Source organism: Bos indicus, chromosome 10 (genome assembly GCF_029378745.1).
Source record: "Bos indicus isolate NIAB-ARS_2022 breed Sahiwal x Tharparkar chromosome 10, NIAB-ARS_B.indTharparkar_mat_pri_1.0, whole genome shotgun sequence".
NCBI lineage: Eukaryota > Metazoa > Chordata > Mammalia > Artiodactyla > Bovidae > Bos > Bos indicus.
The window spans coordinates 86569101-86681820 of record NC_091769.1 but is presented as its reverse complement, the minus strand read 5'-3'; the positions used below and the strand labels follow the sequence as shown (position 1 = coordinate 86681820).

Genomic DNA, 112720 nt, shown 5'->3' with positions numbered 1-112720 from the left:
TCCATCCTGGACTTTATAATGTTGGAGCTAAAATGAACACCAGGTCTCCTACCCTGGAGCCGCAGGGAAGCCTCTTCAGTTGAGCTGTGTCCTCCAAAGCTGTGCTGGGTGCCTCCTCAGAAAAGCAGGTGTGTGTTCAGAGGCCCTGGTACCTGCACTCAAGTCTTCACCCTTCTCTGGCCTTCCGTCTGCTTCTAGTGGCTTTCAGGCTTGTAGCCTCTCTGGGGGTCTGATGCCTTCTATAATATTTGTGACTCACCTGCTGCCCCAGCATCCAAAGGCCGACCCAGGTCTGCTTCTCCCCTGAATCCTTGTGTCAGTGAGTAGCTCTGCCAGCTCGCAGTCAGCCAAACCCAAGCCCTGAGAGGCACCATCACTGTGTCCACGGGGTGCAGACCTCCTCACCTTCTTACTTCAGATTCTCATGGCTTCTCACCTTGATTCTGTGACGCCATCTTCATCGTTCTTACATGTCTTGTTCACATTATTCAGTTCCACAGGGCATTTCCCTTCCGTCTCAGGCTGTGCCCTGCCTTGAACACTCCAGTAGCCACCCCTCACTTCCAGAAGGTTCTCACTTCCTGACTTGGTGCACAGGAGGTTGTGATGTCGCCCCGGCCACCGCTCCCACCACTGCTCACTCCCACCTTTCCCTCCACGTGCTGGATCCACCTGCACCTCCCAGGCAGCACTAGGAACACATCCTGCCTAGCGTGTGCCATGCTTCACTGCAGGACAAGCATCACATCCTCCAGGAAGCCTTCCTTAGCGCCCAAGTCTGAGTCAGAGTTCACCTGCTCACCTTTCTGGTAGCTCCTTTCTAATGGTAGCATGAACGCTTGTTTTCCTCTTTAAGTCCTCTATTTTCCATGGGTTCTTTGAGGTTATGAGTCATTCCTTTCATAGTCAATCCTTAACCTCTAAGCCTGCTAACTGGCCCCAGAAGGGACATGAAGGTGTAACTGAAGTGACTTCCGAGAGGCAGTTCCTGAGTGTGCCCCTCCAGGGACCTCAACATGAATGAAAGCGTGTCCAGCTGTTACCCAGCCCAAGCTTGCTCTGCTCGCCACACGACAGGGCAGTAAATGGGAGATGAGTTGCTGGGGGCAATGAATAATGACTTGAATCAGGAAGCTAGCAGACCAAGAATTTGACAGACTACTGTCTCAAGAAACCTATCTTCCCTCAGTCTGAAATGGTCTCCTTTTATACTTACAACTATCCACAACAGAGGAAGTGAGCGGCCACTGTGATGGCAACCGATGGCTGAGAGGGACCTCTGTCAGTCTCTGGCTAACATGCCTGTCCCACCCCTATTACAATTCCAATGTATCAATCTAGATACAATCTAGTGGGAATAAGGGGTGATAATCTTTCTAGCCACTTCCTGCTAAACAGAGATGATGAGGCCAGGTTGTGAAATGGAATTGATCAGCTTTGGGCTAGGAATATTTAAAAATTTTAGTAAATAACACATTTCTCTTCCTTTAAATACAACTATTTGAACCTGATGAAATTTCTTCTACAAGGAAATTTTAATCTCAACACTTGTCTTTTTTGAAGAGCAACCTTAAGGCTTCTAAGGGCTCACAAACCTCTTGCCCTCTAGGCCTCTCAGGAGTTGGGTCATTTTCTGATGACAGTGGGGCTGCTTTGACCTGAATGTGACATTTCCATGGCTTTACTCCAGCTAACTTGACAGATGACTGCATGGTAATTAAAACCAGGGGCTTCCCTGGTGGCTCAGAGCTAAAGAATCTGCGTGCCAAGCAGGAGACCTGGGTTCAATCCCTGGAGAAGGAAATGGCAACCCAACCCAGTATTCTTGCCTGGACAATTCCATGCACAGAGGAGCCTTGTGGGCTGCAGTCCACGGGGCTGCAAAGAGTGGGACATGACTGAGTGACTAAAAATTTCACTATTATGTGTACAGCTTCTATAATCAAATTGTCCACATATTGGAGGAAGAGTCCTTCATCCAATTTGAAGTTTCTAAGGTCCCTAGCCAACACTAACATTTCCCAAAAAGGTAAGGGGAATTTTTTTCCACTGTACCACATGCAGCATGTGGGATCTTAGTTCCCCAACCAGGGATAGAACCTGTGACCCCTGCAGTGCAGTAGAGGCATGGAGTCTTAACCACGGACCATCAGGGAAGCCTCCAAGGTAGAGCAATTCTTAAATCCTTGAGGCAGGACTGTCCAACTATACTGTTGGACTATCTGTTCTTGTGGGCTATCATTCAAAAACAAACAGCTGCTATGATTCTTCTGTGATAGGGGTGCAGAAAAAAAGCATCTTTCAAGTCCAGAAGTGACAACCAGCTTTAATTCTCCTAGAATAGTTGAAAGCAGAGTGGATAGTTGTAAGTAGCTACCACAGGTGCAAATCTTAGACTATTTCATTACTAGCCCTCAAGTCTTAGACAAAGCAATACTCCACTGAGTTTGACTTTTTGACTGGGAAGATAGGGGTGTTATATGGGGACAGACAAAGTGTAATCAGTCCTGTTTTCAAAAACCTTAGAGAATTGGCTGAATTCCCTTGTGGGTTTCTTGCTTAAGGGGGTATTAGGTGTCCCAGGATCCCTTTTGAATGGGGTTTGTATTAGCCTTGTGTTTTTGCCCTATCCTGGAGTGCCATCTGGAGAAGGCAATGGCACCCCACTCCAGTACTCTTACCTGGAAAACCCCATGGATGGAGGAGCCTGGTAGGCTGCAGTCCATGGGGTCGCTAAGTCAGACACGACTGAGCAAATTCACTTTCACTTTTGACTTCCATGCATTGGAGAAGGAAATGGCAACCCACTCCAGTGTTCTTGCCTGGAGAATCCCAGGGACCGGGGAGCCTGGTGGGCTGCCGTCTATGGGGTCGCACAGAGTTGGACACAACTGAAGCGACTTAGCAGCAGCAGCAGCAGGGGTGCCATCAGCCTGCACTCCCAGCCTTACCTTTCTGTAGGCCTGGGAGGAGAGGTGCTGGGAGACGAGAGTTCTGACTCCTTTTCTGAGATGTCCATGAATGCCATGTAGGCGTACAACATGCTCTGGTGGGACCCTTGAGAGGGTAACAGGCAAAAAGGCCAGGGGTCTCCAAACAGAGGAAATAGCCTGCAAGTGTCAGACATTTTTATCTCTCTTAAGTGGCAGGAAGAAACAAACTAGCGATATTTTTTCCTTCTCTACACAAATTTAAAAAGAGTTTTCTCTTAAAATACTGTGTTGCCATAATGACACCTGGTTTCACCTGAAGTTAAGTATTCTCAAACCTCAGTTCAGTTCAGTTCAGTTGCTCAGTCGTGTCTGATTCTTTGCAACCCCATGAATCGCAGCACCCCAGGCCTCCCTGTCCATCACCAACTCCTGAAGTTCACCCAGACTCACGTCCATTGAGTCAGTGATGCCATCCAGCCATCTCATCCTCTGTCATCCCGTTCTCCTCCTGCCCCAATCCTTCCCAGCATCAGAGTCTTTTCCAATGAGCCAACTCTTCGCATGAGGTGGCCAAAGTACTGGAGTTTCAGCTTTAGCATCATTCCTTCCAAAGAAATCCTACGGCTGATCTCCTTCAGAATGGACTGGTTGGATCTCCTTGCAGTCCAAGGGACTCTCAAGAGTCTTCTCCAACACCACAGTTCAAAAGCATCAGTTCTTCGGCGCTCAGCCTTCTTCACAGTCCAACTCTCACATCCATACATGACCACAGGAAAAACCATAGCCTTGACTAGACAAACCTTTGTTGGCAAAGTAATGTCTCTGCTTTTGAATATGCTATCTAGGTTGGTCATAACTTTCCTTCCAAGGAGTAAGTGTCTTTTAATTTCATGGCTGCAATCACCATCTGCAGTGATTTTGGAGCCCCAAAAAATAAAGTCTGACACTGTTTCCACTGTTTCCCCATCTCTTTCCCATGAAGTGATGGGACTGGATGCCATTCTCAAACCTAGAGATAACCAATGCCTTTTTCTTATGCAAATGTTTGTCTTAAGCTATGCTAATACGCTAAAGCATAGGCGGCTGCGACTGGTGCTAAAGTGCAGGCCGAGAGGACCTACCCCACGTCCGAGGTCAGGGGGGTCAGCCGAGAGGAGATACCCAGCATCCAAGGTCAGGGGCAGTGACGAGAGGAGTTACCACACGTCCGAGGTCAGGGGTGGCGGGTGGGAGGAGCTACCCCACACCCTTAAGCCTGAGGCCAGGGCCAGCAGCTGGGAGGAGCAACCCCTTGCCCGAGACCAGGGGCGGTGGCCGGGAGGACCAACCACACACCCTGGCTGCATGGGCACAGGACGGCCTAGAGGAGCTATCCCACGTTGAAGGTCAGGAAGGGCGGCGGTGAGGAGATACCCCTCATTCAAGGTAAGGAGCATTGGCTGCCCTTTGCTGGAGCAGCCGTGAAGAGATACCCCATGCCCAAGGTAAGAGAAACCCAAGTAAGATGGTAGGTGTTGCAAGAGGGCATCAGAGGGCACACACACTGAAACCATACTCACAGAAAACTAGTCAATCTAATCACATTAGGACCACATCCTTGTCTAACTCAGTGAAACTAAGCCATGCCCGTGGGGCGACCCAAGATGGGTGGGTCATGGTGGAGAGATCTGACAGAATGTGGTCCACTGGAGAAGGGAATGGCAAACCACTTCAGTATTCTTGCCTTGAGAACCCCTTGAACAGTATGAAAAGGCAAAATGATAGGATACTGAAAGAGAAACTCCCCAGGTCAGTAGGTGCTACTGGAGATCAGTGGAGAAATAACTCCAGAAAGAATGAAGGGATGGAGCCAAAGCAAAAAGAATACCCAGCTGTGGATGTGACTGGTGATAGAAGCAAGGTCCAATGCTGTAAAGAGCAATATTGCATAGGAACCTGGAATGTCAGGTCCATGAATCAAGGCAAATTGGAAGTGGTCAAACAAGAGATGGCAAGAGTGAATGTCGACATTCTAGGAATCAGCGAACTGAAATGGACTGGAATGGGTGAATTTAACTCAGATAACCATTATATCTACTACTGCGGGCAGGAATCCCTCAGAAGAAATGGAGTAGCCATCATGGTCAACAAAAGAGTTTGAAATGCAGTACTTGGATACAATCTCAAAAACGACAGAAGGATCTCTGTTCGTTTCCAAGGCAAACCATTCAAAATCACAGTAATCCAAGTCTATGCCCCAACTAGTAACACTGAAGAAGCTGGAGTTCAACGGTTCTATGAAGACCTCCAAGACCTTTTAGAACTAACACCCAAAAAAAAGATGTCCCTTACATTATAGGGGACTGGAATGCAAAAGTAGGAAGTCAAGAAACATCTGGAGTAACAGGCAAATTTGGCCTTGGAATACGGAATGAAGCAGGGCAAAGACTAATAGAGTTTTGCCGAGAAAATGCGCTGGTCAAAGCAAACACCCTCTTCTAACAACACAAGAGAAGACTCTACACATGGACATCACCAGATGGTCAACACCAAAATCAGATTGATTATATTCTTTGTAGCCAAAGATGGAGAAGTTCTATACAGTCAACAAAAACAAGACCGGGAGCTGACAGTGGCTCAGACCATGAACTCCTCATTGCCAAATTCAGACTGAAACTGAAGAAAGTAGGGAAAACCACTAGACTATTCAGGTATGACCTAAATCAAATCCCTTCTGATTATACAGTGGAAGTGAGAAATAGATTTAAGGGCCTAAATCTGATAGATAGACTGCCTGATGAGCTATGGAATGAGGTTCATGACATTGTACAGGAGACAGGGATCAAGACCTTCCCCGTGGAAAAGAAATGCAGAAAAGCAAAATGGCTGTCTGGGGAGGCCTTACAAATATCTGTGAAAAGAAGAGAAGCGAAAAGCAAAGGAGAAAAGGAAAGATATAGGCATCTGAATGCAGAGTTCCAAAGAATAGCAAGAAGAGATAAGAAAGCCTTCTTCAGTGATCAATGCAAAGAAATAGAGGAAAACAACAGAATGGGAAAGACTAGGGATCTCTTCAAGAAAATCAGAGATACCAAAGGAACATTTCATGCAAAGACGGGCTCAATAAAGGACAGAAATGGTATGGACCTAACAGAAGCAGAAGATATTAAGAAGAGATGGCAAGAATACACAGAAGAACTGTACAAAAAAGATCTTCATGACCCCGATAATCACACCCCGATGGTGTGATCACTGACCTAGAGCCAGACATCCTGGAATGTGAAGTCAAGTGGGCCTTAGAAAGCATCACTACGAACAAAGCTAGTGGAGGTGATGGAATTCCAGTTGAGCTATTCCAAATCCTGAAAGATGATGCTGTGAAAGTGCTGCACTCAATATGCCAGCAAATTTGGAAAACTCAGCAGTGGCCACAGGACTGGAAAAGGTCACTTTTCATTCCAATCCCAAAGAAAGGCAATGCCAAAGAATGCTCAAACTACCGCACAATTGCACTCATCTCACACGCTAGTAAAGTATGCTTAAAATTCTCCAAGCCAGGCTTCAGCAATATGTGAACCGTGAACTTCCTGACGTTCAAGCTGGTTTTAGAAAAGGCAGAGGAACCAAAGATCAAATTGTCAACATCCGCTGGATCATGGAAAAAGCAAGAGAGTTCCAGAAAAACATCTATTTCTGCTTTATTGACTATGCCAAAGCCTTTGACTGTGTGGATCACAATAACCTGTGAAAAATTCTGAAAGAGCTGGGAATACCAGACCACCTGATCTGCCTCTTGAGAAATTTGTATGCAGGTCAGGAAGCAACACTTAGAACTGGACATGGAACAACAGACTGGTTCCAAATAGGAAAAGGAGTACGTCAAGGCTGTATATTGTCACCCTGGTTATTTAAATTATATGCAGAGTACATCATGAGAAACGCTGGACTGGAAGAAACACAAGCTGGAATCAAGATTGCCGGGAGAAATATCAATAACCTCAGATATGCAGATGACACCACCCTTATGGCAGAAAGTGAAGAGGAACTAAAAAGCCTCTTGATGAAGGTGAAAGTGGAGAGTGAAAAAGTTGGCTTAAAGCTCAACATTCAGAAAATGAAGATCATGGCATCTGGCCCCATCACTTCATGGGAAAGAGATGGGGAAACAGTGGAAACAGTGTCAGACTTTATTTTTCTGGGCTCCAAAATCACTGCAGATGGTGATTGCAGCCATGAAATTAAAAGACACTTACTCCTTGGAAGGAAAGTTATGACCAACCTAGATAGCATATTCAAGAGCAGAGACATTACTTTGCCAACAAAGGTCCGTCTAGTCAAGGCTATGGTTTTTCCTGTGGTCATGTATGGATGTGAGAGTTGGACTGTGAAGAAGGCTGAGCGCCAAAGAACTGATGCTTTTGAACTGTGGTGTTGGAGAAGACTCTTGAGAGTCCCTTGGACTGCAAGGAGATCCAACCAGTCCATTCTGAAGGAGATCAGCCGTAGGATTTCTTTGGAAGGAATGATGCTAAAGCTGAAACTCCAGTACTTTGGCCACCTCATGCGAAGAGTTGACTCATTGGAAAAGACTCTGATGCTGGGAGGGATTGGGGGCAAGAGGAGAAGGGGACGACAGAGGATGAGATGGCTGGATGGCATCACTGACTCGATGGACGTGAGTTTGAGTGAACCCTGGGAGTTGGTGATGGACAGGGAGGCCTGCCATGCTGCGATTCATGGGGTCACAGAGTCATACACGACTGAGCGACTGATCTGATCTGATAGTCCTACTGCCCAGAGATAACCTAGTAACATTTTAGTCATTTCCCAGTGTTTTCTATGGATGTGCTTATGCCATCGAGTTTTTTATCTTTTTGGCCATACCACCCAGCATGCAAACTTCCCTGACCAGAGATAGAACCATGCCCCCTGCAGTGGAAGCACAGAATCTTAACCATTGAACTGCCCGGGCAGCCCTCTCTTGGGGCTTTCTACCCTGCTTGTTTCCGTAGGAGAGTCTGACAGCCTTTCCACACCACTGCCCCCCATCCCCACGTCTCCATTTCCTCCTGTTTACTACTTAGGTGGTCACATTTCCCTGTCTCGCAGGCAGATCCTTGTCCCCGTGGGCCAGGTTTGTTAACCAGCGGGCGGTGAGGGCTCAGTCCTGTGCGTGTGGACTGTGGGAAGCAGTGTGAGTCGGGCCAGGAGGCCAGTGGCTGCAGGTTCACGGTGCTGTCCTGGATGCGCCCTGCGTCCGCACCTCCCTCGCACCTGGGGCGCCGGGTGGGATGGGGGTCAGAGGCACACGGGGCTGTTCCCAGGGGAGTCAGGGCTGTCAGAGGGCATCCTGAAGGAGCCGTCATTTCCCCACCGAGGTGGTGGGTGTGAGTGGGACCTGCAGACAGTCCCAGGACTTCAGTCTCAGCTCCAGGGGACGACAGGGCAGGGAGCACATTGGGCCAGAGCTGCGCTTTCTGATCAGTGAGGTGGGTCATTGGCAGAAAGAGCCAGAACTTCTGGCTGGGGGCTCATGAGTCACCTTTAGGAAGACAATCTGCATCTTCTTCCAGTTGGTAGTTCTCCACCATAAGAGACATAAGCCTTGTTTGGTTGTGATTTCAAGGTGATGGCACTGGAGGAGGCAAGTGTGTGTGCATGAGTGTGTCAAAGAGAGGAGATGGACTGAACAGTTGAAATCGGCTGCTGGCTCCTGAACGAGGGTGTTTTGGGGTTCGGGCTGAGATTATCAGCCAAAAAGGTAGCAAGATAGACAATTGGCAGCTGGATCTACTGCTGTAGCCTCCGGAGGGGCTGGCCTTAGAATGTTCTGGGAAAGAAAGTTTTTCCTCCTGCTGACGTGGCCTGCATGTGCTCCGCCAGCCTCAATGGCCAGAGCTGTGTGGGGCTCAGCCTGTGCTCAAGACCTTGTTGGGAACAAGATGAGCCCCCGAGGGAAGAAGCAAAGTATTCCTAAAACAGCAGACAAATGCCCAAGTTGGCAGTTAGTACTTAGGGACCTCAGAGCATAATCTTCAGAGCATATTAATCCCACCCAGCTAATAAGTGTGACCCTGAAGAACTTCTAATTCTGAGCCATTGTCCCGCAAGAAATCTGATGACAAATAGACCCAAGTCTTTTCTTCTATGGGGATGCTATATTAATATATACATACTTTGAGACATAATACATCCTGTCATTGTAACAGTTCACTGTGCGTCTGTTCCACACACATAGTAACCTTGTTCCTCACCTGCGCGCTGCCCCTGACTTGGGGTAGTCAGCACTCCTGAGGAGGGGGCAGACCTGGCCCTTCCACAGCTACGTGGGGGTCCATCCAGGTGGGGCGAGGCTGTCAGAAGGGGAGGAGGGTGACCGAAGCTCAGTGGCACTCACAGTGAGATGGTCCCTGGAGGCTGTGGTGTCCCAGAAGGCTGACCTTTTGCTCCTCCTTTGCTCCTGTTGTGATGGTGTGTGTGTCTGGGGAGCACAGTGCGTGACCAGAGCCCCTGTCCTCGTCCTTGTTCAGTCGGGGATGCTGAGTGCCTGGGACTCGCGTCTTCCCCCCGGATTCCAGATGTACGGGCAGGCAGATACTCAGCAGGGTGGAGTGCCTAACTCCTCACCCCAAGGGCTGTCCCCTTGTCTGTCTTGTAGAAACCCCAGGAGGGGGAGGGGGAGGAGGACAGCAAGAGCAGCAAAGCCCCCACCACTGTCCAGGAGGAGCATTTCTGAGAGAGGGCAGAGGAGCGACTCGGGGGACTCAGACCGCCCCCCACCTCTCCAGCCAGCACAGCTCTGCCTGCCAGCCCCACGGCCTTCACCCGAGCAGCTTCTGGGGGAACTGGGAGGAACATCTGTGTCTTGGAGGACAGGACTCTGCCTCCTGGAAGCCACTCCAGAACTTGTCCTGTCTCCGTGGGGGAGATGCCCTTTCCACCACATAGGTTGGGGCCCCGCCCTTCCCCTGCAGGTTCTGGGAGCTGGTGGGGTGGGAGGGCGCAGAGAGAATCCTGGAGTCAGTCCTGGCTGCTGCCTCACCTTCCTGATCCAGCCTCTCTCTAGAGTGATGTTTTCCAGAGGAAGGGCGAGCCCAGCCCACTGTCTGTGTGCTTCCCTGCAAACTCACCTGGATCATTGCCCCCGAGAACTCCAAGGGTCTCCTGAGAGATGAAAGGGCAGAAGGAATGGGGGGCCTTGATGGGCCTTGGGTCTGCTGGGTTAGATGACCTCGTCCACCTCTGGTGGGGACAGTGTTTGCAACCTCTCCTCATCCTTCTTCCAGCAACAATCCTTTCTCAGACACCCTGTATTTAAAGGGACTCCTTTCAACTAGCCCAAGCTGACCTCTCCTGCCTTGCCTGCATCTGGCTCTACTCAAGGCCTGGGGAGAATCGCCTCAAAATAAGACGTTTCCGCCAGTTCTCCTGTGCCCTGAGCTCTGTAATCAAGACGCCTGTGCTGTTCTGTTGTGCCCACTGCCTTGGCCGCAGCACCTTGGAGTGGCCTGCGTGGCAGTGGTGCTTGGGCCAGGACCCAAGGTGAGCCTGCAGATACTCTGCACAGAAGAGAAGCCAAACTTCTGGCAGGAGGACTGAGTTAGGGGTGGGAGGGAAGTGGACAGTGACGGTTTTCTACATTGTGATGAGGCCCAAGTGTTTACTCTTCAGTCCCTTACAATGCATAAACAAAATGCTTACTGAAGCCATTTTTCAATTTTACAAACATAATCAGTTATTTTCTAGTTGTTAATATCAAATGTTTCAAGGCAGCAATAGATTCTCCTTATGGTCTGCCCTGTCATTTGTTGGAGCAGAGATGGCTTTGGGGGTGGGAATGGGAAGGAGGGGTGGGGGCTCCACAGCATGAGAGGTGGTCCCCTGCTGCATAGACGTTGCCATTGACTGGGTTATTTTTAAGATGAGGCTGCAGGGGTTACACCTGGCCTATTTGGGGACTGCAACTCGGTGCCTAACACGGGACTGGGACTGCTTTCCACACAGCGTCCACACGAGGACAGTGTGCCTGCTGCCAAGTGTGACAGCGTCACCCGAGTGTGTCTGCTGCCAAGAGCCCACTGTGGTTTCTGGCTGTAACTCCCAGGGTGGCTGGCATGTCTGTTCTCCAAGCACAGCAGTCGTGCAGCAGACTGTCTGGGCCGGAATCCAGTTTTGTTTTCTGCAGTTCTGGATTGTTCCCCTTCTGTCCCTCTTCCCTTCGTAATGCATTCACCTTATGTGCATTACAGGAATGGGCTGCAGTCATCACTTTCCTGGACATTTCTTCTCTAGCGAGCTGACTGCATCTGGGGCACTCTGGCTCCCTCTCTGTCAGCAATCCTTAGGCAGACAAACAACGTTAGGATTCCACTTGAAATCACCTGGGAAGGGAGCCAAGCCTGGGCTGTTTGAGAACCCTAATAGCCAGAGTAGCTGCCAAATACTCTGTATCATTTCTGTAGATCCTCTGGGATCTTGCCTTTATTTATTTGGAATCACATTTCCTTGAGGCATACCTAGAAGACCCATATCGTCTTGTGCTTTCATTCATTCCTTTCTAATCTGGGCTCCCTGCAGGCCTCCATCCGAACATTAACTCTCTGTAAGATCACTGCTTTTCTTACTGCCTCCTACAACAGCTGGTAAGGGAAAGATAGTTTGTACCACGGAGCTCTTTTTCTAGGTGGGGACACGAGGCCTGGAATTGCTACAACCGCTTTTGGTACCATGAACGAAGCCAGCCTGGGAATGAAGCCAACACAGGAGGGCAGAGTCAAAAGAACTCCAGAGAAATGCAACTGAGTCCTGATCAAACCATTCCTGAAGCCTATTATCCTCTTTCCAGTTTTGTCAGCCAATGTTATCTTTATGGCTTCAGCTAGTTTAAGGAAGATTTTGTTCCTTTCACCTAAAGAGCCTTAACTGGTTGGGAATGCCCTTCACAAGCCCCCTGCTCCCTTTCCAACTCCTCCCTTTCACTTAGGAACGTCACCATTCTGTAGTTTAGTGACCTTAGTCCTTGAACAGACTAAGTGCTGCTAGGTCTGCCCTAGACACTGCCTCACATATGAAGACATATGACCTCTGTGATTCAACTCAGATCCTACCTCCTCAGATAGGCTTTTCCCAGTGATCTGAGTTCTGTACCTCCCTCCTCGTCCGAATCACGGTACCTGGTTTTCTAGAGTCTTAGCACTGTCTGGGGTTTTCTTTCAGGTGTGGGCTTGTTGACAGTCTGTTTCTTGACCCCAGGGACATTGCCTGGGTCATTCATTTTCCCTTCCCAAGTGTCTGGCATGGAGTAAGTGTTCAATAAACACTCGCTGAAGTGGCGAATGGGTTCTCACATCTATACACAGTGTGTGAGGGTCCAGCCACTGTGGAGGTGCTCAGGGCTGTATTTGGACAGCAGCCGTCTGCTCCAGTGCCTTGTCCTTGGGCTCCACTGTTCTTTTCATGCTCATACAGCTGTTTCCTGTATGTTGTCTGATTATGCTTTCTCAAGAACCTGTTTCTTCTTTGCGAAGGAAACTAGAGAGGGTTCTGGCTGTTCAGTTGTGTGCTCAGAATTTGGAAGGTGGGGATAGAGGAGGATTTGACTTCATGAGAAATGAACAAGAGACTAAAGGCAGCCAGGTTTACCTGGGTCTTGTGCTGTCCTACTCATTATGGTGTATTTGATCTGCAGAAAGCTTGGATCTTCCTCTGCTGAGCCTCAGAGGAGGGCAGGGGCACTCTGGGCTTAGGGGAGGCCACAGTACCAGGACAGATCAGAGCAGAAGCCTTCTCTATTTATCACAAATCTCGTTACACAAATGTAGCTGACTGGAGAGTCTAAAAATAACCTAGACCTTTCCAACCCTGATCCACCTGTAGGTGCAAGGACAGGGGCCATGCTCACTGGCCGGGGAGCCTTTCTTAGAAGAACTGCTTGTACCACAGATGGTTCAGAGTCTTGGGTCCTGCTGCAGAGAGAAGCCCAACCTGGGTGGACAACCCCTCAAGGCAGCCCTTGGTGGTAATGCTCTGGGCAAGGCAGCAGCTTCATGTTTCACCGTTTGTGTATTCCCACCACACAAGTCAAGAGGACAGTTAAAAATAAAAGCAAAAAGCAGAAGGCTGGAAAAGTGGTCCTGGAAGGGGCTCTGTGTGGGAGAAGGGCACACAGTGGACTTTGGATATCCTTGCAGTTTCTTGATTTGGATGGAGGTACAGAGCACTCATTCTAAAATGATTCTTTACATACATTTAAATGGCACTAACTTTCTGTACGCATGTAATATCTTAAAAGTTTTTTAATTAAAGGAAAAAAAAAAAACCCAAATGTGAAAGGCTATAAGTGGATGATGGAGCAGAAATGAAACTGAAGAGCATAGAGAAGGAAGAGGCAAGCAAAGGCGGGAGATGACATCTTGGACATGGGGATGTTGGCCTCAGTTTCTCTTCTTCTGTCTGGATCCTGGTTCTGCTTCTAGGTGCCGGAGCCCCACTAGCATGCCCAGGATTGAGATACCTTAAATACAGACAGACAAGGTTAGTGGCTGACATAAGCTTCGTGCTTTCTTAGATTACTTGTATAAGGCTTGTCCTTAGGGCTGGGACGGCTCCTGTGGGAGTTCCAGGGTCATTCAATGCTTACTTGGCACCATGAGGGGTGCCATGACGCCAATTGTGGGAGTTGCGGTCCCAAATACAAACAACTCAAACAGTATGTGCCCCGTGGCGATGAAGAAGGTCCAGAGCATGATGTAGTAGAGCCTACAGGGGAACAGACAGAAATGGGACTGAAGGTACAGCTTATTCAGTGCAGAGGAAGTAGTCAGACTTGAAACACACAAATCAAAACCCAGGAAATGACAATGGCTAAAGAAAAAGGAGACTTGGCCCTGTGAAAGACCTGGCTACTTGATCACATAAATTTTATTCACGACTAGGGCAAAACTTGGAGAAGGAAATGGCACCCCACTCTAGTACTCTTGCCTGGAGACTCCCATGGACGGAGGAGCCTGGTGAGCTGCAGTCTATGGGGTTGCAAAGAGTCGGACATGACTGAGCAAATTCACTTTCACGCATTGGAGAAGGAAATGGCAACCCACTCCAGTGTTCTTGCCTGGAGAATCCCAGGGACGGGGGAGCCTGGTAGGCTCCCGTCTATGGGGTCGCAGAGTCAGACACGACTGAAGCGACTTAGCAGTAGCAGTAGCAGTAGCAGTAGGGCAAAACTGAAGCCTTCAACTGCTAAATCGAGAGGAGAATGAACCAGCCATCCAGAGTGGCTTTGCAAGTCTTAGCAAGGTGGTGAAGCCGGTGATAGCAAAGCAGAGTCTCCAGTATGGCAGTCCTATGTAGTGTAGACAATTTTGGATCAATCACACTTATGTATTCTATTTACTCAAATTGTCTTGACTCTAGTCCAAGCCCGCTTTGTACATAGCTGGCCAGGGGCTGGTCAGTGCTCATCTCATGGATGCCACCAAATGAAGGGCATGAATGAGGAATGGGTGGTAAGGGCATTTCTGGGGCTTTTAGGTGCTTTTGCAACATGGGCTGAATCTTAAGATATTTTGCATTTTAACCTAGCAAAATGGTCAGATGGAGAACACAGTGATAACCTCACAGGAAGAGAACTTGTTCCTCAGTTTTGACAAGGAGGTGGAGAAGACAGAAGTTATAGGATGATGGAGCACTTAGATTACTGGTATCTTTTTTAAAACTATTTAATAATTAATTTATTTAATTAATAAAATTTATTTAATCATAAATTTAAAAATTATGAAGTACTTCAAACATACAAAAAATCATACATAATAGAATTTATCCCTATGCAACCAATACCCTACTTATCAAAACTCAGTATCTTGACATTCTTGCTTCAGATACATTTTTCCTAAGAAAACATTCCAGAAAAAGTCAAATAAATAACCTAACTCTACACCTAAAGCAACTAGAAAAGGAAGAAATGAAGAATCCCAGGGTTAGTAGAAGGAAAGAAATCTTAAAAATTAGAGCAGAAATAAATGCAAAAGAAACAAAAGAGACCATAGCAAAAATCAACAAAACCAAAAGCTGGTTCTTTGAAAGGATAAATAAAATTGACAAATCATTAGCCAGACTCATCAAGAAACAAAGGGAGAAAAATCAAATCAATAAAATTAGAAATGAAAATGGAGAGATCACAACAGACAACACAGAAATACAAAGGATCATAAGAGACTACTATCAACAATTATATGCCAATAAAATGGACAACTTGGAAGAAATGGACAAATTCTTAGAAAAGTACAACTTCCCAAAACTGGACCAGGAAGAAATAGAAAATCTTAACAGACCCATCACAAGCACGGAAATTGAAACTGTAATCAAGAATCTTCCAGCAAACAAAAGCCCAGGTCCAGATGGCTTCACAGCTGAATTCTACCAAAAATTTAGAGAACAGCTAACACCTATCCTGCTCAAACTCTTCCAAAAAATTGCAGAGGAAGGTAAACTTCCAAACTCATTCTATGAGGCCACCATCACCCTAATACCAAAACCTGACAAAGATCCCACAAAAAAAGAAAACTACAGGCCAATATCACTGATGAACATAGATGCAAAAATCCTTAACAAAATTCTAGCAATCAGAATCCAATAACACATTAAAAAGATCATACACCATGACCAAGTGGGCTTTATCCCAGGGATGCAAGGATTCTTCAATATCCACAAATCAATCAATGTAAAAAGAAAAAAAAAAAAAAAAAAAAAGACTGCAAGGCCCAAGGCCCCTCAATTAACTCCTGAATATGTGACATTTTAGATTTAGTTGTTATCTCCTATATGATTAATAATTGCTTTACATATAACAAGAAGCCTTTTCTACTGTAGATAATGAGCACCAGCTTTCATTAACACAAAGGAGAGAGAATGGGAAAAGCAGATTTAATTTCCTTGAATGAGGGAGTAGAGTAGATGAGTTTGCATGTAAAATCGCCATAAAATAATGGGAAATGAGTTTTGAGAAGAGCAAGCTAATGATCACTACAGAGAACTTTATAAACTCCTGAATCCTATTTTTAATGAAAGGACATATCTTAATAGTTCAATGTAATTTTTAAGGAGCTATGGGGACATGGGAAGGTCCTGGGTTGGAAGAAGAGGACACATTTGAAGCTGAAAATCTGTTTCACCGTTTACAAGCTGTGTAAGGAGTCATTTAAAGGCTCTAAACGTCAGTTTCCTCTGTTATCAAATGGTGGTAAAAAATTATTTTTTTGTGTGTTTGTTCTGTGATTGAGTGAATTAATTTGCAGGGTTTCATATATGATCATAGCTAATATGGGCTTCCCTTGTAGCTCAGTTGCTAAAGAATCAGCATACAATGCAGGATACCCGGATTCAATTCCTGGGTTGGGAAGATCCCCTGGAGAAGGAAATGGCAATCCACTCCAGTACTATTGCCTGGGGAATCCCAGGATTGTGGCCTGCCAGCCTCCTCTGTCCATGGGGCCGCAAAGGTCGGACACAATTTAGTGACTAAACCACTACCACCACTACCAATACACACAGAGAGCTTACATTTAATCCTCATAACCACTCTGTTATAAACATGTTATTAATAGCATTCCAACACAAGAGAAGAGAACAACACAAGAGAAGACTCTACACATGGACAACACCACATGGTCAACACCAAAATCAGATTGATTATATTCTTTGCAGCCAAAGATGGAGAAGCTCTATACAGTCAGCAAAAACAAGACCAGGAGCTGACTGTGGCTCAGATCATGAACTCCTTATTGCCAAATTCAGATGTAAATTGAAGAAAGTAGGGAAAATCACTAGACCGTTCAGGTATGACCTAAATCAAATCCCTTATAATTATACAGTGGAAGTGAGAAATAGATTTAAGGGACTAGATTTGATAGATAGAGTGCCTGATGAACTATGGATGGAGATTCATGACATTGTACAGGAGAAAAAAAAAAAAAGAAAACATTCCAGAATTCAGTTAAAGCTTCCTCTGGATCCTTTTTCCACCCTGATCCCATTCTCCTGCCTCCCTTCTTCCCAGAAGGAACTAATATCTTAAAGTTGATTTTTATCATTCCTGTGCATATTTTTACACACTTAGAAAACATGTATGTAAGAGTTATTTTTTTTAATTGAAAGTAGTTTTTTTTTTTTTTTTTTTTTTTTTTTTAGAAAAATACACATTAAATGGGCAGAATGCAGACTGTCTCAGAAAGTGAACAGCTGGGAGTTGATTTCAAGTTTCTGGTTAGGGAGGGGATAGAGTCAGAGAGCATATCAGAAGCACATGGACCAAACTCCCAGGCTTTAAAAAGAAAGTTGGAACTAGAAGTCAGCATTTCCGGCTGTCCTGTGTTGGGTGAAGGGGTAATGAATGGGTAAGAGAGGTAAAGATAAGTCTCAGCTGTCTCGGCTCATCCCCAAAGCACAACAGACAAAAGATACACCTCTTCTACTTGTCAGTAATTCTTCATCATGGTAAAGGTCGTTAAAATGATTATGCAGTCCTTACTCCCTCCCAGTCACCCTGAGAAGACACACGAGTCTCATTTTATACATGAAGGGACTGAGATGCAGAGAAGGTCTATAATAAACCTGCTGCTTCAAAGCTAGTTACCAATAGAAATGAGACCAGAGCCTATTTTCCAGTTTTCATTCTTAGGCCTCAGAGTGTTTCCACTAAACCATGCTACTTCCAAAAATATATGTCAATCTAGAACAAGTAAACCATAGTTTCCGGTTCAAAAATAGGAAAAAATAAAGTTGAAGAGATCACAGTGCTAACAGCCCTCAAATCCCACTTGTCCTAGTCTTCCTCAGTTTAAATGAACTGAGTCTCTAATATGCAGATCTGCAGAATCAGCAACAAAAATCACTGCTTCCCAGGGCTACGAGGAAGACTTAATCAATGTCATGTGGAAGCATGTGGTATAATAAGAGGCTCAATAAACATCACCATCTTGCCCCAGTGCTGAGAGTCTGGCTAACACAAAAAAAGTTTAGTATGACGCTCTTTTGGTGGCCTCACTTGGGGACCTGAGCAAAGTTTCCATCTTGATTGGGGTGATGATTGCTGTTGGAAAGAAAGCTCGAGCCCCCTCCAGTGGCCAGTTCAGATTACAACACTATCTAGCCCAGAGGCTGTGATTGCTGACTATTGTTCCACACTAGAAGGCAATGGCACCCCCACTCCAGTACTTTTGCCTGGAAAATCCTGTGGACAGAGGAGCCTGGTAGGCTGCAGTCCATGGGGTCGCTAAGAGTCGGATACGACTGAACGACTTCACTTTCACTTTTCACTTTCATGCATTGAACAAGGAAATGGCAACCTACTCCAGTGTTCTTGCCTGAAGAATCCCAGGGACGGGGAAGCCTGGTGGGCTGCCGTCTATGGGGTCGCACAGAGTCAGACAAGACTGAAGTGACTTAGCAGCAGCAGTCTGTATGAGGGCTTCCCAGGTGGCAAAGAGGTAAAGAATCTGCCTGCCAATGCAGGAACTCAAGAGATGCAGGTTTGATCCATCCCTGGGTCAGGAAGATCCCCTGGAGTAGGAAATGGCAACCTGCTCCAGTGTTCTTGCCTGGAAAATACCATGGACAGAGAAGCCTGGTGGGCTACAGTCCTTGGGGTCGCAAAGAGTTGGACTTGAGTGTGCACGCACACATGCATGCAGTCTGTGTGAGCCCTCTGAAGAGGCAGAATACAGAGGTGTGCTCGGCTCTCTGTGACCCTCCCTTCACGACTCTGTGTAAACACACAACCATTTACTAGTGGGATCATGATGTCATAGATCGTGATTTTTTTTCATCCCTGCTTCTCAGGGAGGAATGTGAGAATAGGTGCCATGGCCTCTCTAAAAAGAGCAAGCACACTACCTCTTTAGTAGAAGAAAGGCTGACCTGTCAGTAAAGAAGTAGAGGGATGCGATGCAGCCACTGGATCACAACATAACCAGTTTGCTGTGTCCATTTCAAAGATTTTTAAGCTTAAAAACCTTCTGGCCTGTGATGTTTTCTAGCCCTGGAAGGAATGGTACCTGGTAATCTTTTATATTCACATCCTAGGTTACTATATCAAATCATAGGCCATATGATGGAATCATAGTCCATCATAATAGTGCTTCTTGACTCTGGGCATTTATTAGAATCAACTAAAGAAATTTTATCAAATTACCAAGACCTGGATATCAGAACAGTTAAATCATATACTATGGAGGTGGACCCAGGACACCCCTGGTATTTTCTAATCCTTGCCTTGTTGATTTTAATGATAAACAGGTCTCCGAGGGAGGACCACAATGGCTCTGCTTAGCACCCATTGCCAACACAGGGAGATGCTGTTCCCTCCCTTACATACGTTTTGTTGTGAATGTCAATGGCGCAGAGGCAGCGAACCACTGATGAGAGCAGCGTCCAGACTCCAAAGGTCCGAGCTTGGAGCCCATTCACTGTGCAGCAGAAACGAGCAGGAGTGTTGAGAAGGGAGGGTCAGGGCTCCCCTCCAAACTCCTCCAGCTTCACTGGAGGAGTCAGAAAGCTGAGCCTGAGATCCCCTTGGCTGGGCAAAGTACAGGCTCTGGTGCTGCACCTGGGAACTAGGATGGATGGAAAGAATCCCAGAAGGAAAACTGGTTCACCTCCTTTTCAAATGCCTGCAGTTGGATGGGTGAATTCCAAGAGTAGAAACCTAACAAACAGCCCACTTTGGCAGTTATTCCTAGGTTAGTGGTTTACCGGTCTGCCTGGAATCTGCTCTGGTGTTGGTGAAGCCCAGTGAGTCTGAATCAGCATAAGTGTGGGGAACACGGTGGCAAGTAGTCTGTCAATAAGAGATGCCTAGGAGGTCAGCGGACTTTCAGTGAGGCTGATACAGGAGAGAACGCAGAAATACTGAGCCCTGTCTAGACACCCACACCTGGTCTTTAAGAGACCCAGGTCCCTGGATCTCCTGAATTCAGATCTATATCATGGGAATGAAGCCCTAACAAGGCTGGTTTCCTGTGCGTGCAGGAAGGGAACAAAGCTCCGGTGTTAGCTAGGACCACTCTCCTTTTGCTAGCTTCATTCTGGCACTGCTGTGCTAAATACCTTGTCCAGAGTGTTTAAATCATAGTCCATCATAACAGTGCTTCTTGACCCTGGGCATTTATTAGACTCAACTGATGAAATTTTATAAAATTACCAAGACCTGGATACCAGATCAGTTAAATCATATACTATGGAGGTGGGCCCAGGACACCCCTGCTATTTTCGAAAGCCTTGCTTTGTTGATTTTAATGTACCAGTATTGATTTACAGTGAAAAGCAAGGATACTTCCTTTGCTGGTCTCCTGAGCTAGAGAAATTTTAAGGGACAAGACTCACAACCGAAATGTCTTTCAGGATTTTCCTTTAAGGATTTCCCAGACTTTGGAAAACCAGACAGCAACACTAAATTCACAACCCCAAATATCTTTACATGGGAGTCATTTTGAGAAAAAAATCCCATATCCCAAACTAAAATATAGAGGTTAGTTCTGGAGAGCTATATTCTTTTTTTTTTTTTTTTCTTTTTTCATTCTTTATAAAGCATTTTGATAGCGCTTCTGATGAAACGACAAGAAATTTCTCTTTTCTATTTCTATACATCTCTTTATGAGTGAGAACTAAAAATGGAATATCTCAGTAACCCTAGCCAGAGTGGGCATCAGGTACAATTCTTCTACTTGATGCTCCAGGGTCCTGCTATCACCAGCAAAGCACCAGGAGGTCATGAGGGACCTATTTCCAAGCTGTGTGTGCATGCAGGCCTGCACAGGCGCCACACACAGTTCTGCTCACCTACTGCCCTTCGACAAACCAGATAACCTCTGAGCCTTTCTGTCTCCATTTTAAATTCAAAGGGCTAGGACAGATGACCTCAAAAACCTGTGAATCTATACAGAGTTCCTGGACCATCGGAGGACAGCACTGGAGGGTGAAAAGTGGAATTGTTCCACCCACTTTTCCAGGTTCTCTAAGCTTTGTTCAAAGTGAGCCTTAGCCTTCTTACTTTCATTTTATACTCAGATGCTGCAAAAATGTCAGAACCTGAATCTAGGTTACCTATAAATGTGACATAGAATTGTCGCTACTATGAAACGGTGCTGCAGCTCAAGCCACCCCACATATCAAAGCAGGGAAGTGCAAGCTGAAATGTGCAGCCACTCTCCAGCAGAGAGGCTCAGGACGCTGGGGAAAGCCATGGCGGGCCTGCAGAAGTTCATGTGGGAAACCAACCTGGAGGGATTTTGGATATCTTTTCAGGGTCTGTGTCATGGTTTGAGAAGACCTTGGATGAGTAATTCTCCATATGCAATGTAGGGTATAAACCATACGGCCCATGACCTGATTTCTGAAAGAAGCAACAGGAAAACCTTCTTCATGGTTTCCTCATCAGGCATCAGAGTCACCTGCACAAAGCATGCAGGTCTTTGCTTTCTCACCCAGGTCTGGTTTGCCGGTGTAGATATTTTCATTGAGAAAGGTGTGGTCTCAGAAGCTCTGCAGCGAGTGACCCACAGCTATGATGGATATCATCATCAGCCAGCTGCGTAACACGTTGAGGAATCTGCTCATGGCTCCCCTCCAACCTGAGAGGGCTTTTTGCCCTGGAAACAAAAGCAAAGGGCAGGAGACAACAGATGGTTAATGTGCTTCAACCATAAGCTCTGCAGTTAACCTGTGTCCCATTCATGAGAGCTGTACTAATCTTACTTCGTCAGTCATTTCATAAACTCCTCTCCCAAGCACCAGAGGCTCGTCTATCCCCAGGCACCCTTCATAGGGTTGGCACTTTGCCTTTGAATACCTACCTTCACTCAAAGTGTGCTGACAAGAGTAATAAAAAAAGGGCTAAATAATGCAATGGCTGGAAATGACAGACCCTGTGGAAAAAGTGGGGAGAAAGGGAACAGAGGAGAGGGAGGTGTTCAAACATCACTACAAAGAAATAAAATGGACTCTAATGAAAGATTTATGGAAGTTGGTCTCAATATTTCATCATACCAACAGTGGTGAGTCAACAGCATACTGTGCAATAAGTAGCACCATGCTTATTTTCGGCGAAGGAATTTCTCCAAAATATTAGCCTAAATCAGAACTCTCTTCTCTTGGCTGAAATCAGAGCCTTGGGATCTTTATATCTAACCTGATGCTTCATATCATTCTTTTGTACTGCAAGTACCTCAAAGGTAATTATAAATCTACTAACAGATACCTTCCTGTCTACTGGTGATCGATCCTTCCAAGCACAGAGAAGTCTTGCATGTCTGAGTGGCATCTATGGTTTGAGGGAAATATTTACATGCCTTAAGTTTTCTCTACTTTGGTTCACAGGGATTCCATGTTCCATAAATTAGGAAAACAATATAAAAGTTAAATAAATTGTGGTGACTTGAGAAACAGTGAGAAAATTAGATGGAGAAGGAAACAGCTATGTTGGTGTTGGGTTGCGGAAGAAATTACAGTTATTGATTGTATACACCACGTGCTTTGCCAAAAACCTATCTATTATCTCACTGAATCCTTAAACAAGGTCGGGAGACACCATTAATATTTCCACTTTACAGATGAGGGCTGGCACAGAGGTGTTAAGTGACTTGCTTGAGGTTACACAGGCAAGAGATGAAAGAGTTGAGATACAGAGCATGGTCCATTGGTCTCTAAGATGGTCTCACTGAGCATATTTTGGTGCAGTTTCCATTTTTGAGAGAGTCAAGCAAACCATAGCCACCTGTCTTCAAGTGTATAGAAAATACCATCGGGGTATATACTTTTTATTTAAAAAACAGAACAAAATGTTAGATCAACCCTTGCTGAGCACCGATTCAAATTCTCTTGGTTTAAATAAAAACCATGTAATAGAAATCTAATCATGGAATTGATTCTTCCCATCTTTGGTATGTGACCCATGGTTTATCTAGCATCTGGTTAATTTCTTTGGCCTGAAGTGGTGATAAATTATCAATCTTCCTTTGTCACTTTGACAGTAGGCCTTGTGTTACAGTCCCACATTACTCAGCTGAAACAAATACTAACATCAGTAATGGCTCAAAACAGTGGGACACACCAAAAAACAAATAAAGTTCCAGAGGAAGAAGGGTCAGTGGATGAAAGGCTCAGTGCAAATGGGTCACAGGAGCGGACTCTGTCAAAGTCCAGAGAGAATGAAGCTCTAATGGAATCACAAGCAGTGCCAGCATGGGCCAAGACACACACACTCTCCTCGCCTCCCCTCCTTGTTTTCTCTCCCTCCCTCAGTAGGACACTTAAGCTCTCAAGGTCAGAAAAGCTGCATGGATGGCCTCTGTCTGACAGAACTTATGCCCTTGACAGAACTTATGCCCGTTTCACAGAAGCTCTCAGAAACCCCAGAAGATAGCTGGTGAAGGCAGAGCCTGAGCACTCTTCCAAACTGCCCTGCCAGTCCCTCAGCACAGCTTTCTCAACGCTTTTGAGGGCCTCTGAGAGAATCCAACCTGTATTCCCCAATTTTGCCCTGACCCAGGCCAGGAAAGGTGTGGTGTTTAGTGAGTGGTTCCTTTCCTGGTCTCACTATTCAGTAGCTGTGTGACCATGGGCAAGTAATTCACACTTTACAGCTTAGGTTTCCTTACCTGCAAAAAGGAGATTAAAATTACCTATTCCAAGGGTTATTATAAGAATTACTTTAGAAAGTAAAACTTCCTCGCATTGTGCCAGGCTCAGAGGGGCCATTCATTCGTTCATCGATTCACTCGTTCTGTACCTACCAAGCTTTCTTCGTTTTCCCAGCTCCCTCCTCTCTTCGTCTCTGAAATCTCTTTTTCTCCCTACAAGGTTGCCTCCCGGGTATCTTCCTTCTATCCCATCTCCATTTTTCCAGGCTGTGCGGATCCTTTCCATTAGAAGCCACACAGATACCCACCTCTCCCCCCAACTCCCCGCTCCACCCCCTCCCCCCCTCGCTGCTGCTGCTAAGTCGCTTCAGTCGTGTCCGACTCTGTGCGACCCCATAGACGGCAGCCCAACAGGCTCCACCGTCCCTGGGATTCTCCAAGCAAGAATACTGGAGTGGGTTGCCATTTCCTTTTCCAATGCATGAAAGTGAAGTCGCTCAGTCGTGTCCGACTCTTAGCGACCCCATGGACTGCAGCCTACCAGGCTCCTCCATCCATGGGATTTTCCAGGCAAGAGTACTGGAGTGGGGTGCCATTGCCTTCTCCGCTTCTCCCCTCTACATACACCCTACCTGTTGAGAGTACTCTCAGCACAGCGGCAGCAGCAGCAAAGAAAACTGCCCCAGCACAGCTGCAGACCTGAGTCTACCTGAGCCCTTGTTCCCGCCCCCACTCTCAGCCTGGCTCCCAGATTGGGAGCCTATCTGTCCTCGTTCTGATTGGCTGTTTTCGTTCTGCTGGAAGCCATGGGTCTTGGACCCCTTTACTGCTAATCAGCGGTTGCAGCTGTCCAAGCCTCAACCCCAGTACTCAGCCCTTGCAGTGAACACTCCTGTTGAGTGCAGCAGAACAACTCCGTGTTCAGAGTCAATGTATTTGGGACGGAGGGGAAAAGAGCGGATAAAAGAATTCAAGACTCCTGTGAAGACCTGCCGGTGAAGGAGGAGGGACGGAGGTGGAGAGCGCTATCCCCGCCTGCTCGCCCCGAGCGATGGGAAGATGAAACAGGTAAACGCCTGCACCCGCGCCCTCCTCCCCGGGAGAGGTGCGCCCCGAGTCCCGGCGGGCGCCGGCCGCTGCACCTAACTCTCCTTGTCTTGGAACAGCTGTTGGCTTGCGGGCGCGCTGGGCTGAATCGCAGCGGCTGCGGCTCCCCGCGTCCTTTCCGTAGGGAGCATCTGAGGACCTCCCTGGGATGGGGGTGAGCCATGGGTGGGACTGAGAGCCTGATCCTCTTAGGGTGAGGACAGTCCTCGGGCGAGTGTCCTCAATCTTCCGATCGCCGTGTCTCTTCCTGCCCAGCTCGCGGCCTAGCACAGGTTGGCATCCCTTCCTCGCTTGGAGGTTTAGTTTGCTTTTTATTAATTTAAGGGACTTCCCAACATTTGGGGGAAATTCTGGGAAATCCTGTTGGGGATACTCGGAAGAAAACCTTGAGATTGTTCCATACTGCCCATTTCGCTGAACATGTGTAGGGATCCTTGTCGGAATTGCCTTTCTTCGCCCCCTATTTACGTTACCACATATGTTAATGCATAGAAAAATAAGATTTGGAAAGATCAAATGCTCATCTTTGAGTAATAGGATTATGGTCATTCAAACATTTTCTTATCTATTATTTCTAGTCCATCCTCAAACACAGTGAAATGTACCTTTTCTTTATTAAAGTATTTTAATTAGCAATAGGCTAATTTTAATGTCAGTTTGATATTTGGATCATAGTTTGTGATTTTCAACAAGGGAGAATAATTTTTGAGAGCCTTTGGAGGGAAGGTTCCCCTCTCCCCAGCTATTTATAACCTTGACTCAGCAGAATAAGACCATGGCATCTGGTCCATCACTTCATGGCAAATAGATGGGGAAACAATGGAAACAGTGAGAGACTTTATTCTGGGGGGCTCCAAAATCACTTTCGGAGAAGGCAATGGCACCCCACTCCAGTACTCTTGCCTGGAATATCCCATGGATGGAGGAGCCTGGTGGGCTACAGTCCATGGGATCTCGAAGATTCGAACACAACTGAACGAGTTCACTTTGACTTTTCACTCTGATGCATTGGAGAAGGAAATGGCAACCCACTCCAGTGTTCCTGCCTGGAGAATCCCAGGGACAGAGGAGCCTGGTAGGCTGCCGTCTCTGGGGTCCCACAGAGTCGGACATGACTGAAATGACTTAGCAGCAGCAGCAGCCAAAATCACTGTAGATGGTGACTGCAGCCATGAAATTAAAAGATGCTTGTTCCTTGGATGAAAAGCTGTGACCAACCTAGACAGCATATTAAAAAGCAGAGACATTACTTTACAAACAAATGTCCGTCTAGTCAAAGCTATAGTTTTTCCAGTAGTCATGTATGGATGTGAGATTTGGACCATAAAGAAGGTTGAGTGTCAAAGAATTGATGCTTTAGAATTGTGGTGCTGCAGAAGACTCTTTTGAGAGTCCCTCAGATTACAAGAAATTCAAACCAGTCAATCGTAAGGGAAATCAACCCTGAATATTCATTGGAAGGACTGATGTTGACACTGAGGCTCCAATACTTTGGCCATCTGATAGAAAGAGCCGATTGATAGAAAAAGACCCTGAAGTTGGGAAAGATTGAACAGAAAAGAGAAGGGGGTGGCAGAGGGTAAGACAGCTGAATAGCATGACCAACTCAATGACTCAAAAACACCAATCTGAGCAAGCTTAGGAGACAATGAAGGACAGGGGAGGCTGGCATGTTATAGTCCATGGGGTAGCAAGGAATTGGACATGACTTAGTGACTAAACAACAAATATCAAGATCGAAAAACACTAGCAAAAATAAGCAAAATAAAAAGTTAACTCTTTAAAATCATCCTCAAAGCTGACAAAATTTTAGTTCAGTTTCAGTTCACTTGCTCAGTCGAACGACCCTATAGACTGCAGCACACCAGGCCTCCCTGTCCATCACCAACTCCCGGAGCTTACTCAAACTCATCTCCATTGAGTCGGTGACACCATCCATCCATCTCATCCTCTGTCATCACCTTCTCTCCCTGCCCTTAATGTTTCCCAGCATCAGGGTCTTTTCAAATGAGTCAGCTCTCCACATCAGGTGGCCAAAGTATTGGAGTTTCAGCTTCAACATCAGTCCCACCAATGAACACCCAGGACTGATCATCTTCAGGATGGATTGGTTGGATCTCCTTGCTGTCCAAGGGACTCTCAAGTCTTTTCCAACACCACAGTTCAAAAGCATCAATTCTTCATCGCTCAGCTTTCTTTATAGTCCAACTCTCACATACAGGACCCCTGGAAAAACCGTAGCCTTGACTAGACAGACTATTGTTGACAAAGTAATGTCTCTGCTTTTTAATATGCTGTCTAGGTTGGTCATAACTTTCCTTCCAAGGAGTGTCTTTTAATTTCATGACTGCAATCACCATCTGCAGTGATTTTGGAGCCCAGAAAAATAAAGTCTGACACTGTGTCCACTGTTTCCCCATCTATTTCCCATGAAGTGGTGGGACCGGATGCCATGATCTTCATTTTCTGAATGTTGAGCTTTAAGCCAACTTCTTCAGTCTCCACTTTTGCTTTCATCAAGAGGCTTTTTAAGTTTCTCTTCACTTTCTGCCATAAGGGTGGTGTCATCTGCATATCTGAGGTTATTGATATTTCTCCCAGCAATCTTGATTCCAGCTTGTGCTTCTTCCAGTCCAGCGTTTCTCATGATGTACTCTGCATAGAAGTTAAATAAGCAGGGTGACAATATACAGCCTTGACGTATTCCTTCTCCTATTTGGAACCAGTCTGTTGTTCCATGTCCAGTTCTAACTGTTGCTTCCTGACCTGCAAACAGGTTTCTCAAGAGGCAGGTCAGGTGGTCTGGTATTCCCATCTCTTTCAGAATTTTCCACAGTTTATTGTGATCCACACAGTCAAAGGCTTTGGCATAGTCAATAAAGAAGAAAAGGATGTTTTTCTGGAACTCTTTTGCTTTTTCCATGATCCAGCGGATGTTGGCAATTTGTTCCTCTGCCTTTTCTAAAATCAGCTTGAACATTTGGAAGTTCACAGTTCACCTATTGCTGAAGCCTGGCGTGGAGAATTTTAGCATTACTTTACTAGTGTGTGAGATGAGTGCAATTGCTCGGTAGTTTTGAAGACGGAAGGGCCTGAACTCCATCTTAGGCCTGTTCATGCTGATCATGCTTGGCCACCTTTCCAATGGACTCTGAACTCTCTGTTTAGTGCCTATGAAAACAACAACAGAAGGATAAGACCCCCTCCAGACAGGGGAACCTTGAAGATCGTATCTAGGTTACTCACCGCCTAAGAGAAAACATTCACTAATCACCCCTTCCTCCAGACAGGCCATATATTTTTCTATATCTATTGGAGTGTAACCTCGGGTTTATTGATTATTGGCTGTTTGACTGTTTGAGCACATGAGCACATAGACACGTGAATGATGGGGTTATTGGGATTGTATTTTCTTTGGTTGATGTAAGTCTCAAGGAATTTGGAGTGGTGGGTTCAGACACATACACATAGGGTATAAAAGATTTTCACAAATGCTGGTCAGGGTCCTTGGCTAAGAGGCGACTCTGCCTTGGGCCCGCTGGTGTAATAAACTGCACTGCACTATCTTCTGAGTGAGTTTGTTTCCCGGAATGCCTGGCTACAACATTTGGTGCATTGGCCAGGAACCTCCTCACTTTGAGGAGACAGGTCTCATTTGAGGCCACCCCGAGGCTTTTTGGCTTGAATCTCCTAGAGGGGGAAGGCACCTCGCTCCTCTGGAAGAATTCAGCCTTTCAACACCCAGTTTCTTTGCTTTGGCAGGTAGTGAATGGCAGCAAGGGAACTGAGCGCTCAGGTGAGGAGGAACCCACCTGGCAGGGTGGAAGAGGGGGCCTGATCACCCCCCTGGGAGGGACTAGAAGGAGCGGGGGCCCACAGGAGCCTGGAATAGGCAGGTGACAATTGCTTGATACACAGGTCGACGAGCATGTTAGGGCTTAGGAAAGAAATTTGTGAAGGTCATTTAGGAGGTGGTGTCCACGCCGTCTTGGGGAAAATTATTACCAAGCAATCGCCAGGGGATTTTTAGGAGAAGAAACTTGGTCCTTGTGTGCTCATATTCTACCCTCCCCCAGGAGGTGTCCTATCTGCTGTGAAATTCTTGACCCCCTTGGAATTGTCAGGCTAGAAGGAGGGGAATACATAAGTGAGTACAAATTGGCTTTTCTAGAAATGGCCTAGGACATGGGATATTTAACCCATCTGTGTTTTCATCTGCACCTGATCAAGCCCACCAAAGCAGAACGGACTTTAAGGGAGAAACAGTCTTGGACCACGTGGTGTTCTGGTTCAGCTGTGCTGACCGGCAGGTGAAGGCACGCCGATCCCCCTTCTCCCTCTGGGATCTGTCAGGTAAGACTCTTCTCACCCCAATTAGGAAGGAGGCAGAATGGCAATTTAAGTGTCATTGAGTGGAAATATCAGAAGTACATAGGCTACTGAGAACTTCATAGACAGAACGAAAAGGAAAAATAGAAGAAGGTCTGAGAAGGTAAGCAGGATGGGGGGAAGTGAATCTAAGGCAACCATATTGGAGTGCGTGATTAAAATTTTTAAGAAGGGATTAGGAGGAGACTCTGGGGTGAAGATGAAGCCTAACCACCTCTATATACTCTGTGAGGTCGAATGGCCCCCTGTGGGAGTAGGGTGGCCACCAGAGAACACCATGAACTTAAAAATAGTGGAAGCAGGCTATACAGTAGTCACAGGACGCCAGGACACCCGGATCAATGTCCACATATTGACTCATGGCTAGGGTTAGCTCAAGACCCTCCTACTTGGACAAGGTTCTGTATCCAGAAGGGAAAGGGGGAAATATTAATGGCACAAAAATTGACTGATGATAAAATAGGAAATTCTACAGGATTTGGACAGGGACGACCTGACCCCTCCCCCATACTGGATAATGACATGCCTGCCTCCCAGTGCTCCACCAGGACCAGAGGCCACCTTAATGCCCAATCCAGGGCCAGGTGAAGTCCTACAGCAGTCGCTGCTCCTCTGCCAGCTTTCCCTGAGATCGTAGAGCCACCACTTCAGCAGGCTCCGATCCCAGTGACAGAAGCCTCTGGCCAACACTTCCAGGATCTGGCTCCAGCCGAACCCCCCAAGCTATACCCGCCTCTCCCGGTGAGTACTGTCAAGAAGGGAAGGGAGACGTTGGAATTAAGCAGAGGCTGTGCTCTGCCAGAGAGTCGGAGGGGACGAAAGAGAACAGACAAGAGATTTGCAATGCTAGCTGCTGCTCTGGGAAAGTCCATCTCGGGCCCTCCTGAAAACCTCCTCTGCCCCAGTGACAGGACAGTCCTTCAACCGGTCCCCACGGAGGCCCCGGCCCGGTTACAACCAAACCAGTGTGCCTGGTGCCGAGCTTTGGGCCACTGGAAGAATGAATGCCCTAAGGCAAGGAAGGAAGAGGAAGCTCCTGCAGTTGTGGGGCTTACCGACTTGGAAAGTAAATAGGGCTGCTGGGGCTCAGAGATATCAGGTCCCCGAGAATCCATGGTAACCTTAAAAGTGGGGGACCAAAATAGTGACTTCATGGTGGATACTGGAGCAGAACCTGTAGTTCGGTAGTAACAAAACCTGTGGCACCACTGTCCAAAAAGACTACCGCTGTAACTGGGGTATCGGGAGAAGAGATGATTAAATCATTTTGCCAGCCCAGAAAATGTCAGATGGGGGCACCAAGTCCTGAGTGCCCAGTACCCCTGCTGGGAAGAGACTTGCTCTCCAAACTAGGAGCACAAGTGACTTTCTCCCCTGAGGAGAGGCCCACCTTCGGGATGGACACTATGACTTATTTGCTCTCTCTCTCTCAATACCACCCCAAGATGAGTGGAGGTTGCATGAGCCTCCGAAGGAAGAACGGGTGAGCTGGAAGAGCATGAGAGTGAGCTAACTCAATTATCCCCTGAGGTCTGGGCGGAAGACAACCACCCCTCCTCCCCCCAGGCTGGCTAAACATCAAGCCCCAGTGATAACAGAAGTCAAACCAGGCACCATCCCAGTTAGAAAGCTCCAGTACCCACTACCGACAGAGGCCTGGGCCGACATACCACCCCACATCAATAGGTTGAAACAAGCAGGCATTCTAGTAGAGTGCCAGTCGGCTTGGAATGTGCCGATCCTGCCAGTCAAAACGGAAGGAGGGCAGGACTATAGGCCTGTACAGGATCTCAGGCTAGTCGACCAGGCTACTGTGACTTTACACCCCACTGTTCCAAAGCCCTATACTTTACTTAGCCTCCTCCCGCTGAAGACTGAAGGTTATACTCGCCTAGATCTCAAGGACGCCTTCTCCTTCGTATGCCTCACCCCAGTGTCACAGCCCATCTTTGCCTTCGAATGGGAAGATCCAGTCAGGGGCACCAAGCAACAGCTCATCTGGACTCCCCCACAAGGGTTTAAGAACTCCCCAGCCATCTTTGGGGAAGCCGTGGCTTCTGACCCGAACTCATTCCATCAGGAAGAGTATGGATGTTGGCTCCTACAATATGGGGATGACTTGCTGCTGGCTGCCGAAACCAAGGAAAAATGCTGGAAAGGAACAAAATCATTGCTCCAGCTGCTGATGGAAGCAGGTTACCGGGTGTTGAAGAAGAAGGCACAGATCTGCAAGGAGGAGGTCAGGTATCCGGGGTTTGTTTTAAAGAAGAACACAAGGGTCCAGACCCTAGTTGGGTCCTATAAACTGATGGCACTAGCCTCATAAAACAAGGACAACGGCTGTCAGGTTAGCCAAAGCGGAAGGGGCCATCAAGACTGAAAAGGGATGGTGGGAATTGCCAAGTGGCAAATTATTGGTACCGGAGGAGCTGGCACACCATCTGGTAAGCCAAACACACCAAGCGACCCACCTAGGCCATGCTGCCTGCCCACAGGTTAATGCTGCCTCTCGGGTATCAGACAGAAACCTCCGGGTATTCAGCGGAAAGGCACGCTGCCCTTTGAACACCTGGGAGTGGACTTCACCGAAATGAAACCTCACCTACACTACCGTTACCTGCTGGTCACGGTATGTACGTTCTCGGGATGGGTAGAAGCTTTTCCTACCTGGACTGAAAGAGCATCAGAAGTAGCCCAGTGCCTGCTTTGGGAAATAGTTCCCAGATCTGGACTTTCTACCAGCATTGGTTCAGACAATGACCCAGCTTTTGTAGCTGATTTAGTACAACAAGTAAGCAAAACTTTAAATATCAAATGGAAACTGCACACTGCATATAGGCCCAGAGTTCTGAGATGGTGGAATGAACCAACCGGACATTAAAGAGACTCTCCAAGTGGATCATAGAGACTGACTGCTCCTGGGTGGACTTGCTTCTGACGGCTCTGCTCAGACTCAGGATGACCGCACAGTTCCAAGGCTATTCTCCATACAAAATTGTGAATGGGAGGCTCCCTCCCATAATAAAACAGGTGTCAAGAAATTTGCCTCAGTAAGGGGGAATACGATTTCACAGCAGATGGAACTGGGTATGGTAATAAATCAGGTAAATAAGTTTGTACAAGAAAGGGTGCTGTTCCCCCTTGGGGAACAGATTCATGAGTTTATACTTGGTGACCAAGTATGGGTCAAAGATTGGAAACATGATTTGCTAGCCCCTTGGTGAAAGGCCCTTATGTTATTCTAACTACCCCTACTGCAGTTAAAGTTGCAGGTATTGCCCCTTGGATCCATCATACGAGGGTGACGAGAACATACCACGCAGACCCAAAAAACGCTGAGTGAGCTGCACAGAGGGATCCTACTGACCCTCGAGAGACTAAGACCATCCTTAAGAAGAAGGAAAAAAGATCCTGGATGAGCCCCTTCAGGATGAGGCCGCACAATCAACTCCTGCTGCTTGGCCTCATCAACGTGATTTTGAATTTAACTTCCATTTCAACTCAGGACAATGTTTTCATCTCATGGGCACATTTCTATGCAGACTTCCAAAACACCTCCAGCTGCTGGATATGTGGGGCTATGCCTCTGTCAGTGATGGATGGACTTCCTTGGTAGGTATCACTGCTCTGCCAAGGAGATTTTAAACCACTCTGCTCTTTGCTGGGATGACAAAAAGAGACTTTCCTCTCTTGTCAATCATAACCTCTCCTTGCTGTCTTGGTGTAAGACCTACAGTCAGTAGACTCGGGTCATGGGGTTACATTTGATATAAATGCCCGTGTAACAAAAGCCTAACCTACTTGTAAATCTACCCCGGTAGCCCCAGTAAATCTACCTTATTTACGTGCTAGATGGACAAGATCCGTGTTTCAATGGTATGAGTATATTGCTGCCTTATTCGTATCCTCTATAGGGACAACAGATATCATGATTAAAGTAGAGACCTTACTAATTTCACAAAACAGGCCCTCCTAGATAGAACAAAAGCCATCCAAGCCTTAAATGAAGAGCAAATCCAAATGAGAAAAGCAGTAATTCATAATAGAATGGCTTTGGACATACTCACAGCTGCTCAAGGAGGGACCTGTGCTATAATTAAGGTTGAATGTTGCGTATACATTCCTGACTTATCTGGTAATGTATCGACTGCTTTAGATGACATGAAAAACCAGGTAAAAGCAATGTCAAATGAAAACATTCATTTCTGGACTTCGGTCCTATCTTGGGTGAAGGGTGATTGGTGGAAAACTATGTTTACCACTGTTATAGTTGCCTTGATACTTCTGCTTTGTGGACCCTGAATTTTACAATGTATTATAAACTTTGTAACCCGAAGGTTGTAGTCATTCTCCCAAATTGGCGGTTGGAGAGCCAGGGTGCAATATATCCCTATGAATGATGCTCATAATATGAGTTAAGAGCATCAAGAGGGGGGAATGAAGAAGGAATTCATAGGGCCTGAATTCCATCTTAGGCCTGTTCATGCTGATCATGCTTGGCCACCTTTCCAATGGACTCTGAACTCTCTGTTTAGTGCCTATGAAAACAACAACAGAAGGATAAGACCCCCTGCAGACAGGGGAACCTTGAAGATCATATCTAGGTTACTCACTGCCTAAGAGAAAACATTCACTAATCACCCCTTCCTCTAGACAGGCCATAAATTTTTCTATATCTATTGGAGTGTAACCTCGGGTTTATTGATTATTGGCTAACTGTTTGACTGTTTGAGCACATGAGCACATAGCACGTGAATGATGGGGTTATTGGGATTGTATTTTCCTTGGTTGATGTAAGTCTCAAGGAATTTGGAGTGGTGGGTTCAGACACGTACACATGGGGTATAAAAGATTTTCACAAATGCTGGTCGGGGTCCTTGGCTAAGAGGCGACTCTGCCTTGGGCCCGCCGGTGTAGTAAACTGCACTCCACTATCTGCATTGTCCTTCTGAGTGAGTTTGTTTCCCGCAACGCCTGGCTACAACAGTTTGAGCATTCTTTGGCATTGCCTTTCTTTGGGATTGGAATCAAAACTGACCTTTTCCAGTCCTGTGGCCACTGCTAATCAAAATGATTAGGAAACTGAAAATTGGGACTTTAAATTTTCATTTACACCAGAAACCAGGACATATTAAGAAATTACACTTTTACAGACATGAAAGAACAAAAACGTTAGATTAGTAACCAAAGTAGACTAGTTTTATGGTTTACTTTATTGAAAGCCTAAGAACATTTTGGCTTTTAAACAGTTGTTTCATGAGGAATAGATATTGTTCACTCTTGGGATCCAGCCTACATAACTCAAAGCCTCTAAGCCTCATTCATCCCAATGTCTGTGCTGGAAATGCCTTCCCCACTTTCTCTGTTCACCTAATCCCACTCTCTATAGTCCAGCTCATCTCACCACCTCCCTGGAGCCTTCCCCAGCTCCTGCAGCCCACAGAGTTGTATTTCTCTGAACTGTAGCACTCGTTGTATAATCATTTGTTGATGATCTTTTTAATGGATATAAATCCAGCTTTTACAATCAGAATTAAATACTTTGTAAGGACTAAAGAACCTATATACCAAGTGCAGGCTTCCACATCTATATGTATAAATTTATAATTTGGGATCCCCACCAAAATATAGAAAAAGAGCCCTTTTACATTTACTATTGCAAAGAATGTCATGCAAAACTAGGATTGCAAAGCATGAATACTTTAATACAGCCTGGGGATCTGAGCAGATCTAGCAGATGTCCATGGAGAGACATCTTGGGACCAAGTCAACATCCTAGGTGATTTAAGACCTTCGAACGTCCAAAACTTTAAAAATGTAAGCCTGTTCCTCCAAGTGTGAACAAGATTGACGTTAAGATAAAGTCTCAGCTGCTAAAGAGCCACAAGTCTCATCTCATATTCATCCAAGCTGCAGCCTGGCTCCTCAGGCAGAGTCTGGGGACAGGCAAGCCCTGGAGCCTATTAAAAGCCTAGGCTCACCCTGGACCTACTGAACTAGAGGCTGCATTTAAAAACATATCTAGGTGATTTGTTGGTTTGCACATTAAACAGTCATTGGGTGCCTGTGCTTCCTTGCTTTCTTTCTTTTTTAATCTTCACCCCCAAAATGAAGAATTCAAAGCTCTGGGACTATGGTTCTAAACTTGAGCTGCACATTAAAATCCCATTGGGGAACTCTTCACATTCCCAAAACCTGAACCACATTTCAGGTCAAGATCTCTGAGAGTAGCCCCATAATCTACATGTTTAAACTCCCCTGGTGATGTCAACTTGCAGCCAGGTTTGAGCATCCCTGTGGAGAGAACCAGCTCCTGGTTTTCTACAGAAAGCTAGCACAGTCTGCCCCCTAGAGGCCAACAACTACTCAAGGCAATAGGAATTAAACTTGAAGTTCAAATGTCATGCACTGGTTTACCATCACCTCCACCGGGGCTGTAGATGTGGAAGCATGGAGCCTGAGGAGGGAATCAGCTCAGTTCAGTCGCTCAGTCATGTCCGACTCATGAATTGCAGCACGCCAGGCCTCCCTGTCCATCACCAACTCCCAGAGTTCACCCAGACTCACGTCCATCGAGTCAGTGATGCCATCCAGCCATCTCATCCTCTGTCATCCCCTTCTCCTCCTGCCCCCAATCCTTCCAGCATCAGAGTCTTTTCCAGTGAGTCAACTCTTCGCATGAGGTGGCCAAGTACTGGAGTTTCAGCTTTAGCATCATTCCTTCCAAAGAAATCCCAGGGCTGATCTCCTTCAGAATGGACTGGTTGTATCTCCTTGCAGTCCAAGGGACTTTCAAGAGTCTTCTCCAACACCACAGTTCAAAAGCATCAATTCTTCGGCACTCAGCCTTCTTCACAGTCCAACTCTCACATCCATACATGACCACTGGAAAAACCATAGCCTTGACTAGATGGACTTTTGTTGGCAAAGTAATGTCTCTGCTTTTGGATATGCTATCTAGGTTGGTCATAACTTTCCTTCCAAGGAGTAAGCGTCTTTTAATTTCATGGCTGCAGTCACCATCTGCAGTGATTTTGGAGCCCAGAAAAGTAAAGTCTGACACTGTGTCCACTGTTTCCCCATCTATTTCCCATGAAGTGATGGGACCGGATGCCATGATCTTCATTTTCTGAATGTTGAGCTTTAAGCCAACTTCTTCACTCTCCACTTTCACGTTCATCAAGAGGCTTTTTAGTTCCTCTTCACTTTCTGCCATAAGGGTGGTGTCATCTGCATATCTGAGGTTATTGGTATTTCTCCCGGCAATCTTGATTCCAGCTTGTGCTTCTTCTAGCCCAGCGTTTCTCATGATGTACTCTGCATAGAAGTTAAATAAGCAGGGTGACAATATACAGCCTTGACGTACTCCTTTTCCTATTTGGAACCAGTCTGTCTCAAAAACGACAGAATGATCTCTGTTCGTTTCCAAGGCAAACCATTCAATATCACGGTAATCCAAGTCTATGCCCCAACCAGCAATGCTGAAGAAGCTGAAGTTCAATGGTTCTATGAAGACCTACAAGACCTTTTAGAACTAACACCCAAAAAAGATGTCCTTTTCATTATTGGGGACTGGAATGCTAAAGTAGGAAATCAAGAAACACCGGGAGTAACAGGCAAATTTGGCCTTGGAATACAGAATGAAGCAGGGCAAAGACTAATAGAGTTTTGCCAAGAAAATGCACTGGTCATAACAAACACCCTCTTCCAACAACACAAGAGAAGACTCTACACATGGACATCACCAGATGGTCAACACCGAAATCAGATTGATTATATTCTTTGCAGCCAAAGATGGAGATGCTCTATACAGTCAACAAAAACAAGACTGGGAGCTGACTGTGGCTCAGATCATGAACTCTTTATTGCCAAATTCAGACTGAAATTGAAGAAAGTAGGGAAAACCACTAGACCATTCAGGTATGACCTAAATCAAATCCCTTATGATTATACAGTGGAAGTGAGGAGGGAATGGGGAGGCTAAATGGCTAACACATCAGGTTGAGACCCTGTATGAGTCCCTCTTAGGAAGTATTGACACTTGGAATTTGTAAAAATGGTGCCCTTGGACATCTTGTATTTGTCATTTACATGTGTAATACTGCACACTTGCCCACACCCTGTCTGCTTCACCTCCTTCATTTCCCTAATATTTTAGCTCCAAGTTCTTGTGAACATCTCTGTACAGCCTGGAATCCTGAACGAGAGAAGTTTCACTGCACATGTCTATCTGGATACCTGTCCATAGAGTTGAGTTGAACTCCACATCACCACGAAATTTCAGAAAACTGGGACAAAGAGGAGATCCAATGAGTTTTCAGAGAGATAAGAACAGGTTCATAAAACACTTTGAAGAAAACAGGCACAGAATGTCAGCAGGCTGTCTTCAAGCTGGGAAGCTGGAGCTGAGTACAACAGCGCTGTCTGAAGGAGAACCCTTAACTGCCTAGAGTCCTGCACTCAAACTACCGAAGAAAAGTGCAAGTCACACGTCTTCACACTTCCAAACTTCACACTTCCAAACTGAAAATGAACTGTCTCCCTCTATGTCCAGAAGCTGCTAAAGGATATGCTCCACCAAAACAAGGGAGGCAAGCTAGAGACAGTGAGAGATGAGATTCAGGAAACTGGGTTATGAGGGCAGGGATGGGAATCACTGAGACTGTGGAAAAGCAAATTCCCAGGTGGACAGCTATGAGTCGGGCAGGAAAACAGCCTGTTCGGATGGACGCTGATCAAAGACTCCAGGAAAGATTCTATCAATAAGATGACACTGAGGGCGTTGTATTTGAAAATATAGAGTGGGGTAAACAGAACTTGGAGAGAATTAGGGGCTGGGCTTGTGATAAAAACCACAAATATAACCAAGTAAATGGGGAAGGGCGTCAATTTAAAACTTCAGTGGAATATAAAAAGCTATGGAGGAAAGGGGAACAAAGCCATGGTGACTTTAAGTCACTTCAGTTGTGAACAATGTGAACACAACCATAATACTGTGAAAACAAAGTTGATATAATCCAATATGGCATAACTATATTGGGAGGATGCGGGAATGGAAAGTGGGCACATGTATGAGGTAGAGATGAGGGTAGGGTGAGCAGAGCTAAATCCTTGTCTACCATATTGGAAAATCAACAGACAATGCCTAATGTGGACAAAATCAGGAAGTATCTATAGAGAAAGTCAAAGTTGCTCAGTCATGTCCCCATGACTTTGTGACCCCATGAACTGTCCATGGAATTCTCCAGGCCAGAATACTGGAGTGGGTAGCCTATCCCTTCTCCAGTGGATCTTCCAACCCAGGAATTGAACCAGGATCTGCTGCATTGCAGGCGGATTCTTTACCACCTGAGCCACAAGGGAGGCATGGAAGTATCTATATACCCATGTTATTTAGAGCTATGGAGATAAATACCAAAAAATCACCTACTAGTAACTGAAAGTAGTTACCTCAGAGGACCAGGAAAGCAGGGTAAGCAATGACATTTTTGATACATGACTATTTGATTTTTTAAACTATATAAAGCTTTGGTTTAAAAAAAAAAACTGTAAAATTTTAAAATGGAACAAGTTGAATAAAGATTGTGCTGCTTCTCTGAGGCCCACAGGTGATGTCCAGGGATGAGGTCAATTCCATCCTGGACTTTATAATGTTGGAGCTAAACTGAACACCAAACCTCCAACCCTGGTGCCGCGGGAAGCTTCTTCAGTTGAGCTGTGTCCTCCAAAGCCGTGCTGGGTGTCTCCTCAGAAAAGCAGGTATGTGGTCAGAGGCTCTGTTACCTCTGTCTTCACCCTTTCTGACCTTCCACCTGCTTCTAGTGACTTTCAGGCTTGTAGACTCTGTGGAGGTTTAAACTTTTCTATTTGTGGCTCATCTGCTGCCCCAGCATCCAAAGGCCAAGCCCAGTTCTGCTTCTCCCCTGAATCCTTGTGTCAGTGAGTAGCTCTGCCAGCTCGCAGTCAGCCAAACCCAAGCCCTGAGAGGCACCATCACTGTGTCCACTGGGTGCAGACCTCCTCACCACCTTCCCCATGGGCACCACTCTCGTTCAGATTCTCATGGCTCCTTACCTTGATCACGCAACGCCGCCTTCATTGTTCTTAGGCCTCTTATTCCCCGTCACACCCTCCACAGGGCTCTTCGCTTCTGTCCGGGCCTCTGTCCTGCCCCTACCTTCCAGAAGGTTCTCACTCCCTGGCTTAGCGCACAGGAGGTCGTGATGCTGCTCTGGCTGCCTCTCCCATCACCGCCCACTCCCAGCTTTCCCTCCACCTACTGGACCCACCTGCGGCTCCCAGCCAGCACTGTGAGCACATCATGCCTAGTGTCCTGTCTCACTGCAGGACAAGCATCACCTCCTCCAGGAAGCCTTCCTTAGAGCCCAAGTGTGATTCAGGGGCTCCCCTCACTTCCTGCCTGTCCACCTTTCTGGTAGCTTCTGTCTCACTGTAGCATGAGTGTTCATTTGCTTAAGTCCTCCATTCACCGTGGTTTCTTCAAGGTTATGAATCATTTCTTTCATATTAAACCCCCGACCTCTCAGCTTGCTGACTGGCCCCAGAAGGGACAGGAAAGTGTGATTGAAGAGAGGCAATTCCCAATGTATCCCCCTCCAGAGGTGTCAACATGAAAGCATATCCGGCTGTTAACCAGCCCAACGTTGCTCTGGATTAGGTTATCATGTTCCCATTAGGGCTTGCAATTGTCATTATCTTTTATTTTTTGTCTGGCTATTGGTTGTGAAAATTGATAAACATCTTTCACTATTGTGATTATGAAAGGGTAACAGGTAGGAAGGCTAGGGGTCCCCAAGAGGCAGGAGGAAATTAACTGCAAGTGGCAGATGTTTTTTTTCTTTTCTAATCCTGTGTTGTCATGACGACACTTGGTTCTGCCTGAACTTAACTTTTCTCAAACCTTAAGCTAACCAATGCGTTTTTCTTATGGAAATCTTTTTAAGCTATGTTAATGAAACTACGTATTTGACTTGGAATCTGCCTTTCTTCAAATCGGTTCTGCCTAAGACTAAGCTTTTTCTCAAAGCTTGAACTGATAATGGCTCAACAAACCAGTACATCTTACTCATGGAAATGTTTTCTTAAGCCATGCTAATGAAACTATGTATTTGCTTGGAAATCTGCCTTCTTTCAAGATTCATGTCAATTGTTTTACGGCTTGGGATGACTCACCTTGTGCCGGTGCTATCAAAAATGCACGTGGTCGGAGAGGGGCCTGGTGCAACTCTCTCAGTTTTGATGTGCTTCTTTTATCTGATTAGCAACTTGCTAACAGATATATAACATCTTGCTAAACTCTAGCAAGGGGGCACTCTTTCTGTCCCCTTCTGATGTGTATGTCACAAGCTTTCTTTATCCCTTTTATACTTGAAGAAAACTGTTAGGGGAAACACATTCACTGAAACCGCCCACCCTGGCCAGGCTCTCTAGTAACCATTTGCATGAGTTGTTTTAGGACAGGAGGTCCTGATAAGGAATATGGAACTAATAAGCCACCATCAACCGGAAGAATTTGGGAAAGGTCAAAAGGGGACACCGCGTGTCCGCCCACTTCCCAGAATCTCTCTCGTTGGCATCCATATTGGCTGAGCGGTGCGTGCACCACCAGGAAGGACTCTGAGTCAGAATGATTGGCCAAAGACCACCCGAAACTAATCTCATCCGGTAAAACCCGAGACTGCGGGCCACGCGGCAGAGCAGTGCTCCTGGGTTCCCTTACCCTACTGCTCTCCGCCCGGGTGCTCCTTTCCCAATAAAATCTCTTGCTTTGTCAGCATGTGTCTCCTCAGACTATTCTTTTCTGAGTGTTAGACAAGAGACCTCTCTCAGGGCCCTGGAGGGGGCACCCCCTTCCTACAACAAAACTTTTTGCTACACAAAATGTCCCTGGATCAAAATCCTCTCTGCTGGAGGTCATGAATCCCAGCATAGCACATGGCTTGCAGCTGCAACCTTTCAATTATAAAACTATTACTCACTTAATACCATTTTATCATGATTGGTTTTCAAAAAAATAACAGAATTCTATGTTATCGTTTAATAGAAAAACCTGTAATCACTTTTTAAATCCAGATGCATATCAGAATTATCTTGGAGCTTTTTGAAAAATACAAATGCCCAGGTATTGCTTTTTTTCCACCAGAGCTCCAGATATGTTTCTAATGAGCAACCCTGTTTAAAAATAACTGGACTCTATGATGATCTTTTCGGAGAAGGCAATGGCACCCCACTCCAGTACTCTTGCCTGGAAAATCCCACGGATGGAGGAGCCTGGTGGGATGCAGTCCATGGAGTCTCGAAGAGTCAGACACTACTGAGCAACTTTACTTTCACTTTTCACTTTCATGCATTGGAGAAGGAAATAGCAACCCACTCCAGTGTTCTTGCCGGGAGAATCCCAGGGATGGGGGAGCCTGATGGGCTGCCACCTATGGGGTCGCACAGAGTCGGACACGACTGAAGTGACTTGGCGGCAGCAGCAGGATGATGATCTTTTATTTAGTTTGTTTCACTTTTTCTATTTCATATTCAGTGCTCCCATTTCATTTGGTTTATGTTTTCTGGTTTCTCCATCTCTTCCTTTTTTTTCTCTTTTTGATGTTCTTTATCAAGTGTAGTAGAAAAGCTCTTCTATACATATATAATATGTATAATATATACATTTTAGAAACCTTATGAATTTTTGCCTAACTGAAAAAAATTATGACATTTTGATTCTACTTGTTTCTTAGCATGAATAGAATGATAGATTTCTAATTAAAAAATTAGACATGCAACAGCAACAAAGGTTTACTGTATAGCATACAGAATGATAGTCAATATCTTGTAATAACATATGATGGAAAATAATTTCAAAAATAACATATCTATTTGTATAACTGAATCACCAAAAAAAGAATTCTACTTTCTGAAATTCAATAATATTTATCTTTTGTCAGTTTTTCTAAATGCCCTGTGGACATCTAATAACTTATGAGATATAAAATTTTAAGTATATTTGTGTAGTATATAAGGTTAATATAAATTAATATAAACAGAACTATTATATTTAAATTATTAATGACATCCTTCAAGATGCTCCTATTCTTATTTTTTATGCTCCTGCTAAGTCGCTTCAGTCATGTCCAACTCTGTGCGACCCCACAGACGGCAGCCCACCAGGCTCCCCCACGCCTGGGATTCTCCAGGCAAGAATATTGGAGTGGGTTGCCATTTCCTTCTCCAATGCATGAAAGTGAAAAGTGAAAGTAAAGTTGCTCAGTAGTGTCTGACTCTTCGAGACTCCATGGACTGCAGCCTACCAGGCTCCTCCGTCCATGGGATTTTCCAGGCAAGAGTACTGCAGTGGGGTGCCACTGCACTTGATAAAATATTCTCAGAGAAATGTTTATATGTCTCACTATGATTATATATTTTTTCTTTTCTATTTCTTCTGATTTTTGCTTTTTGTTTGTTTATGATGTCTATCTTCTTAGTGAATTGTACCTTTTATCATTAAAAATTTATCTTTGTTTCATTAAAAAAAAACAAAACCCAACTTCCCTCAGTCTAAATTCGGCTCCTTTTAAACAGAGGAAGTAGGGGGCCATTCTGACTCTAACCAATGGCTGAGTGGGACCTCTAACAGTCACTCACTAACAGCCATGTGCTTGCCCCGACCCTATTGCAATTCCTATCTATCAATGTCCATTCCACAATCTTGTGGGAATAAGGGGTGATGATTGTTCTGGCTACTTCCTGCTGAATAGAGGCAATGAGGGGGTGATCATGAAATGGAATTGATCAGCTTTGGGTCAGGAATACTCCTTAATAATTTTAGTAAGTAAAACAGTTCTCTGTGACTATTTGAACCTGATGAAATTCCTTCTGCAAGGAAATTTTATTCTCCATACTTATCCTTTCTGAAGAGCAACCTTAAGTCTTCTAAGGGTTCACAAACACACTGCTCTCTAGGACTCAGGAGTTGGGTCATTTTCTGATGACGGTGAGGCTGCTTTGACCTGACTGTGATGTATCCGTGGCTTTACTCCAGTTACTCCAGCTAACCTGACAGATGAGTGTGTGATGAGTAATACCACAGGTGGTTCTGTCCACTTTGCAGTCAGCTGGTGCTCAGGCCCTTGTCCTCCACATGTTTTAAGAGGATGCAATGTCCAGGCTGGAAAGGATGTAAGGAAGATTTGCTAGAAGCAAATTCATGAACAGAGGTTTGTATTGTGCCTAGAGTTTGAACATAATTGGTAACTGCTATATCTTCCGGAGTATTTATACAGTGTCCCTCATGGGCAGACACATGGAGTGGCCTACCATACAATAAAAAGAGGCTAATTTTAAGCCTGCTTCTGGAAGCCACTCTGATCCATAGTGGGGCAACTGTCAAGCCCTAACCCCAAGTTAAATTAGACTCAACATATATTTGCAATGCTATTTAATGTAGAATTCATTTTCTCTGTTATTCCTATTGAATGTGCACTCCAGAATGAATATAGCTTTCCGTTAATTTGCAGTGGTTTGGACATCTATTGGGTTATGCTAGAGAAAACAGCAGGCCCATTATCACTTTGAAGGGTGCTAGACTATCCAGTGGAGAAGGCGATGGCACCCACTCCAGTACTCTTGCCTGGAAAATCCCATGGATGGGGGAGCCTGGTGGGCTGCAGTCCATGGGGTCTCGAAGAGTCGGACATGACTGAGCAACTTCACTTTCACTTTTCACTTTCACGCACTGGAGAAGGAAATGGCAACCCACTCCAGTGTTCTTGCCTGGAGAATTCCAGGGACAGCAGAGCCTGGTGGGCTGCCGTCTATGGGGTCGCACAGAGTCAGACACGACTAAAGCGATTTAGCAGCAGCAGCAGCAGACTATCCAAATTGGGGGAAATTTTCCTTAAACGTGGCTTTCACCACTTTGGAGGCTTTTTCAGTCCTGGTGCCTCCACCAGTCCTGAAAAAGACCACCAGTACTAGCAGGAATCTGAAATTTCCTGTGGCTCAAGGCACTGAAGTCAAGTCTATTTGTCAGTCCTCGGCACAGGCTCCTGTGTTGGGTCCCTGTCTGGGGAGATCTGACAGCAGTCTTTGGGTTGTTTTTAGTACAAATCAAGCAATTTTGAGAGATCACTGGATGGTCCTTTGTAGGTTGATGATGAAGCTCAGTCACTCAGTTTTGTCCACTTCTTTGTGATGCTATGGACGTTAACCCACCAGGTTCGTCTGTCCGTGGAATTTTTTTCTTAATATATGTATTTTATTGATGTATCATTGACTTGCAATGTTTCAGGCACACAGCAAGGTGATTCAATTACATATGTACATACACAGATAGTACAAATATTATTTTCAGATTATCTCCCATTATAGGTTATTACAAGATATTGACTGTAGTTCCCACTGCTATACAGCTAACCTTTGCTGCTTTTTGTGTATCTATTTTTAAAATTCAGCCTCCTCCTGGAAATCTTGCAAAGATAAGCTGTGCAGGAAAAGTGCCTGAGTTATCTCCCTGCCTCCTGGTCCTCTCTCCTGCTTCCCTACTGGGCCTCCCACCCTTTCCTGCAGCTGCCTCGGCCACGGCAAAGTCCAGAGTCCACGGAAACTGCTCTCGTTCATAGTGTGCAATCCCTTCCTCCCTTCTGCGAAGGTCACTGAGAAGTAGGGGGAGGCAGGGGTGGAGACGGTCTCAGGGGCGTGGTACCCACTCTTCCAGGTCTTCCTTCAACAGTGCATCCGGAGCCCTGACTACATGCCTGGCACTGGTCCAAGCACAGAGGAAGGAACAGTGAACACAGTGACAAGGTCCCCAAAGTGAAGTTTACAGTCCTGTGGGGAAGACAGTCGGTGGATAAACAACAATCACAACATCGTGTAAGGCAGCAAGACAGAGTGAGGTGGCAGGCAGGGGAGGCCTCTCTGGAGAGGGGATGTTTGAGCTGAAGTGAGGAAACAAGTCATACGGACATCTGCAGCCAGTGCACCCCAGACACAGGGACTGGCAGGTGCTATGGCCCTGCGCTGGGAACATGCTTGGCACATTCAAGGCACGGCAGGGAGGTCGTGTGGCTGGAGCAGAGAGACTGAACAGAACCATGGAGGACAGACGGTCAGATAGGAAGGTGGGGGCCACAGTGCATGGGGTCTTGTGGGCTCTGGTGAGGTCTGGGCTGTGGTTGAGGTAAGAAGCTAGGAGAGGGTCTGAAGTCGACTGATGTGGTTGACATGCACTGTGAAAGGATCACTCGGAATGGAAAGTTGCTGGAGCCACTGATCCGGCCTTGAGTTGCAGTCTCCACGTGGACAGACAGTAACGTCTGCAGCCTCGTCTTTAAAAACTAACCCACTGGCATGGTAACATCGATGTCTACAGAGGACCACCTTCCACAGTGTGGAGGACCGCCTCCTCTACCCCGAGCCCCCACCCCTCCAGCCTGTTCCCACCACCAAAGCCATCTCTGTCCCAACCAGTGACAAGGCAGACCACACGGAGGATATTTTATTACTTTAATACATCTGGTGTTACAAATAGAAAATACTAATTATGATTTCAAATAAAACGATGGTTTCAGTAAACATTTTGTTTATAAAATTAAGAGACTCAAGAGTAAACACTTTCTCCTTATGAAAAAGTAAGGCACCTTCATTTTCCACCTCCTTTCCACCCCTAACTCAGTCCTTGCACCAGAAGTGTGTACTTCTTCTTTTATGTACAGAGTGCTGTATACACACACACACACACACACACACACACACAACAGCTGCCCTCGGGCAGTGGCCCAAGCACCCAGCACCGCTCCCACGCAGGCAGCTCCAGTATGCTGAGCCCGGGGCAGTGGCCACAACAAAACAGCACAGAGGTTGTGATCACAGAGCGCAAAGCCCGTGAGAAACAACCAAAATGTCTTATTTTGAGGAGATTCTCCCCGAGCCCGTGAGCCAGACAGCAGGTGAGGCAGGAGAGGGCAGCTTGGGCTGGCTGAAAGGACATGTGTGTGTGTACGCTCACTCATGTCTGACTCTGTGACTCCATAGCCTACAGCCTGCCAGGCTCCTCTGTCCATGGGATTCCCCAGGCAAGAATACTGGAGTGAGATGCCATTTCCTGCCCCAGGAGATCTTCTCGACCCAGCGATAGGACCTGTGTCTCTTGAGTCTCCTGCATTGGCAGGCAGATTCTTTACCACTGGCGATACCTGAGAAGCCCCTGATCAAAAGGGAGTCCCTTTAAACTCAGAATATCTGAGAAAGAATTATTACTATTATAGAAGGGGGTGGCGAGAGGGGCTGGGGCTGCAAACACTGTCCCCACCAGAGGTGGACGCGCTTACCTAACCCAGCAGACCCGAGTCCCATTCACGGGCTGCCTGTCCTTCTGCCCCTTCCCCTCATCTCTCAGGAGACCTTTGGAGTTCTCAGGCGGGGAGGACCCAGCTGAGTTTGCAGTGAGGGTCACAGGCAGGAGAACACGAGCCCCTGAGTGGCGTCTGGAGGAAGGCACGGAGGTGGCAGTGACGCACACAAGGCCCTGGGCCGGGACGTCTTCTGCAGAAAAGAGCCTTTCTGTTCCCGAATCAGGCTACCAGACCCCCCAGATTCTTAGCACCACCACATCCTGAGGAGGTCAACTGTCTGAAATCGGCTTAGTCTTCTAGGTCACAGCAATGTTTTTATCAAGTTTATTGATGTTTGGTTTGATCAGCTCTGAGGAGAGAGGTTTGCAGACATTCGCAACATGAGCCAGAAGAACCTGGTCCCGGAGTCCTGAGGGGTTTGTCCTGAGGGTGTTTGCTCTCCCACAGAATGTCAGTGGTCAGTCTGGGGGCCCAAGAATGACCCTCATCCAGAGCAGCTGCTGCTCCTTAGAACTGGGCTCCTAAGGGTCTTCAGACACTAGAAAACGTTAATCTCCTGAATAAGCTTTCTTTTGGGATAATGTGCAGGCTTTGTCCCAAGGGATGGACTGGAGCAGGAAGGTGAGGCAGCAGCCAGGACTGACTCCAGGATTCTCTCTGCCTCCCCAGCTCCCAGAACCTGCAAGGGCAGGGCGGGGCCCCAACCTGTGTGGTAGAAAGGGCATCTCCCCCACGGAGACAGGGCAAGCTCTGGAGTGGGTTCCAGGAGGCAGAGGCACTATCCTACAAGACACAGATGTTCCTCCCAGTTCCCCCAGAAGCTGCTCGGTGAAGGCCGTGGGGCTGGCAAGTAGAGCTGTGCTGGCTGGAGAGGTGGGGACGGTCCGAGTCCCCCGAGTCGCTCCTCTGCCCTCTCTCAGAAATGCTCCTCCTGCACAGTGGTGGGGGCTTTGCTGCTCTTGCTGTCCTCCTCCTCCTCCCCGTCCTGGGGTTTCTACAAGACAGACAAGGAGACAGCCATTGAGGGAAGAGGCAGGGACTCCTCCCTGCTGGAGCATCTTCCTGCCCATAAGTCTGGAATCTGGGGGGAAGACCAGAGTCCCAGGCACTCAGCATCCCCCACTGAACAAGGACGAGGACAGGGGCTCCGTTCATGCACAATGCTCCCCAGACACACACACCATCACGACAGGAGCAAAGGAGGAGCGAAAAGGTCAGCCTTCCGGGACACCACAGCCTCCAGGGACCACCTCACTGTGAGTGCCACTGAGCTCCGGTCACCCTCCTCCCCTTCTGACAGCCTCGCCCCACCTGGATGGACCCCCACGTGGCTGTGGATGGGCCAGGTCTGCCCCCTCCTCAGGAGTGCTGACTACCCCCAGTCAGGGGCAGCCCCCAGGCGAGGAGCACGGTTACCATATGTGTGGAACAGACGCACAGTGAACTGTTACCAAGACAGGATGCAGTATGGCTCAAAGTATGTATATATTAATATAGCATCCCCAGAGAAGAAGAGACTTTGGCTGTTTGTCATCAGATTTCTTGGGGACGATGGCACAGAATTAGAAGGTATTCAGGGTCACGCTTGTTAGCTGGGTGGGATTTAAATATGCCCTGAAGATTATGCTCTGAGGCCCCTAAGTACTAACTGCCAACTTGGGCGTTTGTCTGCTGTTTTAGGAACACTTTGCTTCTTCCCTCAGGGGCTCATCTCGCTCCCAACAAGGCCTCGAGCACAGGCCGAGCCCCACACAGCTCTGACCATCGAGGCTGGCGGAGCACATGCAGGCCACGTCAGCTGGACAAACGGCACTTCACCCGCCATGACGCCCAGGGCAGCCCGTGGCGGAGGCAAAGCAGAGATCCAGCGTCCAGTTCTCCATCTTGCTAACTTGTCGGCACCAGCTTGGCCTCATCTCTGAGAAGCCCTCACTCAGGAGCCAGGAGCCGCCTTCAACCACTCACGCCACCTCCTGTCTCTGACACACTCATGCACACACACCCGCCTCCTTCAGCGCCATCACCTTGAAGTCACAGATAAACAGGGCTTAGTGTCTCTGGGGCCAAGAACTACCAACTGGAAGACAAATGGAAACCCAAACACAGAGTGTCATCATCAGCGTCAGTCCTGACCCACTGGAAGTTCTGGCTCTTTCTGCCAGTGACCCACCTCACTGATCAGAAAGCGCAGCTCTGGCCCGATGCGCTCCCTGCCCTGTCGTCCCTGGGCGCTGAGACTGAAGTCCTAGGACGGTCTGCAGGTCCCTGCCACACCTGCCACCTCGGTGGGAAAATGACGGCTCCTTCACGACGCCCTCTGACAGCCCTGACTTCCCTGGGACCAGCCCCACGTGCCTCTGGCCCCCGTCCCACCAGGCCCCCCAGGTGTATCCAGGACAGCACCGTAAGCCTGCACCCACTGGCCTCCTGGCCCGACTCGCGCTGCTTCCCACAGTCCACGCGCACGGGACTGAGCCCTCACCGCCTGCTGGATAACAAACCTGGTCCACGGGGACAAGGATCTGCCTGTGAGACAGGGAAATGTGGGACGACCTAAGTAGGAAACAGGAGGAAACGGACACGTGTACATGGAGACGTGGGGTTGGGGGCAGCGGTATAGAAAGGTTGTCAGACTCTCCTAAGGAAACAAGTAGAGGAGAAAATCCAGCGTGCACAAGCACATTTCTGCATCCACGGAAGACACTGGGAAATGACTAAAGTGTCACTAGGGTATCTCTGGGCACTAGGCCTACGGGCAGCCTTTACTTCCCTCTGTTTGCTTTTGCCCAGGGAAACACTGATTACAGAGTAAATACAGCAGAGTCTCATATCGCTTGACACAATGCATCACATTTCAAATTGAAAGCTTTTCATGAGTAATCCATCCTGTTATCATAGGCACCTTTTCATAGGCTCACACTATAGTCACCCAAGTGTCCCAGATCACGTGTGCTCGTCTATGGCACAGGGACAAGCCCATCTCCGTGGGGCTGCTGCTGCGCTTCTCACAGGCTCCTGAGAAGACCGCTCCTGTCTCAGGCGTTCCCTGTGCCCCGCTGAACGTCCTGTCCCAGGCGCCTCGCCCTTCACCTGCTCCTTGCTGCCACCTGCCAACTCCAGGGCGTGAGATCAGAGGACAAACGTCTCTCAGCGCACAGCCTTAAAGCACTAAACGTACCTCTCTCAGATACCATTTTTGCCTTCAATAATTGGCAAAGATTTTCAAAATGAGAAATACTCAGGGTTGGCCCCATACACTGCTAGAGCAATGTACATTAGTAGTATTGATAGTACCTTCTTTCTACAGGACAGTCTGGTAACACATGTCAAAGTCTTAACTACAGGCACAACCACTGATCCATTTCTCAAGAAAATACAGTGCTTAAGAACATGCCCAAACAGTCAGCTCCAGAACAGTAAACACAATATAATTTCTAACAACAACCAGAGACACTCTTAGTGTTCCTGGACAGGAAAGTTGTCAATCAAATCATGTCTATCCATGTGCAGTTATTAGAACACTGTGATGTCAAGTACGTTGTAAAAGACTAATGACCTGACGAAGCGCTTGCAGAAAGTACGAAAGCACGTGGAACAGGAAAGCTTGCAGAACCACAAAAGCGCGAGATTCTACTTTGGTTTAAAAAATACATACATATATCTACACATATATATGTGTACACAGACGTGTGAGTAAATGCAAAAATACAGGACCTCATCTCTAGGTGATGCTATTACACGATGCCTTTCAAATTTTGTACACTTTAAAACAAACAAAAGATTAAAAAATTTGTACATTTTGCTATATTTTAAATTTTTTCCACAAAGTATGTGTATTACCTCCGTAACAGGTTTTGGGTGTTTTGTTTTTTTTTAAGCAATATCCCACTGACTCCTGAGAGCTGAAATTCCCTTCATCCTGATTCAGATTTGATATCTAACACATTGGTTAAAGGATTCCCTGGTAGCTCCACCTGCAAAGCAGGAGACCCCAGTTCGATTCCTGGGTCGGGAAGATCCCCTGGAGAAGGGATAGGCTACACACTCCAGTATTCTTGGGCTTCTCTGGTGGCTCAGATGGTAAAGAATCCTCCCACAGTGCGGGAGACCTGGGTTCGATCCCTTCACTGGGAAGATCCCCTGGAGGAGGGCATGGTAACCCACTCCAGTATCCTTGCCTGGAGAATCCCCATGGACAGAGGAGCCTGGCAGGCTACAGTCCATAGGGTTATAAAGAGTCAGACACTTTGAAGTGACTTAGTCACAAAGTGCTTGGTCACAAAGTCGGACACTGTGACTAAGCACAGCACAGCACGATGGTTAACAGAGTTCCCATCTTTCCCAATTAGAAAAGATGGGAAATACTCTTCTGTTCTTGATCTACTTCCTGGTCCTCTCCCCTTCCACCATGATCCACTCCTGCTTCCTGACTTGTACTTTTAGAGCCCTGCTGGCAACCCATTGGCTCTGGTCCCTCCCTGGCACCTCCTGAGGCCCTGCCACATGCCAGGAGAGCCACTGCCTCGGGGCCACCACCGCTATGACAGGATGAAGGAGCCAGCCCCCCACATTTCCTCTCTGTTCATGAACCCCAGGCTGAAAGGAGAGGAGCCAGGGCGTCAGGACTTGTCTCAGGACCCCGGGGTGGGTGTTGCTCGGCAGACTGTGACACAGGGACCAGCTCTGGGGACCAAAGCAGGGAGGCCAGGAGCAGAGAAGGAAGTGGCAGAAAAACCAGGAGAGGGTAGCAGAAAAGCGGGGCTGAGCCCCACGGAGGAAACCCTTTATCTCCACGTGTGTGACGCTGCGTGGCTCTCACAGCCACCAGTCCCCCTGGTGCTACCCCCATCCCCCGCTTCCCCCCAATGCCACAGCCTCAGCAAAGTCTGAGCCCACATCTCAGCCCAGCAGCTCCCACATACTCACAGTCTCAGGAATTTCTTTGTTTGCATCCTGCCTCCGGAGATCTGCCTTGATGAATGCTGAGGTTCAAGGACACAGAAGAAGGGCAACAGAAACATATCAAGCAGAGCAATGGTCAAGTTCAACCACAAGAGGGAGCCCGTACTCTCCTAAGGATCACGGATATCCCATCTCCTTCAGACCTTCCAGGGATCTGGAGGTTCCACCAGCCAGCTTGATAGAGCCTGGGAACCACTGCTGTGCCAAACAGGAAGAAGCCAGTGACAACACTGGCCTCCATGCATAGACCCCTGATATTGGCAGGGAGTTTGCACACAGTGCTCCAAGCCTCACAGCCATCTCCATTCTACAGATTAGGAAAGTGGGGCTCCCAGAGAATGGTCCACTTGCCCAAGGTCAAGGGCTATGGAGGTCAGTGTCACAGTGCAGGGTTCCAACAAGGGTCTTTTGGAAAGTCATTCCAAAAAACTGAAGCTCATTAGTTTCATTCCAAAAAAACTGAAGCTCATTCCAAAAAATTGAAGCTCATTCCAAAAAACTGAAGCTCATTCCAAAAAACTGAAGCTTCCAAAACTGAAGCTCATTCCAACAAAATATGCTACTGCCTGCCAAAGACACTTCCTCATGAACCCTCTCGTCTGCCCTGCTGCACGTGAGCCCCTTAGCTGTATGATCAGTGAGGACATTGGGTGCCAAACTGCCAACAGTGTAAACTCAGGCACAGTCAGAGCATCACTTTGTCCTGAGGCCCTGACTCACCAGTGAGCACCGCTCCAAGGGTCAGGAAGACACACAGGAAGATGTTCCCAGGCATGGTTCCATAGTTGTCGATAATCTGGCCCTGGGAGATGGTGAAGATGATCCCGAATACCTGCAAAGACACGGAGAAGACGGGAGACAGGGGCCCAGCCACGCAGCCCACGGGGAGCTGAGCTGCCTTATGCAGCACCTGCACCCGCCGAGCCCGGCAGGGAACACAGGCCCACGGCTCCAGTGCCACCACCCAGCGAGAGGCCTACCTGGGCAGACACATTGAGGAGGCCAGACGACATGCCTTCTGATTCCGGGTATGTCAGCTCCACGGCAAACTCAAACCCCAGTGGGAGGTAGCCAGTCATAAAGAATCTGAAGGCCAGATCACAGAAACGAGGTGATGGAGAAATTCCAGAGCAAGGAAAAAAGGGTGCCCAGCTCTTGCCCTACAACTCCCTTTTATGTTTCTTCCCATCAAGACATGCCAGGCCCTTGAAAATCAGGCCACCCTCTAGGTGGTCATTATACACACGCACGCTCACACACCGTCACGTGTATCGTCCATAGGAAAATAAGCAAGAGGTGAAGCTGAGCAGAGATCCCTGTGGAAGGGGCTCCATTTCCTATACTTTGTCATACAATAGGTCTAGAAAATTCCAGCTCTGGTCCCTTACAACTGCACCACACTTCCTGGTGCTTTCACATCTGTTAATCCTCTCCTTCTTTCCAACAACTCCACAAGGGAGGCCACTCATCTGCAATTACGGATGAAGATACTGAGCCTCAGAGTGAGTAAGGAGGTGCCGATGATCTAATAAACAGTCGGCAACAGTGAGCTCAGGACCCACCTTTCTGATCCCCAGGCCTGTGTACTTTCTGTGACCCCATGTTGTCCTAGGCAGAGCTCATAAAGACGCTAAACATTTCCTAGACTCCCAGAGATTTATGAAGGACATAGTCTGTTCCAACAGCCTGGACGGCCTGGATGCCCGAGGCAGCCTTTTGAAGTCTTATGAGTGAACATGACCTCTGGCCATTTCCACGTGTGCAGAAGTCATGAGAGGCGGCAGATCTCTATCGCATCTTAGGATGTCAGTAGGTCTCAGAACCATGGATGGTGCTTTCCAGTTAAGCAGGTTCGAAGTACAACTTACCCCATTGCGCCAGCCGTGATGAATACTACCCACAGGTGTCCCAGGTTCAAGGTGTTTGTGTAAACCACCATGCCCACCAGAGTCATGATATAGACCACCAAAGTGGTCTCCCTACAAGCAGAGGCAATGAAGTTGAGTCATAAACTGCAGACTTTAACAGGATATTTTCCCTTCTTCCTTCCTCTTTTCCTCCACCCCACTTCTTATCTTCTGGGCAACTGCTGAGCGCTGAGCAAGCCCACGTCTGTGTGCTATTTACTCTCATAGAATTTTCTGTCTGTGAGGTTGATGGACACCGGACCAATGGTCACACTGTGCTCAGAGCTACAAAGGGTCAGACCAGGACAGTGCGAAGCCATCTTGTAGCACGTGTGTTCTCCTGCAGAAACCTCTCAGCGAGTAAACACTGCACCTGGATTGGCCACCTCCTATCCACAGGCAGGACACAGCCCTTTCCTTTTCTCCTTCCACCAGAAAAAAAAACATGGGGCTCACACCAGCTGTGGTCAGGTGGCAGTGGTCACAGGACCCAGAAGCCTATTCTGCTTGTCTGCATCGCCCCCCGGCCCCCGGACAGTGCCGGGCAGGGACCTGACTGTGAGAGTCTCTGTCGTCTCTGAGTCCTTCCTCTTGCCACCTGCACACGTGCAGCACAGCTTTTCCCACTGAATCTGAACTCCTCCACTCCTGACAGTGCAGCTGAGAGAACAGTCTCCAGCCCTGAACTAGCCCCTGATTCCAAAGCCCAAGGGAGAAAGCTGCGCCCCCTCCTGGGTGCGTGTCCCTCTGCTGGTCCCTCAGAAGGCCCATCTGTGCTGGCTTCCGTTTCAGGCTCACCCTGCCTGAGCCCCTCCACGCACCTCTCCCCCAGGTTGCCCCCCAGGACTGCTGTGGCCCTGAGTCCTGCACTGGGACCGGCTCCCTCTCCCTGTCCTCCTGACTGAGGTCAGGGACTCACAAGGCACCTCCTTGTGCACTCTGGCCACGAGCATCAGGACTCAGACCACGGAAGCTCAGAGCCTTCCCTCATCTCTGCTGAAGCCAGAAACATGGTGGGGCTGGCAGGTGTATACTGTGCTTACTAATACTGCACTTGTTGGACGCCAGAGATTCTCTTATGCACTTTACATATATTTAGTATTTCATTTAACCCTTACAAAAGCCCTGCAGGAAAAGTATGACTGATTTAAGAAAACTGAAATCATATCAAGCATCTTTTCTAATCACAAAACTGAGGTTAGAAATTAACTATGAGAATGGCTGATTCATGTTGATGTTTGAAAGAAAACAACAAAATTCTGTAAAGCAATTATCCTTCAATTAAAAAACAAGCAAATTTTTTAATGTAAAAAGGAACTTTAAAATATTTTTAAAAATCAACAATGAGAAAAAAACTACAAAAAACACAAAAACATGGAGGCTAAACAATTATCTACCAAGCAACCACTAGGTCACTGAAGAAATCAAAGTAGAAATTAAAAAAAAAGAACATCTGGAAACAAATTAACAAAAAACACAACACAAACTCTGCGGGGTACAGGAAAAGCAGTTCCAAGAGGCAAGTTTTTAGTGACACAAGCGAGTCTCAGGACACAAGGAAAATCTTTAAACAGTGTAATCCAAGGCAGTCGGCATATTCAAAGCAATTGCTGTCAGAACACTAATGGCAACTTGGCAGAATTAGAACAAATAATTCTAAAATTTGTATGGAAATACAAAAGGCCCCATATAGCCAAAGCAGTCTTGAGAAAGTATAAAACTACAGGTATCAGTTCTTCCAGATCTCACACTGTCCTCCAAAGCTACTGTAATCCAGCCAGAATGGTATTGGTATAAACAGACACCTGGATCCATGCATCCGAATAGGGACTCAGAAGTGAACCCACATGTATGTGAACCATGAGCCCATGATGAAAGAGGCAAGAACATACAGTGGGGAAAGACAGACTCTTCAACAGATGCTGTTGGAAAATTGGACAGCTATATACAAAAGAATCAAATCAACTGCTCTCTCACGCTATGCAGAAAAACAAACTCAAAATGGATTAAAGACTTAAATGTAAGATTGAAACCACAAAAATTCTAGAATAAATTTATAGGCAGTACACTGACATCAGTCTTAGTAATTTCGAGGGCCGGGGGGTGCGGGGCGGGAAATGTCTCCTCGGGCAAGGGAGCCAAAAGCGAAATCAAACAAACAGGAGAGCTTTAGCACAGGAAAGGAGACTACCAACAAAGGCAAAAGGCCATCTACTGCATGGAGAAGGTGTATCTGTAAGGAGTCAATATCCAAGCTATACAGAGATTTAATACAACTCCACATCAAAAGAAAAAAAAAACCCAAGGGAAAAGTGGGCATAGGATCCGTGCGGACATTCTTCCACAGAAGACACACAGACGGCCGAGAAGCACGTGGAAAGGGGCCCTGTGAACTGCTGGTGGGCGCTGCAAATTGGTTCAGCCACTATAGAAAACAGTACGGAGATTTCTAAAAAAAAGGTTCAAAATAGAACACCCAGGGGGCTTCCCTGCTGGCCCAGTGGTAAAGAATCTACGTGCGAATGCAGGAGACATGGCTTTGATCCCTGGTCTGGGAAGATCTCACGTGGGGCAGAGAAAGAAGGCCTGTGCACCACATCAATGGAACTCTAGACCAGCAACCACTGAAGCCCAGGCACTCTAGAGACTGTGCTCCACCACAGGAGAAACCACGGCAGTGAGAAGCCCATGCACACTAGAGAACAGACTGCAAAACAACAAAGATCCAGCTCAGCCGAAATAAATGAAACCATACGCATATACATGACAAACCAGAACACTCGGATGACCCAGCAACTCCACTCCTGAGCATTCATCCCAAGAAAATGAAAACACCAATTCAAAACTATAATGTACCCCTATGTTCATTGTAACATTACATACAAAAGCCAAGATACAGAGGCAATCTAAGTGCCCACCGATAGATAAACGGATTAAAAAGATGTGGCATGCACACATACGTATTTCAGCCATAAAAAGGGAAGAACTCTTGCCATTTCCAGTGACATGTATCAACCCAAATGCTCTTGTGCTAAGTGAAATAAGTTAGAGAAATACAAATACTATATGACTTCATTGCTATGCAGAGTCTAAAACACAAAACAAATGAACAGACGTTAAGTCAGAAACAGACTCATAGATACAGAGAACACACAGATGGCTGCCAGAAGGGAGAGGGTGGGGGGAGAGGAGAGGAACAGGTGAGAGAGATTAGAGGTACAAACTTACAGTTGGAAAACAGATAAATCAAAGGGCTGAAATGCACAGGGCGGGGAATACACTCCATGACTAGTAATATCCTGGTATGGGAACAGACCACAGCCAGACTTAGGGCTCATTCTGAAATTCCTAGAAATATTGAATCATTAAGTTGTGTTAAGGAACCTACTAGTGTAGTAGGTCAATAATGTCAAAAACCAAACAAGCATGCAAACTCACAGAAAAAGAGATCAGATTCGTGGGTACCAAAGGTAAGGATGGGATAGGGGAAGGGAAAATAGGAAGAAGGCAATCATAAGGTTAAAAACTTCCAGGTGTAAAATAAGTAAGGACTAAGTAATGTAATGTGGGCTTCCCTGGTAGCTCAGATAGTAAAGAATCTGCCAGCAATGTAGACTGGGTTCCAGCCTACATTGCTACCCTACATTCTACCCGGGTAGACCAGGGTTCCATCCCTGGGTCAAGAAGATCCCCTGGAGAAGGGAACGGCTACCCACTCCAGTATTCTTGCCTGGGGAATTCCATGGACAGACCATCCAGTCGTAAAAGAGTCGGACACAGCTGAGCGACCAGCACACACACCCAAGTATGTAATGTACAACATGATAAATATAATCAACATGGTATATGTTATGTATACAAGTTGTTAAGAAAATAAGTCCTAAAGGTCCTCATCATGAAACTTTTTCTATTTTTTAAATTTTGTATCCATACATGATGATGGATGTTCACTAAACTATTTGCGATGTCGATTTCACAATGTATGTAAATTAAATCATGTGCTGTATATAGATAGTTTAAGTCCATTATATCTCAATAAAACTGGTAGGAAAAAAGAAGCATATGACTATCTCCAATACGACAAATGTGGAAACTGAGCTCAGACCAGCCAAGTTACTTGTCCAAAGTCACCCAGTAGGTAAATGCAGGATTAGAAACCCATGCTCTCTCCGCTCCCACACACAGGAATACTAACACACGATGGGGCTACATTTTCAGAAATGAGCAACAGCCTCTGAAGGACACCCCTCCCTCCTGGGTCTTGAGCAGCTGCTGAGGTCAGAGGGCCTTCATCTCTTCTCACCCTGCTCCCTGCATCCAGGCCCTCCCGCTGCACAACCCAGCCCCATGGACACCCATCTCCCTTGCTGACCACACAAGCTCACCTTTTTGCCGTATTTCTTTACACACGGCTTCTTCTGAAACCAGTAGCCTGTCTGCAAAACCATCCGTAGCCTCAGCCAGACATAAATGGACCTGACCATCCAATTTCCGTCTCCAAACCAAAGGGGACACACCTGGGAGCCTCAGGGAGAAGGAACAGGCACCAAAATGCCCAGATGACAGAGCTCCCCACCCTTTCTCTGCCCAAGTAGTGGAACGGAAAGAAGAATGTCCATGCTGATTGCAGGATGCAGACATCAAATGCCACTAGGAACCGTGTCAGCTAGACTCTGCAGTGTCCTCCCAGCCTTTCGCTGTCTTTTCACTGTCTTTTCTGGTTCATCTGAATCATCTGGTTGCCCATATCCTGGCCCCGCCAACATTTCAATCCCTCCTTTCTGTTGCCACAGAACAAGCCCAGGAAAAGAGATGCTGCTATTCCTTGTTCAAGGGTGGTCAGTCCTCACTACTTGAAGCAAGCAATTGGCATATGGCAGAAAGGAGGCAGTAGCCCAGCTCCACCAGCAGTAATTAAGTTCGGCCGGGCTACTCCTTGTGTCCAGCCAGGCAGCCACATCCCCAGGGAGGGCCTCAACTGGCCTTTGATGAGGGCAGCCAGAGGGAGCCCTGGTCTGACCAGAGCCTCACAGAAGCGGGTTTGTGTGCAGAGAACAGGTCTGCCGCTGTCTGTCGCCTCCAGACACTGGGAACTTTGGAGGCCTTGACAAAGCAGCCCAGAATACTGCCCTGCCCAGCACAGGACAGCCCAGGCAGCTGCCCCACTGAGCAGCATTAACTGAGCACCCAGTGGATGCGGAGCACGGGACAGACACAAATTGAGCCTCTGTTTCCAGAGCACTTTCTCCAAGGCTGGCTACTGAATCAAGGCATCTGGGTTGATTTCTAAATGCAGACTCCCCTACTGAGTTGACATCCATGAGGAGTGGGGCCCAGGGGTCTGTATTTGTAGTAAGCATCCTGGATTAGCCTGCAATCCACTAAAACCTTAGTGGCTCTTAGAAATGCACAGGGTGTTCAGGACTAAACCACATCACAGTATTTACCAATGACGTGGAAGCAACTGCAAGGTAATACACTGAAAACTGGTGGAAGCACAGAGCACCCTGGTTAACCCCAGGAGGTCCACGAGCAAGCCATGGGAATTTGGCAATGAACCTCCTCATCCCAGAGAAGACACATCTGAACTGCCTCCTTGACCACTCAGACCCCAGCTGCGGCAATCACATCCTTGCAGCCATGTTCCTAATGAACATGTCATTTCAAAACACGGTCTCCAATTCAGTCCAAGCGGAAGAGTCACTTACTTGTAGGTTTTGGTCCTATCCAGCCAGATGCCTGAGATCACAGCCCCGAGCATTCCCGCAAGGACGATGGTCAGGCCGATTCTTCCAGCATTCACTTCTTCCCCCTGGGGAAACCATAGCCCCAAGGATCACTCAAGGATGGAACAGGACATCTGATGGGGCTCACTCACCAGGAGGCAAAGGGGTAAGGCAAGTAAGTGGGGTGCCACTGCAGCCAATTCTCAGGAAGTAGCAGAACAAGACAAGCTGTAAAAAGCTGCCAGTAATTCTAGGGGAGGAAATCCTAGAATAATTGCTCCTCCCAATATAATATAATATAATATAACCCTGGGTGCGGGTGCATGATACTGGATGCTGGGGGAAAACAAATTCTATCCTTAGAAACCAGTTTTAGGCAGATTGTTCAAAAATATAATCCTCATAGGAACGCTTTATCATTATTCTCATTTCACAGATGGAAAACTGAAATATGTATACCCAAACATTTCATACTTAGGCTTTTTTTTTTTCCCAGTTATCACTGTTTGAGGTAGGAAGACATTACATATGTTTGTGTGTTTATTAAGAGCCAGATACCACGCTGAGGATTTTATATCATCATCTCATTTAATTCTCCTGCCTGCCCACCAGGAGGTTAAGAATCAATACTCCCCATTTTACAGATGAAGACATCAAGGCACACTGAAATTAGCCTACTAGCTGAAGGTCATGAGGCCTTTATTAAGTGCAGAGGCAGGATTTGAACTCAGACCTGTCAACCTCCCACACTGGAACACTCACTCCCCCATGGTGGCCCACAGTTCCCAAGCTGAGACCCTTGACCTTCCGAAAGAGGGTTGGGCCTGACATCCCAACTCCAGGATACTCAGTGTCCAGTTCCCAGTATTTAACCCTCGCTAGTTCTGGAGACATTTGCAACCTGCTTTCCGTTGAGCAACTAAGACTTTAAATCCTGCTCACATTTCACAACGTAATTGACTTTATAGGTGATTCTATGTGTATATACGTTTCCCTACTAAGTTGTCAGGCACCTTGCTGTGTACTTTACACGTATAAATCTTATGATTTACTCATCCTAAATTAGTCTTTTAAAAATATAAAATTAAATTAATCCTTCAATAAATAACTAGACTTCTTTTGCAGAAAAGAGAATGAGAGCTCAGCGATGCTAACCAGCTCTCACACCACTGAGAACCACCAGACCTGGGTCTGAGACCCAGGGCCACCTCCCTCCAAATCCTGGAGCACACACCATACCACACCGCCTCCCCAGCGCCTGCCCAGACACTAGAAATCTCCTTCTCTCTGGGACTGGTCAGCTTAGGGGACGCCCTTACCGGGTAGTGGAAGATCACCATGCGAGTCAGCAGAGTGGACAAGGCATAAAAAGCACCAGCATTCAGACCTGAAGGAAGGAGGGGAAACACAGAATTAGGGTCCCTGTCCTGGTGGGGCCATTGCTGGCTCTCCCTCCAGTGGTGAGAGAGGAAGGAGATTCTCATGCTTGTTGTCACTGAAGGTGGTGACCTCAGAGAAGAAGAAATACTCCAGAACAACTCAAGGTAACCATCGTAACCTTTTTTTAGCCACACGCCATTGCCCTCTCATCCCTTTATCCTGTCGTAAAAACACAGGCTCCAGGAAGTACGCATTACTCCTAGGTCAGATCCATCTACATCCCTCTTAAGCGCTGGCCTGGCTTAAGGGCTCAGTGAAACTACTGGACACCTTTCCACCTCCTCCTGATGACCTATGCCCCCTCCAGAATGCTCCAGACCTCTGACCCCTGACCCTTGACAACACTCCCATTCTCACCTGTTTTCACATCTCTCCAACTTTTCTTCTCAGATTCAACACCACACAGGTCTTCTATTTGAAACCAGAAAGGACCCTGAAGAACATTTAGATGACTCTCCTAATTCGTCAATTTATCCAACCAATAAATGGAATACTTAGAACATTCTGTAAGAATCAATTTCCTCAGAGGACCAAGTCATTTTGTTCAAACCATACAGCGACTTTGTAGCTAATGTGAGACTAAAAATGAATCCAAAGGAGACGGACCTCCTGCCCTCCTTTCACGACAACAATGACGGCGACGATGGTGGTGGTGATGGTGGTGATGTTGTGATGACAACAGTGGAGACGCTGGGAGCGCGGTGAGGGTGATGGACGCGGTGACGACGGTGAGATGGCAGGGGTGCTGATGGTGCTGAGGCCCACACGACACACACCGGGCATTGGGTCCACTGGAAAGGACGTAAGACGGGACACGGTGCCCGGGCAGGGCAGCCTCAGGAACCGGTGGTGATGGCTGATGGTGATGGTGGTGGTAGTGATGGCAAGAGCACGCTCTTCTGTGCTAGGTGCTTTTCTAAACAACTTACCGTCCTCATAACAATCCCAGAAAGTAGCTAACATATCCTCATTCCCATTTTATAGATAAGAAAAGGCACACACATTTAAAAAACAAATACAGAGGTCATTCTGGAAGGCCCACCAGGGGTCTTTTTAATTTCAGCTAATTTTGAGGCTCACGTGACTGCCACTGGCACACCTGGCATTAGGTCCACTTAGAAGGACGTAAGACAGGACACGGTGCCCAGGGACGGCAGCCTCGGGCGCCCCTCTTCACTGGAGCCAGTCCACAGGACCCCAGGCCACAGAGCCACTCAGAAGCCATCCTCTTTCACCCCCAAGCGGATGGCTCAGCGCAGGGAAACGTGGGCGTGGCCCCCACCCTGCCTCAGCCCCTCCCAGGAGCCACTATTGTTTGTAACTCAAGCACAGGCTTAGTTGCCAGGATCCCCATAAAGGACAGGCCCGTGAAGAGAGTCGCTGTGCTCAGAGAAACACAAAGAATGGCTTCCCAACAGGGGTGAGTAGATCGCCCAGCCCACTGCAGTTATTTTCGTGAGAAGTAAAGTCTAACCGCAGTTGACTTCCATTCTTGATCAGGTTCCCAGAGGAATGAGATACAAAATTAAGCCAAGGTCAAATTCTCCTGCAAAGTGGGGGGTCTGGTTTGCCCTCCACACCATCACATGCGTGGTAAGACGCAGGGCTGCATCGAACCCAGACTGTAGGATGCCAGGTCCTCCATCTTAAACACTCGATTTTATATCCTCACGAACTGATCGATCCTCAAAGATTCCCCCAGCTCAGCTCACTGGTAGTTTCATGCCCAGACTCTCCGAGCAGGTCACCTCAGGGATGCAGCAAGGCTGAGCTCAGTGCCCCAGACGTGCCATCAAATATCACTACAGCTGCCACACTCAGGCTCTCAGCAACCTCTTAGATAACAAGCATAGCTACACCTCACCTTCTTACCACTTACCACTCCCAGCCACTTGGAAATTCCATGCCCAGGTCAAGAGAACCCACAAGGAGACACATTCCTGAAATGGGGGGGGGGGGCGGTGCAAGGAGGATGAAACCAGCCCCCTTCCTGCCCCTCGGTTTAACAAGGCCAGGGGGCAGAGCACACACCAGGTCAAGTTCAGCTTGGGCCCACCTGGGCTGAACAAGGAGGGCAGAATCCCCAGGTAACTGAGAAATTATCCAAGAGAACTGGGAGCAAAAACTCTAAACACCAGCACTTTCGTGACCCCAAAACAGAGAAAGAAACAGTGCAGAGAGGGCTGATCAGGGATGGCGAGCAGCTCTGTGAGGCTCAAAGGTTTAGGAAAATCTCTTCCAGATCAACAACCCCTGGGAGCTCGTTAGAGATGCAAATCATGACCCCACCCAGACCTCCTGCTGTAGAAACTGGGAGTGGGGCTTTTGTCTGTGCTATCAAGTCCTCGAGGTAATCCTGATAAAGCTTGAGACCCACTGGTTCGGCTAGACTAGTGTTATCTACCAGTAACCATCCCTGGCTCCCAGCCAGACAGGAGATGGAGTCAGGGCTAAGGCAGGGAGGGTGTGGAGCGGGGCAGGGGTTCCCCCTGGAAGGCTGCCATTCTTTTCAATTCTTTCTACATTCCAACCCTAAAGGAATTAGAAATTTCAAATCCCTTTTGAATAAGATGGCCCTCCCCATATTGCCAAAGGTTGCCAGATACAGTTAAATGGCGAGAGTCTACTCCACTGACTTCCCTGCTGGCTCAGACGGTAAAAGCTTCTGCCTGCAATGCGGGGGCCCTGGGCTCGATCCTGGGTCGGGAAGATCTCCTGGAGAAGGAAATGGCAACCCACTCAGTACTCTTGCCTGGAAAATCCCATGGATGGAGAAGCCTGGTAGGCTACAATCCATGGGGTCACAAAGAGTCGGACACGACTGAGCGACTTCACTTTCTTTCCACTCCACTGACCGAACCAAGGGGTCCGGCGTCCACACTGAAGGGCAGGAATGAAACTCATGCTCTGTCCTGTGCATGACTACCTCTCACAGGAATGCAGGTGACTGTGTTATATTTGAGTGTGATTGTCCCTCAACAATGTAAGCCTGCCAGGTCAGTGAAATGTGATCGCCCCTGAAAGGCCAGGTCATGCCTGTATCAGCCACCTGTGGGAGAGGTCTGGGTCCCTGAGAGGGTGGACTTTAGAAAGGCAGAAGGGACTCTGAGTTTCTGTCTTGTGTCAAGACTAAATTCTACAAATGGCAGCCTAGAGATCACTGGCATTAGAAGGCCTCAGATTTTTTAAATGCAGATTTCTGAGCTCTACCAGGACCTACTTAATTTGATTCTCCTGGAATGAAGCTAGGAATCTGCATTTTAACAACAATAAACCCCCCCTCCCCTTCCCCTCCCTGGGCATCTCTTAAACTCACTGAAAAGGTGACTAAATGGCCTTGGGCACAAGAAGATCACAGAGCAGGCCCAGGCTGTGAGAGGCCGGGGTTCCCATGGAAGCAGCTGGGAGGGGAAGGGGCTTCAAGAATCACCCATTACACACCCACATTAGAGGTTCTCAACTCTGCTGCATGCTAGAATCTCCTGGAATGCTTGCAAAGGCAGATTCCCAGGCCCTCGCAGACTCTCTGAATCTGACTTTGCAGAAGAGAGGCAGGGAATCCAGGCACACACCACCCACAACCCAGGGGACTCTACTATCAGGCCAGAGTGGGAAACTCTGATCCCAGATCTCATGTCTGGGTTCTGGGAACTCTGTGCTCATTTCCCTTTTGTCCTCCTGAACCTGGAGTAAACTGTTGGTTTAAAGGGCCAGCCTGACCTCAGCAAAGCTCCAGGGACTCCCAGAAGGATGTGCTACACCCTGCATCTTGACAGCATCTTGAGGGGTCACACAGCTCCTCCGAGGCCCATGTAGGGCAGTGTAAAGGCCTTGAGAGCCCCAAGGACAGGTGTCCTCGGACTCAGGTTGAGGCTGTGAGTTCAGATGCCCAACCCTGCAGATTCTTCACAAGCATAGCTTGAGTTCCAGGGAACTCAAATGGGAAGCAAAGGTTGTTATTCTTTTCTGAGGGGCCGGTTCTTAGAGAGACAAAGGAGGAGCCCAGGATGGGTGAAGGTGGAACACTCAGTCATTAGCAGAGCTGAGACCAAAAACTCAGACCTTATGTTCCTTACGTACCAACTCTGCATTCACTGGCCCATCAATCAAGGCTATTACTCCAAGACATGTGCACCCAGATCCAGCACATTTGTCCATGAAACTCTATCAACTGCTTGATTCCCAACGACATGGTCCTAGGAGTTCATAATTCAGAGGAAAATACAAACATTGTGTATCATACGGTTACGTGTGTCCTCGTCGCTCAGTCGTGTCGACTCTTTACGACCCCGTGGACTGCAGCCCACCAGGCTCCTCTGTCCACGGAATTTTCTGGACAAAAATACTGGAGTACATTGCCATTTCTTACCCCAGGGTACTCCAGAGGATCTTCCTGACGCCGGGATCAAATCCGAGTTTCCTGCATCTCCTACAGTGGCAGGCAGATTCTTTACCACTGAGCTACCTGGGAAGCCCTATACGAAATGGTTATACACACATATAATTAAAGTATGAACCATGTTCCTTTTCAAAGCTTAACCTGCAGGATTCTGGGAGGTCTCACAGCATTTAGTCGAATTTGTAGAGGGTCCTTTTTTTTTTGGTTGTGTGTGCCTTTTCAATTTGGAGCAGACTGTAGGAGAAGAAAGCAGGGATTCTTAGGCAGATTGAGTGTCAAACAGTGCCTTTACATGACCTGTAACCCTCAGAAAGACACATTAAGATTGAAACCTCATCATGCCCATGTCCCAAAGACGGCTGGTCAGTGAAGGCAGGTCCTGCTTCTAACCCCCAGAACTCCAGAGCCTCATCTTCAAGGAAAGCAAGCCCCAGGGAAAGGGTCTGAGGACTGAATCTGAGGAAGGACAATCCATCACTGTCACCCCTGCCAGACAGATCCAGAGGCCACTCAGGCAACTGAGGCTGAAAACAGACCCCCGTTCTGTCTCCAAGAGGCTCCCTTCAGCATGGGGAGACAAAGTGGTGTGGTTAGGAAGACAGGCTTTGGTCTCAGACAGACAGTTTATACTAAGCTCTCTTGCTTACTACTGTTTAATCACAGGCAAGGAATTAAATCAGAGCCTCAGTTTCCTTAATATGAAATGGAGCAGTTAAGCACCTAGGTCATGGATTTCTTTAGAAGATTAAATGAGATAATGCATATAAAGCACTTTACACATATAATGCATATAAAGCGCCTGACACACAGTAACGGCTTGATAACATTTTTTCCCAAATCTGTGATCAAGCCTAAGAATCATTTCCTAGTTGGCAAAGACCCTGTCACCAAGTCCAACCCTCTCTCAAGAAAATAAGGCTTGTGTTTTTCTGACTATAATGAAATGTGTGCAAACAACCAGATTAGTTCAACGCTTTCTCACTGGGATTGCCCCAGGCTTTTGAGAAAAATGTTAAGAAATTCTATTTCTTTTTTTTGAAACTGGACATTTTTAATATAATGTCATCCCTACAAACGAGATTCTCCTCCTTCCCCCACCCTTGTTGCCGCCGCAGTTTGGACTCATTTCGTAACACCTGTGTCCTTTGTCACGTGCAGCAACTGGTTTCTGCGCTACTAACTTAGTTTAGGGCTAACGATCAGGCAGAGATTTCCTTAAATACCGTAAAGCCCATAAGTCTCCCACTTTGCTGAGGACCTCTATGTATGCACTGGGATTCGCCTGTGATGCTTCAGCAGCGTGGTGCCACCTCTGCCCTAGCCTTCACTTTCCGCTTACACAGAGCTTCACGTTCAGCCAGTGTGAGACTTTAGCACTTCCCTGGGTCTGTCCTGGGCATGTGCACAGCTCTGGACATGCAGACTTCTAGACTGCTAAGAATATGTCAGAGGTTTCCAAAGCCCCCTGGTTGTCTCATTCTCCAGATTTTCCTTTCAAGATCTTTGGCCAGCCTCTTGATGACCCCAACTGGTATTGTAACCTCAGACAGTTGTGATGTTAAACAGTGACTGCTTTCAATAAATACCCTGGACATAGCGCTTTCCCACTGAGAGAACTCTGAGTCAGGTCAAATATAGGCAAATCCTCTGAATGGAACCTTTCCAGGGAAACGGAAGTCAAATAAACAGTGAGCTAGGGATGGGACTTTGTTGGGGAGGGGGGCAGGGGGGGTGTCCAAAATTGTCTGGGCCCCTCCAGTGGCTGTGAGGTTGCTAGTTTTCACAGCTATCATGTCTGGGAAGCTAGTTTTCAAGGCTACCACAGAGTCTAGAGGGGAGGATTGGAATAGGACAAGTTAAGACTCAAAGCTTGCTACTTTACCATTATTTAGCCATTTGCCTTGAACAGAGGCTCGTTGGGTTAAGCCTTTAGTCAAGAACCCTGAAATAACTGATGCTGATAATGTCTGCCAGTGTTTTTGTTTTCATGGAGGATCAGAAGATCTACTGTCCTCACTCCACCATCCCAGAAGTGTTAACGCATTTATTCTTTGTGTTATCACTTAACCAGATAGATAAGGAAGAGTATCCAGAACCCAGAGCCCAGCCCATATCAAACAGTGCTGCTCCTCGTACATTTTGGTATTTCTTACTTTCATGGGTCAGTGACCTGACCCTGCCATCAACAGCCTCTAGCACTGAAGACTGAAACCTCCGGAATGAGGCCACTGCCTGGTTAATACCACCATCACTATTCTCACCCACAGGAGATATTTATTAAGCAGTTATCTGCCCTAGAATTCCACTGCTGCTGCTGCTGCTGCTGAGTCACTTCAGTCGTGTCCGACTCTGTGCGACCCCATAGACGGCAAAAAGACCCCATAGACGGCAGACCACCAGGCCCTGCCGTCCCTGGGATTCTCCAGGCACAGGAGTGGGTTGCCATTTCCTCCTCCAATGCATGAAAGTGAAAAGTGAAAGTGAAGTCGCTCAGTCGTGTCCGATTCTTAGCGACCCCATGGGCTACAGCCTACCAGGCTCCTCCGTCCATGGGATTTTCCAGGCAAGAGTACTGGAGTGGGGTGCCATTGCCTTCTCCTAGAATTCCATGGTAGGTCTCAAATGCCCTGTTGTCAGACACAATAAGGTTTATAGCGGTTAAGGGCTGATGCACTCAAGACGTTTAATTCTAGGGAAAAGGGAAAGTTCTTAGAAGCATGGAATCCTGAGTCTGGAAGGGAACCAAAAGATCACATTTCAGTTCAGTTCAGTTCAATTCAGTCTCTCAGTCGTGTCCGACTCTTTGCGACCCCATGAATTGCAGCACGCCAGGCCTCCCTGTCCATCACCAACTCCCAGAGTTCACCCAAACCCATGTCCATTGAATCGGTGACGCCATCCAGCCATCTCATCCTCTGTCGTCCCCTTCTCCGCCCGCCTTCAATCTCCCCCAGCATCAGGGTCTTTTCTAATGAGGCAGTTCTTCACATCAGGTGGCCAAAGTTTCACTATCATGATTCACCATCCATCTATAGGCTGATATTCCCCACAATATCCCCACTAAAGTGTAGGCTGGTTCCACCTACACTTGAATATCTCTCAGTGGTGAGCAACTCCACTTTATCACCATTTTTATCTTTAGTTGGCCACCCTGAGAATTAGAAACTTTGTTTTGTGAATGAATGCAGAGACACACTCAGAACCGAGAAGGTGGAGAGAGGAGGATTGGAGACCACAGACCTTGAAGACTGACATGGATACCTAGTGCTATTCACCTAACCGATTCATATGCCTGAAAACCAGGGGTGCCTCTCTACTGATGATACCACCTCTTAGCTAACACCTCAGCAGGCAAACACTTTAATTCAGGTAAAGGGCATTGATAAGCTTAAAATGCTAAGTTGCTACTGCTAAATTGCTTCAGTCGTGTCTGACCTTGTGCGACCCCATAGACAGCAGCCCACCAGGCTCCTCTGTCCCTGGGATTCTCCAGGCAAGAATACTGGAGTGGGTTGCCATTTCCTTCTCCAATGCATGAGAGTGAAAAGTGAAAGTGAAGTCGTTCAGTCCTGCCTGACTCTTTGAGACCCCATGGACTGCAGCCTACCAGGCTCCTTTGTCCATGGGATTTTCCAGGCAAGACTACTGGAGTGGGTTGCCGTTCCCTGGCAAAATTCAAGGAAGGAGCACAGGCAATCATGGATCAGGCTTTGGAGTCTGACAAATCTGTGTTTGAATCTTGGCTCTGCCCTTTAAAAGCTGTGTATTCTTGAGGTATTACTTAATCTCTCTGAGTTTGTTTCCTCATCTGTTAAAATGGGAAAATGATACCACTTACCACACATTGGTGTGGTGGGAGTTAAATAAAAAATCTTTGCACATAGCAAATGTTATTACACATGGTTTCGGAGCCTAGAGAAAACCTAAGGGTATAGCCAAGTCATTGTAAAAGACCCTGATGCTGGGAAAGAGGAGGAGGAGGGGATGACAGAGGATGAAATGGTTGGATGGCATCACTGACTCGATGGACATGAGTCTGAGCAGGCTCCAGGAGACAGTGAAGGACAGAGAAGGCTGGCATGCTGCAGTCCATGGGGTTGCAAAGAGTTGGACACGACTGAGCGACTGAACAATAGCCAACTGGGATTTCACTAAGAATAAGTCATGTCAAACCAGTCTCACATCTTTTTTCTTCTGGTTATTGAGCATGATATACTTCCAGGATTGTAATCACACCAAACTGGAGGGGTAAATGGGCAGAGTGGAGAGCAGTAGATTTGCGTGGATCTGTAAAGACACCTTTAATGGAATGCCCTGAGGTTGTGTCCTTGCCCAGGTCTAGGACAACATTACCATTAATCATTAGAAAGAAGATGCTGCAAACACCTTGCTGGAAAGGTAAGCCAATATGCCAGCAGAAAGACTGACATGTATCTTACCAAAGCCAAGAAAATTACATGAAATTTGGATGTTGTCTTCCATTCAGGTAGAAAAGAGGCCAAGTTAGAAGATGAAGGATTGGTTGGGGAATGATTCACGTAGTGAGACTCATGTAAACATCCAACCACACATTCATTCAATCACCCATCTAACAACTGCTGGAGTACCTGCTCTAGGCTACAAGTCCTCCTACTGCTGATGAACTATACAGGTAAAAAGACATAAATCTCTACTCTCAGGGAGTTCCTAGTGTGTGGGGAAAGAGATCTGGAAATGACTTGTCCTGTCTGACTCTTTTCGACCCCATGGACTATAGCCCACCAGGCTCCTCCGACCATGGGATTTTCCAGGCAAGAGTACTGGAGTGAGTTGCCATTTCTTTCTCCAAAGATGTATGGTGAAGTCGATCAGTCATGTCCGACTCTTTGCGACCCTATGGGCTGTAGCCTACTAGGCTCCTCTATCCATGGGATTCTCCAGGCAAGAGTACTGGAGTGAGTTGCCATTGCCTTCTCCAGGAGACCTTCCCAACCCAGAGATCGAACCTGGGTCTCCCACATTGCAGGCAGATGCTTTACCCTCTGAGCCACCAGAGAAGCCCTAAAAAAGCTACAAGCTTCCCTTGTAGCTCAGTCAGTAAAGAATCTGCCTGCAGTGCAGGAGACCTGGGTTCAATCTCTGGGTTGGGAAGATCCCCTAGAGAAGGAAATGGCAACCCTCTCCAGCACTCTTGCCTGGAAAATCCCATGGACAGAGAAGCCTGTTAGGCTATGACTGAGGCTAAGCCTGGTAGGACATGACTGAGCGACTTCACTTTCTTTCTAATACTGCTTCACAGCAGACATACTGGGATGAGACTTGGAGGATCAGCAGGCATGTTGCCGGGTGACTTGACAGGGGAAGGGATGGTTAAACTTAAAGGAACAGGGAAGACTCTGAGGCACAGCTGGCTCTTCTGCTTAACCCTAAATGACGACTTTACATATACATTTGGGATCTGGAAACTGTAAGATGCACAGAAACATCAGGTCTCTTGTCTCACATGCCCAGCTCCAGTACACCCCAGACACACGTGTATCATACCATAGGTGATGACTAGCAGCACAAAGTTGAGGTTTTTGAAGAGTCGGATGATGGAACTTAAATACGAAGCATCAGTAGACGCCAAGGCATAGCTCAGGGACTGGGCCCTGCTTGGAGGATGTTTAGGCTTCTCTTTGAACACTGAAAGGAAACAAACAGAGGTCATTGCAAGTCCCCTGGTCCTACTCCTGCAGAGCTGACACACAGATAAGAGCTGACTCCCTCATCTGAGAAGGGGCTCAGACTCCAAAAGGAAATATTAATTCTTTGATTAAATCCTCTCGAGCCTCCTCTCTTGAAGCTGCATCTCACTGTCTGTGGCTGAGGGGCTGGTCCTTTGACTTCTTTTTCTTAATGACCTTTGGACAGCTGTGATCATTGGACTTTCTTCCAGGCAGTGCTCAAGGATAAAGGAGTCCTGTAATAAATGGCAAATACCAAATGGCAGAGCACTGAAGAATCCCATAGTAACCAGTGGACAGAAAGGAAGTGAGAGCTGAGGCTCTGGGATTCGTGGGCCCAGATGGGGACTCAGCCCCAGAGCTCCTCCCGGGGAAAAGGCTGGGCTGCCCATGAGAGCACAGAGCCTGGCACCAGCTGCCAATAAACACTCCCTGAGTGAGGGAAGGAGCTGCTCCTATTGCAGAGACCTAGAGTCCCTCCCTAGTTTCTCAGAGTGTGAATCGGACATCTGCCTCCTGGGAAACCAGAGGACTAACACGCGCTCCTGCAGGACTGGGGCTCTGATAGGAAGGACCTGGGAGGGACAGTGGGAAAACCATTCTCCGTACGTTCTAGTTTCAGTACAGCCGGTACAGTCCATTTCACTGCACTGACTGCTGTCCAGTTCTCTGGGGGCCAGATCAGTTTAACCAGCTGTCTGCCTAAACTGGTCCCCCAGCTGAAGCACCATCTTCACCCCCAGCCTCCATGAGAATGCTCCTGAAAGGTCAGGAGATGGTTTCCAGTTAGAGGAAGCTTTGGAAATGAGGTTTACTCTCTTGAACATCAAAGGTCTTCCCGTTCCACCCAGATAAATCTCCAGTCCGGACTTCAGAGTCTTGCTTCTTCCTTTCCGGAAATAGTCCTGGCCAACTTCCCCCACCCGCTGGGAACCTCTCAATCATTGTCTGACCTGTTCACCTCCCCTTCTATCAGGGGAAAGAAATCAAGGCGAGAGACTTTTTTTTTTTGATCTTGGCAACAATAGCTGTTTGCTCAAGGATTGGGCAACCACAAACCACAATTTGGATAAGATTTTTCAGTTCCTTACTCAGTGAGCAGTGGTCAATGCTTGTTAGTATAATGTAAAGCAAAGAAAGGTCCCAACTCCAGGATCTCTGCAAAGGACCAGGCCCTCACCTGCTACCAACACAAGAATCTGGAGCTGAGCACATTACAATTCGAAACTTCAAGGCTGTCTGAGGATGTTCTTTCCTGTTCTCAACCACAGCTTCAAAGGAACACCTTTCTCACCTTTACAGGAACTCCAGGTTCTCCGTCCAGGAGATTCTGTGAACTCTGAAAAGCCCTTCCTCTGAGTGTGGACCCCAGGGAGGGAATGACACAGTGAGATCAGCTAGCGGAAGTCCATGATCATAATAATGTTTGACTCTGGAGGTGAGGCCGGCAGGCAGGAAGGAAATCTTTAACGTGTATGGTGGAGTTTCAAATATTAAATGAAAGCTGGTTAACCTTTAAAGAAACTGACTCACTGAAAATGAAAACTTCTTCTACACTCTTTATCACAGCCCATCTGATATTACTCAGATAATAAAAGATGATATAAATTATACTAACCAAACATCTCAATGATTAAATCTGTATACATGGAGTAACAGTAGTTCTCTGGGGCTGGAGTTTGGGATTAACTAATTCTAGGCTAAGTTAATGGTCATTGTTTTGTGTATGCTTTTTTGTATCTTCTAGATTTTTTCATAATGAGCATTATCCTATACACATTTTTTCAAAGTATTTAAAAAATGTGGGCCCCAGGCATTCTCGAGTGATTATATGAGAGCTTTAGTGTTTGTGGGTCAATCTTGTTTTGTTTCAGAAATGTAGATTATGGAGTCAGCAGTTTAGGCTAGAATTCAATCTCTGCCACTTACTATCTAATCTTGAACAATTTCCTTATCTCCTCTTAAGTCAAGGTTTTCTCTTGGTTAAGAGACACTGATACTAGGACCGCCCCCCTCCCCGCCCCATAGGGGTCAATGAGAACAGGTGCACTCAGCACAGGGCCTGTGGTGTCACAAGTACTCAGCAGAGTTGCATCAAGGGGATCAAGGCTGCCCATTAATTCTCATAAGGTCATACGGAGGAACTGGTCATTAGAACTAATCTTGACTGAGCATCTAACAAAGCACACAGGACCAGTTACTATTGTATTGGCAGCAACTACTCTGGCTAAAACATTTGAAGACCATTGGAAGCTTGGCTTCCAGTTTCTATAGACATGTTTTATAAAATACATGATACCCAGAATGGTGTTCTAGGGCCATATTCACAAGGTCCTCACCCAGGTCAGCAGGACATCCTTGTCTCCCCGCCCCCCATGGGTCTATCAGTGACCTTACCTATGATGACAAGGATGAAAAGCAGAGTGGCCACACCTGCTATTATGTAGAACATGATGCTGATGTGGTAGGCAAGCTTGTCCTGGTCTTTGACGTTGGGTACCAAGACGGGAGGGACCAAGAACCCAATGGCAATTCCAAGCTATAGAAGACAGAGACAATCAATTATAGTATCAATAGCCAAGAGGCACACATTTAAGAGACTCCTAATAAGAAACAATCCTCAACTTCCAGTCCTTAAAACCCAGACAGGGGTTGTTTCCCACTCAAGACACCAGAGATCTTTCTTTTGATTGACAGCTCAACCCACACACTCTCTTGACCACCGTCACTATCAATGGTGGTTTAGTGTACAGTTTAGGACTGTAGCCTGCCAGGCTCCTCTGTCCATGAGATTCTCCAGGCAAGAATACTGGAGTGGGTTGCCTTTTCCTTCTCCAAGGGATCTTCCAACCCAGGAATCGATCCCAGGTCTCCTGCCTTGCAGGCAGATTCTTTACTGACTGAGCTACGAGGGAACCACTGAAAAAGATTGTAGTTGGGGTTCTCATTGCAGGCGATTTTTTTTTTTTAACAACAAATTAATGAAGAACAGTTTTTATACTCCCATCTCTGTGGTAAAGTAAAACAACGCTAGTTTTGCTTTTGGTTCCAGTTAAATTCTTGATTTCACTGAATCTGTTAAACTGTAGCTGAGAGACCACCTGAGGGATAAATTCTATACGCTATAACCCCAAGAACTTGCATCCAGTGAGAGACGGAAGCCAAACATTGTGACCACACTGACAAACGTAAATGTTTCAGTTCACTCTGTAACTTGTCATTTAGAAAGCATCTGTGGTGTGAATTCACAGAACTGCATAAATTTATATACACAGGACATAGGAACATGCAAACTGGCTATAAACACACACACACATACTCACATACCCCAACAAACTGAAACATCTCATATCAGCACTGCAGTTCTAACTTCAGGGACCTAACAGTTGAGTATTTCTGACAGCAGAAACACCGTGATTCAGGAGTGACCAGCTGAGATACAAGGCCCCAAACCCTTCTGCCACATGAAATACCAAGGTGGAAATTGGAACACAGCCTGAAAACTCATGCAAGATTCAAATTCTAGAATTGAGAGACGCTAACTCTTTTGTGTTAAGGTACCACTTCTCCTTTATTGAATTTGAAAGCAACTGCAGGGAGAGAAGCAATTTGCTTTCAGGCCGATTATAACATCATTAACTGCCAATGCACTCATCGTCCCAGTCGGTTTTCTAGCCTGTCAGTTATAGCCACTCAAGGTACTCACTAGTGATTCTTAGCTCTGAAATAGTCTCAAAAGTCATCATCAACAGGTTCAGAGTAGCATTTTTCCAGTGCGTACTGTATACAATCAACAAGTCAAACTGATCTTCTAAGCACCTGCTTTTTGAAATGTATTCTGCTAGATTTCTCAGGGAGTACAGAGACGTATATGGCAGAGTACTGCTTCAAGGAGCTTTATAATCTAGTGGGGGCAGGGAGAATTAAAAGAAAGATACAAAAGGTAACACAAATGGAGATACTTGTGGGTTGAAATGATTGAACAATAGTTCCCGAGTTCCTTTATCATCCTCTGTTATACACCCATTATTAGAGGACTAAATAGAGGTTTAGTGACTTGTTCAGGGTCACACAGAGTTGAGAAACCAGATCTCCTGGCATCTCTAAGACGTGCCTCCTTCATGGGGCCTAGATTGCCCTTCAGGGCTAAAGTCATGAGAAAAGTCCAAGCGAGCAGGCTCCTCCATGAGAGAAGGTATTTCATGTCCTTAGAGGTTTATCTGATCCTCACTTACATTAATCTATCAGAGTTGAGTCCCGCTTCTTACCTGCTGGTCTCCAAGATGTTGAGGGTAAAAACCAGCCAAAGATAGAGGGGCAAATGTAGCCTTCACAGCTGGGAAGCTGGGCCACTGCACGCCCTCTCTGGTTTCCTAAGCGCTTTGAAGTTGCAGATCTAGCGTCAAACAGGATGCCAGAGGGTCCCTCTGGCAAGAATGAGGGAAGATACGGGACTTCACTCAAGGTCCTGGGATTCTCTCATTCTCAAAAGGACCTTGATGGAGGGGGACTTAATGCCCAGTGATGTTCTGCCTCGAGAGGGAGGTCCTCCCAGCTGGGTCCACGCTGCACACCTGAGCCCTCAGAGGCCCCCCTCCATTCTCTGTCCACACTCCGTCCACACTCTAAGCCTGAATGAGTACTTTTGCAGCCTCAGGATGGGGCAATCAGCTTAAGGGCCTGAGGCAGCCCTGGCCAGGTGGCAAGGCTGTCCCACAGGGACCTTTCTCCAGGAGGATGCCAGCTTTGGCAGTACTTTCATACCCAGTGTGAACATTCAAACACAGGGATCGCACTGCCAGCTGCTGCCTCTTCTGTTTTCCAGAGCATATATTTCTCCTGCTTCTTGAAAGCCATGCTCAGTGAGTGTGCAGAGCCCTATACCCAGCTCCTAGATCCCGAGTCTGTGCCTTAGCAGGAACTCAGCCATGTTGGCTGGCTGGGTGGATGGACAGATGGATATTGGTAGAAGGTCTTATCTACACAAAGCTGGTAGAATCACACAGGTCTGCCCACTAATGACCATGTTCTTTCTACAAACCATGCTGTATTTCCAGTCGTAAGGGAAGAAAATCAGTGTGGGGCTGTGGGTGGGAAGAGGGTAGGATCCTGACTAGCTTTTGAGCATCTGCTAGGCACTGGGCATGTAATACAGCTTATCTTTTTCACTTAGTCCATGAACTCTTACAACAAAGACAAAAATGAGAAAAACTGGTCAGTACGCAGCCAGCATCACACTGGCTGGTAGCATAAGAGTTGGGTTCCCAAACCAGTTCTGTCTGACTCTGGGCCCCAGCTCACCTCCTGCCTCCCAGGAAATGGTGCTGGTGTGATATCAGTCAACCTAGAAGCCTATATTTTCACTCCTTTGAGTTCTGTCACACACTTGAGAGGACACCCACCAGGGTGAAAACCAGAGACCTGCAGCCCAAGTGAGGCCAAGAAAAATGTGAAGAATTGAGAGAATGCTGCTCCCAAGGGTAGGATCCTCATCTTTTCCATGCTCACAAAAAAAGCAAGGACCCACACCATGAATGTAAAGGATTAAAAATCACTGCTTAAAAAAAAAAAAAAAAATCACTGCTAACTGGTTCTGGCTTGCCCTTTGCCCCAGCATTTGTTCTAGTTTTATCCTCCTCAAATAGTCATGGGCAAAGTACACAACTCACAGACAAACCCAGTCACAGTCTCCAGCCTTCAGAGCCTAGGAGCCTAATTACGATGGTGCACTTTGCCCCAGAAGAAGACGTTTAATCCAAACGGGGTGAATGAAGGATGGAGATGCAGACTGGGAAGACACTCTATTTTTATCTTTGATTTGATTTCACCCTTTCTGCAAACGCAAGGATGACATCTAAACCCTGTTGCAAGAGCTGCGATCATGAGCACTCGCAGAGCAAATGTCCCAGTTAAAAACACGCCTATGCAGCCTGAGGGCTTCGGGTGACAGGAGGAAGCCATACTTGCGTCATGCATCACTTGTCATTCTTGCTCACGAACTTGGCAGAGCAAAAATTAATCCAGAAATCACGAGGCTGCATCTGGGGTAAGACGTCCACACTTAACCACTACACAGCACATCACAACATGTGTTTTATTTGCTCTGAGACCCACAGAACCACTGTCCCCATCACCATCCACATGGGGCACCCAGAAAAGCCCCAAGTCAGACAGAATCAGAACCGAGGCACAAAGCTGCTCCCCAAAGCTGCCTGGTCATGAACATGCCCAGACCATCCAGGGTCTCCCCAAAGCTGCCTGATCATGAACACGCCCAGACTATCTAAGGAAGACCCTGGGGCTTTCGCAAAAGGCAGGGAGCTCTGTGTCAACACCATGGTGAGGGCTCAGTCCTACCGGAACCGGGACAGACCACTGGTCCCCATCTGAGCCCTCTGCCAGGGTCGCAGGCACCTCATCCTCCAGACCCAGGTATTGGCCAGGAGGTTGCTGCTCCTCTTGATAGGAAGCAACCATATCAGCAAGCAGGTTCTCACCCACCGAATCTCATTCCTCCTCGGCCCTTTCCTCCCCCAGGCAGACTGGCTGATCAGAGAAAGCCGGGCCCACAGCCCCACGGCTAGGCCCCCACTGCCTCACTCCTCCCCTTTGGCCATAGTCACCAGATCAGGATAACATATCTCTTGGATTTCAGGGCTCCCAAGAGCTAGCTCCCTGGGACCAAGGATCAGAAATGTCCCCTTAGTGAGTCAGCAGTTTCCCTGCAGCAGAAGCCCCGGGCTTGAAGGCTCCCTTCCAACTTGGTCTCCTTATGTCTTCACTGGGAATCACCTTGCTCCTCAAGGAGCTCACACCCATGAGGTTCATTTTAAGAGTGAACATTGTTCATTTCAAAGCAAACCTCTCCCCCTTCCTCCTTTGTACCCCAGTGTCCCTCTGACTTGTCATCACTCTATACAGTAGTTAAGGGCTTAGGCTCCGCAGTCAGAAAGGTCTGAGTTCACAGGCCAGCTGCCAGTCACTAGAAGGCTGATGTTGACATGTTATTTCCCTTCATTTCGCCTGTTTCCTAGCCCACAGGAAGGTACTGTACTGCCGCTCAGGGGGTTGCTCTGAGGACTAGTGGGCCCATCGGAATGGACTTCACAGCAGGATGCTCTATGTCAGGAGGGTTCACTTCACTCCCTTCCCACCCGCCACGCCCTCCCACAGCATGGGCGACAACCCTGGGAGGACAGGCCACCTGGACAAACAAGACGTGCTCGTTTGACCGATGCATCCGCTCAGCCACCTACCCTGGTTCTCCTCCTCATCCTTCTCTGCTCCTTTTCTCCATGGAATTTTCTGGGCAAGAATACTGGAATGGGCTGCCATTTCCTTCTCCAGGGAATGTTCCTCACCCAAGGATTGAACCCGGGCCTCCCACACTGCAGGCAGATTCTTTACCATCTGAGCCACCAGGGGAGCACCAAAAGGTGCTACAAAAAGCAGTATGTCAACTTTCCATCCCATACACACAAACCCACCCACTCCTGGGCTCACGTCTGGACTCTGGTCCCTCAGACGTGGACAGCAGGGCCACCCGCAGGGAGGCTGCCACCACACCCTGTGGACAAAACCAGAAGTGACTTCAGCACTCAAGGTCCATCCCTACACACTGCTGTGTGCATTTGAACACCACAAAGCGGTGCTGCGGAGGCAAGTGGGCACCTCAACACAAAATTCCGCACCTATTACGCCGCTCTCCCCGCTTGGCCAGGGCCACTCAGACCACTGCTTACACCTCAGTGAACACGCCACACCTCAGTGATCAAGGCATAACTAATCTGGGCAAAACGATGCACAGAAAAGCCTCTGGGCCCCCAGGGCGGCGTGGCACGCTGCAGGAAAGCCCAGGCTCAGAGGGCGGTCCTGGGACTGAGTCTTGGATGCCCCCAGAAAGGAGCGAGGCAGCTGCTGGGCACAGCAACACTGAACTCGATCAACGGTTTACTCATGAGGACGGGCCACCCAGGACCACCTGGCAGCTCCTAGGAACACATCACAGTCAGCAATAATGTGCAGGCAGAGCCTGCTCACATGACTGTATTTGTTAAATTCCCAAATCCAAGCCCCTGGCTTCTTCTGAAAAAGCCAACTCAGGATTAAGGATGGAGCAGACCTTCAGGAACAAAAAAAATCTCTGATTTGGGGACAAATCGCCCATGAAAGAGGTTTTTGGATTTAAAACGCTAAGCTTAGGTCCCTAAGAACTTGAGAAGCGGTGTCACAGCTGGTCAGACTCTAGACTCCCTTAGGATCCCCTCCCCTAATCACAGGGTTTGTCCTCAAATCTGTGATTGCGCTGGTGGCTTACATAACCTCGACACTCTTGGATTTCCTCAGTCCTTCAGGTGGCGCTAGTGATAAAGAACCCGCCTGCCAATGCAGGACACGAAAGAGATATGGGTTTGATATCTGGGTCAGGAAGATCCGCTGGAGGAGGGCACAGTAACCTACTCCAGTATTCTAGTCTGGAGAATCCCATGGACAGAGGAGCCTAGCAGGCCAAGAGTCAGACACGACTGAAGCAACTTAGCAGGCGCTTGAGGAAAGAGGTGAGGTGGAGGCAGGAGGAGCACCAGGGACACCGGGACGGCCTGTAAGACTTGCCTCCCAGGGAAGGTCAGAAGCTCCATCAAGGCTGACTCACTGTGCTCGCACGCCACAGCTGCCGGCTTGCTGCTGCTGGTGCTGCTAAGTCGCTTCAGTCGTGCCCGACTCTGTGTGACCCCAGAGACGGCAGCCCACCAGGCTCTGCTTCTAAATGCTGTACCTACGTGCACACACACCCTCCTTTAATCCCGATTTTTTGTTGTTGTTTTGCTTTCTATGCTGTTTTGGCGGTGCTGGGTTTTCACTGTGGTGTGTAGGCTTGGTTGCCCCATGGCATGTGGGATCCTAGTTCCCTGACCAGGGGTCGAACGTGTTCCTTGCATTGGAAGGCGGATTCTTAACCACTCGACCACCAAGGAAGTCCCCAAATCTCTATTTTAAAATTGAGAAAACTAGTCATTTAAGTAGCTTGTCCAAGGTTACAGAACAGCAAGTGTTCTATGCTAGGCTTCAAGTTCAGGCCATGGGTACTAGAGTCCGTAGCCTTAACCATTTGGCTGAACATTCCAGTCCTAGCTGTTATTCAAAGCAGAAGGAAGGACATGAATACATAATGAGCACCCACTGTGTGCTAGGCAGTTGCTAAATGATTTTTCATGCTATTTCATTAAATTCCTCACAACAACTCCCTGAAGTCGTCAAGATTATCTCTGGTTTGGTTTTTACAGAAGAGAAAACTATAACTTTGCCCAAGGTCACGCAGCTTCTAATGGCAGAACTGAGACGTGAGCCCATGGCAACTGGATCCAAGCCCCTTGACAAACTGGGCATATTTCATGGAAGTAACTGCCTCAGAGACCTGATAACATCTCCAGGCTTACAGGTGCAATGCTATCATTCAAGCGCCTCCCATGAGTCTAGCTACTGGAGTAAGCAATCAGGAGATGTGGTTCCAGCTATAGTCTGACTGATGACCACTTAGTCAACCCCTATGGGTTTTCCTGTTCTTACATGCTTGACTTCTGATTGTCTTCCATGTAGGCTATTTGTCATCTCTCCAGCTAGATTTTAGGAGAGGGACATTGATAAATCTTACCTTGTGTGACCCCTCCCCATGCCACACCAGTACTCTGCCAAGAACAGAGATGAGGCTCAGGAAATACCTTCTGAACAGAGAAGACTTTTAGAACTCCACAGCTCAAACCTAAATCAAGTATTGCCAGTCTCTGCTACAGCAAAGAAGCTGGGCAGAGTAGCAATTTGCTGAACTGCAAGAGTTGACCACCAAAAGAAAGCAGATGCAAGGTGGAATAACGCAGGGAAGACCCCCAATTTGGAGCTCCCCAAAATCAGACATGGGGGTCACTGGAATGTAGGCTGATCAACCACCCACCCTCAAACCTACACTTAAGATTTACTGAACACCCACTGATAGGAAGCTCCACACTAAAAGGTAGGGGAGAAGATAAATGCAAGACGAAGGGCATTACCAAGCTTCCAAGCAGCCAACACGCCTTGAACTTGACCTACAGCCTTGGGGATGGGTTTCCTCCTCATTATTGAGAGGGTGCAGATAGCAGAGGTACCCTGGGCTCTAAACAGAGAAGGTGCTAAGTTTAGGGAAGGGGCCTGAGTTCTACTGGGAAATTTTGATTAATTTTTTTGACAAAGGGCTTTTTTTTTCTTTTAGTTCAGCTTCATATTTGTGCTGCTTTCAGTCATCACCTCAGGAGGCTCCTGATGCACACATGCCTCCTGTTAAGGGTAGCTGTTGCTCCTGAAATTGTGCTTGTGGTGACACCAGCAAAGGCTCAGTCCTGGTCTAGGTGAGAGCAGCCTTTACCCCCCTTTCCAGCCTCTGCTCCCCTTTCCCCAAGTGCCCGACTCATGGCCAAAGGTCCCTCGCATGACAGAGCGGACAGCCAGTGGCCACAGGCTCCTAGAACTTCCCCAGTGATTCAGTCGGGGAAGAGGAAAGAAAAGGGACATCTTTCTAACCACCAGGCCAGGAAAGGGGCGGATGCAGACCTCACTTTCTCCAACTCTTGGAAAAAATAAAAAGCTCCATTGAGATGGAGCTTTGGCACTTCCACCAACCCCCAATCAGACGCCAGCCCACGGCAGCCAACAGTTGAACTCACACATCTCGGGTACTGTTCCCATGCTCAACCTCACCACTCCCTGCCTGGTGACAGATGGTGAAATAGCCCAAAGCAGAAGAACTGTTTCCTTTGTCTGATATGTCACATGCTGTCATTCCTGAAAGCAGTTCATGTGACCATGAGTGCACGCTTAGTCACCAGTCGTGTCTGACTCTGTGACCCCATTAGCCCGCCAAGCTCCTCTGTCTATGGAATTCTCCTGGCAAGAATACTGGAGTGGGTTGCCCTGCCCTCCTCCAGGGGATCTTCCCAACCCAGGGATTGAACCCTGCATTGCAGACAGATTCTTTACCAGCTGAGCTATCAGGAAGCCCCTTATGTGACCATACACACTTCTAATACTCCCAAGTTTTCATCTGAGTCTGATTGGGCTTCCTTGGTTGAAAGACCCCCACTTCTGACTTTCAGAGGTGAAACTCAGACCAGAGGGCTTACTCACAGGCAGGCCCTGGAAGAGTGGTTTCTTAACAGGCTGCCACGAGCCAGACCCAGCTCCTCCCACTTCAGGGTGAGCCTCCAAAAAGAGACAGGCGGGGCCTTAGGTAGTTTTTCCCTAAGATGCCAACTTCATAAGGTAACTAGCCCTGCCTCATGGTCCCAGAGAGATCTGGAAAGGAAAAAAAATATAAACCTTGCACCAGAAAAACTTTTAATTAGCCATATCTACCACCATCCCCGGAGAGTAATACCATGAACTCTGGCCTGGGATTTAGAGAGTTACCCAGGACCTACTTACCTGAGGTCAGCTCCCCTCCTACCTGGCCCGACACTTCCACCACTAGTCACTCCATCAGCCTTAGAGTCTAATCCCTCTTCTCTTAGATGTGAATTCAGGAACTTTTCTTTTCTATTGCTAAAGTCCATAGGGTCTCAAAGAGTCGGACATGACTGAGTGACCAAACAACTCTTTCCTAAGAGCTCAGAGTGTGGGTTGGCACAGAGTAGATATTCAAGAAATATTTGTTCAGTCAGTAAATAATGGCTGTGGTGCATTGTCTCAAAGAAACCATAGCTCCCAAGAACTGACATAAAGGTCAGAGTGCTTGGCCCTATAAATGGAGAGTATAGCCCTTAATTGGTTTACACTAGTGGTAACGAAGCCGCCTGCTAATGCAGGAGATGTAAAAGATGTGGGTTCGATCCCTGGGTCAGGAAGATCCCCTGGAGGAAGGCATGGTAGTTCACTCCAGTGTTCTTGCCTGGAAATCCCATAGACAGAGGAGCCTGGTGGGCTACAATCCATAGGGTTGCAAAGAGTCAGACTCCACGGAAGGGACTTAGCACACATACACATAGGCCTTAACGGCTTCCCAGGTGGCTCAGGGGCAAAGAAGCCACCTGCCAAGCTGGATCCAATCCCTGGGTTGGGAAGACTTCCTGGAGAAGGAAATGGCAACCCGTTCTAGTATTCCTGCTTGGGAAATTCCATGGATGGAGGTGCCTGGCACGCTACAGTCCATAGGGTCACAAAGAGTCAGACATAACGACAAACCAACCAGCCATCGAAACCCTTAATCCAAGGTTCTACCACATGAGACAGACAGCCAAGGGGGTTAGAGCCTTCATTTACTGCTCTCATTTGTCACATTACGAGTGGTCTGTCAACTGGGGAAACACCCAGAGGCTGGCTGGAATGGTTGCAATCCAGTATCAATAGAATTCAAAGAGAAACACAGACTGATGGCCAGGGGCCTGTGTCGGGTACTTGCAAGGGACAGAGATCCGGCCCGCAGTGGGGACACCCTGGTAAAGGATGCGGATTTTTGTGGAGCAGCATGAGAATACAAGGCAAGCACTCCTGGGGCAGATAATGGGGTCCTCTCTTCCCCAAGGAGAGACAGAAGAACTCTGGAGAGAGAAAAGTCAGTGATCACACTCACGTGGATGGTCTGAGCCCCACCAGCCCCGCTTGTCACCGTGGGTCAGCATCACCCTTAGGTGGTTGGGGGTGCTGGTTTAGTAGCTCAGTCGTGTCCGACTCTTTGCGACCCCATGGACTGTAGTCCACCAGGCTGCTCTGTCCATGGGATTTCCGGGGCAAGAATACCAGAGTAGGTTGCCATTTTCTTTTCCAGGGGATCCTCCTGACCCAGGGATCAAACTCGGATCTCCTGCATTGCAGGCAGATTCTTTACCGACTGAGCCACCAGGAAAGCCCAACTGTAAGGGGCCTGGGAGAAAATGTGGTAACACCAGGACTACTAGGCCCTGAGGAAAGACTTCTTACTCCTGGGACCCATCTCCTGACAGTGAGGACTAAGTCAGTTCTGTGTTCTGACACCAAGGCTACTGCCTACATTGAAGACAGGAGCCATCCAGGGCATACAGAGATTGAAAAGCTGCTTTGTGCCATCCCCTTGCAAAAGGCCCTTCTTGGAATCAAAAAGGAGTTAGAATGGTCCATAGGACCTCAGGAGCTGCATCATGGCTCAAGTCAAAAAGATCAAATCAGCAGGGATGCTCTGGAACCCAGCAGCTCTGGGAGAGGCCCCAACAACCAGAACAACTAGAACTTTTTCTAAAATCAGCAACTGATTCTAAAATTAAGAATGGTGAGCCCTGTAAACCAAGGGTGTGGCCCCTAATCCACACCTGGTAAAGGTGGCTCTTTACCAGGTGGCCAGGACCTGATCTATATACAGGAAGCCTTTTACTTTCTGAGTGTCATGGGCAAGTCTACAGATACTTTTTTCAGGGCACGTAAGGGGCTTCCCTGATAGCTCAGTTGGTAAAGAATCCACCTACAATACAGGGGATGCCGGTTCAATCCCTGGGTCAGGAACAATCCCTGGAGAAGGGGTAGGCTACCCACTCCAGTATTCCTGGGCTTCCCTTGTGGCTCCATTGGTAAAGAATCCGCCTACAATGTGGGAGACCTGGTTTTGATCCCTAGGTTGGGAAGATCCCCTCAAGAAGGGAAAGGCTACCCCCTCCAGTATTCTGGCCTGGAGAATTCCATGGACTGTATAAGTCCTGGGATCACAAAGAGTTGGGCATGACTGAGCGACTATCATTTTCACTTTCAAAAGCCCTTTTGCACAGAATTTCAGTTTTCAAGGCACCTGCACATCCAGCATGCAAACAGCATAAAACCATCCAGTGAGGTGAACAGCAGGAAGCCCATGGCACAGATGAGACACAGAGCCCTGGGAGGGCCCGTCCTTCTCTCCATTTCATAACTGAGTTGGCTCAACTCGCTAAAGTCACAGAGCTGATCGGTAGTGAGGTAACATCAGGACTTCTGTGGGTCCACTCCCAGCCCTGCTCTCTTCCCACAGAGCCTCACTGAGCCAGGCTTCAAGCAGCCCAGGAACACGTGGTCTGAGACCCAAGATGAGCCAGGGACCAATGGGGTCCTTTGCAATGGGGTTTGCTACATAACTAAGGAATGTGTTTGGGTCATTATAGAATGGCTAACAATTACTCTGGACCTATTATCAAAGTTCCTTCTAGGGGCGTCCCTGGTGGTCCAGTGGCTAAGAGCCCATGTTTCCAATGTAGGGGGGCCTGGGTTCGATCCCTGGTCAGGGAACTAGATCCCACATGCCCCAACTAAGACCCGAAACAGCCAAGTAAATAAATAACTTTCTTCTTAAAGTTCTTTCTGGACAGTGAGTCAGAGGCAGTACAGTAACTGGAGAAAATGTCAATATCTCTGGGTGTCTCTCAACAAAATTACAGTGGTGGTCTGATCCCTGCAAACACAACTTCCTTCCCTCACAGTAGCCTTGAGAGAACCGAACATTTCCAAGGAGGACTGTCATTATCGTTGTATAGTTGCTTCCTCTTTTGCGATCCCATAGACTGTAACCCGCCAGGCCCCTCTGTCCCTGGAATTCTCTGAGCAAGAATACTGGAATGGGTTGCCATTCCCTGCTCCAGGGGATCTTCCTGACCCAGGGATCAAACCCGCATCTCCTGCTTGGCAAGCAGATTCTTTACCACTGAGACACCAGGGAAGCCCTAGGACTGTCTTTACTCCACAAATAAAGCAAGGCATTATCGAGATGCCTGTCCCAAGGCTAGAGGCTGAGAATGTCTCTTGGCAGCCAGGTCTTCCCAGGTCTCACCCCTCAAGTCAGCCAGTCTCAAAGGAGGAGGAGCTTCCCCACCTGCCACTCTTCCCAGGACCAGCTTCCAAGGCTGCTGAGGAAGCAGGTGGAGGGGATTTTCTCAGGAGGCCCACTGACACATAAAAAGTGGAAAAGATTAGTAGGAGGGCTGGGCCAAGCTGCATTTTTCCTCCACCCACCACTCCCATGCTCCTGAGGCCCTGGGTGACATGTCATTCCATGGCAAATATATGCTCTGGAATCTCCCTTCAGCAATGAGAAGATAATGCCCCAAAGATAAAGGGTAAAACCAGAACAGCAGTCGTCCATCTTTCCATCAGCACTTTCTTAGTCCCCACCATGTGCCCACCAGGGCCTCTTCTGGCCTGTTTTCTATAAACAAAGTCTTATGGGGGGTGACCTATTTCTAGAAGGGTGGCGATGCCAGCACCAACCTAACGCATCGGTGGAGGGAGTGGACAGGCAGGTCTGCTTAAGTTCCTTCCTGACCTATGGTGTCAGGGAGGAGGGTCAGTGAGTGGTGTTCCTGGGACAGCAGCTGAGGTGAAACAAAGGCCTAGATCCAGAGGCACCTGAAGGAGTGCTGCGAACCTGAGTCTGGTGGGAGGGAGAAGACGGATGTGCACTCAGTGAATGTCTATGGAGGCTCCTCTGGGCTCAGGAGCTTTCACACATCGTTTAACATGGATGTCCACCTGTGAGGCTGGCTTCCTTGTTACAGATAAGGAAGCTGATGCCCCAAGAGGGCAGGTGTCCAACAGGAGGCCCCAAAGACGGGGGCTGGCAGAGCCGGGTCAGGGTCCCACGGCTCCCGTACCAGGACTTCTCAAATTTCAGTATCACAGTTCCTGATGGAGAATCAAAACCACAGATTCTAAAGTCCCACCCTGGAGAGGGTAATTCCTTGGATCTGGCCCCCTAGGCCTGGCAATCTGCATATCTAACAACAACACTCCCCCTTTCCCCATCCCCCGCCCAGGTGGTGCTGAAGCTGGAGATTCCTGGAGCTCACTTAGAAACAATGGCCCTTCACTGCCCCGAGGACTCCCCAGGTGGTGCTAGTGGTAAAGAACCTGCCTGCCAATACAGGAGACATAGGAGACGAGGGTTCGATCCTTGGGTCAGGAAGATCTCCTGGAGAAGGGCATGGCAACCCGCTCCTGTATTCTTGCCTGGGAAATCCCATGGACAGAGGAGCTTGATGGGCTACGGCCCATAGGGTTGCAGAGTCGGACATGACTGAAGTGACTTAGCATCCCCCAAGGACAGAAATCAAGAGCTAATTCTCAGCTGCTGTCTCCCTTGGAGTCCCAGGAAGGGGTGGATGGTGGGACCCCGGCGTGCTCCTGCCTAGCTCCTTGACAGAGAAGAAACGAGCCTCTGAGTTCATTGAGGGGCTCCACAAACAGGAAGCCCAGGTCAAAGGTCTGAGGAGGCGAGGACTGCTCAAGGGGAGCCACCACCCCAAACAGCTGGTTGCAATGGACCCTGCTTTAAGGCCACAACTCATGGCACCCCACTTCCTACATTTCTGAGTTGGTGGGCACAGCAAATGGCCCTGAGCAGAGACAGCTGCGTCCAGAGCCAGCTGGGCAGCCGCAGCCATGCCAACACAGCAACGTAGGGGTAGAGATCAGGAATGTCCAGGGGAGAGGAAGAGGAAGAAAAATAACCCCCAACCTTGCTCCAGCTCCTGTCCCCTTCCTTCCTGGAGTCAGCAGAGTTGTCCCATCAAGACTGATCTGGTACCAAAAGGGATTTGTGTTCACCTCCTCTCTAAATAAAGAGTCGGACAGGAGCCACAGCAAATACCACTCCACTCGTGGTTCGGGGACACTCTGTCTAATCCCGAGAAGTTGATGAGCAAGGGAAAGCCAGCCCTACCTCCCAATACCCTCCTCTCTGTCCTCACGCTGGGGCAAGGCCTCATCTCCAACCGTGTGGGGCTCAGAGGCCAAGCTACAGATTTCACCAGCAGAGAAAAGGAGAGATGCTTGCAAAAGGGGGAAGAGGCAGAGGAGTCCGGATGGGCCTCCAGAACCTGCAGGATACCTCCCACCCCTGAATAACTCAGCAAAGACAAAGGCCCATAGTCCTGAAGAACCAAGAGAAGGGAGATGCTCCCTTGGGTTAAGTTTGGGATGGTGTTAGACAGAAGTCAAGAGATAGAGAAGAAAGAAAGAAGAGCAAACCCCACTTGCACCCTAACCCTGTAGCTCTTTATCATCTCTGATAGTGTTAGCCACCGAGTTGTGTCCGACTCTTGGCAACCCCCTGGACTGTATAGCCCACCAGGCTCCTCTCTCCGTGGAATTCTCCAGGCAAGAATACTGGAGTGGGTTTTCATTTCCTTCTCCAGGTGCGTCTTCCCAACCCAGAGATTGAACCCAGGTCTCCTGCTTTGCAGGCAGATACTGTCTGAGCCACTGGGGAAAAAGCCCTGATAGGGATCTCTGATAGGGATCCAACCAATTCACACAGGGCCCTTTGATGTCAGGGGCGGGGTGGGGGGGGTGGGGGGATGGGGGGGAGGTGCAGGCAAGGGAAGGACATCCTGTTAACAGCTTTGTTGGATAAACATCAAGAATCAGGCAGTGGAAAAGGGCTGTGTCCACCTGATAAGCCTGGGCGCCATCCCTCCTTCAGTAGGGTCTTAGGTTTGTAAGCCTGAGGTCTGATGTGTAGAGCTGGCCCAGTACCTGTATCATCCCCGAGACCCTAAAATCTTCAACACAGATGCCAGGTTCCATCAACCAGCACCAGACAGCTTTTAGTCTGAGTAGTTCTCAAGAGGAACAAGTCCCCATCAGGATACTGCCTGGAAACTTCTAGAAAGGCCCGCTCTTCCCTGTTGACCCAATTCCTGGTCACTTCATTCATGGAGAATTGGCTCATAACCATCACCCCCTTGGGGATGCTGTCCGGCTGGGTCCCCCGACATTCACTCTGGAGCATGTCCTCCCAAAGAGTGAGCCCTAAATGTCCTGTGCACACGGACCCTTAAGCCTGCCACACAGTGCTATAATGAGCATTTCGTGTTGGTCTCTTTCCAGATCAGCAGCCAATTATCCGTGTTGAGGATACAGTAGTGACAGCACCTGTTCTTCATTCAGCAGATAAACTCTGCTCACTAAATGCACTCATTCCTCCCCTCAGCCGCCTTTTGCAGTTGCTGTTCAGCTGCCCAGTCCTGTCTGACTCTTTGTGACCCCACGAACTACAGCACTCCAGGCCTCCCCTGTTCCTACCACCTCCCCAAGTTTTCCCAAGTTCATGTCCATTAGCTAATATTATCTCCTGTGGGCTCCCAGATGGCTCAGATGGTAAAGAGCCTGCCTGCAATGTAGGAGACCTGGGTTCGACCCCTGGGTCAGGGAGATCCCCAGAGAAGAGAATGGCAACCCACTTCTGTATTCTTGCCTGGAGAATCCCATGGACAGAGCTTGGTGGGCTACAGTCCATGGAGTAACAAAGAGTCGGATACAACTGAGTAACTAATGCTTTCTTTCAATATTATCTCCATCTTACAAAAGAAGATGCCAAAAGTTAGAAAAGCTAAGGCCTTGTCCAAGAGTACACAGCAGGGCTAAAGATGGTGTTCTAACCATCGTGGGCCCAGCAGAGTTCAAGGTGCCCTGTAAGGACTGAATAGATTTTTCCACTGAAGGAGTAAGATTGAGTCATGTCAGGAAGACAATCCAGGCATGAGAGTCCCTTTCGACAACCACCTGAGCTCTCAGCTACCTGAGTGGTCACCTTACTTCCCCTTAGGAAAGGAATACTTGTTTACTAATAAGTCTGACCATTCATAAGTGCCTGTTATGCCCAGAGGCCTGAGACATGGGAGAGATGTACTAGTCAAGGTTCCAGTCCTTTGGCAAGTTTCCCATTTAGAGGAGATGGGGGAACAGGGGAAGAGGACAAGAGAAAAGTTAAGGAAGCAGGGAAACACGAACCATGGGAAAACAAAGGCCGGTATCCATGGAAACTCAGCAGTTACACAGAAGGGCAAGGACCACCTTCTGCCGGCACAGAGACTGACGAGGTGACGGCAGGGTGAGCAGGTATCAGGTACTCAACCACAAGAAACACCTCCCAAGTAGTGTGTATCTTGTTTCTTTGGTAGTAGAATACACACACACACACACACACACACACACACACATGGCCTAACCTTTACTATTTTCATTGTTTCTAACTGTACAGTTCAGTGGCATTAAGTGCATTCATATTACTGTGCAACCATCGCCTCCATCCATCGCCAATACTTTTCAGCTTTCCAAACTGAATCTCTGTATCCATTAAACACGAGCTCCTGCCACCTTCCTGCCCCAGCCCCTCAAAACCACCATTCTACATTTTGCCTCTATGAATTTGATTACTCCCATTATCTGTGGTATAATAAAAATTTATTTAGTCTTTACTCTGGTTCCTGGTACAGAGCTCTAAACCCTGGGCTTTTCTGAGTGATAGGAGTATCCTTTGTGATTCATAAGGATCCTGTTTCCATCACACCAGAACTTATCCCATGAGGTGACTCAGACTGGGGCCCTGCTAGAGCCCTGGGATGGAGCTGGTCTCCAGAAGCTCAAGTGATTAGAGTTTGGGAACTTTCAGCAAACCCCCAGAGAAGGCAATGGCAGCCCACTCCAGTACCCTTGCCTGGGAAATCCCATGGATGAAGGAACCTGGTAGGCTGTAGTCCACGACTGAGCGACTTCACTTTCACTTTTCACTTTCCTCGCTGGAGAAGGAAATGACAAACCACTCCAGTATTCTTGCCTGGAGAATCCCAGGGAAGGGGGAGCCTGGTGAGCCCCCGTCTATGGGGTCACACAGAGTCGGACATGACTGATGTGACTTAGCAGTGGTAGCAGCAGCAGCAGCAAACCCCCCTCCCCCTCCTTGAGAATAGGAGGGCAGCTGGGAATTGAGCTCTACAAAAACTCTTGAACCAGGAAAGTTCCGTGAGGCTGGTAAACACGTGACATCAAAGTGCTAAGAGGGCGGCACCCCACAGAGGCTCTGAAATCTCCTCCACTTGGCTTTTCCTGACTTGTACCCTTTATAATAAACCAGGAAAAACAGTTAAGTCAACTGTTTATCTGAGTTCCCTGAACCATTCTAGCAAATTACAGATCCTGAGCAAGGCTCATAGCAACCCCACCTTATAGCTAGTCAGTCAGAAATATAGGAGGTCCCTAGGACTTGCAACGGAGAAAGCAATGGCACCCCACTCCAGTACTCTCGCCTGGAAAATCCCATGGACAGAGGAGCCTGGTGGGCTGCAGTCCATGGGGTCGCTAAGAGTCGTACACGACTGAGCGACTTCACTTTCACTTTTCACTTTCGTGCATTGGAGAAGGAAATGGCAACCCACTCCAGTGTTCTTGCCTGGAGAATCCCAGGGACGGGGGAGCCCGGTGGGCTGCCATCTATGGGGTCGCACAGAGTCGGACACGACTGAAGTGACTTAGCAGCAGCAGCAGCAGGACTTGCAAATGGAGACAGTCTTGTGGGTCCAAGCCCTTGACTTCTGGGGTCTGCACTATCTCCAGGTAGTTAGTGTCCGAGTTGAACTGAATTGCGGAACACCCAGTTGGTATCACAGAAAGTCAGAATTGGTTGGTGTCAGAAAAAAAGACAGCTCAATACGTCACATAAGTAGAATTCCAGAATATCTATTTTTGTGACTACCATATTCAACTCAGCCACAGTGTCTTTAAGGTCCATCCATGTGTAGCATGTCAGAATTTCCTTTAAGAATGAATAATATTCCAGCATGTGTATATTTCATATTTTAACAATCAGCCATAGATGAACACTTGGGTTGCTCCCACCTTTTAGCGATTGTGACGAATCATGCCATAAACATGGGTACAAATATGTGTTCAAGTTCCTGCTCTGAATTCTTTTGGGTATATACCCGGAAGTAGAATTGCTAAATGCTATGGTAATTCTATTTTTAGTTTTTTGAGGAAGTGCCATACTGTCTTCCATGTGACTGCACCACTTTACATTTCCATCAGCGATGCACAAGGGTTCCAATTTCTCCACATTTTTTCCTACATGTATTACTTCTTCCTTTTGGACAGTCATTGTAAGGGGTAATGAAGTGGCATCTCACTGCAGTTTTGGTTTGTATTTCCCTAATGTTGAGCCTTTTTTCATATACTTATTGACCATCCACGCATTTTTGGGGGAGAGAAATTTCTATTCAAGTCTTTGGCTCATTTTTAAATTGGGTTGTGTGTTCGATGTTGTTCAACTGCAGGAGTTCTTTATGTATGCTGCCTATGAACTTCATATCAGATATATGATTTGCAGATAGTTTCTTCCATTCCACAGCTTGCCTTTTCATTCTGTTGAGAGAGTCCTTTTTACATGAAAGTTTTCCATTTTGATGTAGTCCAGTTTATGCTATTGTTGTTATAGACGTTTTTAGTGTCACATCCAAGAAATCACTGCCATCATTATAAATCCAGTATCATGAAGATTTCCCCCTACGTTTTCTTCTAAGAGTTTTATAGCTTCTCACAATACCATTTGTTGAAAAGACTGGTGATCATCATGTGTCCTTGTAGGTTCATCGGTTGTAACCCATGCACCACTCTAGTGGGGGCTGCTGACAATGTGAGAGGCTACACAAGAAGCAGGTGCGGGGAATCTATGGGAAATCTCTACCTTCCTCTTGATTCTGCTGTGACCCTAGAACTGCTCTAGAAAACAGTCTATTAAAAAAAAAAAAAAAAAGGCTGTCCTTTTCCTCTTAAACAATGTTAAGGTCTTCCAATCCATGAACACAGGATGTTTTTACAATTATTTATGACTTCTTTAATTTTTTTCAGCAACATTTTACAGTTTCAGTGCACAAGTCTTTCACTTTGCTGGTTAAATGACTCAAGTGTTTTCTTCAATGATACTGTAATTGGAATTGTTTTCTTACTTTCCTTTGGGGATTGTTCATTGTTATTATAGAAACAATCCATGTAAAATGTTGCAAGTTTGGTCTGCTTTGTGCTCTCAGGTTTGCAGGGAGGCACAGGAGAAGGGAGAGGGGAGGGGCAAACTTGAGCAAAATGGCCATGAAACTTTCTACCATTTTGAATGAGACTCTTTCTTCAGTTGGGTGTTTCCTTGTTTGCTGTAGATCTTTGATGTACAGAAATGCCATAGAGAAGGTTATTTTAGCCAGTTTCTCATTTATTTAATGTTTCCATGGGAGAAGAAGTATGTGGAGCTTCCTGGTCCACCATCTACCGATGTCACTCTCCAAGGCTCTAGGCTTAATCTCTAAGCAATGTATCTTCAAGGACAGAAGTAAGAAGCCAGACTGGTCAGAGCAGGGGAAACACTGGGAGGGAACAAGAGACAGGCTGGCTGGGAAAGGCAAGGAAGGAGGGGCCCTGGATGCTAAACAGAAGACGTAGCCTTGATTCCACGGAATCATCAGGCCCTCAAGACTGCCTGCCAAGGCCACACGGCCAAGTCGGGAGCCAGGCCAGGCTACAGAGCCTCCTCCCATGCAGAGCACTGAGCTGAAGGTCAAAGAAGCAGGGTTAGGAGCTTCTGCTATGGTTCCACCTCACAGGCCTGCAGGGCCTCCCCACCCCACCAAACCCCCCCAAACTCCCAGGGCTTTGTTTATTTTCAGAACCTCAAGTGAATCAGAATTATAAGCGCTGCCCCAAGCCCACCCTCCCGTCTCAATCTGGAGAGTGACTGAGCTCTCAGCTCCTCCCCCTGGGAACTGGACCCTTCCTACAGCAGCACAGACACGCCAGCCCTGACAGGAACCCGGCTCCAGGCAGGAGGGCACCTTCCCAGGGCACGGAGCTCCTCTCTCCTGGTGACTTCACGTCTGATCACAAACCTCGCCTGGGAAGCCAGGTGGAAACACAGGCGCCTGGCCTCTTCCCTGGAGGATCTGATTAGAAGTCCAGGTGAGGGCCCAGGCGTCTGTAGTCTGTCCTGGACCCACAGGTGAGGTAAATGGGCACCATTTGAGGGAGCACTGGTCTAGTTTCCTTCCCCAGTGGCCAGCCTCTGAGCTCACCCACCTGCCTGTATCTTTGGTGAGGGCTTTGCATGAAGGAGAAACCAGAACTGGCATTCAGTTCCCCTTTACCTTCCCTAGAAGTCTCACCCAAGAAGTCTTATATGACCCACAATCTCAAAACATGGACAGTAACAACAACAGCATAATTTTTGAGTTTTATCAGAATTAACAAAAAACAAAAACAGATTTCATAAGCCAGACTCCAAAGACAAAATATTGCATGATTTTGGTTCTATGCAGTACCTAGAATAGGCAAATTAATGGAGAAAAAAAGTAGAATAGAGTAGCGATAGAATAGAGATTATAGAGGAGTTCCTGTTTAATGAGTACAGAGTTGTTGGGAATGATAAAAATAAATATTTGAGTATAGTGGTAATTCTTAAACAACATTGTGAAACTACTCAATGCCATTGAACTGTATACTTATGAATGGTTAAAATTATGAATAAGTTATAATTTTAGCACAATTAAAAAATTTTAAGTAAAAATCTGGTTTCTGGCTTCTTTAAAGGCAACAACAAATGAGATGGTCTGATAACATGAGACGGTCGTGCTGTGTATACGAACGGTTGGCGGAGGCTGAAACAGCTGCCAGTTCAGCTGGGACGCGTGTTCTCACGATGCCGTGACCCTCCTCCTGTGTCACATTTCCTTGCACGACCTGGCTGCCCCCATGAGCATTAGAGGGTTGGTCCTGGCCCCACCCCTTCTCATGCCAGTCTCCACCAGCCTTGCCCTGGCCCTCCCAGTCCCTGCCTGGTCCTCTCTCCCAACCAGAAGGGGAGGTCAGCAAATAGCCAGCCACGGGGGCAGGTGCTTCACGTGCCCTGACAGTGACCACAAACATAAGCACACAGGCGCTGGCCTTCTCCTACCCCCAGACATTACTCAGACCTTGAGAGTTTCTCTGACATGGCAACAGCCAGATTGATCAGTCTGAACTTTGACCCACGCATGTGCTTGGGAGTCTGGAACAAGACGAGGCTGGCCAGCCACCTCTCCTGACCTTGACTCCTGAGTCAGCCTCAGGAACACCCAGTCTCCCTGGGCAACAGACGACCAGCCAGCCCAGTGAACACCACCTCCTCAAGATGGGACTCACTTTCTTAGAGCCCGCATTTATCCACGAGAGCCTGATTTCCAAATGCTTGAAATATGATGAGATTCAGGACCCGATGCCCCCGAATATGGGACCTTGGCATAGTGAATATTTTAAGCTGAAGGAGTTTGAGAACTGCAAAGCAGAAAGGTCACTCTGACCTCCTCCCCCCGCCTCCCCATTCTTCCCCAAAATGAGCCTTAAAACCCTCCTGTGGGAGGTACCCTCCTGGCACCCAGAGGAAGGGAGCATCCTTGTCTCTGAAGATAAAAGGACACTGCAGAAAAGAATCCTGACATATAGGCCTTGACAGTGCTCCCGATCTACAATGATCTCAGACCTATCCTCTGAGTGTCCACTCTTATCAAACCTGGCACAGAAGTGCACAAGTCTGGACTTCCTGGTGACTCAGTGGTAAAGAATTAGCCTGCCAGTGCAGGAGACACGAGTTCAATCCCTGATGCAGGAAGATCCCACATACGGCAGAGCAACCAAGCCCGTGCGCCACAACTGCTGAGCCTGTGCTCTAGAGCCTGGGAGCCACAACTGCTGAAGCCCACCCACCCTAGAGCACGTGCTCTGCAATAAGAGAAACCTCTGCAATGAGAAGCCCGCACACAACTAGAGTAGCCCCTGCTTACTGCAACTAGAGAAAAGTCCATGCGACAACGAAGACCCAGCACAACCAAAAATAAATAAAATCTTTTTTTTTGAAGTGCATAGGTCCAACTATTGCTTCATTTCCTCACAAACACTCCCGTGTCACCTAATATTTATAGTAAATAATTATGCATAATTTGCTTTTATTAATCTGACTTTGTCCATTTAATTTTTAGCTGGGGACTCTAAGACAGTCAAGGAAAACTTTTTCCTCCACTACAATTAGCATCATCATTCCAGACATAGTGGAAAATGTTGCTAGTCAGTAGGCCTAAAATATATGCTAACTTCTAAAGACTCACCATGGAAAAAGAATGTAAAACAGCCTCTCAGTAATTTTATTACATTGATTTCATGTCAAAATACTATGTTGGATATACCGAGTTAAATAAAATATAGTTCTAAACCTAATTTCACTGTTCTGTTTACTTTTGTAAACAAATTTACATTTTACCTGTTTTTCATGTGGCTCCTAGAAAATTTGGTCATGTATGTGGCTTGTGTTTGTGGCTTTCATTATATTTCTATTGGAATATAATGTTCTCCAAGGCCACAGCCAAGGCTGCTGTAGAACTCTAAGGTAACTGTATTTTCTTCACGTTGAAAAGCAAACTGGTTCTCTCTAGTCTTTTTCTGGGTGGCGCTATGCTGGGAGCTGCCCTGGGGCCCTGGAGGAAATCCCTTCTGGTCTTAGCGCTGGAGGCTCCTCATTGGGGCTGGGGCTGCCTTGAAGATCTAATCCTGCTCCCACATCTCCCTCACTCCCATGCCACCAAGGGGTCACCAGATCTCACACAAGGCTTTCCTCCCTGCCTGGCTCAATAACAGTGTGTCCACATCCCTCCAAACCCCACACAGATGGTTCTCCCTGGAAACAATGGAGCCAGTGTTGCCAACACTGCGGAACTGCCACCACCTGTGCGAGGGTCACAGGACTCCCTGTCCTCTCTCACCCCAGCTCAGATCCACTGGGTTCTTCGCCCCGGAGCCTGGGGCCCCACCTTCCTGAGGCTCAGGGAGGTAGGAACAGCCCCTCTGCAGGCAGCAGGTGAGGTGTGCCTGCTAGTCACGCCCAGCTCTCTGCGACCCCACAGACTGCAGCCCGCTGGGCTCCTCTGTCCATGCAATCTCCCCAGCAAGAATACTGGAGTGGGTTGCCATTTCCTCTTCCAGGGGATCTTCCCAACCCAGGGATTGAACCCACATCTCCTGTGTCTCCTGCATTGGCAGGCGGCTTCTTTTACACTGAGCCACCTGGGAAATCCATCAGGTGAGGAGGCAATGCTACTGCCTGGAAAGTCAGAACAGAAGGCAGGGGCTGGCTCACAAATTCTAGACAAACTGCTAGACACTGTCACCACTAACAAACCTCGAGACAGAGGGCCAAAACTTGAAACTCGGAATCTTGCCATTTTTATTTTTAAATATATGCTTTGTCCCCATGAAGACCCAATAATGGCCCACTGACAGGGCCTGTGGAAGTGGAACTGGCTTCAAACCTCCTTTTTATCACTCAGGGCCTGTAGGACCCTGGAAAAGGTTGCTCCATTTATCTGCATCTGAAGTTTCTCACCTGTAACAACAGAGACAATCCCACCCACCTCAGAGGCTAAAAAAAAAAAAAAAAAAAAAGCATATGGATAAAAAAGTGCCTTGTATTATCATAGGTGTTTGATAGAAATTAGCTTCTTTCTCCTTCAATCTTCCCTTAGCAATGACAAGAAGACAGTAAAAACCTTGCAAAGAACTGAAAACAAATCCTCTATACTCTCATCTTGTTGCTTCTTGTGTGTTTTTTTAAAAATCTGGATGTTGGTGCCTGGTACAATTTAAAAGCCTGGGAGGAGAACTCTGAAGGCAAGGGATTCTCTGTGTAGCCCCAGCACAGCACCTGGCCAAGGCATCTGTTTCCATTCTAATACACCAGCCGTGGTGGTAGTGGTTTAGTCGCTAAGTCGTTTCCAACTCTTGCAACCCCAGGGACTGTAGCCCACCAGGCTCCTCTGTCCATGGGATTTCCTAGGCAAGAATACTGGAGTGGGTTGCCATTTCCTCCTCCAGGGGATCTTTCCCACCCAGGGATCAAATGCAGGTCTCGTGCATTGCAGGCAGATTCTTTACCAACTGAGCCACTGCAGGTTCTGGGTAAATGCCTATTGAGTCAAGGAATGAATGAGGTCAGAATTACCAGGGAACAGGAGTTTGGCTGATCATTGTGAAGTCTGCGGCCACGAAGAGTAACTCTCTGAAAAGACGCTTATAGTCTGTTTAGACAGCTTCATGGAATCTATTTTTTTTTCCCTAAAAAAAGAGCTCAAGGTGTTCTATTAATATTTCTCCACCATTCCATCATGCTTTACTTAGGAAAAAAGGTTAAAACACATGCCAAGAGCCAAACAAAGTCACCTCTACGTGAGGAAGCATAAGCAGTTCAGCTTTTCATAATTTTTTAGCCCGGTGGGTTAAGCCTAAAAGAACGCACTAAATTGATGGCTCCATGACAAGAATATATGCTGTTAGGGTGTCTTTCAATGTGAAATTCTTAGCATTTTCTGACCTTGGTGGGGAGTAGGGATAGGAAATGGCTAACTATTCATACTAAATTTTAAAGATATATTTGGCTTTAAGTTAGGGCTTCCCTGGTGGCTCAGATGGTAAAGAATCTGCCTGCAATGCAGGAGACCTGGGTTTGATCCCTGGGTCTGGATGATCTCCTGGAGAAGGGAATGGCTACCCACTCCAGTATTCTTGCCTAGAGAATCCCATGGACAGAGGAGCCTGGTGGGATACAGTCCATGGGGTTGCGAAGAGTCAGACACGACTGAGTGACTCACACTTAAACTCTTCCCTCACAGGTGTGTGTGGAGAAGTCTGAAAAGCAATTAGCTTTTGCTCCATGGTTAACAAAAAAAGCGTTGGGTTCTCTGATCTCACCAGGCCACCTGAGGGTGCATCTCTCTCCTGCCCTCCCCAAACAATGGGTTTGGGACTGCAGTGACCTTATCTGAATCCTGTTGGGGCTGCAAATAGACAGCTTTAACCCTCTGGAGACATGAAAGATCCTGCCCCCCGACTCCTCAGCTTCACCCTCGGATAAAGAAAACATCCAGTAACGTCAACCCCACCAACAACGCTGTAATGGAGATGTTCAAATCTGTGGTCACACCACCTTTGAGTATGCTATGCTATGCCTGACTCTGTGTGACCCCACAGACGGCAGCCCACCAGGCTCCCCCATCCCTGGGATTCTCCAGGCAAGAATACTGGAGTGGGTCGCCATTTCCTTCTCCAATGCATGAAAGTGAAAAGTCAAGGTGAAGTCGCTCTGTCGTGCCCGACTCTTAGTGACCCCATGAACTGCAGCCTACCAGGCTCCCCCGTCCATGGGATTTTCCAGGCAAGAGTACTGGAGTGGGGTGCCATTGCCTTTTCTGACCTTCGAGTATAGGGTGTTGTAAATGTCACCCTCAGTACCTATTTTTTAATTGTCCTGAACAAAAACATCCAACTGGTTTCTTCCCCAGCCCTTAAATCCATTCAATCTTCTGAACGGTCAAACCCACAGGTTAAAGAAAACTGGGTAGAGGCTTTTCTGTTGCCTGCTTGTGCTGAGAAGGCCTGTCTGTTGCTTTCACTGACTGCTTACACTATTACCCAAGTGGCAGGACTTACTGGCCTGAAAAAATTTAGCTCAAGTTACCTTTCTGGTGGTAAAGATGAACAGAATGACAATTAACCTTTAGAGAAGTTTGGAAGTTTCTGACCCAAAGAAGAACTTTCTAAATGAAAGCTTAATCGTTCTAAATCAGCAGTTCCCAACCTTTTGGCACCAAGGACAGGTTTCGTGAAAGACAATTTTGGCACAGGCTGGGAAGGGTGGATGGTTTGGGGATGATTCAAGCTCATCACATTTACTGCACACTTCATTTCTCATCTAATGCCACCGCTGATCCGACAGGAGGTACCTGTCCATGGCCCAAAAGTTGAGACCCCTGTTCTAAACGTAATAAACAAGGAAGAGAAAACAAGCCTTCAAGAACTAAGGGTTCCTGGTCATTTGTTAGATGTGTCACCAAAACTGCATGCGCTTTGGAAGAAGTGAGACCCACCCCCCCACCAAGGCAGTGGTCCAGATAAAGAAGGACCCCGTAAATAGCTGCTTCAGCCTTTCGGACACAGGGATCAGACTCACAATAAGCCCACCTTTCTGGATTTAATATTCTCCTTCCCCTAAGGAGGAAAGACAAAGGATTAAGATATGAACTTTCCAGGCCTTCCCATGGCTTCTAGGCCTTAGAAATTCAGAGCAAGAATTTGATTCCATCCTCCTGGACTTGACTCTAACTCTCAGGGTAGGCATTTGACATCAAGCACTGCTCCCACTGTCCTGGCTCCAGCTGTGTATAAAGAAGGTGAGCGCAGCGCCAGCGTTGCTCTTGCCTTTTCACGCGGTGTAGGAGATGCTGCACTCTGGGAAAGCTGGTTGGACAGGCAAAAAACACCGGCCAACCTCCGATGACACAGAATAGTCTGACAGCCAGGGGCTATTTCCTGAGAAAGAAGAGCTATCCTGTTCAAGCTGGTGAAGTAAGTTCAGGAATGAGATCATAAAGACAACATGTGTTCCAGAAGCACGGTTTCTGCTGGAGGAAGAGAAACTGCCGTGACAGCAAAGGCCCTTCCTTTCGTTTCCCCACTTCTCTTACATACTCGCTCGGTCACAATCATCCACTCACTCAGTCACACCCAGCCACAGTCAGCCAGAGTCACAAACACTGCTGAAGTCGGAAAGCTAGTCTTCACACAGTGAAGCAGTTTGGTACAATGAACACCCTCAGTTCTGCAGTGAACGCCACCCACTCCTCTACCCACCTGATTGCCAAAGACAGCTATGGAGCAGGCGGTTGACACCTCATTAGCCCCGAACCAGACGGAAGCAATGCGGGAGGGCATACCCAGGATGAAGACCTGGGCCACGGAGCAGATGACCTGGCCCAGCACCGTGACTGGGAAGAGATGCGGCTTCAAGCTGCCCAGCTTCACCCAGGCTCCCAGGCAGTTGAGAGCAGAGCCAGTGAGGGCGATGGTCCGCAGGCCAAATTTCTCTAAGAGCCAGGCCACCGGCAGGAGCAGAGGGATGTAGGTCAGCATGTAGCACATGGACAGCCAGTCGATGGCAAAGGCACTGACCCCGTAGAAGTTCATGAAGATGTTATTGATGGAGCCGTACTGGATCCACTGGAAGGCGTTGCACATGGAGTAGCAGCTGAACACCAGGACCACCGCCCACCGGCGCTTGCTCACCTTGATCACGCTAAGCTCTTCAGGGCCCGAGCTACTGGGTTGGATCAAGCCACTGGGTTGAGCCAAGGTACTTGGGTGGGCCGAAATACTAGGGTATACAGAGACACTGGGGTGGATTGAGACGCTGGGGTGGGCCGAGACGCTGGGGTGGATCGAGACGCTGGGGTGGGCCGAGACGCTGGGGTGCATCGAGACGCTGGGGTGGACTGAGAAATTGGGGTGCTCCTGGAGCGCCGAAGTTTGCGAAGGGGTGCCATCGTGGTCCTGTTGGTTAGGGTCTTCATTCACCATGACCGCAGCCTCTCCTGGCACTCTAAGCAGGTGCTGACAACTCGAGTCGACTTAAAGGACAGTGGTGTCGCCTGGTCAGCTAGAGCTGACGTGGCACTTGCCCAGCCTGCTCCGGAGGAATAAACTGAGTCCCCAGCCTGCGTAAAAGCCAGCGAGTGGGGCTCTTCAGCTCAGCCCCAAGCTTCGGCTCTCACTTTCCCTTGGCGTCCTCAGTCCCTGACAGCTGTCCCCCAGACCGGCTGCACACCGGCCTGAGCCAGGTCCTGGCCGCTGGTGCCTTGAGTGCCTCGGAGGCGTCCTGCCACCTTCAGCCCCTCGGTCCTGGTCAGTTTTCTCCCGGCGGAGCAGCCACTCGGCTGCGACTCGGATTGCTCCTCGGGCGGCTTGCGGCCTCGCCCCCTCCGCACACGTGACCGCCCCGCCCCCGCCGTGCGCGGCTTCCACCCCCCTACGAACCCCCCACCCCCACTCCCACCCCACCCCACCCCACCCCGCCCCCACAGCCTCCAGCCTTCTCTAGCCGCTGGCCGGACAGTACAGTTGTTTCGCCACCGCTTGCGGGTGCATTCCTCCCCCCCACGCCCCAGGCACCATGGAAACCGCCCGGTTAACCCCCTCACCCTGGCACTGCTTTCTCAAATTCATTTGCCCCCTCCCGGGGCACTCTGCAAGAAAATGCCCTTCGCTTTTGCCAAGGTAATCCTCTAAAGAGAGTCTCCTCCCTGTCAGTCCGCATTCCCTGCGCGCCCACACGGATGCCCGGCGCCTCCAAACGGCTCTGTGGTATCCAAGAGGGATTCTCGACTTTTGCCCACTTGGCTGAGCTCCTCAGCCCTTGTTGGACTTTCGGAATAAAGACAGATCTGTAGATTTCCCGGGCTGGTTGCGCTCCTGGGGTAAAGGCGAGAAGCGCAAACTCACTTTCCCTCTTTGCTTTCCCTGCGAACTTGGTCTTACATTGGGGAACTTCAGATTTGAACCTGTTGAGTAGGACTCTTCTTTTTTCATGGATCCCCGGGCGGCCTCCTAGGCGACAACTTGAGGGCGGAAAAGAGAGGGGAGTTCTAAGACGCTGAAGACCCAGCGCAGGTTTTGTGGTGAGGTGCCCAGCACAGCGCACGATAAGTGGCCTCTGCACGCATGCAGCCCTATGCTGCCCCCTGCTGGTGCACAGCCCATTCTGCAGAGAAGCCCTCAAGTCAGGGCCTCTGGAAGGTCAGGCCTGCGGTGATTGCAGCCCTAGGGAGGAATAAGGGCCCAGATCTTCCCTGGGTTCAAACACCGACTTAGCTGCTCCCAGGCCTGTTTAGTAAACTAAGATACCCCAACCTCTCTGTGCCTCAGTAGCTTGGAAAATCAGTAAAACAGGGATGATGAAATAATAGTACCTACCTCACAGAGTTGTTTTGAGGCTTGGATAAGTTAAGGCTTGAAAGCTCTTTAAACATTCCTGGCAGATGATAACCCTTCCCAGAGTGTCGGATATCCTAACAATTAAAAACTGAACATTTCTATTGTGCTAGAAATGTATACTCTGTTACCTCATTTAAGCATCCAAGAATTCTGTTGTGTAAGTGCTACTGCTTGTCTGCGTTTTATAGATCAGAAAAATGACCTCAAAGAATAAAAGTCTCAGCTGACCTAAAGAGCCACAAGTCTCATCTCATATTCATCCAAGCTGCAGCCTGGCTCCTCAGGCAGAGTCTGGGGACAGTGTGTGGGCAAGCCCTGGAGCCTGTTGAAAGCCCAGGCTCACCCTGGACCTACTGAACTAGAGGCTGCATTTTAAGAGACATCTAGGTGATTTGTTTGCTCATTAAAAAGCCATTGCGTGCCTGTGCTTCCTTGTTTTCTCTTTTAATCTTCACCCCCAAAATGAAGAATTCAAAGCTCTGGGGCTGAGATTCTCAGCTTGGTCTGCACATTAAAATCCCATGGGGAACTCTCCACATTCCCAAAGCCTGAACCATATCTCAGATTAGGATCTGTGCTGCTCCTGCTTCTAACTCACTTCAGTCGTGTCTGACTTTGTGTGGCTCCATAGACAGCAGCCCACCAGGCTCCCCATCCCTGGGATTCTCCAGGCAAGCAAGCACACTGGAGAGGGTTGCCATTCCCTTCTCCAGTGCATGCATGCATGCTAAGTCGCTTCAGTCATGTCCGACTCTGTGCAACCCTACAGACAGCAGGCCACCAGGCTCCTCTGTCCATGGGATTCTCTAGGCAAGAATACTGGAGTGGGTTGCCATTTCCTTCTCCATAGGATCTGTGAGAGGGAACCTAAGCATCCATATGATTGAAGATGCCCAGGTGATCTCAATGTGCAGCCAAGTTCGAGCACTGTTGTGGCTTTAGAACCACTGGTTCTCATTGGAGGTACCCAATTTTGGGGGTAGAAATCATGGAGTCTTGGATTACAATGGAGTATTTGAAAGGAGAACTCATACCCATTTAAGAATTTGTATTAATACATTAAATTCACTTTCACTATTCTCAGTTTTCCAATAGTGTTTCCCATCTTTCTCCAGGGAACACAGAACTTCTGTTCTCTTAGAAACCCTTCTGACATCTCTGTTCCTTGCCCTAGGTTATCATGGTCCTCTCCCCAAACTCCACAGATACATTCTTGACTTCATTTAACAGATCTGGAAACTGAAGCCCAGAGTCAGAAAGTGTTGTCACAATCCCACAGCTGATTAGCATCAGAACCAGTAATAATGAGATAGGTTTCCTGTGTTCATTTCCACATGTCTCTCCCACATGCTCCTTGGGGCAATGCTTCCGTTTGCTGAGAATTCCCAGGGGCTCTCACCTGGGATTCAAGTGATATTTGGGGTTGCTTTTTGTGTGGAAGAAGTCAGATCTACTGTGAGCTCTGGATTCAGTGTACTCAAGTTTTATTCTGCATTATGAGCTTTAAAAGATGCTTGCTCCTTGGAAGAAAAGCTATAACCAACCTAGACAACATATTAAAAACAAGAGACATTACTTTTCAATAAAGGTCTGTATAGTCAAATCTATGTTATTTCCAATAGTCACATGGATGTGAGTGTTGGATCATAAAGAAGTCTGAGTGCCGAAGAATCGAAGAATCGATGCTTTTGAACTGTGGTGTTAGAGAGTAACAACTTGAGAGTTGTTACTATCAAGTTACTCTTGAGAGTCCCTTGGACTGCAAGGAGATCAAACCAGTCAATCCGAAATGAAATCAACCCTGAATACTCATTGGAAGGACTGATGCTGAAGCGAAACATGCAAAGAGCCAACTCATTAGAAAAGATCCTGATGCTGGGGAAGACTGAAGGCAGGAGGAGCTGGGGACAGCAAGAGGACAAGATGGCTAGATAGCATCACTAACTCAATGGACATGAATTTGAACAAGTTCTGGGAGATGGTGAAGGACAGGGAAGCCTGTTGTGCCACAGCTTTTGGGGTCACAAAGAATTGGACACGACTGAGTGACTGAATGACAGCAACAATGAGCTTTGGGATCCTGGGCAAGTTATTTTACCTCTTTAGCCTTAAGTGTCTGAATGTGTAAAATGAGGATTAAAACTACTTGCCTCATAGGGTTGTTATGAGATTTAATTAAGATAGTGTATCAACGGTTTTCAGTAATGATATTATGGCAGCCCCCAGGGTAGTGCTGTCTCTTGGCTGATTCCCACCAGGGAGGGGACAGGTATACAAATGTCAGGTAGATTTTACATTGAACTGTTCTGTATGTATCCATTGGGGAGACATTTACTGAGCAGCTTACCATACATTCTATCTAGTTATCAGTATATCTACCTATCAGTATCAATAGGTACACCTTCAGGGTGAGTACATTTTAGGGATTACTTCCTGAAAAGGGGCCTGGTTCCTGGTTCTATTTCAGCTGTCACCCCTGGGAGCTTTGGGACCCACTGACCTGGAACTCAAGCCTTCCTGGCTCTCTACAGAAAATTAGCAATGTCTGATCCCTCTGCATGCATGCTCTTTGCATGTCATATCCAACTCTTTGCAACCCCATGGACTGTAGCCCACCAGGATCCTGTGTCCATGGGATTCTCCAGGCAAGAATAGTGGAGTGGGTTGCCACACCCTTCTCCAGGGGATCTTCCAACCCAGGGATCAAACCTGCAACTCTTTGTCTTTGGCAGACACGTGCTTTACCTCCAGCACCACCTGGGGAGCCTGCTCCGTGGAGGCCAGCAGCTCCTCCTGGACTTGAAGTCAAGCTGTGGCATCTTTTCTGATAGCTTACCAGCATCTCCACTGGAGCTGTAGATGTGGGAACGTGGAGCATGCAGAGGGCATGAGAAAACTAAATGGCTAATGAATCCGGCTGTGATCCTGGATGAAAGGGAAAGTTAGTAGCTCAGTCGTGTCCTACTCTGCAACCCGATGGACTGTAGTTTGCCAGGCTCCTGTGTCCATGGAATTCTACAGACAAGAATACTAGAGTGGGTTGCCATGCCCTTTTCCAGGTGATCTTCCTGAACCAGGGATCGAACCCAGGCCTCCTGCATGCAGGCAGATTTTTTACCACTGTGCTACAAGGGCAAAGTCGACCCTGGATGAGTCTCCCTTAAAAAGTACTGACAGATAGAATTTGTAAAAATGTTGCCCTTACACATCTTGTATGAGTAACGTATGTGTGTAACACAGCACACTCACCCACACCCCTCTCTCAGTTCCCACATATTCCAGCTCTAAAATCTTGGGCACGTCTCTGTTCAGCCTGAAACCCTGAGTGAGGGAAGTTCCACTGCACAGGACTGTCTTGATATCTATGTGTGGAATTCAACTCAATTCCACATCACCACAGAATTGCAGAAAACTGGGACAAAGAGGAGATCCAAGGAGTTTTCAGAGCAAGAAGAACAGGCTTCTTAAAACATTTTAAAGAAAACAGGTATAGAATGTCATCAGGTTATTCTCAAGCCTGGAAAACTAGAGGTCAGTAGAACAATGCCTTCTGGAGAATCATTTCCTGCCTAGAATCCTATACTCAAAACTATCAAAAAAGAAGTATTGGAAAAGAATCAAACATTTTCACACATGAATAGTTTTTTAAAAGGTAGTTTCATATCCTCTTTCTCAGGAAGCTGCTAAAGGAAGTGCTCCACCAAAACAAGGGAGGAAACCTAGAGAGTAAGACATAAGATCCAGGAAACTGGGACATGACAGCAAGTGATGGAATCCACCAAGATCGTGGTAAAGGAACATCCCGGGTGGACAGCTATGAGCCAGTCAGAGAAACGGCCTGTTCTGATGGAAGCTGATCAAAGACTCCAGGAAAGATTGGTCCAAAAGATGACATTGATAAGACTGTGTCTGAAAATACTGAGAACGGTTTACATAATTGGGAGAGAACTGGGGGATTGGAGTAGTGATAAGCACAAATTAAGTGCCACAATTTTGAACTCTGGTGGAATATAAAAAGCTATGGAGGAAAGGGGAATAAAATCATGGTTACTTGAAGTGACTCAGTTGTGAACAGCATGAACACAACCATAATATGTAAAGACTGAAAATTGATATAACCAAATATGACAACTGTATTGGGAGGATGGAGGAACGGGAAGAGGGCACACGTATGTGGTGGAGGTGAGGGTGGGGTGAGCAGAGCTGAATCCCTGTGCACTGTATTGGAAAGTCAATGGATAATGCCTAATGTGGACAAAACCAGCAAGTATCTATACACCCATGTTGTTTAGAGCTAGGAAGGTAAATACCAAATAAAAAAAATCATCTGCTAATGGCTGAAAATAGTTGACTCAGAGGACCAGGAAAGCAGGGTAAGCAGTGATATTTTTGATACATAACTGATTTTTAAACCATGTATATATATATTTTAAAAAACTACAGAATTTTAAAATAGAACCAAATTAAATAGAGATTGAGCTGCTTCACTGAGGCCCACAGGTGTGTCCAGGGGTGATGTCAGTTCCATCCTGGGCTTTACAATGTTGGAGCTAAAATGAACACATAGGCTACAGCCTTGGAGACTCAGGGAAGCCTGTGCAGGGTGTCTCCTCAGAAAAGCAGGTGTGCGTTCAGAGGCCCTGTTACCTGCACTCAAGTCTTCACCCTTCTCTGGCCTTCCGTCTGCTTCTAGTGGCTTTCAGGCTTGTAGCCTCTCTGGGGGTCTGATGCCTTCTATAATATTTGTGACTCACCTGCTGCCCCAGCATCCAAAGGCCAAGCCCAGGTCTGCTTCTCCCCTGAATTCTTGTGTCAGTGAGTAGCTCTGCCAACTAGCAGTCAGCCAAACCCAAGCCCTGAGAGGCACCATCACTGTGTCCACGGGGTGCAGACCTCCTCACCTTCTTACTTCAGATCCTCATGGCTTCTCACCTCGGTCCTGTGATGCCCTCCTCATTGTTCTTATGCCTCCCAGTCCCCATCCCGCAGCTCCACAGGGCTCTCCACTTCTCTCCAGGACTCTTCCCTGCCTCAGGTCTGCCTTGAGTCCTCTGGTGGCTGCCGCTAGCTTGCAGAAGGTTCCCACTCCTTGGCTTAGCGCACAGGTCTTTGTGATATCACTCTGGCCACCTCCCCCACCACCGCCCACTCCCACCTTTCGCTCCGGGAGGGTGGGCCCACTTGTAGCTCCCAGCGAGCATTATGAACTCATCATGCCTAGCATGTGACTTGCCACACTGCAGGACAAACATCACCTCCTCCAGGAAGCCTTCCTCAGCGCCCAAGTGTGATTCAGAGGCTTCCCTTACATCCTATATGTTCCCCTTTATGATAGCTCCTGTCTTACTGTAGCATGAATGTTTATTTTCTTCAGTAAGTCATCCACTTACTTGAGTCCCTCAAATCCCTCAGTAGGAATCTTGCCTATTCATGTTCAAACCGCAACCTCTGGCTTGCTGTCCTGACCTAGAAGGGACATGACGGCATAACTGAAGTGACTTCTGACAGGCAATTCCTGACGAATCCCCCTCCAGAGGCCTTGGCATGAATGAAAGCAGGTCCAGGTGGTTTCTGAATCCTCCCATCTTTGTTCGCTTCATTTGCTCATTTCTTTCCTAAGGCACTTCCCCCATGGGTGTTTTCCATCCTGCGCCCCTCACCCAAAATCTCATGGAGCCCATGGTCAGGATGATCAGGGGGCACGCCTACGCTGATGGGGAACCTGAATTCCTTCCCCTCTTCCTTCCTTTCAGAGAGTCTCCAAGTCTGTCCTCGAAGGGGGTGTGGCAGAGCCTGCCAAGGCCCAAGGCAGGAGGGAGATGCCTTCTCCTTAGAAGAGGGTGGCATGAGAACTTTGTGTCTGGATGTGGAGATACCAGGCTCTGCCCTGGGCGCAAGGTTCGAAATCAATTTTTCAGTTCCTTGGAAACACAAGACTGCAACTAGAGGGGCTGGAAATGGTTCCAGCCCTTCTTTAAGGGAAGGCCCTTGTGCCCATTTTATTTTCAGCTGTACCAACTGGGTTGTGTCCATGGGTATCCACTCTGTTGTTCTTCATACCTCTTTATGTCTTGAGTGCTTCTTAATAATTAGAAAATAAAAAAAAAGTTAGTCCATAAACATGGAAAGCCCTAACTAAAAAAAACACGAGTCAAAGAGGAAGGAGATATTAAAATGGCTTTTTTTTTTTGCATAATCTATAGAAAGCCCAGAGGTGTGAGGCTTTCTTTGCATATTGAAATAGAGGAACTGCATTAGCAGTGAGAGTTGTTGCTGCCTGGGCAACAGTTAACAGCCCATGGGTGACAAAGCAGAGGGGCGCTGACCCGGCAGGGTTATGTGATGTTGGAACCGCAGTGTAGACAAGAGATAGAATCATCTGGTCCAGCCCCGTGCTGTATAAAGATCCTCTCTGGCTTGTGGAGCTGTCTTCACAGTCATTCATTCATTTTCAAAGTCATCACCACAGACCCAATGCTGTGCTGGGTGTCTGGGAAACAGACACAACAAAGACCATGGTTCTAGGGGACTTTCCAGGGGGCCCAGTGGTTAAGACTTCGCCTCCCAATGCAGGGGGTGCGGGTTCAATCCCTGGTCAGAGATTGAAGATCCCATATGCCTCGCAGCCAAGAAACTAAAACATAAAACAGAAGCAATATGGTAATAAATTCAATAAAGACTTTAAAAGTGATGATTACGTCGCTCAATCGTGTCTGACTCTTTGCGACCCTCCAGGTCAGAATACCAGCGTGGATAGCCTTTCCCTTCTCCAGGGGATCTTCCCAACCCAGGGATCAAACCCAGGTCTCCTGCATTGCAGATGGATTCTTTACCAGCTGAGCCACAAGGGAAGCCCAAGAATACTGGAGTGGGTAGCCTATCCCTTCTCCAGGGTTGGGGAGGTCTGCTGGAGAAGGGAGAGATCTACCCCCTCCAGTATTCTGGCCTGGAGAACTCCATGGACTATACAGTCCATGGGGTTGCAAAGAGTTGGACAGGACTTTTAAAATGGTTCTCAACAACAAAAAAAAGTCTTTAACGAAAACAAAACAAATGAAAAACAACAACAAAAAGACTGTGGTACTTACCCTTGGGGAATCCACAGATTCGCGAGACTCGTCTGTGAACCCATCATTGCAAGGCAATGCAGTGAACGTGTGGTTCACAGTTGACAAAGCAGGGAGCCAGAAGGGGGCTTCTCGGAGAGACGTTCCAACAGAATCTCGAGGGGCAGGTAGGACTTGGCCAGACTCTGTAGCAGAGTTGGGGTTCAGTGGTGAGCAAAACACATGTGTTCCCTCCCTCCCTGCACAGAGTTGACGGTCTAGTTGGGAGGACAGCCACCAGTCAAACAGTCACGCCTATAAGTAAAACTAGGATAAGTACTATGAGGGTTATTTGTAAGAATTTATAAAGAATGGATGAGCTAGATCTTAAAGCAGGTCTTAAGAAAGAGTGGGGACTAAGTAAGAGAAAGAGAGAGAGGAAAGGCATTCCAGGCAGAGGGAACAGTACATGCAGAGGCCCTGAGGCAGGAAGGAGCAGGGCCTTTCAAGGAGTTACACGAAGTCTGTGTGTCTGGAGCAGAGAGAGGGTGAAGATAAGACTGGAGAGAGAAGCAGCAGCTCCTGGTGCAGGAGCCATCACAGGCTTTTCATTTTACCCTGAGAGCAGAGGGGAGCCACCGAGAGGATTCAAGCAGAGGAGGGTCAGATTTGTCATTGGGACAGGCTTCTCTGGCTGCTTCCTGGAGAAGCCAGTTGGAGAGGAGGGCGGTGAGCAAAGAGACAGAGAGACCTCTCATGAGGCCGCTGTGTCACCCAGGTGAGAATGGAGTTTGTGAACTGAGCACAGGCAATGGCAGGAGGGTGGGGAGCAGTGGGCAGTGAAAGCAAGGGCTGGACGGGATTGGATGGGGAAGGGGAGGCACAGGGAGGACTCAGGATGATGCCCTTGGAGACAGGGGAATGGCCTCCTCCTGGAAATCTTGCAGAGACAAGTTGTACAGTTAAAGCGCCTGCATTATTACCCCACCCCCCCTCCGCCTCCTGTTTCTCCTGCTTCCCTACTGGGCCTCCCACCCCTTTCTGCAGCTGCTCTAAGTTCAGAGTATAATCCCCATGAAAAGCCAATAATCAAATTTTATGGAAAGTAAATCCTCTCCTTTTTCACTCTTTAGTGTCACACGCCCTCAAGGCTTCAGGGTGGGACGCTTGGCTCAGGTTCACTTTAATTCTGTGAGTAAATGAATAATTAGAAAGAAACAATCAAGTCCAAGATGAAACCCAGGGATTTACGGATTCCCCGCAGTTCTCCCAAGTCGACAGCTGGGTGAGGTGCCTGCAGTTGATGCCATCAGCAGACCTGAGCTCCGAGCAGCCTTGAAAGTGCCTCCCAGTGTTTCAAGCGCAGAGACCAAGAATGCTGACTGCACCTCACTTTTTCCAATCACCTTTTTCTCTTACTGTTACATTGACTGCACGTGACAAACACCCAACTTGAACCAGTTTAGGCCCAAGGAGAATGTGTTTCAGCTGCAGTAGGGGAGATCACAGACTTCAAGGAGGAGGTGACCAGGCAAGTGGCAGAAAGGTCAGACCTGCTGATGCCCTGGGAACTGCCCCAGCCAGAGCTGGACCACACTCAGGACTCTTTCCTTCTCTCCGTCTCCATGTCTCAGTCCCTCTGAGCTGCTGTAACCTAAATACCTTACACGTGGCAGAAACTTATTTCTCACAGTTAGTTCTACAGGCTGGGAGGTCCCAGGTTCTAGGTGCCAGAAGAATTGATGTCTGGTGAGGCCTAATTCCTGTTCCTAGAAGACTTCTCTTGCTGTGTCTCTGGGGTCTTTTTTTTTTTTTTTTTTTTTGCAAATAAGGGCACTAATCCCATTACTGGGGGTGCCACCCTCATGTCACAGTTACCTGCTAAAGGGCCCAGCCCCCAACACCATCACATTCTGGTTTAGGTTTCAGCATGTACGTTTGGGAGACACAAAGTTCACAGCATCCTGCACGTCGGCTTTCTCTGTCTCTCTTCTTGAAGACTAGTTTTCTGCATTGTGCTGTTTCACCCCTTAACCTCTTCAGCTGCCTGAGAAAGGCTGCCCTGATCTTCTGACTAAATACAAACTCCAGAGTAATGACTGGGACCACACCCACGTTGCAGGCTGCCTGTGTCAATTTCTCATGCACGACACCTTGTGGATACTGCAGACGCCTCCAGAGTCCAAGTACAGCCCCGAGTCTCTGCTGTTACGGATGTCCCCATGACAACTCACCTTCCTGGTCCCTCCCCCTCCCCTTTCTCACTCCTTGACGTGCTTCTAGTCCCCAGTGCACGCAAAATCTCCTTAACCTGCCCAGCAGGAAGAGCACAAATGGCTTTCTGGCCCACAAACTCGCTGACTGATCTCCTTTAGAATGAAAGTAAAAGCAGAGTCACTCAGTCGTGTCCGACTCTTTGCAACCCAGTGGACTGTATCCTGCCAGGCTCCTCTGTCCATGGGGTTTTCCAGGCAAGACTACTGGAGTGTGTTGCCATTTCCTTCTCCAGGGGATCTTCCCAACCCAGGGATTGAACCCAGGTCCCACATTGCAGGCAGATTCTTTACCATCTGAGCCACCAGGGAAGGGACAAGTAGGAGCCATGTACCAGGGGTGAGTGAGCTCATTTCAGACACGAGCAACACAAGGGCAGCTGCCCAGTCGAGGCCAGCACGCTCCCTGTCCAGTCCCAGGAGGACAGCCAGGCCCATCAGGAAGGGGGCACCCAGCCCCGTTTCTCCCCATCACTGCCCTTCCTCCAGCCCCTTTTCAGGCCCGTCCCACCGGGATCTCTTATAGGCAGCTTGCTCCTCTGCGTTCCTTCCTTAACTCTTAGGGCCACCCTCACTGTGCCCCCTCCCCACTGCTCCTTCCTCTGCCTGCTCTTGTCTCAGCCTCCCTCACCGGCTCCCCAACCCCAACACCCTGCCCAGGCCCACCCCCCCCCCCCCCCCCCCCCCCCCCCGCAGCCTCCACCCTGTCTCTCACTCACATCTCACCCCCCAACCCCACAAGCACAGCACCTCAATGTCAGCCCCCACCTCCCTGTCCCTCAGCTTCCCGGGCGGCCTCCCCAGCCCAGCTCCCAGTCCCAGGCCACCCCCTCTCCTGCCCCTCCTCCCAGGGTCCAGGGCCCCTCCCCGGCTCCCCTCCCCTTCCACCTCCTCCCGGCTCTGATCAGGCCCTGGGACCTGCCCCCCACCCCCAGCCCCTCCCTGCCTGCCCTGACTAGGCCCCTCTGCCTCCACTGGGCAGACAGCTCCTCCTGCCGGCAGGCTGCTCCCACCTTTCCTGTTTGGCCTCCCTTGTCTGTGAGTTTCCTTTTCAGATCCATGGATTCAAGAAAAGCGAGTGGGTTTTTAAAAATGAAGTCACACCGTCTCTTCGGGAAGTGGTCTTGGGATAGCTGGACACCTGCATGTAAACCAATAAAGAGCCCACCAGGTTCTTCTGTCCATGGAATTTTCCAGGCAAGAATACTGGAGTGCATTGCCAGTTCCTCCTCAAGGGGGTC

The 112720-nt window shown here is 47.9% G+C and overlaps 1 protein-coding gene across 2 annotated transcripts; it reads right to left on the bottom strand.

The window, feature by feature from the left end:
• Positions 1-45542: 45542 nt before the first annotated feature.
• LOC109565366 (choline/ethanolamine transporter FLVCR2) lies at positions 45543-101146 on the bottom strand. 2 transcript variants are annotated; one of them, XM_019969270.2, is made up of 10 exons: positions 100025-101146; positions 72977-73082; positions 70362-70502; positions 60319-60386; positions 58982-59085; positions 53235-53345; positions 52347-52452; positions 52087-52198; positions 51331-51386; positions 45543-47398 (listed from the first exon to the last, which is right to left on the bottom strand). In XM_019969270.2, exons 1-10 carry the CDS (start codon positions 100745-100747, stop codon positions 47321-47323), a joined length of 1605 nt encoding a protein of 534 aa, XP_019824829.2. In that variant the 5' UTR covers positions 100748-101146; the 3' UTR covers positions 45543-47320. The 2 variants fall into 2 exon arrangements, with proteins under 2 accessions (XP_019824829.2, XP_019824828.2); XM_019969269.2 differs by having other exon boundaries at positions 72941-73082; positions 100025-101144.
• Positions 101147-112720: the final 11574 nt, after the last annotated feature.

Excerpts from the sequence above, each read along its gene's own strand:
- LOC109565366 (XM_019969269.2), bottom strand. The coding sequence starts at position 100,747 with ATGGTGAATGAAGACCCTAACCAACAGGACCACGATGGCACCCCTTCG. Across the intron at positions 73,083-100,024 it reads TAGCTGTCTTTGGCAATCAG|CTTGGAATTGCCATTGGGTT; the intron begins GTGGGTAGAGGA and ends TGTCTTCTATAG. Across the intron at positions 53,346-58,981 it reads GATAGGACCAAAACCTACAA|GGAGACCACTTTGGTGGTCT; the intron begins GTAAGTGACTCT and ends CTCTGCTTGTAG.